The sequence below is a fragment of the Dipodomys merriami genome, unplaced genomic scaffold, assembly GCF_024711535.1.
Source record: "Dipodomys merriami isolate MVZ:Mamm:240054 unplaced genomic scaffold, mDipMer1.0.p SCAF_211, whole genome shotgun sequence".
Taxonomy (NCBI): Eukaryota; Metazoa; Chordata; class Mammalia; order Rodentia; family Heteromyidae; genus Dipodomys; species Dipodomys merriami.
In genome coordinates this window covers 1987989-2132167 of record NW_027203505.1, presented here as the reverse complement: position 1 = coordinate 2132167, position 144179 = coordinate 1987989, and the positions used below count along the sequence as shown (strand labels likewise).

The window sequence follows — 144179 nt, the reverse complement described above, 5'->3', positions numbered from 1 at the left end:
TTGAAAAAGGAAATCAACACAGAACTTAGAAAATGGCAAAACCTCCCATAGAAGGACCTCTATGATGAAACTTTAAAAACTTGAAAAAGGAAATCAACACAGAACTTAGAAAATGGCAAAACCTCCCATGCTCCTGGATTGGCAAGATTAACATCGTGAAAATGACAATACTTCCCAAGGCTCTCTACAAATTCAATGTGATACCTATCAAAATTCCAACCTCATTCTTCAAGGCAATAGAAGAGGCAATCCAAAAATTCGTATGGAACAATGAAAGACCCGAATATCAAAAACGCTCCTCAATGGAAAGAACACTGCTGGAGGAATATCAATACCAAATTTCAAACTCTACTATAAAGCCATAGTAATCAAAACAGCTTGGTACTGGCCCAAGAACAGCCCTCAGGATCAACGGAATGGAATTGAAAACCCATAAATGAACCTAGAGACCTATTGCCATCTAATCTTCGATAAGGAAGCTACAAAAAAATGGAAGAAAGACAGCCTCTTCAGTAAATGGTGCTGGCAAAATTGGTTAACTACTTTTAGAAAACTAAATCTAGATCCTTATATATCACCCTGCACCAGAATCAACTCCAAATAGATCAAAGACCTCAGAGTCAAAGCAGACACTATGAAGATATAACTGCATGGAATAGGAGAAACCCTAGGTCTCCTTGGCACAGGCCGAAATTTTCTGAATAGAGACCCGGAAACACAACAAATCAAAGAAAGGTTGGACAAATGGGATTGCATGAAGGTGCAGAGCTTCTGCCTGGCAAAGGACATAGCTAGCAAGATCAATAGAAAGCCCATGGATTAGGAGAATATCTTCACTGGCCATACAACCGACAAGGGTCTCATATCTAAAATATACTTGGAACTCAAAAAATTAAATCCCTCAACAACATGCCCTCAAAGAAACACCTGCCCAATAAATAAGTGGGCGAAAGACTTAAAGAGAAACTTCTCTGAAGAAGAAAGAAGGATGGCCAATAAACACATGAAGAAATGCTCAACCTCCCTAGCCATAAAAGAAATGCAAATCAAAACACCATTGAGGTACCACCTCACCCCAGTTAGAATGGCTTTAATCAAGCATTCTAACAACATCAGATGCTGGAGGTGATGTGTACAGAAGGGAACCTTACTTCATTGTTGGTGGGAGTGTAAACTTGTTCAACCACTTTGGAAAGCAGTATGGAGGTTCCTCAAAAGACTTCACATAGAGCTCCCCAATGACCCAGCAATCCTACTTTTGGGCATTTACCCAAATGTTTACAAACAAGACCACACTAAAGCTACCAGCACAACTATGTTTATTGCAGCATTATTTACCATAGCTAAGACATGGAACCAACCCAGATGCCCCTCAGTAGATGAATGGATCAAGAAAATGTGGTATATCTACACAATGGAATTCTATGCCTCCATCAGAAAGAATGACATTGCACCATTTGTTAGGAAATGGAAAGTCTTGGAAACAATTATATTAAGTGAAGTAAGCCAGGCCCAAATAAACATAGTTCCCATGGTTTCCCTTATTTGCAATATCTAGTATATGTATGAGTCAAGCGGAAAAGGTCAGATAATGTGATGTTAGGAAAATGAAACCTTAGATACGTATTTAAATGGTTCTTTTTCTTTCATGCATTTGTTTCTAAAGCATTTATAAGAATATTTCTTTGTTGCTTTGTATGTCCCTCCCCACAGTATAACCCCTGCTTTCACTATAATTGATGTCAGTATAAATTGTGGAGGAGAAGGGGAAAAACATTTCATTTAAGGATACAGGTGGACCTGTTGCAACAATAAGTACAAGTTGTCATGTCGAAAACGACCTTTACAACTTTGGTGGGTGGGGGGATGATTGGGTGTGGTGAGGGGGAAGGCTGTGAAGGGATGACAAGGGTAAAAAAAGGAGGAGGCTGCAATGATTGATAAGAAATGTACTCATTATCTTGCCCATGGAATTGTAAGCCCTCTATACAGTATGTTCACAATTTAAAAAAAAGAAATGGTAAGTAACGTTTTATGAAAAGAAAAAAAAAAGAAAATGCACTGGAAATATTCTAATAAAGTAATTAATTGGATTGAACAATTTCACATTGACAGCAAATAACTAGAATAATTTAAAGCTCATTGGACAAGATTGTCTTTCTATGGATGTGTTTCTAACGCATTTATAAGATTATCTCTTTGTTGCTTTGTATGTCCCTCCCCCATAGTATAACCCCTGCTTTCACTATATTTGATGTCAGTATAACTTGTGGAGGAGATGGGGAAAAACCAGTTGTTTAAGGATACAGGTGGACCAGTTGCAACAATGAGAAGTACAAGTTGTCATGTCCAAAACTAGCTTTACAACGTCGGTGCGGGGGGGTGTGGGGAAAGGGGGGAAAGGAGAAGGATTGGTATTGGGGGGGAGGGGGGAGGCTGGGAAGGGATGTGAAGGGTAAACAAAGGAGGAGGCTGCAATGCTTGGTAAGAAATGTACGTATTATCCTGCCCATGTAATTGTAACTCCTCTGTACAGTATGTTCACAAATAAAATTAAATTAAATTTAAAAAAAAGATTGTCTTTCTAAATGATAAAAACTTATTTCTTCTTTTACTTTGTCAGCGAAATAACTGCAAAAAAAACAACTTAACATATGAATCTATAACAACTGGAATGAATTTTTGTCTTTTTATTATCAAATATTAATTTCACTTAGTAATTTTATTGTGTTATACTCATATGTCCACATAATGTAGCTTGTAAAATTTTATTCCTTTTATTAATTTAATTATACTACTTTTTACTTAATTTGATGTTGTGATCATACTAACTTATAAAGTATTTGAGCATATTTACTCCATAATATTTCTCTTCATTTCCTCATTCACTTTTTTCCAAACTTAATAACTTCCATCTTTTACACTTGGGTCGTTTATTTTATTTTCTGGGACTAGAGTCTGCATATGAGAAATCTAGTATTTGTTTTACACAGTATAACTTATTCCTTTAATATGAAGGTTTCCAGTTCTATCTATTTTTCTGCAGAATAAGTGATTCTATTATTATGTTTGGCTTCACAATATATCATTGTGTATATATGCATATATATATTACAATTTCTTTATACAATCAGAGATTAAGGAACATGTAGGTGAATTCTGTGGTTATTCCTCTTTTGGGATTTTTGGGGGGAACAAGAAAGGATGTAAATAATGATATTTGGATAGAGAAACGTGATCTTTAGGTTTTCACTCTAGTATTTGAAATATCCTCCCACCTGCTCTTTCATTAGTATTTCAATAATGCTTCATATTTAAAAAGTGAAATTTAATTACACTTGCGAAGGTGTTCTTTTTCAGTATCTATGTTATTTTTATTACCGTGTTACATTTAGTATGTCATGTGAGTATGGGGATGTATGTGAACATGAATATGCATGAATGTTTGTAAGGAAGCTGAATATAACTTATTTTTGAATGGTAAGAAATGAATATTACATCTAGTCTCTATACTATATTTAAGAAATGATAATATTAATTTTTCCTTCAAGTAGAAAGAAAGAACCTCAGTTTAGATGACAAAAAACTTGAATGGAGATGCCAAAAAGTTTATGAAAAATACAAGTCATTATGAGTTAGATGAAATAGTGATTTTTGAAGGTCACAAAATGAAATCTCTTGAAACATTCTTATCTGTTAAATAAAATGTATTGACACTAACAATATTTCATTCATCTCTCCAGCAATGGTATAACCAAACTACCTCCATGCCAAATAGCTTTTCTGATTAATTCAAGTCAATAATTAGGAACAGAAGTTATCGAAATGTGTAGAAATATCTACCCACCACTCTAGAAATTAAATCTGAAGTCATAAAGGATTGGGATTAATAATTAGCTTTCATTATGTTGCCTTGAAGAAGTGAACCCTTTTAAGTGGGCATAGTTGTAGAGATTTGGTCACTGAGAACTTGTGATCAAAGAGGATGTTAAGATCAAAGTCCTTTCCTCCTCTTCCTTCTTTTTCTACTCTGTTTCCTTCTCCTTCCCCTTCTCCTTTTCCATCTCGCTCCCTCTCTTCCCCTCCTGCTCTTTTTCCCTCTCCCACTCCTATTCCTTCTCTTCTTTACTGCCTGGCTTCCATGAATACATACATTCCATCACATGTTCCTGACATGGGGTACTGTGCCACCACCAACCAAAAGCAAGGAAGATAAGAAACATAAACTGAAATGTATAAAATCAGAAGCCAAGATTAATCTTTCCCCAATTTAAGTTAATTTTATAAAGTATTTTGTCATATTGATAGGAGACTGACACAGCATGCTCTCACTTATTATAAGGGATAAGATTTACTGGAAAAAAATCTGACCAATATCACCTTAATGAAATGATTGATTAAATTAATATTATATAGGAAAAATCTACTTTAATGTGTCAGATATACTTCAATAAGAGGCAAAAAATCACCTCTATGGTTTACTATGAAAAGACAATAGAATTCAATCTATTCCTCAAGGAAATTGACCTATATTTGGAAGCATTGTCAATTTCATAAATGATGTAAGAAGACTGAAGAACACATTTCAACTCAATCTGTGTGATATAAAATTTACTCTGTCCCCTGTATTCTCTCTATGTCTGGTTCCCAAAATGATTTGTATTTTATTCTAATCATATTTTTAATTAACTTTAAGTATTGTATGGGAGTTTGACAAAGCAGTTTATGAATAGTGTTTAGTGAGTTTTTTTTTTCGTTTTTGTCTTCTGAGGTTTGAACTCTGGGTCTGGTCGCTGTCCCTGAGCTCCTTTGCATGAACATTAGAACTCTATCATTAGAACTCTATCACTTGAGGCATAGCAGCACTTTCATATTTTTCTGAGATTTAATTGGAGATATGCCGGGTTCTGTCGGGGCGATGGAGGATACCTAGGGGAGGAACCTGGAATAGGATGGGAGATGGCAAACAGACAACTCACACACATTAGTAGTGGATGCTGAGTGCTGAGTGCTGAGTGCGATTTAATGCAGAGGATAACAAACTTTTATAACAGAAGTCTTCATAAGAAAGGGGCAAATGTTACACAATCTTGCTACAGGGCTTCATTCTTGGATGGTCACCAGCTGGTCCCCTGAAAGGGCAAAAGTTTACACAATCTTGCTGCAGAGCTTCATTCTTGGGCAGTCCAGCTGGTCGCCTGATAGGCACTTGTTTCCGGCTTATCTCTAAGAAATATAATGGGTTTCGACGTTTGTCACCAACTAACCATTACCTTATTTCTATAGAGGCCTTAATTGTCCCATAAGATCTTTCCTGTTCCTTTTTTAATAGTAAGGTCACAGAGGCCTAGATCTAGCAAGTCTCTTAGTAAATGAGAGTACCAGGAAGTTCTTTCTCCTAAGTAGTTATCTCCACAATTGCCATACATTCTTTCTGTTCTAGATGTGCCTACAGCTTCTTGTAAATCTCTTACAATTCCTTCTGCTGGAGTGACTTTGTGAAACCCCCAATACTTTTATATTTACTTATAACTTGTCTACTAGCCTTCATAAAAGGGGTTTCAGGGTAGCACTTTACTCTGGTGAGTTAGTCATATTTTTGAGACACTCATCAGATATTGGAGTCGTCAACACTCTTAAGAAAGAGCTTTGAATAAGGGAACGTTGACAATGAGTAAGCACAATGAGCAGCAGAAACAGTAAAAGATTAATAGGCACTCTTATGAGGAGAAGAAAGACAGAAACACGTCTTTCCCAGGGGTTTGCCAGCCTTTTTCCAGGAGTAGGCCTCTTAGAAGCCCTATTTTCCGAGGTAGACTTCGGTGATGTCCCAAAACTTGGAGATAGGTTTCTGTAAAGCCCCATTCTCTGAGGTAGACTTCGGTGAAGTCCCAAAACTCAGAGATAGGTCTCTGAAGCCCCTATCTTAGGTCTGATAGATGGTTTCCCATGCTAAGCAGACTCCACTGGAGTAGGTGTGGCAGAGATATGAATCTCACAGACTTCCTTGCCTGGGATGGCTTCAAACCTCAATCCTCAGCCTCCTGATTATTGAGGATTACAGGCGTGAGCAGCTAGTGCCTGGCTTATACAATGAAGTTTTTTTTTTTTTTTGGTAGTCCTGGGGCTTGAACTCAGGGCTTTGGCAATGTCCAAGAGCTTCTTTTCCTCACTCTAGCAATCTACAACTTGTATCATAGTGTTAATTCCAGTTTTTTAAAAAATTATGTAGTATTGAGGAATCAAACCCAAGGCTTCACACATGCAAGGCAAGCAGTCTACCACTAAGCCACATTCCATGGCCAATACAAAGCATCTTTACGATCATTATCCCTCATCCTTCTCAATCCTATCTTATCCCTTAATTTACATAATTTTGTAGAATATTCAGTGACTTGCAATGTCATATATAGTCACTCAGAGAATATATCACTGATTATACTTTATTGATAGTTTTATTCATCAACATACTAAAGTTATGCATTGCAGAATTCTGGGATTTTAAATTCTAAATTATCACACACTACTATTCAGATTCACACACTACTATTATAAAATTTTTTCTTAAGGTTAATGCAAATGCACTCTGTAATTCTTCAATAAAGTACAATGATTCTTAAAGTGTTACAGAGTTGGAGTAAGAACATCAGCTTCAGTTCTAGAACATTTTATCATCACTACCCTCTCAAAATACTCCAATATTTATTAGTAGTCACTTCCTGTCATCATTTCAACCTACCTCCTCTTGAGCAGCTATTATTTCATATTCTACCTCTACAGATGTGCCAATTTTAAAAAGCTCAAATTATTATAAAATGTAGTCTATCCATTTCTCCCATGTAATATTACTGTTTCCAAATTAAGACCATGTAAATTTTTCTCATGGATGGAGTATATTGTTTTGTATGCATGTGAATAAGTATATCATATCCTCAATGGACATTTCAATATTTTATTAAATGTTATTGTATAAGGTTTTGCTCTGTATATTCCTGTACATGTGTCTCATTGGATATATGTTGAAATATATTTTGTATATAAAATTATGATTCAAAATGCTGGATCAAACTGGGTGTCGATGGCTCATACCTGTAATCCTAGCTACTCAGGAAGCTGAGATCTGAAGATTACGGTTCAAAGCCAGCCCAGGCAGCAAAGTCCGTGAGACTCTTATCTCTAATAAGGCAGAGAGTGCTCGCCTTGAGCTGAAGAGTGCAGGGACAGTGCCCAAGCCCAGAGTTCAAGCCCCACGATGGACCAAAAAGAAAACAAAAACTACTCTGGATCATAGAGGCAACTCTATGTGCAATATCTTAAAGATTGGAAGTATGTTTAACAAACTGACTATATCATTTTAAGTGACAAGCACCAATGTATAAGAATTCCAATTTCTACATCCTGGTTGTGCAGTGCAATCTCATTGTTGTTTCTATTTCCACTAACCTCTATATGTATGCAGTATCTAGGTATGTTATGATACTTCCATATGTTCCTTGGTGGTTGTTATATTAATATAGAGATAATGTATTTCCATTTTTTGATAATTTATTCATGATGGTTAAATCTTTTCATTGGTATTAATATGCTCTTAATATATTTCTGATTCAAGTGTTTTAAGTAAATGCATATGTATACACACTATGCATACATGAGCATATATTCATGCTTATATGTGTATACATACAAATGCCTATATATGTATACATTTATGAATATACATATGTGTGTGTATATATATATATATATATATATACAGACATATATGTATATTATTATTTTCATTTCTCTGTAAGTTATCATTTTACTTTATTTGCCAAACATGTCCTTTATTGGTTTTACTTTATTTTATTTTATGGTTAAGATGTACAGAGGGGTTACAGTTACATGAGTAAGGCAATGAGTATATTACTTGTTGATCATTATTACCCCTTCCTTCCTTGTTGTTGTCCCACTATCCCTTCCCTCTCCCAGCTCCTTGTTGGATGCGGGGCATGCTTGTGGAGAAAATATGTTGAGAAAAAAAGTAACTTTTGGTTTTGGGATCCCTCCTAGTTCTGGGTTTAATCGTGTCTGTCTGTGTCTCATTGTGCTTTTGCTTTTGCTTGTCTTGTTTGTAATTGGATTTACCTTACAGGAAAAATGTGGGGCAAAGTGAGTCCATTCCCGGGACACCCCTAGACCTTGTCCTAGTTCGTTTAAAAACAAAAACAAAAACTGCTGATTCTGGTTTTGTAACTTGATTGTTTGTAAATTATGAAACTGCCACTGGCCACCTGCAAGTGACCCCAATTAGATCTCAACCTCAGGCCTTGGCTCAGGGGGTCTGAGCATGGGGGAGAACCAGTCAGTCTGAGGGGATGGCCGCTAGGAACTTTTTTCCCTTGTCCCAAGATGACTGGGAATTCTCCTCCACCTTGGAAGGCCCCTGAGTCAACGTTTGCAGGAGGTGAGTATGGGGGTTGAGTCCCTTGGTAAGTGAATGGTGGTGAGATGTCGCCCCATTCACAGAGACCTGATATTGTCTTTGTGGCCACTTGTCTGTCTTTTTTACTTCGGTGTGTTTTCTGTTCTGTTTCCAGAGGTAGGGAAGTTTTGGGTGAGCATGGCAGGCTCATTCAACAGACTCTGGATTCAGCTTGCTGAGTGGGAGCAGCACAGAGTTCCGGTAGGGATAAACTGGGTCCCATTAGTCCCCAACTCAGCCTTTGGTTCTTGTCTAGTTCTGTTTTAGAATGTGGATCCTTGGTTTTTGTGTTTATCAGTGTTTTGTTATTTATTTATTTATTTGAACATCTCTGGGGGAATAAAAGTTCCAGCTGGGCTCGGTCACAGACCTGCTATTCCCACCCTCCCTGTGAGGCATGGAAGGTTACTGGGCTAGTTTGGTTCCTTTCAAGCCTCAGGCTGCATTTTCTCCTTGTGGAGGCTGCCAGCAGGGAGAGTGTAGAAGGCTGTATGCCTGGTTTGGACTTTTTCAGCTAATCCTGACAATGTAACAATTTGTAAATTGCTCTTGTCTAAAATTGGATAAAATAATCTGGCCAGTTTAGTTTTAGGTGACCCCCTCCCCAGCCCTCTTCCAACAGAAGGGATTTAAAAGACTGATTTGTGAATTGCCTTGCTAAACAAGCAAGCTCTGGCAAAATGAAGCCCAACAAAGGTACCTAGTTTAAAAGAAGTACTGTCTTAAATTTTTGTTGAAAACTTTAGAAGGTGTACGTACAAGTGATTTTGATTTTTGCACGCTTTAAGATCTCTGTGACTGTTTTGTGTGTGTTTGTGAACGTGTTCAAAGATAAGAATTGTCAGCATGCTGCAACAATTGGGTGAGTTTAAATTTAAAATTCAAAAAGTTATGAGGTTTGGACATCAAAAAAATGTTTAAAGAATCTTCATATTTTTTTACATGACTTACTAAGGATTCTTTAACTTGTAAAATAGAAAGTGGCAGAGTGCTAGCCTTGAGCTGGAGAGCTGAAGGACAGCACTCAGGCCAGAGTTCAAGCCCAGCGACCAGCTAAGGGACATGCCAATGAGGCATTTATCCCAGTGTGGCGAAGACACTCCTGGGACAAAAGCAATGGAGGAGCATCCAGAGGAAGTAAGCCACTGCTTGGATGGCAGAAATGTCAGTTCCTAAAATCATTTGTGTGGCCCTTCAAAACTGGTCAGAGCCGGGAGGTCATGGGAATAGTTTGTAAGCATGCCTAATATTCATGACTACCTTGTAAGGGACAAGAACTTGCCAGTCTTCTGTGATAGTGAAAACCTAATGTTATAAAATGTGGGGAATAGTTTAAATCTTAACCCCTTTATGTGCCAAAAGCTCTAATTGGCAGTAACTATTCAGCTGACACCAGCTACATGAAATTCATCTGCTCAGGAAAAAGTTTGTAAACCTGAGAGTGTGTTTCTATTAACATCTGTCTAAAGGGCTGGAAAGGTAATTTAGGCATTGTTAGGGTCTCTAGAGATCACATTCCTAAGCCATCTAGATAGATGCTTTTGCAAACCGGAGTGCTAAACAAGCTACACTGATGTAGCTGGAGAAAAGGTCTGTGCAGTTGTCAGAATTTAAATATTGTTCTTAATGACATCTAACCCTGATAGCCACTTTGCAAAATAGGCTAAGGTTATAGGTTCCTGGCTAGGTAGGATCAACGCCCCTGAAGTCAGCTTGAAGAAGTTACAGAAGATAGACCTTCGCCCTTCTACCCCCTTTTTAGTGTTAACAGTTGTAGGTGTGCAAGTGTGGAGACTGCATCTGTCAGAGATGATTACAAGAGTCAGCCTTCTGTGTCTATTTACAAAAATATCTGGTTAGTAAAAAAGTTGTTATTTTGGTAAATTGTCCTGGGCTATTGTCTAAAGTTCTTAAAAACCAAAGGGTCCACAGCCTGCCAAGCCTATGTATTACTTGCATCCTTAACCAGTCTGTGTAGGAATTTGCAGCCCAGCATGAGTTAACAGTCCCTTGGAGTCACTGAGAGACCCTGCTGCTGCTGCTGCTGTACACCCTAATGGGTAAAGTTCAACGACGGCCTGACAGTCACCTGGAGGATCTCCTGCCTGATGACATCATCTGAGTCTGCTTTCTGGTTGAAAGATGCTAAATCTAAGATCTTGTGGGACATTCTTTTGGGTGACATCCAGAAACCCTCTCTATTCCCACAGTGGATATTGGGGACAAGGATATCACTGGCTTGCTTGCCTTAGGCACTTCAGTGAATATTGACTGGAAATCCACTCTATTGTCACAGCCTAGTTTGGCTCTGGTATGGTAAATGAGACCCAGCCCTACTCTTAGCTTTAAAATCTAGCAAGCTTCTTCATCACAGTGGTGCCTTAGGGCTGTTCTAAGATAAAGGTTCCACAAGCCAAAGGAAAATTGGGCAGTTTTAAACTCTAACCACAAAGGTGCTCAAGAAACTGAAAAGAAGAGGGTGGTAAAGAAAGCCTTGGGAAAGGAATTGGGGAAAAATTGGTATCCTGCATAAGAAAGGATTTGAAAAGTAAGGATTGTCTATAAATGTTTGAAAGGAAAGAAGACATACCTCAGAAAGTATAAGTATGTAGCAAATGGTATGAGTATGTCTTGAAATTGGAGCTTACGATAGAGCTGGTATAAAATTAAGTTAGCTGTGTTATACATAAAGTCTGGATTGGTGTACTGATATGGAATATTCTTTGTCTTATCTATATGCCTACTGCAATCTAGATGCTGGTTCAGTTAGAGCCTCCAGGTAGACTCATTGCCAGAGGTAGTTCTGAAATCGCCCAGAACTGGACTTCTCATGAAGCAAGGTAGCCTTTGTATTAGGGAAAGTTTGGCCTCGGTTAGAAGAGTCTGAGGAACTGAGTCATGTTATCAGCCTCTCTTCTCATGGTCCCCATGGGTGACAATCCTAATAACTTCCTTGGCTGGTGTAGTTCTTTTGCTTCTGATATGAACTGTAGGTCTCCATGGTTGATGACCCTGATTTCAGCTATTGCTGCCCACCTTGATTCTTACTTTCCTGATGCTATAAATTGGCCCTTATGTAATTAATGCATTAATGTCATTCATACAAAAGAGGATTGAGGCCATAAAATTAATGGTAAGGAGAACTCAATATGATTCCATCCCAATGGAAAAATTTAGTCAATGATTTGACTCAGGAACAAGTCAAAGGGGGGAGTGACGTAGGCCCTGATTGGAGATTTGAGCTAGTATAGCTTCTTTCCAGGCTTTGCCTTTGTTTTAGGGATTGTTCTGTTAAGGACTGACTGATTAAACAGATAGCCAGTAATCTGGCTCATATTGACAACATCATGAGTTTACCATAAACTCCACCTTTTTCACGTGCTTATGTTAAATTCCACTAAACTTCTCCTTAGTGTATGCTTACCTCAAGCTCCATTTTACCGTTGAATTCATGAGTCATAGAAACCAAAAGTGATAGACTGGTTTATACAGCCATTATGTGACAAAGTGTAACCTCATTGGCCACCTGCGTGTGGTCTGGTATGACTGTACAATCTTTTGGGTGTGTGAAAATCTCACTGGTCGCCTACGTGACCAGGCTTCAACTTGTGATTTTTGCCTTTAAAAATCTAAGTACATGGACCAATCGAGGTCGCATTATCAGCTCCTGAGCCTGTGCTGCAGCCCTGGCCAGTCAGTGTAGGAACCTTCTCAATAAAGTTGCTTCTTTAATAACAACTTTGTTGCGGTGGGCTCTGTCACTCCGGATGACTAGGTGGGCTTGCCTGCCTGAGTAGGGATCTTCCTACTACAATATTACTTTTTGTTGTTGTCGTGTGTGTATATGCCATTTTTAGGACTGGAGCTCAATGTTTTATGGTCTTCCTTGAATTTTTTGCTCATGGCTTTTTTTTTTTTTTGCTCTATTTTTTTGCTCTAATTTTTTTCTACACCCTGAGCCACATTCTCACCTTCTGCTTCTTGCTGGATAATTGAAGATAAGTTTTCTCATATTTTTATCTGTTTTGACTGACATTGAACTAAAGTATTCAGGTCTTAGCCTCCTGAGTTTCTAGGATTATACACATGAATGACTAACACCAATCTTTGCTTTACTGTTATTTTAATTATGTGATAGAGTTAAGTGGAAGTATATTTGTGGTAAGGATGCAATTTTCAAATACAAGTTTGAATCAACTTGATATAATGTGATTGTTATGAATTTTAACAGTTAAATCAAAGAATATTACACATTCCCAAAGAAATATAATTGAAAACAAAACGCAGAATTGTTTACTTAAAACAAGAAATAGAACCATGAATTTCTTTCACTTTACAATTAATGTTTTATATAACTTTAATTAGCAGACTTCCATGACTAAAAGTTAATATATTAATTTTATACTACAAGAAAAAAGTGATCATAGTTAAGAATAGATATTTCATCAAAGCCAAAAGACAAGTTTTTGAACATTCTCACTAAAAAGAAATGTTACATGCAGAAATTAATGGATATAGTTGCTCATGCTTGTAACTCTAGCTACTAAGGAGTTTGAGAGCTGAGAATCATGGCTCAAGGCCAGCCTAGGCAGGAAAGTCTGTGAGAATATTATTTCCAATGAGACAAAAGAAAACTGGCAGTGGCTCAAGTGGTAGAGCAATAATCTTGAGCTGAGTAACTGAGGGACAGTGTCCAGGTCCAGATTTCAAGCCCCCAAACTGACAACAATTAAAAATAAACCATTAGAAATAAACAGTACTTTGAAATGAATGTTAAAATATATATTCTAAAAATGTGTAAATCCTCACTAGATATACTAGTTTATATAAATTTATAGAAGTGTTCTCTGGCTTTAGTTGTTATTGAATGAATTGTGTAAATCACACATTTCTTATTCAAATCATATTTGTAGGTTTATACACTTGTATGCTGTAAGTATAACTAACAGATATGTGATAGGCAGTGCTGTTTTAGAAATCTCCCTTGGCATTCTAACATTAACACTTCTCCCCTGAAATCACTATGCCCTCCAATCTTGTCAGAAGTTTCAACTCATTGGAGCAGAAAAGTATAAGCCGTAATCATTATTTGGAACAACTGTAACATTTTACATGTATTTCACTTAGATTAAGAACCAAAACATTTAAGTCATCTGAAACGTGCCAGTAATAGCAAAATGTCCTCTGAGCTTTTTAGTCTGTTAAGAGATGAAAATCTTTAAATATACATCTATTTTTTTCTGTCTAACAGTCTATATCTTAAGAAGATCTTTTTGTGTAACCCTGTGTTCCTGATTAGAAGACTGGAACAAAGGCAATAATGAAAATAGCCAAGGAAAATACTTGAAAAATTTTGAAAAGCAATTGCAGACACTCCTGTTTTAATCAGTTTCAATGAGAATATAACTTAAAGTATCACTTTTTTATCATTAAAGAGCAATAATTAAACTGTAATTAGCAGTGAAGAAGGGAACAGAAAACTGTGTTCGAAGAGAGCTTGACTTTGAATAATTCAACCTAAGCATAATGGCTTTATCTTGTTTTTTTCTATGTAATTACCAAAATAATAGAGAGCAACACCCAAAGGCAGGAAAACACTTAAGCCAAAGCAGTAAACTTTTGTATATAAAAAAATTGTGATGGTCTAACTCTTTCAAAGTCAGGCTTGGAAAGAGGAAGAGTGTATTTGTTTTAGTGAGAACAATAAATAATATAAAAATCCTCTATTAATGTTTCACATATCTTGACTAGGATGATTTGTATTGGAGAAGAGGAAAGGTATGAAAAAGTTCAAGATTGTTTGACTATACCCCAACATCATTCTTATTTATCAGCTATAGCAACACAAGTAGCCTTGGTTACTCTTAGAATCATGCTTGTTTATATTTAGAAGCATTATTTTTTGCTGGGTTATAAGCTGCAAACCCTTGAGTATTAATAAAGAGTCATTTCCTAAGAGAGGAAAGTTGCTGTGAAAACAAACATAAAATATCAAAGACTTAGCATAGTGGAAACTATTTTGTAGCTATATCACAACCTGTAGGTGTAGATTTTGTTTCCCATGGTTCCAGGGGACCCTTTTTTGTGATCTTCTTTGTGACTGTCTAGTGATCCTATATCATCCTATACCATCCTGGGATTGCTGTATCTTTACTGGATTCTCTAATTTCTGTTGGAAAGTTAGGAAGGATGGAAAATTGAGTGTCTGTTTCTGTTTTTCTTTATTTTATAATACTTTAGAAATTGTAACTCAAAATGACATAAATTATCTTTATTATATTAGGAGAGAGATTTCATTTCCATATTCTTACCCTAGCCTTATACATGACTTTAGTACTTTGATCCCTAAATGTGAAAATAAAGATAGGGAGTCTCTTATTTAAATATTATTTAGAATTTGAAGATTTCATTAATGCAGGACTTAGTAGTATATCCTTAATACATGTGTACAAAGCCAGTGGCAAATTTTTCTTATTCTCAGAAACTAAGATATGTGATGTCTCTATAGTTGCATCAGGAAAAGGCTGAAGATGAGTTAGTTTACTAAACCAAATCTGCTGTAACTAATTTCTACAAGTTAATTGGCTTGAATAATCCTTATGTATCATTTTACAGTTCTAAAGGACAGAAATCTAAAAGAAGTCTCACCACTTTAAAATCAAGCCACCTATAGGGCTAAAAGATTTTTTAGATGACTCTAGTGGAAAGGCATTTACAACCTGTTCCGCTTTTCAGAAATTCAGAATCTGGGTTATTGTCTTTTCCTTTATCTTCTAATACAGCATCTTTACATCTTTCTGATGGTTCTTACCTGATCATTTCCCCTTTGAACTACAGCTGGGATTTTAAGTACCCATTTGAAGTATACTTCCCCCATCTGGTAATTATTCAAATTTGTGTTCCTTGGGTAATGAAAGTTCAATATTTTACAAATGTATATATATATATATATATATATATATATATATATATATATGTGTGTGTGTGTGTGTGTGTGTGTGTGTGTGTGTGTGTGTGTGTATGTGTGTGTGTGTGTGTGTGTGTGTGTGTATAGTGCATATCTACATTGAGGGATTAGACATTTGGGGGATGAGAGACATTATTAGAAGGTATTTTACTGCCAACCACAATGAATGTCTAGCACTTTTTTCTACTATAACTTGTTATCCATTCATTAATTTTGAACAACATATTTCTTCAATGAAATGTAACCAGAAAAAAGTTAGTTCCTGAAAGCAATTAATCCTGATTAAAACATTGTCCTGTACTAGAAATCCTAAATGCAAGAGAGCAGCTCCTGAAACAGTTCTGGCACTATCACTTTTTATACATTCTGCTACAATCTTCTGTTTTCAAGAGGAGTTGATTGTTATTATTTTGGAATTATGGTTAATATTTATTTGACCGCTATTTTTAAAGAATGGACCACCTAATACTGGTTCTTTTTTTGTAACATTTTGTGTCTAATCTATTTCTGAAACACAGCTATTTGAATTACATAAACTGCTTATTGTACCTGAGTTCAAGCCTCAAGACTGGCAAAAAAAGTCATTTAGCTAGTAAATGCAAAATAAATAACCCATACTTAGAATATACAATTGCTCATTCCAACTGATACCTAGCAATAGTCTGTAATTCACTTATTTTACCTATATTAAAATAGTATTTTTTAAAAAGGCCAGGGAAGGTGCCTCAGTAGTAGAGTGCTTGCCTTGCACGCATGAGGCCCTGGGTTTGATTCCTCAGCACCACATAGGCAAAAAGAAAACTGTCAGAAGTGTTGCTGTGGCAAAAGTGGTAGCGTGCTAGCCTTGAGCTGAAGAACTGTGAGACAGCGCCTAGGCCCAGAGTTGAGGCCCCAAGACTTGACCCAAAAAAAACAAAAAAGAAAAAAACAAAACAAAACAAAAAACAAAAAAAAATGTTCTGTTAATAGGTCATGGCAATTAATGCCAAGAATATGATTAGATATCAGGTGAAGATTAATCCTGGAAATTCAATTTGAGTGGTCACTGCTAATCACAATGAGAAGGGTAGTTTATGTGAGATTTGGAAAACTTTTTGGTAAGTCACGGCATCAAAAAGGCATAGCATAATTAATAGCTTTGACAGAAGAGAAGGAATAATTCCCCATGGAAGGAATAAATGATAATAATAACTAAGTTATACCACAAACTGTTCTAGGGAACCATTTTTGGTTAGGGAAGAACTAGTTATCAACTACACTTATTCCTCCTTGCCTTTAGCATTCTAGTCACTTAGGCTAGTTCTTAATCTCTGTGTGATAAATTGTATATCATTCTATGCTATTCTTTCATACCTGACTTCCTTTGTTTTCTAAAAATCTTAGTCTTTTATATTACTCTATGAACAATTTCTGATACTAAGTCCACATACACATACAACAGAGGATGCTAATGTAAGAGTCGCATAACACATGAGTCATTAATGTAACAACATGGAAAAGGAGGATATATTTATTGCTACCTCAATTTTTCTGAAAAGCTGCAATGTCATCATTGATTGAAATATCCTTTCTTTGTCTACATAGTGTCATTAAGTGCACATCAATGCAAATATAAGCTGGATGCTGGTGGCTCACACCTGTAATCCTAGCTACTCAGGAAGATGAGACTAGAGGATTGTGGTTCAAAGCCAGCCTGGTCAGGAAAGTCCATGAGACCCTTATCTTTAATTAACCACCAGAAATCCCGAAGTGGTGTTGTACCAAAAGTGGCAGAGTGCTCAACTTGAGCTGAAGAGCTGAGGGACAAAGTCCAGGATCAGAGTTAATGCCCATGACCAACAAAAAACCCTGAAAATAGTACTTTAAGTATCCCCAAAAGGAACAACGAAGTCAATAGTAATCTTCCCAAACAGAAAAAAATAATTACAAACTGATTCAGTGCTGAGTTTTTTAAGTTATGGCTTCTTTGCTGGACATATTCTTTTCTTTTAAAAATTGTCAAATATTATCTTTATTATAAACTTCATCTAATATTTCTTGCTTCAAAAGAGAAGTCCATACAGTTGATGTCACTTGGCTTTTTGACTGTCTCAGTTCAAAGTCAACCCATGTAGGAGACTCTGTCAAATTTTATCTGTAATTAAACACTAAAAAATCCAGAAGTGGAGTTTGGCTCAAACAGTAGAGTACTAGGTTAGGGGACAGGTGTGCAGGAAAGACAACTGTACAGGGACTGTGTCCACCCTCTGGATTCAAGCCCCAGAACCAACACAAACTAAACAAACAAACAAGAAAATGAAAAAAACCCACATATTTCTTTGGGACCATCCTTAAAGGACTGGTTTGAGAAGAGGCTCCTTTTGCTGATCCTTACTGGATCCTGATTTTTGGAATCCTTATTGCTATGGAGAACTCAGGACCAGATTAAAGAAATGGATAACTGACTCCTGCAATAGGAGAATCATCTCAGGACAGAAATATGCGTGCATAAGACACTTTAAAACCTGCATGTCTTTCTTTCTTTCTTTGCAGTAGGACACTTTTAAAATAAAGTTATTTCCTTTTATTCTATGCTTGCCTTCAAATGGCATATTGTTTCCTTTGGTTATACTCTCAACTGGAAGTTTACAGACAAGTTTTATATGAGTAAAGGACACACTACAAAAGATCAGGGACAGAGTTTCCTTCAGGCCTTGGATTATTTTCTTGTATAGTAAAAAGGACAGCACAAATTAACTTGAACTTTGCCATTTCTCTATGTTCAGTTCCTCTCGGGATCAGTTTCCACTTGCATTAACAGTTCCTTCCACTTATTTCCAGTAACAATCTATGATGCCGCCCCAGGTAAAATGAATATTTTCTGGCTTCATTGAAATAGCACAAGCACATCTTTGGACATGGGGTAACATGTTTCAGAAATAATTTCGTAATGAGAAAATATGTAATTTAAATAGTTTATAAAACATTATCCATGTACACATGGTCATATAAGATGATGGTAAGTGAAATGTACCCCAAGATAGGGACACAACTTGCTTTTTCTTTTGCTATTGTATTTAATGTATCTAACATGTACTATGTGATTTTTTTCGTCCTCCATGGAATAACCCCTGTTTTCACTATATTTGATGTTGGCAACCTGCATCTTGCATATATATTTTTCTAATGTGGAGAGGGGAAGGGAAATAACAAAAAGATGAAAAAGAATACAGCATGACCCATTTTAACAATGAGTTTTATAAGGCACTCTGTAGAAAATGCACTTTACAACTTGAGCAGGGGAGAAGGGAGTTGGGGCGGTGGGGAGGAAAGGGATGGAAGGTGAAAAACAAAAGAGGAGCTTGATAGATAATGTACTCATTTACTTACTTATGTAACACTAGCCCCTGTTTACACCATTTTATAATAAAAGACATGAAAAAAAAACATCGTGGAGTAGTTTAAGTTCAAATTTCCTATGTGCACTGTAATTAAGACCAATTTTACGTGGGAAGAAGGTTCTCAGAAACATATTTTTGTGAGTGTGTGTTGTGCATTATTTCCCAAGTGTACATAAGTTAACATTAGGAGAAACAATAGGAATAATAGAAGAAAAAGAAGTTTTGTGCTTAAGTATAATGGTTCAATACACTACAGAAGACTCTGCAAATAAGAAAACTTTGAAACAATAAGCCATTCCAGTATGTAGATCTATGGGATATGGAGAGCATTACTACTAAATGGAACATGAATGATGAGGCCATTCTTGTTTTCTACTAAATCTAAATCATGGTAACTAATCATGCAAAGTTGTAAAAAGTAGAAGGGAAGAATTATTCTGGTTACAAAGAAGTCATATATAAAAGCATGGACTTAACTGGAAAAAAAAAGCTATGTTGAGAGAGCAGGAATTATACTAGCAATGAACTTGTGGCTAAGATCACATTTCTTTTTCTTTATTTCTTTGATGTTTATGGGTCTTGAATTCTGGGCCTGGGTGATGTCCCTCCACTCTTCAATTCACGGCTAGAGCTCTACCACTTGAGCCACAGTGTCAAACTTTCCTAGTTGTGGTACATTTGAACTATAATCCTCAGATCTCAGCCTCCTGTGAGGATTATAGGCATGAGTCACCAGTACCCGGCTCAAGATCACATTTCTAGCAGTGTACACTCAGGATATGTAATGTGTATGTTCATCTATCTTTGTATGAATTCTTGAGTTAAAAATCTGGGCTACAGCTTAGACTTTACATTAACAAAAGTATTTCTAGTTTAAAACTTGATATTCATGGAAAAAATAAAAACTAAGAATGTAAAAGAGTCCGGGAAATTCAGTTTGCATCCAGCCTGGGCAGAATAGTCTTTTCAACAATACCTATAATTAACCAGCCAAAAGCTACATTGGAAAAATGGCTCAAGTGATGTAATACAAGTTATGAGCAAGATTGCTGAATAAGAGCTTGAGGTTTTTGCATGCATACATACAACATTCACATACACACAGAAGCACTTATATGAGCAAACACACATATGAAACAACTCTCAGAATGTGTAGAAAAGTTAGAAAATAAAAGAAAATATGTCCTGAATAAGACTAGAATCAAGTGATTATTTTTAATATTAGAAAGTCCTTAACTGAACTTTCCCCCCAAAAGCTTGAGAATATTACATAGGTAGGGACCAGAGATAGTAAGAGAGTCAAGTAATCATTACTAAAGGGATCAGATCCTTGGAGGAATGCATCAGAGACCCCTGCAGATGCATCTGAAAATGTTCATATCCTATGTCAAATGTTAGGACATCTTTGAAAATTGTACAACAGTTTGAGCAGTCAGTCTAGAGGATAAGATCATCGGAGAAGTTCAGAATTACTAGTATGTTTCTAGATTAAATAAACCAACAACCTATGGCAGGGCAATGTGATACAAGCCTGAAATTCTAGTACTCAGATTAGGACAGGAGATTAGAGAGTGGATTGCATAGTGATACCATCCTTGGACTAGGTACTATAATTTTGCTCAATAAAACAAACCAAAGGACAAAAAAGGAATTCACAGTTGGAAGTTTGGGATAATTTTGTCATTATATTTTGAGAAGTCAAGTTTCCTATTGAAATGCAACTCATATATCATCCTCAGTCATGTTTTACATGCTCTCTTCATTACAGAATATTCCTAGATGCAAAAGAGCTCATGACTCCGAACCAAAAATTTGAAAAAGTAAGCATCATTCTGTTGGATTCCAAAAAAGGATAAAGGATTACAAAAGCTTAAGCCTGAAGAAATAGAAAAGATATCTAATGTAGATCTTTGTAGACCTGGCTAAATGAGAATTTCGATTCAGAATAAATATTTTGTTTGTAATTTCATATTCTACAGAATATTACAAAATTCTTTTTAAGTAGAAGTTTTAATTTACAAATTCACAAATGATTCTGGCATTCTATTTGTCTAGAATATTCTTTCAAGAGAGTTATAATTAGGACTTAGTTAAGAGATAATTCCAACAGTTCATGTATAACGTGATAATATGAATAATCTAGAAAGAGTTGCCAAAAATGGGTGATAGTGATGTCTAAATTTAGAAAAAGAGCAATATTTTGAGACTTTGGTGTAACATGGTATGAAGAGAGTTGTTGTGAGACATCTTTTTTCTTCTATCTATACATAACACAGGAAGAAATTTCTTTTTTTTTTATTGTGAAAATACTGTACAGAGGGCTTACAAATACATGGGCAAGATCATGAGTACATTTCTTATCATGCATTGTAGCCTCCTCCTTTGTTTCCCCTTCCCATCACTTCCCATCCTCACCCCGCCCCTGCACCCAATCTTGCTCTCCCCTCCCCCCACACAAATTTGTAAAGTTCGTAGAAATTTCCTCAATTACGTACCTCGGTTTACAATGAGAAATATGCTAGATTTCAGGAGTTTTTTTTTTCATTTTGTTTCTGTTGTTTTGTTTGTCCTAGGGCTTGACCTCTGGGGCTGGGCAATGTCCCTGTGCTTGTTTTTGGTCAAGATTAATATCTACCACTTGAACCTCAGTGCCACTTGTGTCTGGCTTTTCCTGAGCAGTCCATTGGAGATAAGAATCTAAGAAACCTTCCTGCCTGGGTGTGCTTTGAACCATAATATTCAGATCTTAGCCTCCTGGATATCTATTATAGGTAAAAAGATAAGTATAAAGAATATTTGCAAATTTTCTGATCTCAAGAATATCACTTGGGGGAAAATGATGCAGCCAAGTTTAGTGCAGTGTTCTTAGAACAATAGAAAGGGTATTACATTAGTAGAAGTGTAGAATTTTTTCACAATAGTGTGAAGCTAGTCATGCTGTGAAATTTAGGGAATTTTAAGGTGCACCTAACAAGTTGGAAAGTGTTCGGTTGAATGATTTCACTGCATAAAATATTGGGATTGATTTTCATAGAAATAATAGCTTACTCTGATGAACAAAGGTTTACTCTAGAGGAATTAATTATTATAGATACTTCATAGATTTATCTTCTATCAGAATGTGGCGAGTTTTTCTGTTGACCTTTAATTATGTAATGCCCCATTGGAAACTGCATCTATTGCAGAATTAAATAAAATGCATACAGACACTGTTTTAAATGTCTCTGGTATGGCATGTTCAGAATTTGAAAATGAGTAGTTAGTAGTCATAGGAATTTTGAAGAACACATATATTCTCTCCTCTTAACAAACTTCAGTTTAAAAAGTTAGGAGTTTCCATAGAATTGAACTATTTTCTATTTAGTATGAGACAATACTAAAATAATGTTTTTTTCAAAATAATGGCAAGTATATTCTGAAATTTTTGTATAGTTTGATAACATTCCAGTTGATGACCCTCTGATAAAGAAAGGGGCAATTAATTCAAACTAGAAGCCAAATATTGTTCATTTTATAAAGGTAATACACATAGAATAATATTTACTATACCAATACAGTGAAATTCTATTTTATGTAGCTTATTTTAAAATTTAGTTTTATTGTCAATTTAATATATAGAAGGGGTTTCAGTAATTATTATGTAGTGAATACATAATATGTCGAACTTTTTACCCCCTCCCTCATTTTTCTCACACTTTTCATTCACAATACCCCTCACAAGTTGTAGTTTAATTTCCAACATGATGTCTTGTGAGTATTGCTATTGCATTGGTTTGCTCTTTGTCCTTTCTTTCGCGATTTTGTTGTTCCTCTTCCCTTGCCAAATTAAGATAAATATGTATACAATACACAGGATACTGAAATCATATGCAGCAGTGGATAAACCAGAGGGGAAAACATAAAAGAAAAAAGAAATCACATAATACATTAAAAAAACAACCACAAAGGAAAACCTTTGTTTCAATGTCTAGGAGTTCATTTTGCTCAGTATCCACTTATATGGTTATATGTACATAGCTCTTGATCCATTCTGCTCATCTGCTAGGACCATCCTAGACATTTCCTACTTATTACACATGAGGGAAACCATGGAATCTGTTTCTTTGTTTCTTGCTTATTAGTAGGATTTGTCCAAGTCTTTCCATTTCCTTATGAACTGGAAGCATAGAATTCCACCGTGTGTGTGTGTGTGTGTGTGTGTGTGTGTGTGTGTGTGTGTGTGTGTGTGTGTGTATTAATGATTTCATCGATTTTATCGATTCGTTCATCTTCTGAGTGGCATATCGGTTTAAAACATGATTTCATGTAAGTATCACTTAGGGTCATTCAAAAATGACAGATGCCACCTCCCCAGATATACTGAAATCATGGTTTCTAAGTAAGATAGTATTTTATGTTGGTACAAGTGTTGAGATATCTGGATGATGTATATTTTGCACTGAGTTAGGCAGGAAGATATCATATAGGATAAAAATGGTAGTGACAAAATATTCCCTTGAGAAAGATTTAAGAGGCTGCCAGAAGTATGAAGAAATTCAGATAATTTTGAAGAATTGAAATGCAAGCTCACGTATGTCTCTTTAAATAAAAATTATGTAAGCGGATGGTCAAAAGAAGGGGAAGAGAAGAAACAACTGAGAGCAGATCAGTGTCCCAAGTCAGAGTATAAAAAGATATAATCTATAACTTCCAAGTTAAAAAAGAGAACAATATAATACATCCCACTTAATTTAGGAACATGCAATATATTTACTTGGCTTTTCCCTACTTTAATGCTCCAAAAATAAATGAAGATTTATCAGAAAAATTGTGTGATTTCCATTACTTCAACCTGAACACTAACTGTGATGAGCCCTCTTTTTCTCACTTTGCACTTGGAAAAATAGTCCCTAATTTGATGATGTTGTGGCTGATTACAGTCAGAGTTATGGGCTTCTACTTGTACAATTATCCCAGAATAGTTTAAAGCAGTTTTTCCCCAAGATATTCAACTACATTCTCTGAAGCAGTACTTTGAACACATCCTCACTCCTGAGCACATAATTTGAAATTTTACTTCAGCATTTCCTTGGCACATTCTACTTTGTGCCTTTGTCTTCTTTGCACATTCCTTTTGAGATCATGGTTGCTCTATTTCCATTTCATCTTTACAAACTGCTAAGAACATTGTTCCACTACCAGTTCTTGTTTGCACACACCCAGTCTATTTATCACGGTACTTTGTCCATGTTAAACAACAGGGTAGTACTCACTCTCTGAGGAGAAAAGTTCCACAGTATAACCCTATGCCTACATTCGAGGATGTAGAATTTAAAGCATTATGAGACATTATCCCATTAACAGTGATATTGGAATTGAAAGGCTCCTTAGGGGCATTTTCTTGGAACTCATTAGTTTTCCTAGGAGAAATATAAATATCCACAAAATATGGAGCTAATTAGTAAGTATCTGAATTAACACTAGATCCTAGATGTTTTGTTAGTACAAGTCAAAACTGTGTTTTTGTTACATCAGAATCCTTTCCCACTTGCCAATGTGTATGAAAAAATAAAAGAAAGGCATCAACACAAAATGTCTAATCTTTTTAGGCATTTAATCTTAGTGGTGAGGGTAATGTCAACTCTTCCATTCAATAAAAACTTGAAGGTTATAAGAGCACTTCCTACATATAAGAATTTGTAGCAGGTTGTTTGACAATGTTATTACAGCATGGAGATATTCCTAACAAAAATTAGATTTAAATATAGTATATGGCAGTTATGATTTGTCAATGGCTACTGAGGCATTTTTTATTCTAAAGAAGAATCAATTCGAGGAGTCTTCAGTCACATCAGTAAAGCTGTATGTTCAACCTAATACTTGGTGCTAATTGTCCTACATTTATAATGATTAGGTTGATAAGATATCCAAACATATCTAAAGACATTTCAATAAAATACCAAACTGGTGTGGATACATGGGTCACTTCTTGGAACTGTAGTACAAATTAGGCTTGCCTGTGCTGTAGTTCAATCTTTATTCACCTGGCTAAACAAAGTCTTCAAAAATATTCACAGAATACCTCTAAGTAGTTAATGAGAGTTATATCTGTATAATTTTTCTAAGGTCAGGATAAAAGCATTTGTTCCCTCCATTTAAAATCAACAGGATCTGTTGAATTCATGGATCCAGATTTTCATGTCATATCTCAAAATTGTATCAATATGACTTTCACCAAAACACTGTTCTTTTTTAACTTGTCTATGTCTTTTATTTTCAAATACAAATAGCATATTTCCTTCAATACCTTCCTGCAAATTCTTTCCTTCTTTTACTTCTGTAAATCTGTGTTTATTACGTTTTTGTTTCCTTATTTATCTCTTTCTTCTAATCTTGTCCACACTGTTGCTCACATTGCTCACACATGTGTCAGAATTTTCCTTTTCCTCTTCCCTTTAATAATACCCCTGATTTTTATCATTTTTTTTCATATTCATGGTCGTGGATATTTTGATGATATCTAAACAGACCTATCTTTGCATCTGTTTAACATAAACTTTAGAATTTTCAGAGAGTTTTTTCCTCTAAATCCATCATTTCCACCTGTAGTCCTTATCACCAAGACTATAACTAACACAAAATGCTAGCCAGAGATGTGGATGCACTTTAGATTTCTTCTTAACCTTCTACTCCCTGCCATTAGATAAGATGAATGATGAAGATTTTCTCAGTTTCTTTCACTAATACAATTTCTATGTACTCCCTTTTATGTGCCTTATACCAGCCTGTTTCAAATACTCATCACTGATCCCCTAGTCCTAAAACAACCATTTACAAAGTATGATTTTTCCACATAATCTTTTCATATTGGTCCTCTCCATCACCAAGTTACTCTCCTTGTAAGCACACAGAGTGAAGAGCTCAGATACAAATTCCAGTATCATTATTTACTTACTACATTGACTGTTGGCCTTACATTTCTCATCTGTAAATGGAGGTAATCTACCAGAAATATTGAAGAATATATTTGTTGACTTCTGGAGCATGAAAAACGATGGGTGAAGCGTCCTTATATTTTCCACCTTAGCTTATAAATAAAGAGTCAAATTCAATTTGTTGGTATGAATTCACGAATAGTTTCATGCAGAAATAAAAATAAATTTTAACTACTGGCTCTACGGCCTGTGTCCTTTCATGGTAGCTACAGATATGTAAGTGGTATTATGTAAATTGGGTCATGTGTTTACAGCTGTACTGAAGAACATACTCTTAATATATCAATGGAAACATTGATTTTAATACTATCTATATGAGAATGTTATTTGAACTATTAACACTTAGTTGAAAACTATAGCTTAGTCCATCAAAATGTGGAAATAAACGATTTTATTTATTAGAAAAAAATACCACCAATAAAAGTGATTACACAATAGAGAAACTGCAGGAATAATGTTAGGGTTTTTTACTGTCTGTACCTATTTATGTGATTTTATTTATTGATATTGAAACTCTCCTCTTGTTATTCTTATTGTATGTACTCCAACACTGTTTATAACTATGTATTCAATGTGGGAAATCTACCTTCAATAATGTCTAAAGTTTTTTTATTCCTTTTCAATCAGGCTACACTGTGCTCATAATCATCATCTTCATCAAAATTATTATTAGCATCATAGTGCTAATTATTGTAAGTTTGATATGTGTCTATGATTTTGCTATTATTTTTCTTTTGATTAATAATTTTAATGTTACCACTGTGCATACATCCATATTAAAATGTTGAACAAATAAAGAAACAATAAAACTAAACCATATCAGTTAGCTTGACTATGTGCTCATAACAAATTATGGAATAGATTTTTGAAGCATTGCAAATTCCTAACCAATATAAATTAACTTCCTCTTTCCCCCTCACTACACAAAAATATTTAAGAGTTTAGACAGAACTTTTTCAAGTAATATAATGTAAATGTTACTACAATATCATGTGTATATCTAAAATTCCCTTGAAAGTAATAAACTCTACTTTCTATTGAAATATTAGTTATTTTATGCTAGGAAACTTTTTGAAAAATAGACTGTATATCTTTGAAATGATAAAGGTCAAAAACAGTAGAAAAAATTTTAGAAGGAGTCTGTTATGTTTCGAATGTTATGTTTCGAATGACATACATTTTTAGAGATTATTTGTTTTCAGAAATATATACATATATCTAATTTTATTTGTAGAGAGATATACACTATGGTGAAACAAAAATCTTAAAACATAATTAAAATTAACAAATACATCTAAACAAGTGGCAGTGACTCACTCGTATAATTCAACCTCTTCTGTGTAATGAGATCTTAAAATTCAGTTTAAAACTAGCCCAGACAGAAAACTACTTGTTAGATTCTTAAAAACATAAATTAGCTCTGGGCTTCAAGTTGTTGAGTGCTGTCCTTGAGAATAAAAAGGATTAGGGACAATGCCTATGCCTTGCAAACAACAACAACTGAACTCCAACAAAATGTATCACATTAATTTCACAAAAGCATCTTTTAACTGCTGTGGACATTTCTTAGAAACATGAATACAGGCCCCTGGAAAATGTTAAGTAAAAAGTAAAGAATATTTACATCTATGTTAAAGACGTGAATATTTAGTTTGTTTAAGATATTTAGGTAATGATTAGGAATTAAATATAATGATACATAGGTACTATATTGGGAATGGTCTTTTATTCTATTTTGCGATAGTTATAAGATGATATTTGTAATGATTATATAAAATTACTCTTGATCGTATTTGAATTATAATAAATAATAAACTTTTTTGAATGTTTCCAAAGGAAAGGAGTATGAATACTTATATGATTTCAAAACAATCAAGAAAGTTTTTCCAATGCTGGTTTGATCTAAGACTATATTTGTTTTCTTATTCTAATTGTCATATGTTTGTAGAAATTAAAATTCCAAAAATTCAATGGATGTTGTCATTCAGGAACATCTTCTTAGATACTAATATTGGAGTCCTTTAAGTGGAATTGTTTTATTTCATTTGTTATTTTCACAAATAAATCAAGATGATTGTGTATTTTGTTTCTTTTCACTGCTATTGGCTCTTATCATGAGAATATTTTTTTCCCTAGCAAAGTAGAGAAAAACAATTGGATTGAGCAAGTAACATATGGCTTTCATAAAATGCAGATGCATAGACTCTGTGTTCTGTCATTTACCAAATTTTCATCCAGAAAAGGTTATCAATTATTTATAAGTGATGCATAATTCCTAGGTATTCCAGTTATCACGTACACTTTTTGATTGAGTTATCTCTGTATAAACTCAAAATAAACAGACAAAAACCTCAAAATAGACAGACATTATATCTTTGTTTAAAAAGCTGTAGTTTACAAAGTTTTTAAGCCAACACCAAAAACATCTTTTTAGATATTCTGCATTTTGTGTGGAGTATTTTTTTAAAAAGTTTCTTTTTTGCTGACATGTAATTCACTTGCAATATATTATCTCCATGTATTGTATACATTTTAGTGCTTTGGAAGTGAATTGTACAGTCATAGGTTTTCCAAGCCTAATTTTCACAAACTTGCATTTCTTCAAATAGAAATACTGTAAATTTTAGAACAGACATTAAAATAGATATGAAATTCAGTTACAGGAATTTGTCCAGCATACCTCCTCTATAGTGTGTCTTTTCAAAATTTGTTTTTGGGGATTATTTCTAGGGTCTCACACATACTATTCACGTGCAATGTCAATAAACTACATTCCCTGTCCAAACAAGTTTTTTACTTCTCTTTAATATATACATAGAAGTGTAATAAATAGATCCTATAAATTCTCTTTGACATTTTGAAAACTTGCTTGATATAATGATTGTAGTATTGTACAAATTGATTTGCTATCTGGAGTATATCAATTTCTCCACAATTGTACTACAATATTTTGTGTAATCTTTTTATATTATGGTCATACTAGTGAGTTTTCATTGGATTTATTCTTAGATACTAAAGAGGAACTTATTTCATTTGCTCCTCCTATTGACTATCAATTTACATATGTTCTTTAAAGAAATACTCTATTCGAGAAAAATTTATATAGAATTAGAAGATATAAAAATACTTAGACTCAAAATGATTGTAGCATTAACATTGTAGTATTAACAAATATGTCTCCTATATCTGTTGGATATGTTTTCATTTGTTATATTGTCCTGTGAATTATGAAAGTTTATCAGTTGATATTATCCAGTTTATCCTTGCTTTTATTTACCAACTAATGCTTTCCTTGTCATTTTTTGAAACTTTTACTGATCCAATGTCATGAATTTTTACATTTATATTTTGTAGGTTTTTACATCTCACATTTAGTTTTATAATATTTGTTTTTATTTTTGTATAAGGATTGAGGTAGTAGTCTAAGAATTTTTTTTAATCTGGGAGGCAATAGTGACAATACACCGATTAAAGATTCTATTTTTATTTCATAAAGTCATGGCATTCTTTTAAAAAATATACAGACCATAGAACTGAGAATTTTTGTATTGTGAAAATACTGGACAGAAGGGTTACAATTACATAATAGTATTAACCAAAGCATGCTATTTGCAGAGGAATATTTAAACGGTGTAATTTCTTATAAAATTGAACTTTAAATTCAAGGAAATGAATACCAGGAAACTTTCACTTGGAAGAAGTGAGAGAAAGTCAAAGGGAAGGAATAAAGAGCTATGGAGGAAGAGAGGGAAGGTATAATATTCAATGCAGATAGTAGGCAACTAGGAAAAATGAAAGTGGGGTGAGGTTTGGAAGTGTGTGGGTAAGTTATGTAAATATCCATTGTACTTATAAATTGATTTGTGGAATAGAAATTCTTTTGACCAACTATTTAATAAAAATATAATTAAAATCAATGGAGACATCTGATCTTAAACTGCATTCTCTTAAACCATGAGTCAATATGATAGTCTCCTACTCAGAAATATTATTTGCAGGTATTTTCATCAGAATGACAGAAAAGTGACCAATGCAATGAATATCAATACATCACACTGTGTATTCTAAATAGACACAATATAAAAATCAGAGTAAAATGTTAGAATTCATTTCATGATAAAATAACAGGTAGAAAGTATCAAATGCTGATTGTTTTTCCAAGTACTTTACCATTGGTATCTAATTTAATCCTCACAATATTCCCATAAAGTGGATCTGCTTCTATTCTTAATTCTCAGATGATGATACTGAAGTCTTCAGAGTTGTAATTATTAGTACAACATGTACACATGGTAAGAGTTAGCCTGTGGCCCATCTCCCGCTGTATCAAATAACCTCATTTTATTTTATGACTAAAATACCAGAACTTAGTCTACTAATTCTAGGAAAATTTCCCAAAATTAGTGTGTACACTCTAATAATATTTCACTTTATCTTTGTTAGAAAATAGGTAGCTTTAATATGAAAGCTCCAAGTTGATAATCAATTTACACTTCCCTGTTGAAAGGAACTGCTAAAGTATAACATTCATGATTTCTAAATCTGCTTGGGGACCCCATCTCTGTTTAACACAGTCTTACTGATAGAATGACCTGCCCAATTCTTGATGGAAACAGACTGCAGGTATGATGGACCAATCATTTCCACATTGTAGCTCACCTAAGTTGTTTAGCAAGAGAAGTATTTGATTGCTTTTGATGTGCAACATTTTGAGAGAAATGTACTACTTTAAAATGTTATTAAAGCAAGACTGATATAAAAATCACTTTTGACCCCATATAAATATTTTACCTTTCATATACCCAATAACGCACTCTCTCCTATCATTAATGCTAGGAACGAGAAGTTAAAAATCATAGATACCAAGACCTAAGCATGAATTAAAGCGTCTCCAACTTGTGAATACAATTGGTTTAAAAAGTCATCAATACTAAATTTTTAAAAATTTCTTATGATACTGAAGTTTGAATTATAAACTATTAACACTTGAAAATAACTCATTTTCTTGGGAGTAGTACACAATACACAAGATTAATCTTAATCATTTTAAAAGTCTTTATTTATACCAAAAATTCACTCATTTAAATACAAAGATTCTAAAAAGAACTGAAGTACAGACACACAAAGAAAATAATTTAACTGCATCATCTACATTCAGAGGACTGTGTTAATAGACAACAAAGTTATACTAATAATTAATTAGCTTACCAAATTCACTTACATTCTTTTATTCTATTTCATTTAGTTTCATAAAAACTAGATTTTCATAAAATGATGCATAAAAGCCTATATACCCACTTACATTTTCAGATCTTGACAATATTTATTTCAGAAATGTCTTTAGCTTTGTAGTCAATGAACTGAAATAATTCTAAAATATTTAAAGGCTTTTCAGAAATTGCAAGACTCACTCTGGAATGTTATTTATATTGGAAAAGATATTCGAAAAGCCTTATTTGTTAAGTTGCGATAATTACTCCCACAAAAGAGCCATTAGTGAAGATCCCTTTGCATGTACAAAACAACTTCAAATACATCCATTATCTGGAGACGACACATGCTTTTTGTTTGTTTGTTTTTGAAAGGAATATCTAACAAACTTATGAACAATACCAATTTTCAGTCAATATCATGGGATATTCAAACGTAAAATTTTGGAGTTGATTATCTCTTAGTGAAAATAGATATCATCTTATAAAGAAAGTTATTTTCAACAGAAAGCCAGAGTTTATCCACCTTGTGTTTCACGGGAATAACCAGAGAGTAATACCTGTTTGGTTAAGTCGGTCAAACTCACTCCATGAGCATATTTTAAAATTATAACCAATTTAAGAAGTCAAATACATATTTTGAACTGACAGTTATCTTACAGCAATAACTTACTATCTAATTATGTCTGTATCTTCTTTCCTAGCATATAATAAGAGCTAAAGCTGTCTTTTTTGTCGAACTTAATGTAAATGATTTGATTCTGATGATGTTATTATTTGAAAAATAAAGTGTACAGAAGGGGGGTCGAACTGAAATAACATGACAGAACAATGATAAATAAAAACATTACAACAGAGTTAGCTCTTTTCAGTCCCACCTTGTCCACATTGGCAAGCAACATTGCAACAGCACATGCACACATACACACATGCACACATGTGCACACATGTACACACACATATACATACATGCTAAATTCAGGGTTTATTGTACAAAAAAGTTCAAATAAAATATTAGTGATTAGTACAAATGATAATTTGCCTCACTAAAAAATAATACACAATCCAGTCACCATGGGTTTTACGTTTTACTTGTCTATCCACATGTGACCACTTAATTTATTTTTAATTAATTAACTAATTCATTCATTCATTTGTTTGGTGCTAATAATAGGGCTTGAACTCAGGGCCCGGCTCTGTCCCAGAAATTGGTATTTTTTTGTTTCAATTTTCTCAAGGCTAGCATTTTACTGCTTGTACCACAGCTCCATTTCTAGCTTTTGTTGGTTTCTTTCAAATCAGAATCAAATGGCCTTTTTTTTTGGTTTCGTCTGGTTTCAAACCACAATCCCCAGACTTCATCTTTCTGATTAGCTAGGATTAATGACATGAGCTATTAGTGTGGCTTATACTTTTTCCTCTGTACTTATCTAATCCACATACTTAGATAGTAATCTAAAACTGAGTATAGAAGCAATTTGTACAGTGATGAAATTGTCCTGTCAAAATTTCTTCTTAAGACCATACACAAAAAATGCCATGATTTAATATAAGAGAACTCATTATTGGACATACGAGCTTGAAGTGCTTTCTAATAGATTCATTATTTATTGTTACCCAACATTAGAAAAAATGTATAATGCAGTAAAATAGAAGTCCTTTGCATGGCCATTAAAGAAACTTGTTTTCATCTATAAAAGTAGGCCTGTCTATTGTCTTCATGTGGTTTCTAGGATTGATGGTGCTTAATAAGAAGTCAAAATGTATTTGTAGTCCTTTGCTATCAATTAAATCTCACTTTTTCTTCTTGGAGAATATAATTATCAAAGCAATAGTTGAGAATCTGCAAGGAATAGTTAAGAATCATGCTTCCAGTGCAAGTGGTTCACCACTAAGTAATCCTCGATACCATTTTCCCCAAAGATTTGTCACAGATATAATTGGCTTGCCTTCTCTTGCTGCATGGACCTATTCCTTCATTCTACAGGAAAAGTGTGATTCAACTGATTTCATTCAGAACTGTTCCTACAATTATCAAGGATTTAGATTCTTGTCTGCAATTTGGTCAAAGCTACTTCTCTTTATGTAGACTGCTATAAATGTATTTACTAATTTCAAGTAAATACATAAATTCTATTTCCATCTTTTTCAAAACATAAAATTCTGCGTGCTCTATAAATTGATCAGAGACATGCATTTTTTCTCATTCCTAGAATAAGCTGCACATGAAGACACCACTGGTCCATATTTTCAGTCTGTATCTTTGAATACGGAGGAACATCTTTCCTCTTCTCTCCATCAATTCCCTACTCTACAGTTAGAATAATTTTGAATAGTAAAAATGGAAAAAGAGAAAATAAATCATAGTGAAAAAACAGATGCAGAAAATTCACTGGATTTTGCTGAACATTTCAACTAACATGAACTATTAGGGAAATACATGAACACATCATTCCCACTGGCACTCAAAGTCTCTGGTTAGGCAATTGTCATGAAAATGAGGAACATGATGAACAAGTGAGGAATGGTATCAATTGCAAGAAAAAAATGGAGAAGGATCCAAGCAAATTTCTTCTTTGGGCTGCTGAAAATAATCTGCTTACTACAGTGCAGGGACTACTTTCCAAAAAGGCCACTCATGTGAATACTAGGTATGAAGATGAGTATAACCATCTTCATCAGGAAGCCTACAGGGGATACTTAGACATTTTCCATGAGTTGGTGGCTCAATCGGCAGATATTCTTGCAATAACTGTAGATGGCTGGACACCCCTGCACAGTGCTTTTACGTGGAATAATACCAGAGTGGCTGTTTTCTTACTTCATCATTATCCAGATACCAATTCCCAAACTAAAGGCCTCTTGACCCCCTTTCATCTTGCTGCTGGGAGTAGAGACAGCAAAAACACGTTGGATCTCCATCTGTTGAACCATTATGTCAAATCAGGTCTGAAGAATAAGTTGGAAGAAACTGCATTTGATATTGCCAAAAGGATCAGTATATATCACTACCTCTTTGAAGTTTTGGAAGGCGGTAAAATTGCTCTTCTAAGTCACCATGGTTCGGTTAAGTTTCTTAAATTTCATAAATTGCATTCCATTCTTTGTGTCCATGAAAAATATTTTCACAATCAAAATAACAACAATATCTTACTGTAACAATTTATGGATTCCATATGAATTGCCTGACTTTGATGTCAAAATGTATTCAAAAGAGATTTGTATACATCTATAATGGTTTCTGGAGAGTTTGTGCTTTTTTTAATAAGAAATAATTTTAACTTATCTGTTGAAATGAGTAGTATAGAAACTGAACATATTTCTGGTGTTTGTCTGAAAAAGTATATTTTTAAAATATTCTATCTTCTATGTTTGTATAATGTCCATAATCTATTTTATTCTCTCATAGATATAATACTTGGAATTCTACATTGTTTTATAACATTTAGGCTCATTAATAAATGTGTCTTTTCAGATTGCATTCGATATAGAAACAGTGTAAGATTCCTTTTTTCCTAGGTCCTTATATTATATTTCTTTTGGATAAAATGGTAATGTTGTCTAATTTCAAAAGTTTTTTAAATATTATGCTATGTAAAGACTTCACTAATTTGAAGATTTAGTACACTGATGTGAAAATAACTTTTAATTATATGAATTACATGTATTATTACACTTGTAATTTTGTAATCAACTTTTTAATAACTGTTTTTCATTTCTTGCATCTGAAGAATGAAAAATATGGAATACTTCACAAATTTTCATATCATCCTGTGCAATTGCCATGTTAATCTCTGTATTGTTGCAATTTGGGTATACGTGCTGCTGAAGCATGTAGTGTCTTCTAAATTGAAGTATGCAATTTAATGATGCAATCTTTATACAGGCTTATATCCTTGGGTGCCTATTTGTAACAAGGAAACCTTAATGTTCCTAACAATGGTACTGATCTTATTTCCCTAAAATTCTGTGCATAATGGAAAAAATTATATTGTTCAGACGATTGCTCACATTTTCAATTTTTTTGTCAATGACTATTTTAAGTCTTTTTCATTTTGAGGCATTTATAGCTAGGTCCAAAGGGAATGGCTTTTTGAAGTACTTATTTATCCAACTGAGTTAGCTTTGTAGAACTAATGGATTCAAAATAAGCCTTGCTTACAAGCTACTTCTAAATTCTGCAGTTGAAATTTTCCCAAATGATGTCTTACTGGCACAAATGTCTACCTGAACCTTTACCCTTCTTCCATGTAGGAATAGACCAACCAGAATATCTTATCCTAACAGCATGGATTGTCTTACTGGAACAAAACCAATCTTAGTTACACGGGATCATATATAGATGAGCATTTCAGACAAAAGTGTTCAGACTAGAAGGTAATTTATCAAAATATAATTGTTTATTATACATATCATTTCAAAAGGAGCTAAAGCCAAGAAGGTGAAAAAATTGTTCATATGCATGATTACCTAATGTCCTGGCCTATCTACCTTCCAACCAGGTAGGAACTTAAACTACTGCCTTTATATCACCAAATATTTCTATAGATCCAGAAGTCCATATGTTTCTCTTTGTTATTAGGTCTTAAATTGGTAATGACTCATCTTGCCTCCAGGCTGTAAATCTACAAATGGTAAAGCTTTAGGTCTAACTCTACCAAACACTGAGGTAGAGATAATGTAATGAAATAATACTTTAGAACAGAGCTGCCTTTGACGCCCAATCCACAACAGAACAATGCAAAACATGTGCCATTTTATTATATTATATATAGTTATATATTTTATATTTATGTGCTGATTTCATGTTTCACGTAATGAAACTTACTATAATTAATTGATAATTTGACAAATAAATTGATATTTATTCCAATAAGTAGAATTGGAATATAAATAATTAAGTTTAGAATAAATATTAGAATATAAAAAGTGTCAATGCAAATGTCTTCGGTATAAACTTGTGATACCTTCTAAGTGTTCATGGTCTTCTAAATTCACATGGTAAAGAAACAATGTTGTTTTTCTCTAATCTATAGGAGGTTTTACTCTGCTGCTCTGTTTATTGTTTTAACTCACTCGCCCCAAACTGTTTTTCTCCATATTTCTGAAGCATTCCTCAATATTATATCCAAATTTAGCTGATATGATGTCTAAAAAATATTATTCTTCTGCAGGACCCATGGGTCCTAGGATCCAATGTCCAAGTTAACTGTTATCACCAGATAACAGGGGCAAGACTTCTCAGCTAGGCCTATGCAACATGCCAGCAGAAAGTAATTGAAGATGCATCTCAATTTCTCTTTTCTTATATTTCAAGGCCCCAATTCCTTGAGATTCAAGAATTAGCAGCAAGTAATTGTGAAATGCAAGGTAACTTAAAATGAAGGATGAGTTCACAAAATCTGAGAAAAATTACTGTAATTCAAACTCAATTTACAAATGACAAGCCCATATGAGTGAACAAGATCACAGTGTCAGAAGATTATTTTTAATACCCCTCCCCTAATGATTAATCTAAGATTTCAGTCCAGCATAAATTGGCCCAAAAATAGTTCCTGGAAGGATAGATCCATAAATGGTCTACTGAGGCCAGGAAAACTTGACTTACAGGTCAAATGTAATGCAGAAAACCATTAATTGAGAAGATCCTTAGTGCTTCAAAACACTGGTACTTTAGTACAATTTGATTCTGTGGTATAAAAATGTTGTCATTCTCAAATCAATGATAACCTACATTTAATCTCCTGAAAGTGTATTGCTTTTCAAATAAACTTTTTAAAATCACATTTGCCAAAATAACATTCAATAAGTAGATAATAATTAGTGACATTACAAGTTTTTCAAGTGTAGGGAGCAAGTTACAATAGAGTGGATTTATTTATCCAGCCCTAAAGCCAAACAGGTTCAATCATTCATTAAAGTGTAGAAATAGTAGCCCCCACCATTTGTGTTGTTCAGTAGGTGCATTCCAGAAATGTGATAAATAGATCAGCCTGCCATGTTTCAAACCCCAAACGTCAGCTTATAAAGTAAATTTCATCATTTAATAATGTACATTTTAAAAAGTCATGAATAGTTGCCTTATCATACATTGTTTTATATTTTCCCTATCTGTCTAACATAGAAAGAAATATGACTTTAATCTTGAATATGAGTGCTCATCAGAGATGTGACAAACAAAATCTGTCTTCTATTTCTATCATATTCCTCTATAGTAGTAAATCTTAATTTTCTTCTTTTTCCAAAACTTATAGGTAGTAGAAAGTATTATCCCATGTAAAATAAAATAATCATATACCATTGTACAAAGCCAATTATAAAAATTGGAATTAGGAATATATTCTAAGCCATTTTTAAACTTTCTTGATGAATAAAGATTAATCTTCCAAATGGATGAGAATATAATCATGTCTAGGTGCTTCAAGTCTGCAGTCTTGCAAATTGTTATTGCAAATGAATGAATTATGGAAATGTAAGTTGACCTCAGTTCAAGTATATGCAGGATTGAAACTCCATGGTATGTATATAAATCTTTCAAAGTACTAACAGACAGATTAACAGAATGACTAGCAGTAAGTTGAAACAAGAGAGGAATAGTACTAAAGACATAGAAAGAAAAAAATATGGAACAAGGGGCAAGTACAATGTACACATGTGATAAAGGAAGTGGTAAATCGGAAGTAAATCTTGGAGAAGGGGTTGGTTGAAAATGACATGAGTCACTGTGATCCAGGAGCATTGGATAATTAGAGTGATATATTTAATTGTACCACAACCTTTTGAAATTCAGTTAAAAAGCACAACAACAAACAAAAACACAAAAATCACAACCAAATAGCCATCACTAGAGAGTATGAATATGACCTCTCAAAAATTTTAAGCAGTTAATGGAAGGCAGTCTTGGGAAAAGCAAAGAAAGCTGTTCAAAGAGAGCAGTTTGGGGTAGGGGAGGATTCTGAACAGATTTAAATAGATGGTCTAAGGTTATAACTCACCTACATCTGCTGCAAATATTATCTTTCTTCTGTGAGTTCTCTTTGTCGGAACTGGATACTTCAGTCCTGAGCCACAATTGATAGTTTGTGAAGATAGAATGGAAGAAAAAAGATCAAGAACTCATTACTCCATTGGAGAGAAAACAATCCTCTATGTTTGCTCTTATCTCTCTTCACTACTTTTTCTTCATACTTTTAAGTCAATTCACTTTGAATTATATTTTCCTTCTTTGTTCTGGCAACATAATTAGTCAAAGTAATTCACTAAATATTATTTGTCATTTTTCCTATCATACTATTATTGGCCAAGTGAGTCCATTAAACTTTCCTTTTGCATTTGGTGGCCATGAAACAACATCTATTTTAATGAGGACAAATCTAATGTATACTGTCTCCAGAAAACCAGTCCAAGAAGCTGTGATCACAAATATTTGGCTATACTTTTTTTCTTTTTTCTTTTATCTTGAAATTCTGCTTGTGTCTAAAGTGCCGAGAAAAATAAGCACTCCATTTCTTTTTGGTTCATTCAATTCTAACTTCAAAGATAGATTTTGATAAAAAGATGCTAAGAGGAAAGCAAAAAATGCTCCGCTATTATCTTCTCTCTTAAGACTCTCCTTAGATGCTATATCAGGAACCGTGAAGTTATTCTTTGCAAAATTATTTCAATAGATTATTTTTTTCTTGGTCTTGCATTTGCTCAGCAAAATGTATGGAGAAGAATAGATTTAAATCAGCCATACCTTGGAAGACAGTATCTGTTACAAAAGGATCATGCTTCTGTGTCTTACTTCTATGTCCTCCTCTTAGCTCTTGCCTGATTTCCAATTAATCATAGCTTCTTGGCTTCAAGTCTGGTGAAGCTGAAGGACTATACAGCCTCAGCCACTGCTACATCTTCATAGTTTCTCTTTTAAAACTCTTTTAAGTTGCCTAATTTAGATGTGGAATTTATTTTCATGACTTCATTCAATAAGTTCTGCATTGTAGTGAGCCAAATCAGCTCTGAAAAATCACTTTAGGGATCAAAAACATTAACACAATCTATATAAAAAACTTTTGGTCTCCCTCCACTGCTGAAGCCAATACGCTTAGCTAGGGCTTCTCAGAACACTATTTTCTAACTTTTTCCATTTGCTCAATTCTTTTCTGAACCCAAAACTTTTTGGGTTATGTAATAAGAGAAGTCTTCACTCTCTCATGTTAATAAAGATATATTTTGTGAGCCAGTTAGAACTGTGAAATCATTGGTTTGAAGTATCGAATCAGATTTCTGTGTTTCACTGCTTCACGTGCAAAGACATTGTGGAAAGTATTACAAACAGAAAAGTGTGAAGCCAATACCTTCTTTCATTGTGGAGGGCACTTTCTCCTGAAATATTTTGACCCAAATTATCTTTTTCAGATAATTACTGTTTGATAATTAAAGGTTAATTCACAGATTTTGATGTCTTTTTTTTTTTTTTAAAGAACTTTGAATTTCAATTCCACTACAACCTTGTTTCACACAGTGAGAGTATATTTCCTGGGTAAGGACAATTGTCAAGGAAACCTACAGGATTTACAGCAAGTTTTCTGAGTTTTGTTTAGTGTGAAAAAGAGCCATCTTCAACCACATTGCTTCCTCTCTACGAAGTCTTCATAAATTTCTTTGCATGAAAGCCTACTTTCCTAGGCCATTTTAAATTTTCCTAATGAGTTAAGTTTTTAAAAAGTTTGAATAATTAAAATTTACATGTCATAACTTTAAAACTCTTTTGAAATTCCTATATCAGAATCGCGAATTCGCCAATAATAATTCCACCTTTACCATAAAAAATTTAACATGTTTTCATGATAGAGTGTCCATGCAACTATTATTTTCCAGTTGCTTTGTTATGTTATATATGACCATATAAGCTGATGCTGAGCAAAATGAACTCAAAGATACTGAAATATATTTTTTTATTTGTGGTGGGTCTTTTAGATGTACTATGTGATTTCTATTTTCTTTGGGTTTTTCCCCTAGGGTTTACCCCTGCTCTATTTGATTTTTGTAACCTGTGTATTGTGTATACTTTTACCTTAATTAGGGAAGGGAAGAGGAACAACAAAATGGTGAGACAAAGGACAAAGGGCAAAACCAATGCAATACCAATACTCACAATAAAACATATTGGAAATGTACATTACAACTTCTGAGGGGTGAAAGGATGAAGGAAAACTATAAGAACAATGAGGGAGAGGTAACAAGTTTGAAAAGTTACGTATTCACTACCTTACAATTACTGTAACCACACTGTACATCGATTTGATAATAAAATTTTAAAAATAAGCAGCATAAAATATAATTTTACTGTATTGGTATAGTAAATATTATTCTTTATGTAGTAACTTTTTAAAAATCAATACTATTTGGCATGTAATTTGAATTAATTATCCCTTCTTTATCAGAGGCTCAGCAACTTGAATGTTATCCAACTAGACAATATTTTCACAATATACTTGCCAATATTTTGAAAAAACAATAAATTTAGTACTTTTTCTCATACTAAAATTGAAAACAGTTTAATTCTATGGAAACCCATAAATTTTAAAAGTAAATAAGTTGTTAAGAGGACAGAATATATGTTATTCAAAATATGTTATTCAAAATAATAACTACTGATTTTTAAATTCTCAACATTCCATACCTGAGAGATTAAAAACAGTACCTGTTTGAATGTTATGAAATTCTGCAATAAATAAAGTTTCCAATGGGATGTTACAGATTGAGAATTCAACAGAAAAATAGCCACATTTTGTAGAGAGTAATACTATGAATCAACTGTAATAATTATTTCTTAAAGAGTAAGCAATTATTTATCAGAGTAAACTATTATTTCTATGACCATCAATCCCAAGATTTATGTCATAAAGTTATCCTAGAACAACAGTATCCAACTTGAAAAGTGCACCTTAAAATTCCTTAATTCACATCAAGAATATCTTACCTCTATTGTGAAAAAATACTACACCTCTCCTAATGTGACGGCCTCCTTGTTCTGGAAAGAACACCACAATAAACTGAGCTCCATCATTGTTCCCCCAGTGGTATTCTTGAGTTCTGAACACATGCAAATATTATTTATATTTATACTTTTTAACTATCATAGATATTCAGTTGGCTAAGATCGGAAAATTTTTGTTCAAAGCCCACCTAGACAGGAAGGTTCCTTAGATTCTTATCTCCAATAAACTTCTCAGCAAAAGCCAGACACAAGTGACACTGAGATTGAAGTGGTAATGTACGAGCCTTAAGCATAAACAGGTTCAGAGATAGTGTCCAGGCCTAGAGTTCAAGCTCTAGGACAAGCCAATAAAACAAAAACAAAAATGAAAACCAAACCCAAACCTAGCATTTTTCTCAATGTGTAAGGAGGAACGTAATTACTTACTTTTTCAAATTTTGGATGGAAATTATGAGTCATTTTGAATCTAGGAATGTTCTGTAATGGAGAGAGCATTTAAAACACAACTGAGGATTATATATGACTCGCATTTCCATAGAAAACTTGACTTCTCAAAACATAGTGACAAAATTTCCCCAAACTTCAAACTGTGTATTCCTTTCTTGTTGTTTGGTTTGTTTTATTGAGACAAAATTATACTACCTCGTCCAGGGAAGGTATCGCTATGTAATTCCACTCTCTAATCGCCTGTTTTAGTCTGAGTGCTAGAATTGTATCACATTGCCCTGCCATAGTTTGTTGGTTTATTTAATCTAGAAACGGACTAGCAATTCTAAACTTCTCTTATGATCTTATCCACTAGACTGACTGCACAGACTGTTTATGTGCTATTTTCAAAGATGTTCTTACATTTGACAAAGGATATGAACATTTTCAGATGTACCTGCCGGGGTCTCTGATTCATTCCTCCATGGATCTGATCCCATTAATAATGATTACTTGACTCTCTTACTATCTCTGGTCCATACCTATGTAATATTCTCAACTTTTTTGAAAATAGTGCATTTGAGGGCTTTCTAATATTAAAAATTATCACTTAATTCTAGTCTTACTCAGGACTTATTTTCTATTGTTTTCTAACACTTCTACATATTGTGATAATTGTTTCATTTTGTATTTTTGTGTGCACATGTAAGTGCCTATGTGTGTCTGTGTATGTTTGTATGTATGTATGCAAAAGTCTCAAGCTCTTATTCAGCAATCTTGATCATGACTGATATGCCAGCTTTTGGCTGGTTAATTATATGTAGTGTCTCAAAACCTGTTCTGTCCAGGCTGGATGCAAACTGAACTTCCCAGAATCCTTTACATCCTTAGGTTTTATTTTTCCAGGAGTATCAACTTTTAACCTACAAACATTTTTGTGAGTGTAAAGTGTAAGCTGTAGCCCAGATTTTTAACTCAAGAATTCACATAAAGATAGATGAACATACACATTACATATGCTGAATGTACACTGCTAGAAATGTGATCATAAGCCAAGTGGTGGTGAGATCTGAGGACAGGTGTTCAAAGCCATCCCGGGTAGGAAAATACTGGAGACACTTTTTTTTACAATAATTACCATAAAACTGGAAGTGGCACTGTGGCTCAAGTGGTAGAGCACTAGCCTTGAGCTGAATAGCAGAGGGACAGTGCCCAGTCCTAGAGTTCAAGTGCCATGACCAACAATAGCAAAAAATATATATGAGAAAAAGAAAGAAAAATTAATGTGATTTTAGCCACCAGGTTCATTGCTCTATGATCCCTGTTCTCTCAAGATGGACTCTTTCTTTCCAGTTAAGTCCATGATCGTATATCTGATTTGCATTGGAAACAGTATCATTCTTCCATTCTTTTTACAAAATTTTGGGATTAGCAAGCATAACTTAGAAAGGGAGTGGCCTCATGCTTCATGTTCCAGTTAGGAGTAATGCTTTCCCTATATCACTCCCGTAACTCTACATGCTAGACTTGGCTTTAGTGTTTCAATGTTGTCATATTTGTAGTCTTCTATATTGTATTGAATCCTTACAGTTAAACACAGAAATTCTCTTTCTCCTATTATTGCTATTGTTTCTCTTACTGTTAACTCAGGTACACTTGGGAAATTAATGAACAGCACATACACTCACAATTAAAGGTCTGAGAACCTTCTTCCCATTAAAAATTCACTGTAACTTACAGAGCAATTAAGAATTTTGAACAAAATGTACTCAGGGATAATGTATTTATTAACCATTTAAATTTCACATTTTCTGTTTACTAAGTTGTCTCTGAAACATGTGTTACCAAGTGTCCAAAGGTGTCCTTTTGCTATTTCAATGAAGCCAGAAAATATTCATTTTATCTGGAGCAGCACCATAGATTGTTACTGGAAGTAAGTGGAAATAACTATTACTGGATGTGGAAACTGATCCCAGGAAAGGAATTGAACATAGAGGAATGACAAAGTTCAAGTTAACTTTTGCTTTACTTTTTACTGTACAAGAAAAGAATCCAAGGCTTGAAGGAAAGTCTGTCCCTGACTTTTTTGAGTGTGTTCTTTACTCATATAATACTTGTTTGTAAACTTCTGGTTGAGAGTATTTAAAAAGGAAACAGTATGCAATTTGAAGGCCAGCATAGAAATAACTTTGTTTTAAAAGTGTTATACTGGAGTTCTGGAAAGATGGCGGAGGAGAAGCTGGAGGCTAAACAAGCTCTCTCATAGAAAGCAGTTTTAGAGTTCCAGTGAACAGTCCTAAGCCAGAGAATCACACCAAGTGTGCCTTCACAGACAGAGAGTTAGGCCAGAGAGAGAAAATAGAGGCAAGGAGAAAGCCCTGAGCACTTGCCAGCAGCCGCCGCCACAGTGGCAGCGGTGGTGGCGGAGACTGCAGGCGCCATACCTAAATCACAGAGAGTCTGGGACTAAGGAGCCAGATGTGGCGGCGAGCAGATTCCACTCAACACCAGCAAGAACCGACAAGGAGCAGATATCATCATCCTGTAGTTCGCAGACCAGAGATGACCCAGGAACCTAGACTCGGCATGAGTAGAAGCCTGATATCCTCACTCCTTCTCAGGGAGCAGAGGAGGGAAGACCACCCCTCCCACCCCCAGTACCGGAGACCTCCATCTTGGATACCGACAAAGCTCGGCAGAGCTGCTAGCTCCAACTCAGGCCCTGGAATAAATCCTCAGTCATCTAGCAGGTCACAAGAGCCTATCCTGACCTGCCAGACTCAGTCAGTTCCACCCAGGTAAAAGTCACCCAGCTCGGGTGCCAGCCACAGGAGTGGCTTTCTTCACCAGGTAATCAGAGCCAGAGGCTGCCCCTCCCTTTAGCAGCCTCCACAATCAATTGAAATTCAGTAAACAGAAACCCTGAGAGTGGCTCCAGTCTGGGCTCTGTGAGTTTCTCACAAACCAGTCCCCGGGAAAAGCTACTGTTTGCTGAAAGGCCTCAACTCTACCCAGAACCTAGCCTCATCACAGCATCTCCAAACTCGAGGAAAAATCCATCTCCTCCCATTGAACTAACCTCCGAGGAGGATCACAGAGAATTGTTCTGCCTGTTCAAAGAAACTGAGTTAAGTAACCAACCAAGCCACAGGAAAACAAGCAGACCAGAGACTCCAATAAGAGGCTGGTTACAGACACAAGGGAGACACAGGATTTTTGCCAACCCTTCCAAAAAAAAATCAAAGAACTTTTTTTTGTTGTTCCTTTTATAAAAATTTTTTTTTCTCTAAATATTTTTTTAATCTTTAATTATTACCTTTCTTGAAAAAAATTGTTTTCTAGTAATTATTTTTCCTCTTAGAATTTTAATTTAGGGGTATAGTGTGTGTGCATTTTTCTTCCTTTTTTGTTTTTGTTTTTGTTTTGTTTTGTTTTGCTTTTTGTTTAGATCTACTGAACTTCTTATCTTTTTTCTTTCTTTCTTATCCTTTTCACCTTTTCTTCACTTTCATTCTTTATGTGACTTAATTGCTGTTCTGCACATCTTCAAATAAACCCGTAGTGGATTATTAGACCTGATCCCCCATTGTGTACACACTTAATCCACAAATTTATTACTCAATTCAAAACCTCTTAGACTTAAATTCCTTAATAGCAGTACTACCTCTTTATACCTATATAATATTTTAATTATTTTTATTTTTAAGTTTTTCCCATCTCCTTTATATCCCTCCTCTCATCTCTTCCTAAACATAATAATTTCTGGTTTACCAAATTCTTCTGTGCTGTTTGTAGCCCGTTAATATACAGTTGTTTGATGTTTAATAGATGTATCTGTTGAACTAGATTGTATCTGCAGACTATTGACTGTGCAAATACAGACTTTGTTTGATGCTTGCCTTAAGATAGTTTTCTAGGATAAAACTGGTGTTAATTTCATCCTAAATCGGCAGAGTAAGCCAGAAAAACACAAGAAAAATGGAAAGTCCAAGTACCGCAACTACCACTCATGATAACCAGGGGACAGAACAGAAAATGAATAATCAAGAGGAGAGTTCCCAAATAGCTCTACAAACACTGCTGGCAAACATGATAAATGAAAAGATTGAAAAAATACAAAGGACACTGTATGAGCATGATAGGGAGAGAGAGGAGGCAATCCAAAAGTGTATACAGGAATATCATAAGCGTGAAGAAGATACTCAAACACTGATACAGGATTGGCATGAGCAGCTTGAGAATACTCAAAGAGAAAGGCAGGAATGGCATGAACAGGCTGAGAATACTCAAAGAGAACTACAGGAATCGCACCAACGGGAGGAAGCTAATCAAAGAGTAATACAAGAATTGAGAGTGCAGGAAGAGAATACACAAAGACCACTAAAGGCATTCATGAAATCCATTAAAAAAGAGCTGAAGGAAGTCAGGGATACCACAAATGGAATGCTGAATGGAACCCAACAGAAGGAATGGGAGTCCAAGGAAACCATAACTATTCAACTAAGTGATTTGAGAATAAACACTGAACACCAAATTAACGAAGTAAAGAAGTTCATACAAGACTTCAACAAAGAATTTGAAACCATCAAAGCTGACCACCTGGAAGGAAAAGAAATAAAAAACAAAGTAGAAAGTCTCAACAGCAGATAAGATCGAATATGACAGCCTAGATATTATAGAGAAAGAACATACAACCATCCAAGACAAGTCCAAGAAATATGAGAAATCTATCCAACAATTGGAACACACCATCAGAAGGCCTAATCCAAGGATAATGGGTGTAGAGGAGCACCTAGAAACAGAAGTTAATGATCTAGGAAATTTGTTTAACAGGATCCTAGCAGAGAACTTCCCAAACATGCAAAAAGATAGGCTTATTCAGATACAAGACGCTTTTAGAACTCCAAATAGACCAGACCAGAATAGGACATCCCACTGTCACATTATAATCCACACAGGATCAATTCAGAACAAAGAAAAGATTCTTAAAGCTGTCAAGGAGAAAAGATCAATCACCTATAAAGGGAAACCAATTAGAATCATCTCAGATTTCTCAGCAGAGACAATCAAAGCAAGAAGAGCTTGGAATGATGTATGCCATGCCCTAAAATCAAACAAATATCAACCAGGAATACTGGACCCAGCTAAACTCTCCTTCATAACTGAAGGCCAAATAAAAGTCTTCCATAGCAAAGAAAAATTGAAACAATCCATCTCCACCAAACCAGCCCTACAAAAGATTCTTAAAGATGTCCTACACATTGAAAACCAACAAGATCACAAGAAATGCCAAGAAACTGCACCCAAACTGAGAATCCAAGAACCATAGGAACAACCCAGGTTTCGCAGCCCTCAAGAAGGTGGATAACATGGCAAGAACTCCCAAATACCTCACAGTCCTATCTCTTAACATTAACGGACTTAACTCTCCAATTAAGCGACATAGACTGTGTAGTTGGATTAAAAAACAAGTTCCTTCTATCTGCTGCCTTCGGGAGTCACATCTTGCCTGTAATAACAAACACATTGTCAATGTTAAAGGCTGGGAAAAATCTACCAAGCAAGCGGTCCCCCAAAACAGGCACGAGTTGCAATCCTAATTTCAGATAAAATAGACTTCAAATTAAAATTTGTGAGAAGAGATAAAGAAGGTCGCAACATACTAATAAAGGGATCTTTCCTTCAGGAGGATATCACAATTCTAAATATATCCTCGCCAAACAACAGAGCACCCAAATTTATCCAAGAAACACTGTTTTCCCTCAAATCCCACATAGATCCAATGACATTAAGTGCTGGGGATTTTAATACACCACTCTCTCCACTAGATAGATATACTCAGCAAAATCTCAACAGAGAAACCGCAGATCTAAACAACTGCATAGATCAACTAGATTTCAGAGACATCTACCGAATATTTCACCCAAAGCATCAGAATACAGGTTTTTCTCAGCAGCACATGAAACATTTTCGAAAATAGCCAACATTTTAGGCCATAAAGCAAACTTGTCTAAATTCAGAAACATTGAAGTTATACCTTGCATTGTCTCTGACCAAAGGGAATAAAATTATAACTCAAAACCAAAAGCCATGATAGAAAGTCTGGTATCACATGGAGGCTGAACAACACACTGCTGAATCACGAGTGGTTCATGGAAGAGATTAGAAAGGAAATTCAAATGTTCATGCTATTCAACAAAATTGAACACACAAACTACCAGCTCCTCTGGAATACAGCTAAGGCAGTACTCAGAGGCAACTTTATAGCTCTGAGCTCCTACATCAACAAATTGTTACTTCCAAAAAATTAACAAAATTGACAGACCCTTAGCAAATCTTATCAGAAAAAGAAAAGAACACACCCAAATAAATAAACTCAGAGATGAGAATGGAAACATCACCATGGACACAATCAAGATTCAGAACATTTTAGGGGAATACTTTTCAAAACTTTATGCTAATAAGTTTGAGAATTTGGTAGAAACGGACCTTTTCCTAGCAAATATTGACATGCCAAAACTAAATCAAGATGAGTTAAACCATCTTTAACAGGGCAATATCAAGCATTGAATTAGAAACAGCAATAAGAGACCTCCCAACTAAAAAATGTCCAGGACCAGATGGTTTTACAGCGGAATTCTACAAGGCCTTCAAAGCTGAGGTCACACCATACTCCTCCAACTCTTCAATGAAATTGAAAGAGAAAGTTCACTACCGAACACATTCGATGAAGCCATCATAACCCTCATCCCAAAACCAGGCAGGGACTCATTAAAGAAAGAGAACTATAGACCCATTTCTTTGATGAACATTGATGCAAAACTTCTCAACAAAATTTTGGCCAATCGACTTCAACAATTCATCCAAAAATCATAAACCATGATGATACAGGATTCATTTCAGGGATGGAAATCTGGTTCAATATACCCAAATCAATTAATATTATTCATCACATCAACAGGAACAAAGATAAGAACTTCATGGTTATCTCAATAGATGCAGAAAAAACATTCGACAGGACCCAACACCCCTTTATGATGAAGGGTTTGTAAAAATTAGGAATCCATGGAACATTCCTCAATACAGTAAAGGCTGTATTTGACAAACCTACAGCCAGCATTATACTTAATGGTGAAAAAATAAAGCCATTTCCTCTTAACTCAGGAACACGTCAAGGATGTCCACTCTCTCCACTTCTCTTCAATCTAGTATTAGAATGTCTAGCTATAGCAATGATAAAAGATGCAGACATAAAGGGGATCCAAATAGGGAAAGAAGAAATACAACTCTGCCTTTTTGTAGATGACATGATCTTGTATTTAAAGAATCCCATAGACTCCACTCACAGATTACTCATGCTGATTCAAAACATTGGCAAAGTAGCAAAGTATTAAATTAACCCTCAAAATTCAATGTCTTTTCGGTATGCCAACTATGAGAAAAGTAGGGCTGAAATTAGGAAAGCAACTCCATTTGTAATAGCCCCACAAAAAATAAAACACCTAGCAATTAACCTAACCAAAGAAGTGAAGGATCTCTATGATGAAAACTTTAAAATCTTGAAAAAGGAAATCAAAACAGAACTTAGAAAATGGGAAAAACTCCCATGCTCCTGGATTAGAAAGATTAACATTGTGAAAATGGCAATACTTCCCAAAGCTATCTACAAATTCAATGCGATACCTATCAAAATTCCAATGTCATTATTCAAGGAAAAAGAAGAGGCAATCCAAAAATTCATATGGAACAATAAAAGACCCCGAATAGCAAAAACGCTCATCAACGGAAAGAACACAGCTGGAAGAATATCAATACCAAATTTCAAATTCTAGTATAAAGCCATAGTAATCAAAACACCTAGGTTCTGGCACAAGAAGAGACCTCAGGACCAATGGAATAGAATTGAAAACCCAGCAATGAACCTACAGTCCTTTAGCCATCTAATCTTTGATAAGGGAGCTAAAAAAAAATAGAATGGAAGAAAGACAGCCTCTTCAGTAAATGGTGCTGGCAAAATTGGTTAACTACTTGTAGAAAACTAAAGCTAGATCCTTATATATCACCCTGCACCAGAATCAACTCCAAATGGATCAAAGACCTCGGAGTCAAAGCAGACACTCTGAAAACATTAAAGGATGTAATAGGAGCAACCCAAGGTCTCCTTGGTGCAAGACAAAATTTTCTTAATAGAGAACCGGAAACACAACAAATTAAGGAAAGGATGGACAAATAGAATTACATGAAGTTGTAGAGCTTCTGCATGGCAAAGGACATAGCTAGCAAGATCAATAGAAAGCCCACGGATTGGGAGAAGATCTTCACTAACCATAAAACAGACATGGGTCACATATCTAATATATACTTGGAACTCAAAAAATTAAATCCCCCAACAACAAATCCTCAAAGAAACAAGTGCCCAATAAATAAGTGGGCTAATGACAGAGAAACTTCTCTGAAGAAGAAAGAAGGATGGCCAATAGACACATGAAGAAATGCTCAACCTCCTTAGCCATAAAAGAAATGCAAATCAAAACAACATTAAGATACCACCTCAGCCCAGTTAGAATGGCAAAAATGAATAACTCTAATAACAACAGATGCTGGAGGGGATGTGCATAGAAGGGAACCTTACTTAATTGTTGGTGGGAGTGTAAACTTGTTCAACCACTTTGGAAAATAGTATGGAGTTTCCTCAAAAGACTCCACATAGAGCTCCCCTATGACCCAGCAATCCCACTTTTGCACATTTACCCAAATGTTTACAAACAAGACCACACTAAAGCTACCAGCACAACTATGTTTATTGCAGCATTATTTACCATAGCTAAGATCGGGAAACAACCCAGATGTCCCTCAGTAGATGAATGGATCAAGAAAATGTGGCATATATACCCAATGGAGTTCTATGCCTCCATCAGAAAGAATGACATTTCCCCATTTGTTAGGAAATGGAAACACTTGGAAAAAATTATATTAAGTGAAGTAAGCCAAGCCCAAAAAACATTGGTCCCATGATTTCCCTTATTTGCAATATCTAGTATATGTATGAGTCAAGTAGAAATGGTCAGCTAAGGTGATGTTAGGAAAATCAACCTAATATATGTATTTTAAATGTTTTTTTTCTTTCATGCATTTATTTCTAATGCAATAATAAGATTATTTCTTTGTTGCTTTGTATGTCCCTCCTCCACAGTATAACCCCTGCTTTCACTGTATTTGATGTCGGTATAATTTGTGGAGGGGAAAGGGAAAAACAAGTCGTTTAAATAAGGATACAGGTGGACCTGTTGCAACAATGAGAAGTACAAGTTGTCATGTCGAAAACGAACTTTACAACTGGGGGGGGAGGTTTGGGTGGGGTCGGGAAGAAGGATAAGAATGGATGGGAAGGGTAAACAAAGGAGGAGGCTACAATGCTTGATAAGAAATGTACTCACTATCTTGCCCATGTAATTGTAACCCCTCTCTACAGTATTTTCACATTAAAACAATTAAATAAAAAAAAAATAAGGATACAGGCGGACCCATTGCAACAATGAGAAGTACAAGTTGTCTTGTCGAAAACAAACCTTAGAAGTTTGGGGCAGGGGAGGATTGGGTGCGGGGTCGGGGTGAAGCTGGGAAAGGAGGGGAAGGGGAAACAAAGGAGGAGGCTACAATGCTTGATAAGAAATGTACCCATTATCTTGCCCATGTAATTGTAACCACTCTGTACAGTATTTTCACAATAAAAAATAAATAAAAATTTAGAAAATTATTAATTAAATCAATCAATTTCCTGAAATTATTGCATTCCTGTAATAGTATTATTTTAATGCTTCATAAATACTAAATAAAATCAGTCTCCTGAAATGATGGGTCTAATTTTGCAGGAGCATCATTCAAGATCAACTAATTCAACTGTGACATTGATAACATTACCTTGTTATTCCCATGGTTGGGAACGAGTCTCTTAGTAGATCCTTCCATTGATTTGTGTCAGGATGGGGATTCGAAATCAGGGCCTACATTGCCACTTGGGCCTATGGCTTCCCCAATAGTCTGCCAACCTTCAGCAATGCAAGTTAAAGTACCCTTTGCAGCATTGTCATTCAGAGCCAAGTTGGTCACTGTGCAAAGGAACAAAACATAAAAAGGCCATCTCATCGCATTTTTCTATATATTTTCGCCACACATGGCCTGAGGGTCTAGGATCCCAGGATCGGCTGCGGGTCCAGTGGCTGCACCCCAGTATAGGATGATCAAAACTGAGGCAGAGTTGCCACAATCTGAGTTCAAGCTCCCTGTTGAGCAAAAAAAAAAAAATTAAAAGAAATTAGCTCCCTGGCTTGCAATTCACCCCATTTATCTGCCAGGCTTTGGATTTGAACCCTGGGTCTGGGTAAATCTGCAGCAATGTGGAAGAAGGGGAAGCTCACTGTACTTGAAGATAAGAAAATCAGGCCTGTACTCTAAGCCAAAATTCAAGCTCCAGCCTTGGAAAACATACTATTTATATACATTGTAAAGACAGGATTTGTACTTACCTATGGATGCTCAGTCCATACACATTTGGTGTGGTTGTTCCTTGTACTTTTTGTTTTATTCATTTATTTACCATTGATTTTACTGTGATGACACCCACTGCCTTATTACATTGATGACATCTTATTACATGGCATCTAAATTTGTAGATGTGTTCTTCATCATTCCTGAGACTCAGGACTCTCGGAGAAAAGGAAAAAAAGGTTTCATACTTGGCTTCTTACTCCATGATCCAATTGTTGATAGTGCTAGGATCTGAACTCACGGCCTAGCAGGACCAATTGGCAAATAGTTCATGGTGAACACACCAGCCTGTGAGCAACAAAGGAGTTAGGACGTTCCCAGGATCTGACATTGATTCTCAGGGTGGCCACGATAGTCATAAATTCATAATTTAAACATAGGATCTATATTTACAAACATATTTATCTATATTTACATACATATGTGGACAGCAACTTGCATTATTGTCTGTCATATGGAAGTATTTTGTATTTTACTGAGTAAGGTGACAGATATAACAGTGCTTACATGGATGACAACCTATTGCTATGGCTATAGGGTTTCTTATGCATTCTCCATCCTAGCTGAGACCCAGGATTTTCACAGGCAGGAAAACAGTTGAATCCATGGGCTTCTCACATAAGGATTCATCTTTTGGCAGTGTTGGGATTTGAACTAAGAGCCCACCAGGCCCAATTGGGGAAAGGGTCAAGGGTTACCAGCCTGTAAACAACGAAGGAGATAGGCCATTCCCAGGACCTGACACCGAGTACCAGGGAGGGCCAAATAGTAATAAATTCATAATTTAAACATAGGATATATATTTACATACATGTGTGGACAGCATCTTACATTTGGTGCACATTTTCTCCTTATTTTGTGTCTAATTCATGGATTTATTGTGTATTTTATTAAGTATGGTGACAAGTATGACTGTGCTGACATGGATGACAACCTGTTTCAATAGGGTTGCCTGTGCATTCTACATGCTAGTTGATGCCCGATATTTTCACAGGAGAGGAAAACATGTACAACGACTGGCTTCTGACAACAGAATGAATCTTTTCTCAGTGCTGGGATTTGAACTGAAGTCTGAGTAGCTCTGTTGCACTTTGGGGGAAGGGGAAGCTCACCATTCTTGAAGACTAGAATGTTAGACCTGGTCCAGGGCCTGATTTGAAGCCCCAGCACTGGACAAAATAACAAGCCCACCTTTTTTAAACATAGGATCTCTCTACCTACAGGACTGGTTTGCATCTTGCATTCAGTGTAGTTATTCTTTTTATTTTGTGTCTTATTCATGGATGTATTGTGTATTTTATTGAGTATGGTGATAGACATAACTGTATTGACATGGATGACAACCTATTCCCACAGCTATAGAGTTGTCTATATAGAATTCTCCATCCTCACTGAGACCCATGACTTTCATGCGACAGGAAAACAGGTGGATCAATTTGGCTTCTCACATCAAGGTGAATCTTTTGGCAGTGCTGGGATTTGAACTCAAGGCCTAGCAGGACCAATTGGTGAATGGGTCATGGTGAAAACACCAGCCTGTGAGGATCTAAGGAACTAGGGCGTTCCCAAACCCTGACATGAAGCCCTGGTGGGGGCCAAAATAGACATAAAGTCATCATTTAAACAGAGGATCTATATTTCCATACATGGGTGTGCAGCATTTTGCATTTGGTGTAGTCATTCTCTTTATTCTGTGTCTTATTCATTGATATATTGTGTATTTTCTTGAGTATAGGTTGACAGATATACCTGTTGTGACCTAGATGACAACCTATCCCCATGAGTATAGAGTTGCCTATGCATTCTCTATCCTAGCTGAGACCCAGGACTTGCAGAGCAAAGGAAAATAGGTGCAACGACTGGCTTCTCACATCAAGGTAAATCTTTTGGCAGTGCTGGGATTTGAACTCAAGGCCCAGCAAGCCCAATTGGTGAAAGGGTCATGGTGAACACACCAGCCTGTGAGACACTGAGGAGCTGAGCCTTTCCCAGTAACAGAGATCGTGCCCCAGGGAGGCCATAATGGTCCTGAATGGATCATTTAAACATGGGATATATATTCATATCTGTGTGTGGAATGCATTGTGCATTTAGTGTAATTATTCTATTTTGTATGCTATTTATGGATGTATTGTGTATTTTCTTGAGTATATGATGACAAGTATAACTGAGCTGACATGAATAACAACCTATTCCCATGGCCACAGGGTGGCCCATGCATTCTCCATCCTAGCTGAGACCCAGGGCTTGCACAGGAAAGGAAAGCAGGTGCAACGATTGGCTTCTGACATCAGGGTGAATTTTGGATCTGCTGGGATCTGAACTCGGGGCCTAGCAGACCCGAGTGGCAAATGGGTCCATGTGAGCACACCAGCCTGTGAGCTACTAATGAGCAAGGCATTTCCCAGGACCTGAGATGGAGCCCTTAGGTAGGGGTGGTGGGAGACGGCACACAGCAGTCATCCCTTCATAAGTTGAAGGTAGTTCTTATACCCAGGACTCTCAGAGAAAAGGAAAACAGGTGTCACACTAGGCTTCCTATTCCACAATCCAATTTTTGGCAGTGCTGGGACCTGAACTCAGGGCCTAGCAGTCCCAATTCATGAATGGGTGTGTCAGCACGGCATCTTCTAACCCAGGAAGCTGCCAGGAGTTCCCAGACCCTGAGATTGAGCCACAAGCGTGGACAAGATAGTCATACATGGATAGGCAGGTGGTAGTATACCAATATATATATATATATATATATATATATATATATATATATATATATATATATTTGTATAGAGTTCCAGAGACATCTACCTATTAACTACATTCCTACCAACTCTTAGGTAGTTACCATGCCACCATTGAAGGAATAGGATTCTTTTCGTGCTTAATAAACTATTCATTATGATCAATCAGCATACTAGGATCATTACTTCTAATTTTAGACTAGACTGATGCATGCAGAAACTTCTCATTCAATCATGAGTTTGCTCACATTCCATTGGTATTTTGATGTACAGGAACGAGTCTCTTGGGAATTACCCCCATTAGTAGGTGTCAGGACCAGGACTCGAACTCAGGGCCTACATTGCTGCATGGACCTATGGCTTCCCTGATATCCTGCTAGCCTTCACCAATGCAAGTTGAAGAACCCTTTGTAGGCATGTCATTAAGACCCAGGATGGTCACCGTGGAAAGGAACAAAATGTAAAAAATCCATGCCACGGCTTTCTCTCTCTCTCTCTCTCTCTCTCTCTCTCTCTCTCTCTCTCTCTCTCTCTCTCTCTCTCTCTCTCTCTCTCTCTCTCTCTCTCTCTCCCTCTCTCTCTCTCTCTCTCTCTCTCTCTCTCTCTCTCTCTCTCTCTCTCTCTCTCTCTCTCTCTCTCTCTCTCTCTCTCTCTCTCTCTCTCTCTCTCTCTCTCTGTATGTGTGTGTGTGTGTGTTTGTGTTTTCCTGCAAGACTTCAGGGCCTAGGATGACAGGATCGGCTATGGGCCAATGGCAGCCCACCAAATTAAGATGATTGAAGCTGAAGTAGAGTTACCACAAACTTAGTTCAAATCCTTTCCTTGGTAATAATAATAATAATAATAAAGCACCGTGGCTCAGAACTTGCACCATTTTTCTGCCACAGCTGGGATTCTAACTCAAGTCTGGGTAAATCTATAGCACTGTGCGGGAAAGGGAAGCTCACCATCCTTGAAGACTACAATATCAGGCCAGGTTGCAGGTTCTGATTTGAAGCCCCAGCACTGGCAAAAATAATATACCCACCTATTTTACACATAGGATCTCTATTTACATACTTGTGTGGAATGCATCATGTGTTGAGTGTAATTATTCTTTTTATTTTGTGTCTTAGTCATGGATGCATTTTGTGTTTTATTGAATATGATGCCAGACATAACTGTGCCAACACAGATGACAACCAATTTCTATGGCTATAGAGTTTCCTATATAGAATTCTCCATCCTCCCTGAGACCCAGGACTTTCACAGGACAGGAAAACAGGTGGATCGATGGGCTTCTCACATCAGATTTAATCTTTTGTCAGTATTGGGTTTTGAACTCAGTGCTTAGCAGGCCCAATTGGCAAAAGGATCTAGGTGAGGATACTGGCCTGTGAGAAAAGAAGGAGTTAGGTCGTACCTGGGACCTGAGATCAAGCCCCAGCGGCCCAATATTCATCCATTAATAAGCTGAAGTTAGTATGCTAATAAATACCTATTTGTATAGAGTAGGAGATGTGGCGGGCTGTGTTGGAATCCTATATAACATGTGAGTACTGATTCTTGTATCTTTCCCATTGTCTCCAGTTCCTGAATGTGATTCTTATTGTCAGACTTCATGAACTCTTAATTAAAAATAATCTTTGTGCCATACTTCTTACCTATCATTTTCTATGAGAATTATGCATTAATTAAACTCTACCCTAGGCCTGAATTCAAAACCTCATAAAATTTATAGACATATTAAATATATAATTTATACTTACATCTATATATTCAGTCTATATTGTTTGTTGGAGTGATTCATTATGTTTTATTATTGATTCATTTTTAACATTTATTTTACGAACTGTAAGTGCACCTAAAACATTGATTACATTTATTCCCATCTATTCCATAGCATGTAACTTTGCAGACATATTATGAACTTGCACAAAAAAGGAAAACAGGTATCACACTTGAAATCTTACACCAGGAAGAAATTTTTGACAATGATGGGACCTGATCTGAAGGCCTGAGAGGCCCAAATCATGAATGGGTGAGTGTCAGCACCACAGCCTCTAGCCCATTCAGCTGCCAAGTGGATCCCAGAACCTGGGATCAAGCCCCAGGTTTGGACAAAATAGCAGTAACTGTCTATGCTGATGGTGGTATATAAATAAATATAAATTTAGGTATTTAGGTACTGCCAGAGCTGTCTATTTAGTATTCAATGACATATACTACATTCCTACCGATTCTCATATATTTAGTGAGATTTCCACTTAATCAAGAGTATTCTGTTTGTTTGTTTTTTTCCCTTTGGGTCCGGTCGTGGAGACTGAACTCTGGGCCTGGGCGCTGTTTCTCAGCTCTTCAGCTCAAGGCTAGCACTCTACCACTTGAGCACCACTTCTGGCTTTTTTCTTTTTGCTTATGTGGTGTGAGGAATCAAACCCAAGGCCTCAGGCACGCAAGGCAAGCACTCTACCAATGAGCCACCTTCCCAGCCCCCAATAGCATTCTTTTAATGCATAATAAACTATGAATTAAAATCAATCCGTGTCCTGGATTATTTGGTCTAATTTTATGCTAGATTCTTTCATGGACTACTCATCCAACCATGGCATTGATCACATTCCTCTGGTGTTCCTATGGACAGGCAATAGTTTCTTAGGCTCTCCAGCCCCATTTAAGTGATATGATCAGGATTCGAACTCAGGGCCTACTGTCCAGGTTGGCCTATGGCTTCGCTGACAGCCTGCCAGCCTTCAGCAATGCCAGGTGATCTACAGGTTGCAGCCATGTCATTCAGACCCAGGATGGCCACCGTGCAAGGAAAAAAAACAGAAACTGCTGACCTTCTGTGGTTTGGGGCTTTTTTGGGTGGTGTTTTCATTTTGTTTTCCTGTCAGCCCCCGAGGCTTGGACCCAGGATGGCTGTGGGTACAGAGGCTGCACCATCCCAGCCTAGGGTGATGGAAACTGAGGCAGAGTTGCCACCACCTGAGTTCAAGCCCCATGCTTAGCAATAAATAAATTAATTATGTATTTAACAATACTACTGAAGCTCCCTGTCTTGGATTTCATGCTATTTTGTTGTCTGCCAGGCCAGGGATGTCACCTTGGAATCTGGGTAACTCTGATGCATTGCCTGGGGTGAGGGGGGGGGGAGCTCTCCTCCCTTGAAGACAAGCAATTCAAACCTGTTAACTAGGCCTGAATTCAAGCCCCAGCCCTGGAGAACATAACATATATAGATATGTTTATTATATGATTTGTACTTCCATCAATATATTCAGTTTATATCGTGTTTGTTGGAATGATTCATGATATTTTATTAGTTATTTATTTATTTACCATTTATTTATGGACTGACTGTGAGTGCTCTTATAACATTTATTACATTCATTCAAATCTATTCCATAGCATGTAGTTTTGCAGACATATTATATACATCCAGCACTTGCACAGAAAAAGAAAACAGGTATCACAATTGGAATCTTACCCCAAGAAGACATATTTGGCAATGCTGGGGCCCGAACTGAGGGCCTAGAAGGCTCAATTCATGAATGGGTGAGTGTCAGCACGACAGCCTCTAGCACATTCAGATGCCAGGTGGATCCCAGGACCTGGGATCGAGACACAAGTTTGGCCAAAATAGCAAAACCTTTCTATGAAGACGGTAGTATACAAATAAATATATCTTTAGAAATTTAGATACTGCCAGTAATGTCTTTCTAGTATTCAATGACATATTCTACCTTCCTAGTGATACACAGGTATGTAGTGAGAACTTTATTTAATCAATAGTAGTCTTTTAGGGGCTGGGAAAGTGGCTCACTGGGAGAATGCTTGTCTTCCATGCATGAGCCCAGGGTTCGATTCCCCAGCACAACATGATCAGAAAAAGCCGGGATTGGTTCTGTGTCTCAAATGTTACAGCAGTAGCCCTGAACTGAAAAGCTGATACAGAGTGCCCAGGCTCAGAGTTCAGGCCCCATTACTGACAACACACACACACACACACACACACACACACACACACACACACACACAAGTATTATTTTAATGCATAATAAACTATTAATTGAAATCAATCCACATCTTGTGAATACTGGGTTTAATTTAATGTTAGACTGATTGGCAAACTACTCATCTAACCATGATATTGATCACATTCCTCTAGTGTTCCTATGGACAGGCAATAGTTTCTTAGGCTCTCCAGACCTTTGTAAGTGGCATGACCAGATTTCAAATTCAGGGCCTAGGTGTCCAGATTGGCCTATGGCTTCGCTGCCAGCCTGCCAGCCTTCAGCAATACCCGGTGACCTACAGGTTGCAGCCGTGTCATTTGGATCCAGGGGATGGTCACCATGCAAGTAAGAAAAACCGAGAAACCGTCGACCGTCTTCAATTTGTGGCAATTTTTCAGTGCCGTTTTCAATTTGTTTTACTGTAAACCCCTGAGGACTAGGATCCCAGGAATGGCTGTGGGCCCAGAAGCTGCACCATCCCAGCTTAGGATGATGGAGGCTGAGGCAGAGTTGCTACAACCTGAGTTCAAGCCCTGTGCTTGACAAAATAAATGAATAAATAAATAAAATAAAATTGTAATAAAATATATAAAAATAAAATAAAATTTAAAATTATAAAAATAGTAAAAATAGACATAGTTAACTCTCCCTGTGCCTCCCTACACCAATCTATTCCTATTTTTTACCCACATCTCTCCCTACCCCTAAAAATTTCTGGTTTTCCAAATTCTTCTCTGCGGTTCAAAGCCCATTAACATATAGTTGTTTGATGTTGAATAGATGTATCTGTTGAACTAGATTGTGTTTGTACACTATTGACTGTATAAATGCAAACGTTGGTTGATGGTTGCCTTAAGATAGTGTTCTAGCAAAAAACTGGTGCTATTTTCATCTTAAATGGGCAGAGTAAACCAGAAAAACACAAGAAAAATGGCAAATCCGGGTATCTCAATTCCCAATCTTGATAATCAGGGGTCAGATCAGATAATGAAAAATAGAGAGGAGAGTTCCCAAATAGCTCTACAAACACTGGTGGCAAACATGATAAATGAGAAATTTGACAACTTACAAAGGACTCTGTATGAGCGTGATAGGGAGAGAGAGGAGGCATCCCAAACGTTTATACAGGAATATCATAAGCGTGAGGAAGCTACTCAAAAACTGATACAGGATTTGCGTGAACAACTTGAGAATACTCAAAGAGAAAGGGAGGAATGGCATGAGCAGGCTGAGAACACTCAAAGAGAACTGCAGGAATTCCACGAACGGGAGGAAAGAGAACTGCAGGAATCCCACAAACGGGGGGAAGCTAATCAAAGAGTAATTCAGGAATTGAGAGACCAGGTAGAGAATACACAAAGATCACTAAAGGCATTCATGAAATCCATTAACAAAGAGCTGAAGTAAGTCAGAGATACCACAAAGGGAATGCTGAATGGAACCCAACAGAAGGAATGGGAGTCCAAAGAAACCAGAACCAATCAACTAAGTAATTTGAGAACAAACACTGAACACCAAATTAAGGAAGTAAAGAAATTCATACAAGACCTAAAACAGAGCTTCAACAAAGAAATTGAAGCCATCAAAGCTGACAAATTAGAAGGAAAAGAGATAAAAAAACAAAGTAGAGAGTCTTGACAGCAGGTTAGACCATGCAGAAGATCGAATCTCAGGGATTGAAGACAGCCTAGATATTATAGAGAAAGAACATACAACCATCCAAGACAAGTCCAAGAAATATGATAGATCTATCCAACACCTGGAAGACACCATCAGAAGGCCTAATCTAAGGATAACGGGTGTAGAGGAGCACCTAGAAACAAAAGTCAATGGTCTAGGAAATTTGTTTAACAGGATCCTAGCAGAGAACTTCCCAAACATACAAAAAGATAGGCCTATTCAGATACAAGACGCTTTTAGAACCCCAAATAGACCAGACCAGAATAGGACATCCCACAGTCACATTATAATCCACACAGGATCAACTCAGACCAAGGAAAAGAGCCTTAAAGCTGTCAAGGAGAAAAGGTTAATCACCTATAACGGGAAACCAATTACAATCACCTCAGGTTTCTCAGCAGAGACAATCAAAGCAAGAAGAGCCTGGAATGATGTATGCAATGCCCTAAAAACAAACAACTATCAACCAAGAATACTGTACCCAGCTAAACTCTCCTTCATAACTGAAGGCAAAATAAAAACCTTCCATAGCAAAGAAAAATTGAAACAATCCATCTCCACCAAACCAGCCCTACAAAAGGTTCTTAAAGATGTCCTAAGCATAGAAAACCAACAAGACCGCAACAAAGGCCAAGAAACTGCACCCAAACTGAGATTCCAAGAACCATAGGAAGAACCCAGTTTTCGCAGCCCCCAAGAAGGTGGATAAAATGGCAGGAACTCCCAAATACCTCTCAGTCCTATCTCTTAACGTTAACGGACTGAACTCTCCAATTAAGCTACATGGACTGTCTAATTGGATTAAAAAACAAGTTCCTTCTATCTGCTGCCTGCAGGAGTCATATCTTGCCCGTAAAAAGAAACACATTTTCAATGTTAAAGGCTGGAACAAAATCTACCAAGCAAACGGCCCCCATAAACAGGTGGGAGTTGCAATCCTAATATCAGATAAAATAGACTTGAAATTAAAATTTGTGAGAAGAGATAAAGGTCGCTACATACTAATTAAAGGATCTCTCCTTCAGGAGGATATTACAATTCTAAATATCTATTCGCCAAACAATGGAGCACCCAAATTTATCAAAGAACACTACTTTCCCTCAAATCTCATATAGATCCAAAGACATTAATTGTTGGGGATTTTAACACACCACTCTCCCCACTATATAGATCAACTCGGCAAAAACTCAACAGAGAAACTGCAGATCTAAACAGCTGCATAGATCAACTAGACTTAACAGACATCTACCGAACATTTCACCCAGCAGTATCAGAATACACGTTTTTCTCAGCAGCACATGGAACGTTTTCTAAAATAGACCACATTTTAGGCCACAAAGCAAACTTGTCTAAATTCAGAAACATTGAAGTTATACCTTGCATTCTCTCTGACCACAAGGGAATAAAATTAGAACTCAACACCAAAAGCCAACAAAGAAAGTCCGGGATCACATGGAGGCTGAACAACACACTGCTGAATCAAGAGTGGGTCATGGAAGAGATTAGAAAGGAAATTCAAATGTTCATGCTATTCAACAAAAATGAACACACAAATTACCAGCTCCTCTGGGACACAGCAAAGGCAGTACTCAGAGGCAAGTTTATAGCTCTGAGCTCCTACATCAACAAATTGGAGAGATCTGAAACAAGCAATTTAATGACACATCTAAACCTCCTTGAAAAAGAGCAGCAAGATAAACCCCAATCCAGTAGACGGAAAGAAATAATCAAAATTATATCAGAATTAAATGAATTAGAATCCACAAAAACTATAGAAAGAATCAACAAAACAAAGAGTTGGTTCTTCGAAAAACTTAACAAAATTGACAGACCCTTAGCAAATCTTATCAGAAAAAGAAGAGAACACACCCAAATTAATAAACTCAGAGATGAGAATGGAAACATCACCACGGAAAAAACCAAGATTCAGAACATTATAAGGGAATACTTCTCAAAACTTTATGCTAATAAGTTTGAGACCTTGACAGAAATGGACCTTTTCCTACCAAATATTGACATGCCAAAACTAAACCAAGATGTGTTAAGCCAGCTTAACAGGCCCATATCAAGCACTGCAATATAAACAGCAATAAGAGACCTCCCAGCTAAGAAAAGTCCAGGACCAGATGGTTTTACAGCGGAATTTTACAAGGCCTTCAAAGCAGAGCTCACATCAATACTCCTCCAACTCTTCAATGAAATTGAAAGAGAAAGTTCACTACCGAACACATTCTATGAAGCCATCATAACACTCATCCCAAAACCAGGCAGGGACTCATCAAAGAATGAGAACTATAGACCCATTCCTTGATGAACATTGATGCAAAACTTCTCAACAAAATTTTGGCCAATCGACTTCAACAATTCATGCAAAAAATCATACACCATGATCAAAAAGGATTAATTTCAGGGATGCAAAGCTGGTTCAATATACACAAATCAATTAATATTATTCATCACATCAACAGGAGCAAGAATAAGAACCACATGGTTATCTCAATAGATGCAGAAAAAGCCTTCGACAAGATCCAACACCCATTTATGATGAAAGTTTTGAAAAATTAGGAATCCATGGAACAGTCCTCAATACAATAAAGGCTGTATATGACAAACCTACAGCCAGCATTATACTCAATGGTGAAAACCTAAAGCCATTTCGTCTTAACTCAGGAACAAGACAAGGATGCCCACTCTCTCCACTTCTTTTCAATCTAGTATTAGAATGCCTAGCTACAGCAATAAGACAAGATGCAGACATAAAGGGGATCCAAATAGGGAAAGAAGAAATAAAACTCTCCCTCTTTGCAGATGACCTGATCTTGTATTTAAAGAATCCCATAGACTCCACTCCCAAATTACTCAAACTGATTCAAAACTTTTTCAAAGTAGCAGGTTATAGAATTAACCCCCAAAAATCAATGTCTTTTCTGTATGCCAACAATTAGAAAAGTGTGGCTGAAATTAGGAAAGCAACTCCATTTGTAATAGCCCCACAAAAAATAAAATACCTAGTAATTAACTTAACTAAAGAAGTGAAGGACCTCTATGATGAAAACTTTAAAATCTTGAAAAAGGAAATCAACACAGAACTTAGAAAATGGCAAAACCTCCCATGCTCCTGGATTGGAAAGATTAACATCGTGAAAATGGCAATACTTCCCAAGGCTATCTACAAATTCAACGCAATACCTATCAAAATTCCAACCTCATTCTTCAAGGAAATAGAAGAGGCAATCCAAAAATTCATATGGAAGAATAAAAGACCCCGAATAGCAAAATCGCTCCTCAACGGAAAGAACACTGCTGGAAGAATATCAATAGCAAAATTCAAACTCTACTATAAAGCCATAGTAATCAAAACAGCTTGGTATTGGCCTAAGAAGAGACCTCAGGACCAATGGAATAGAATTGAAAACCCAGAAATGAACCTACAGAACTATAGCCATCTAATCTTTGATAAGGGAGCTAAAACAATAGAATGGAACAAAAACAGCCTCTTCAGTAAATGGTGCTGGCAAAATTGGTTAACTACATGTAGAAAACTAAAGCTAGATCCTTATATATCACCCTGCACCAGAATCAACTCCAAATGGATCAAAGATCTTGAACTCAAAGCAGACACTCTGAAAACATTACAGGATGGAATAGGAAAAACCCTAGGTCTCCTTGACTCAGGCCGAAACTTTCTGAATAGAGACCCGGACACACAACAAATCAAAGAAAGGTTGGACAAATGGGATTGCATAAAGTTGCAGAGCTTCTGCAGGACAAATGACATAGCTAGCAAGATCAATAGAAAGCCCATGGATTGGGAGAAGAACTTTACTAGCCATAAAACGGACAAGGGTCTCATATCTAAAATATACTTGGAACTCAAAAAATTAAACCCCCCAACAACAAATCATCAAAGAAACAACTGCCCAATAAATAAGTGGGCGAAAGACTTAAAGAGAAACTTCTGTGATGAAGAAAGAAGGATGGCCAATAGACACATGAAGAAATGTTCAACATCCCTAGCCATAAAAGAAATGCAAATCAAAACAACATTGAGATATCACCTCACTCCAGTTAGAATGGCAAAAATCAAGAACTCTAACAACAACAGATTCTGGAGGGGATGTGGGCAGAAAGAAACCTTACCTCATTGTTGGTGGGAATGTGAACTTGTTCACCCACTTTGGAAAGCAGTATGGAGGTTCCTCAAAAGACTTCACATAGAACTCCCCTATAACCCAGCAATCCCACTTATGGGCATTTACCCAAATGTTTACAAACAAGACCACACTAAAGCTACCAGCACAACTATGTTTATTGCAGCATTATTTATCATAGCTAAGATATGGAACCAACCCAGATGCCCCTCAGTAGATGAATGGATCAAGAAAGTGTGGTATATATACACAATGGAATTCTATGTCTCCATCAGAAAGAATGACATGGCCCCATTTGTTAGGAAATGGAAAAACTTGGAAAAACTTATATTAAGTGAAGTAAGCCAGGCCCAAAGAAACATAGGTCCCATGGTTTCCCTTATTTGTAATATCTAGTATATGTATGAGTCAAGCGGAAAAGGTCAGATAATGTGATGTCAAGAAAATGAACCCTTAGATATGTATTTTAATGTTTTTTTCTTTCATGCATGTGTTTCTAATGCATTTACAAGATTATTTCTTTGTTGCTTTGTATGTCCCTCCCCCACAGTGTAACCCCCACTTTCACTATATTTGATGTCAGTATAACATGTGGAGGAGATGGGGACAAACAAGTCGTTTAAGGATTCAGGTGGACCTGTTGCAACAATGAGAAGTACAAAATGTCATGTCAAAACCAGTTCCATTCTTTTTATACTTAGGGTGGGAGGGCTTAAAGAAGCGTGTGTAGAGAAGGGTGTGAAATTCATTTGCATATCAATTGGAGTTGAGATTAAAAACAAGGCCCCACCCTTTAACTGTTGCTTTCAGTGAATTTCAGATACAAGTTGCGTTTGTCCTTGTTATAACTATGCACTGAAAAACCATTGGACTATCAAAGTTTATCTGATTTGGAAAAGGGATGTGGAACCATGGAGCAAGGAAGGGGGAAGCAAAGCAACAGTGATACTCACTAGACACTTTGTTGGAAATGAGCTTTACAACATGGGTGGGGGCAGTCCTCGGGAACAGAAAGCAGGAGAAAGGGAGGGGATAACACTGTAGGAAAAGAAATATACTTAGTACCTTTCGTATGTTACTATAACCCTTCTGTGCATCATCTCTATAATAAAATAAAATAATGGTAAGAAAAGAAAAAGAAAAAGAAAGGTAGAAAAAGAAAGAAAGAAAGAAGAAAGAAGGGACAGAGGAAAGAAAGAAAAAAAGAAAAAGAAAGAAAAGAAAGAAAGAGAATAAAGAATTGTCTCAGCAAGGCAGAAAATATTTCTCGGTGTACCATCAGCCAAAAATCGTCAAGCAAACACACATAACAGGCAGGCTGCTACCCTATTTATCCCTGTACAGTATGTTCATAAATAAAATTAAATTAAATTAAAAAAATAGTAAATATATTAATAGAGCTCCCTGGCTTGGAATTAGTGCTCATTTTTTTTTTCTTGCAGGCTTGGGATTTGCACTTGGAGTGTCGGAAACTTTAATGCACTGTGGAGGATGGAGAAACTCACCCTTTTGAATACAAGTAATTCAGGACTGTTCCCTAGGTCTGAATTCAATCCCCAGCCCTGTTAAGTAATATTCATCCACATTTGAATAAATGATGAATATCTACATACTTATGTTTACTGCATATTTCTTTTAGTGTATTTATTTTTCTATTATTCATTCATTATATTTATTGACTATTACTACACTTATAACACGTATTAAATTCATTACATCTTATGAGAAGTATACAGATTTGCATATGTATTGTATATCCTACTTCAGACCCAGGACATTCACAGAAGTTCTATAGTAGATGATCCCATGCTTAGCAAAACAGAAAGAAAACACCAACCAAAGTCTAATTTATCCCTAGGCACCACAATGGCTCACATCTGTAATCTTAGCTACACAGGAGGCTGAGAACTGGAAGATGAAATTTCAAAGCCAATGAAGGCAGAAAAGCCTGAGAGAAATCACCTCCAATTAACTGGAAAGCCTGGCTACAGGTATGATTGAAGTCATAGAAAATCAGCTATGAACAACCAAGCCAAGAAAGAGCAAGCTGAGTTCAAGTGCATGGACGGTGGGGCAGAGGGATAAGAGGGAGAGAAATCTTCCAAAAACAGAGAACAAAACAGCAGTATAAAAATCCCACCTAATTTATGGTACCAACCAAACTGGAAAAAAAAATAATGAAGCTTGTGCAGTTGTCTAACTTTACATGAGCACATATGTTCTTAGGTACACTTCAAATCTATGTTTTAAATAATATATATGTATATATATTAATAATGCATATATATAATATAACTTTAAATAAACTAAGAAACCAACCAATTAATAAATACTTCTGAATTAGTGCCTTAAACATGGCATTATAAGTTATTTATACTAAAATTTTATTCCAAGTTTCTTTTCTCAGAATCAATCTTTAAGAAGTTTGTTCACGTGCCTGGCACAGGTGCCTCGTGCCTATAATCATAGCTACTTAGGAGGCTGAGTTCTGAGGATGGCAGTTCAAAGCCAGCCAGGACAGGAAAGTTCGTGAGACTCTTATCTCCAATAAACCATTAGAAAACTGGAAGTATCACTGTGACTCAAGCAGTAGATCGCTCGCATTGAGCTGAAGAGTACAGGAATAAACCCTGAGTTCAGGCCCATGACCAAAAAAAATTTTGTTCATACAGATCATAAAATTCTAACATTCTAATCTTTAGGAAACTTTTCTCCCAGAATCTTATGCTCTTTTGGCAAATACTCCACTACTGAGCTACATCCCAGTCCCAATGTTTTTGTTTTTCATTTTACAATCCAGTTTATTCCCAAAATGCTTACAATTACCTACTGTCCTCACAGAAGTGAACTTTTATTCAGAAACCCAACCTTTTCTGCTATCAGGAATCCCCTAGTGTGTTTTGTGTTAGGCGCTGAGGAAAACTAACATGACACGAATGCAGAGAGTTTATAATTATAGAAATAACTCTAAATAGAAATAAATTCAACTGTCCCCACCATCTAGGGAGAAATGGTGTCCTTATTTTCATTCTCACTCTTCATGGCAGATGGTCAAAATAGAAACACCAATGGGCTATGCTGAAATGTAAAAGTTTAAACACCTTTTTTGAAAAACTCGTGTTATAAAATCAAAATGTATCAAATAAAGGTGAAGTGAACTTAAAAACATATTAAAAATGTTAATGAAGCACCCTTGCTTGGAATGTGTGGCATTTTTTTGTCTGCAAGGCCTCAGATTTGAACACGGGGTCTAGGTAACTCTGTTGCACTGTGGGGGAAGGGGAAGCTCACCATGCTTGAAGACCAAAGAGTCAGGCCTGTTCCGTAGGTGTGAATTCAAGCCCCAGCCCTGGAAAACGTACTACTTATATACATTTTAAAGATAGAATTGAACTTCCATACAGATGTTCAGCCTATATTATGTTGTGGTGGTTATTCATTATATTTTTTGTTTTATTCATTTATTTACCATTTATTTTATTGACTATGATGATACCTAACTATGTATTATATATTTTACATTCTATCATCTAGCATATAGATTTGTAGATGTGTTCTCAATCATGCCTGACACTTAGGACTAGCCCAGGAAAGGAAAACATGTGTCATACTTGTTGACAGTTGGCCTATGGGTTCCCAGATAGCATGCCAGCCTTCAGATATGGCAGGTCATGTCCACTTTGCAGCCATCTGTCTCATTCAGAACCAGGATGGTAACCGTGCAAAGAAAAAAAACGTAAAACCTCCAGCCCTCTGCAGCTCGCCAATTTTCGTGCTATCCCACTTTTTTTTTTCCTGCAAGCCCTCTGGGTGTACGATTCCAGAATTGGGTATGGGGAGTAGTTGTGGAGATGGGAGGGAAGGGATGGTAGGGGGAAAACAAAGGAGCAGGCTACAATACTCAATAGGAAATATATTCAAGACCTTGCTCATGTAACTGTGACCTCTCTGTACAACATTTTTACAATAAAAAACATACAAAAAAAGAAACAATGTAGTGTTCAGAGAAGCACTTTGGGAGTAAGGGAAATACGTCTGAATAGCTGTAAAAAATTCTGCACTGATTTTTTTAATGGTCAGTATGTAACTGAATAAACATAACTGCTTCCATTAAAAATTAAGTCACTGTCTTGGAACTGGACCAATATTTCTACCATTTGTGGAATTTGATCTCACCACCTAGGTAACTCATTTGCAAAATGGGTGTCCTTGAGGAAAAGAAATTCAGACTAGAGTTCCCATGGCCTGAATGAAGGCCCTGCAATGGAAAAGATATCTATATACACGTGTAATTTATGATATATACTTACATATGTATGTTTATTACATATTATGATTATTATTGATTTTGTATATTTTATTTGATTCATTCATTTATTGTTTATTTTATTTAGTATTATACACATAATATTTATTACATTTTGCACGTCTATTATAAAATTATACACAATAATTTAGGACATTGACTCATTTTTCATTAAAACTTTTTGTGTTGAAACATGATACATAATTAAATGGTGGCATTTGTCATAGTCTTCATATGTTTAGAGTATCGCTAAAGGATGAGCTTTGTCTTTTTATCTTTGAACACCTTCCTATAGGGATTTCTATAATGATTTATACTTAGTAGCCTTTTCTTGAGGACAGGCAAGTTGTGGGATAAGATTGTAAGGGCAAGCCTAGAAATGTGGCTTAGTGGAAAGATTTAGCTCAACACGCATGAATACCAGGGTTTGAATTTTCAGTGCCACATAGTCAGATAAAGCCAGAAGCAATGGAGTGGCTCAAATGATAGAGTGCTAGCCTTGAAAAAAAGAAGCCCCAGGACTCTAAAAAACAATAGGCCAGATGGGGGTGGCTCACACCTGGAACCCCAGCTTCTCTGGATGCTGAGATTTGAAGACCATAGTTCAAAGACAGCCTAGGCAAGGAAAGCCTGTTAGACTCTTATGTCCAAGATACCACCAAAAAAAACCCATGTGGCGCTTTGACTCAAGTGATAGAGTGTTAGCTTTAGCTGAATTGCTCAGGGACAGGGCCCAGGCTTGATATAAGACACACAACTGGAAAAAAGTAAGGGTTAATCAAATACTTTTCCTGTTTGCTAATTAGGAGAACATTCTCTGGAAAATGAACGCTGATGTACACCAGAATAGGAGTCAGAGCTTAAGGCTCAAGTATAGCACATCCATATGCCCAACCTCTCAGTCTCTAGCATTATAACCTTGTGTGCTAAAGGGATTTGAAAAGTCCAATGTTGAAAGGCTTAATATGCTCCCCAAGCCCTATGAGATAAGCAGTTGACTTGTATTATCAATGTCATTACAGTTCTGAACCTAGCAGAGCACCAGTAACTCACACCCATCACTCTAGCTCAGGAACCTGAGGTCTGAGGATCACAGGGTGAAGCAAACAAGGGCAGGAATGTCTATGAAACTCTGACTTCCACTTCTGAAAGGTCAGATGTTCAACAGCTTTGTGTGTTTCCCTTGGTAATGAGAAGTTACTTTCACTCTAAATGTTCTTAGAATTCTCAAGCTATAGAAGGAAAAAAAATCACTGACCCATCCAATGTTCAAATGAAGTTCTCAGGATTCAAGCCCTAGCGCGGCTAGCCGAAAGAACTCCAGTGTAACACTGTATTTGAAGGACAGAAAACAGTTTCAAAAGCCAGGCTAGGTGCAGAGACCTAGGCCTGTAGGATTCAGAGGCAAATATACATACTCAACCGGGAAGTGAGCTGCAAAACCACTTCATTCATTCATTCCAGGCACAGCCAGCAATGGGGGGAAACCTGAAACATTTGTTAGATTTACACCAGGGTCAGGTTTTTCTAAGCCTCTTCAAACAATGAATAACCTTCCTCCCTCAGGTGAAGGGAGCCTCAAGCTATCTTTAGGTTACCAATAGAGAGTCAGTTTAGTGGCAGAGAGGGAAGGAAGAGACTAGAAAAACACTGCTGTCTGGTCTTAGGGAGTGGGTTTTTTACTTTACGTCTGTCAGGTTTGAAGGCCCTTCTTCTACCTCTGCCAGTCCTTTCTCCTTCCTTCATTCCCCACATCGTTAATGCAAATCCCCAGTCCAAGAAAAGGCAGAGCCGTTTCTCTTCCATTTCCAAGCACCTGAGTTAGAACCTGGCTTTGCCTTCTTGGCTCTTGGGCACTTTGCTGCCTGAGCAGTGGGAAAGAGACAGTCTTCCTACTTTGTGGTTGTATGAAGGCAATGCTGGTGGCCTGGCACACTGTTGAAGGCCTCATGACTGGGAATTGTTCCCTTCTTTCCTCCTGATATCCAAGACCAGATTCATGTATCAATTTTATATCTATCTATCTATATATCTACCTACCTACATAACTACCTACCTACCTACCTACCTTTGACATTTCTTGGGTTGAACTCAAAGCTTGGGCACTTTCCCTAGCACTCTACTACTTGAGCCACAGCACCAATTCTGGCTTTTTCTGTGTATGTGCTACTGAAGAACCCAGGACTTCTTGCATGCTAGGCAAGCACTCTCTCACTAATCCACATTTCCAGCCCCCTCATCTTTATTTCTTAATCGTAGTTTTTACATAAGTATGATAGAGTTTGTGTCCTCAAGTGTAACTTTCTGAATACCAGTTATTTCTATACACTCTGACCTTCTTTTCCCTTGAAATATTTGTGACTGTTCCTGCATATGCCTCATAATAAAATGTAAATAAAGGCTGCTGAGGGCTTCAATGTGCATCATATAAGGACACAGGCCTGTAACATAAGCAACTCCCAAGCTTTTCTGCCTGGTCTGGCCTCTATCTCCTGCTCAACTTTCTCTCTCAAAACTAGAGCTCTACCCTCTAATCCACTGCTCCACTTCTGGTTTTCTGGTGGTTTATTGGAGACAAGAATCTCACAGAAATTCCTTCTAGGACTGGCTTTCAATGGTGATCTCCTGAGGAGGCTTCAAATAGCTTTCCTCAGGGATTCCCCTAGGAGCCACTCCACAAAAACTTTTAGTCTAAATGTTGAGAGGTACTAGAGAAAACAGAAACATGAATATGCTTCTAGTGTGTTCTAAATAATTAAGGTTGGAGACACAAAACACTCATAATTATTACATCAGTTTAAAGGGAAAATGAGAAATGCAGACAGTATGAGGATTGCTCCAACTTTCAGTCCTCTCATCCTGAGACAGTAAAATTACTGTAGCTCAATGTTAAGTGACAGAACTGGCATGTCCTGTCGACATTTGCTCCTCAATCCTGTGACACTCATTTCTCACTATTGGCTTCAAACCTGTGACCAGAGTGGAAGATGAGGAGAGAAAATCCTTCTCAGAGAAAGCAGCTATAAAGAACATTGGGTAGTCTCTTATAAGTTCAAACCATTGGAATGACCCATTAAGAAGTCAGATTTTCCAGATTAAAAAATGGAGAAGAAAAGAAAGAAGGTGCCAGTGACTGCTGAATGTAATTCCAGATCCTCAGGAGTCTGAGATGTAGAGAATCTGAATTTAAATCCATCCAATGTAAAAAAGACCTTGACACTGTTATTTCTAAGAGATCACAGAAAAACCCAGAAGTGGGGTTTGACTCAAGCTTAATACACTTGCCTTGACCGAAAGGGGCTCAGGGAAAATGCCCAGGCTCATGGTTCAAAGCCAGGACCTGCCCCCTCATAAAGAACCTGTATCTCCATGTCTTTGTGTATGTATGGATGTATTCCTATAGGTGAAGCTCCAGAGTAGCTATGATGAATGGCACCAACCTAGGAAATTTGTATTCAATACAATGAGTTCATAACACAGAGACTGCTTTAATGACATTGCATGTTCCAGGGCTCCCCTCACTGCTCCCAGTGTAGCCTCAGGGTTTCTCTGCATCCCAGGCTTGCTGGAAGAATTCTCTCTCATTGTCTGGACAGGAAGACAAAAGAACTCAGTCCTATACAGCTGTGTAACAAACTACTCTATCTGGGCCAATTAATGAGGAGGAGTGTGGGTGGGCTCTGAAGGTCAGGAGAAAAAGTTCTCTTTGTACCCCAAGCTATCTCCCTTCCCAGTGCTCTAGTTTGACAGGAAGCCTTCATTTGTGCCATGTCACATGGCAGTCCAAGTTCTATGCACTTATCCTGCCTTTGTGAGACTATTTTCCGGTGTTAAGATACAGTGCTCAATATAATTCAGGAGTCCTTCTGACAGACAACTAGGGCACTGAACCTAATGAAATGTTTCATTGAGGGTGATGATGGGCCTATGATGCCTCTCCTATGTTTCTGGAAGCTTGTGAAATCCAAGCATGTGTTGGATATCACAAACTTCCTGTCATCTTTGGCTGGTGAAACCTTTGACCTCTCCTAGTTGGGCCCTGGGTGGCTAGGTTTTGGGGTTGAAGAGAGGGCCTGGGTGCTCTGGCAGAAGTCTAATGCTTTACCATTTTGTGTCACAGCTTCACTTCTGCTTTCTCTCTCTCTCTCTCTCTCTCTCTCTCTCTCTCTCTCTCTCTCTCTCTCTCTCTCTCTCTCTCTCTCTCTCTCTCTCTCTCTCTCTCTCTCTCTCTCTCTCTCTGCATACACTAGTCCTTTGAGCTTGAACTCAGGACATGAGCACTGTACCTAGTTTCTCTTGTACAAGGATTGTACAAGGATTGGAGCTTGGTTGTAGTGGTATACCTCTGGCTAAGTCAGGTTATATGGCAAGTGTCAGCACCAGACACCTGGCTTGTTCTGTGTTGAGGTATTTGAAGTCCTATCTTTACAGAGTTGCAGTCACAACATTCAGTCTGTTTTTGGTGCCCATCCTGGGTCTTGAATAACGGTCTAGACACAGTCCCTATCTTTTATGCTCAAAGCTAGTGCTCAACTGCTTGAGCAACATCACAACTTCCGGATTTTTATGTGCATGTGGTAGTGAGGAATTTAATCCGGGGCTTTGTATGTACAAACCATCACTATACCACTGAGCCTCAGGAGTGACAAGTGTATAAAAAGATAATTGTGTGCATTGACAAACACACACACACACACACACACACACACACACACACACATATATACAAATATATAAAATAAAAGAAAGATGTCTGTATATCATGAAATTACATATATTATATTACTACCAATTATTGACAATTAAATTATTCCTTCCATTTTTAATTATCATGGTTGAATACATAATAAAGGATTAATTGAAAATTAGTCAATGTAGTATAATTGTTGTGTAGAATTTTATACTATACTCATACAATAACTATTAATTAAATTGTTACTTTTATAACATTTGAATGGATGTATATTAGAATGCATTTTAGAATCTCCCACCAATCATTAATGGCAGTCCTGGGATTCTACCTCAAGGCCTAAGTTGAGGTTTTGTCTATGGCTTCCCTAATAGCCAGCCAAACATCCAACATGCGAGGTCATGTACACTTTCTGGGCCTTGTCATTTAGACGCGGAATGGTCACAATGTAAAGGGGAAAAAAAATGTAAAAGCACCTTCTTGAACTTCTTAATTTTATCCTAATCCTTTTTATTTATTTATTTTTTGACAACTCTGATATTTTAACTCGGGTCCTAGGATTCCAGGATCAGCTGTGGGAGAAAGGCTGAGACCTGAGTTCAAGGCCTGTGCTGGGCCAAAACTTAATAAATGAGGCCCTGGCTTGGAATTTGCACCATTTTTCTGGCAGGCCTGGGACTTGAACTCAGGGTCTGGGTCACTCTGTGCTACAGTGGGTGAAGGGGAAGCTCACCTTACTTGAAGACAAGAAATTCAGACCAGTTCCCAAGGCCTGAACTGAAGCCCCAGAACTGGAAAAAATAATATTCATATATGATATCTATTCACATTCATGGGTTTAGTGAGTATGACGTTTATTACCCTTATTTATTTAGTATTATTACCCATATAACATTTCATTTATTACATCCTATCACACAGGATATATTTGCATGTGAATTATACGTCATACTGAGACCCAGGACTTTTTTTCAAGAAAAAAAATGTGTCAAAAGTGGCTTCTTAATCCATGAATAAATTTTTGGCCATGCTGGGATTTCAACTCACAGCCTACAATGGCCAATCCATAAATGGAGTTACAGTCTTAGCACACCAGCCTCTGGCAAACTGAGCTGCCAGGAAGTTCTGAGGACCTGTGATCAAGCCAGAGTTGTGCCAAATATAGTGTTGTATATATATATATATATATATATATATATATATATATATATATGTGTGTGTGTGTGTGTGTGTGTGTGTGTGTGTGTGTGTGTGTGTGTGTGTGTGTGTGTGGAGAGAGAGAGAGAATGTGAGGATATCATTAAATTATATATATATAATTACCAATTATTAGTTATTAAGTTATGTCTCCATTGAATGAAGTATCATGGTTGAATACTTATAAAAACATTAATTAAATCCGGGTGCTGGTGGCTCACGCCTGTAATCCTAGCTACTCAGGAGGCTGAGATCTGAGGATCGCGGTTCAAAGCCAGCCCGGGCAGGAAAGACCGCGAGAATCCTATCTCCAATAAACCACCAGAAAACCGAAAGTGGCGCTCTAGCTCAAGTGGTAGAGCACTTGCCTTGAGCTGAAGAGCTGAGTGACAGCGCCCAGGCCCAGAGTTCAAGCCCCATGACTGACCAAAAAAAAAAAAAAAAACATTAATTAAAAATTAGTCAATATCCTTCCATTAGGGGAATCATACCATGGTGCTAGAATGGAAGATATAAATCCAATAATTTTTGTGTTCTCAAATAGAATCATGAATTAAATGCAAATTTAATTATTACTTTGATAGCATTCATATAAATAGAAACTAGTTTGTCAGGATCTCCTTCCATTTATGGGTGGCAGTCCTGGCATTCGAACTCAAGGGCTGGGTAGTTTACTTTGAATGCAAACCATTGGAATGACACTGTGAAGATTTAAGATTGCCACGATAAGAAGAAGAAGAAAGAAGGAGAAGAAGGAGAAGAAGGAGAAGAAGGAGAAGAAGGAGAAGAAGAAGAAGAAGAAGAAGAAGAAGAAGAAGAAGAAGAAGAAGAAGAAGAAGAAGAAGAAGAAGAAGAAGAAGAAGGAGGAGGAGGAGGAGGAGAAGGAGGAGAAGGAGGAGAAGGAGGAGAAGGAGGAGAAGGAGGAGAAGGAGGAGAAGGAGGAGAAGGAGGAGAAGAAGGAGAAGAAGGAGAAGAAGGAGAAGAAGGAGAAGAAGGAGAAGAAGGAGAAGAAGGAGAAGAAGGAGAAGAAGGAGAAGAAGGAGAAGAAGGAGAAGAAGGAGAAGAAGGAGAAGAAGGAGAAGAAGGAGAAGAAGGAGAAGAAGGAGAAGAAGGAGAAGAAGGAGAAGAAGAAGAAGAAGAAGAAGAAGAAGAAGAAGAAGAAGAAGAAGAAGAAGAAGAAGAAGAAGAAGAAGAAGAAGAAGAAGAAGAAGAAGAAGAAGAAGGAGAAGAAGAAGGAGAAGAAGGAGAAGAAGGAGAAGAAGGAGAAGAAGAAGAAGAAGGAGAAGAAGGAGAAGGAGAAGGAGAAGAAGGAGAAGAAGGAGAAAAAGGAGAAGAAGGAGAAGAAGGAGAAGAAGAAGAAAAGTAAGCCAGGGTGTCAGTGGCTCCTGTGTGCAATCCTAACTGCTTAGAAGGCTGAGATGTAGAAAATGACAATTTGAATTCAGCCAGGGAAGGAAAGTCCCGACACTCTTATTTCTAAGAGATCACACGAAAGTATCCCCATGGGTTGGGGCTGTGGCTCAAGGGAGAGCACTACCCTTGAGAAAGAAGAGATCAGGGATAGGGCCTAGGCTCATATTTCAAACTTGGACCTGCCAAAGGAAAAAAAAAAAGAAGGCAGTAACTCTATATCTCTGTGTATGGATTGATGATGTATGGATGATGGGCATACAGCAGGTTGCCCATGCCCAGAACCCCAACCTGGGAAAGCTGGGACAAGCCTTCAGAGAGTACTAAGTGTGAGCAAATAGCTTGAACAAAGCACCCCTCTCTGCCATTTAATAACTGAAGCTCCGAAGACTTGCCTGGGCTGGCATATGCAATGAGTTCATTGTGTTCTGGCTGAGGTGTCCCACTGGAACATCTAGCAGCCAGCCACTGCCTCCAGGGATGCCACAGTTCCCAGGCTGTAGGAGTTGTGGAAGGTTCTATCTCCATATTCTCTATCCATCTGTAGGATATGAGCCTAAATCTCTGGGGCATGGTGTCTATCACTCATTCACCATTCCTCATTTCTGAGTCTCAGGCTGGTCCCAAATCCTGGCAAAGTTATCAAAGGGCCAGCGATTTCTGTGCTGAAAGGGTACCCAAATAAATTCCACCCTCATAGCTCCTGTTAGAAGTGAGCCTTGGGCTGAAATGTGGATTAGTAATACAGTGCTTACCTAGCAAGCATGAAGCCCTGGGTTGATTCCTCAGTACCACATAGACAGAAAAAGCCATAAGTGGCACTGTGGCTTAACTGACAGAATGTAGCCTTGAGCAAAAGCAGCTCAGGAACATGCCCAGACCATGAGTTCAAGCCCCAACACTGGCAAAAAAATGTGACCTTGGTGAGACATACTCTTCTCAGAAGAGGGCTGAGTTTATAGGTTACAGGTAGAGGGCAGGTGTTGGTGGCTCACCCCTGTAATCTTAGCTACTCAGGAGGCTGAGATCTCAGGATCATAACTACAAGCCAGTGCAGGCAGGAAAGTATATATGAAACTCATTTCTCCAATTAAGCACCCAAAAAGCCAGAGCTGTGTTACAATTAGTACAATGCTAGCTTTGATCATAAAAACTCGGGATGGCGTCTAGGCCTTGAATTCAAACCCCAGGAGTGACACACACACAAACACACACACACACACACACACACACACACACACACACACACACACACACACACACACACACACCAATATAGAGCATTTGCCAGTCAGCATGCACAATTTCCATCTCTAGCAACTGAATATTTTTTAAAAAAAGATGGAGAAGGCAAGGAAAGACTTGATCCACTATGTGATATAAGCAGTGCCAAAATTCCACAGGAGTACTAAATGTGGAACAGGATAGAGTCTCAGGCAGAAGGTACACAGAATGGGCAAAGGTCCTGAGGTGTGGTGTAGAGCAGGTTGTGTGGGTGGAATGAAGGTTCTTTGGCAGCAGACAAGTCTAGGAGAATATTCAAGGATGGGTCAAGGTTTGTGATTCAGTCACAGGTAGGGCAGAGCGTGGGGCCCAGAATGGGGCCCAGGGGGAAGATTAGCTTTGACTTTTCTCCATGGACCCCAGCCATTTCCTGTGGCTAGAAGCCTAATTTTCACAGCTCCTGACCTTCAGGCCTCCTTTGCATGGAGGAGTCAGGGCAAATGCAGGGAAGAACTCTTGCTTAAGAAAACCTTCTACACAATGCCACCAGTGGCTCAACCCCTGTAAATCCTAGCTACTCAAGAGAATGGGATCAGAGATCGTGGGTAAAAGCCAGCCCAGGGGAGGAAAGTTATTGAGACTCTTCTTGCCAATGAACTACCGAAAGCCAGAAATGGAGCTGTGGCTCAAGTGGTAGAGTGCCAGCATTTAGGGAAATATTTAAGAGACCAGAGCCCAAAACCTGAGTTCAAGTCCCGGTACTGGCACAGTAAAAAGAAAGAAAAGCTTTCAGGAGCTTCCAGTCCACTGTGTAGAAAGGCCATTATCAGCTGTGCACCTGTGGCTCATACCTGTCATTCTAGCTACTCAAGGCTGACACCTGAGGATCAATCAAGATTCAAACCTAGCCTGGTTAGACTCATTTCCAATGAATCAACAAAACCTGGGAAGCAGAGCTACTGTACGTCAAGTGGTACAACACCTGGTACAACACCAAGCTCGTACAAATAAGCTAAAGGATAGCACCTAGGCTCTAAGTTCAAGTCCCAGTAAACTCACACACACACACACACACACACACACACACACACACACACACACACACACACACACACACACACACACACACACACTAACATGCTTAGCAGGTGCCTGTGGCTCACACCAGCTATCCTAGCTACTTAAGAGGCTGAGATCTTAGAATAACTGCTTAAAGCCAGTCCAGGCAAGAAAGTCCTTGAGACTCTTATTTCCACTAAACTAGTAAAAAAGTTAAAAGGTGAGCTGTGGTTCAAGTGGTAGAATGTTACCTTTGAGCAAAGAAAGCTCAGGTACAGTGCCTAGACCCTGAGTTTCAGCTCTAAGATTTTTATAAAGACACCGTTTGCCACCCTCACAGGCCATAAATCCAGATTTTGTTCATCCTAGATCTCACTTCCACTCCTGCCCCTTGCACAGTACTACCACAAGTGTCTGGTGTGTGGCCAACACTGCGTTAAGAAGTGAACGTATACAAGGGGGCGGGGGCATAGCCAGGTCAAGACTAATGCCCCAGAACATTGAGGTATTGGCCATACCATTCTCTCATCCTCCAGTTCCCTGGGACCTGGAATCTAAAGTCTGTGCCTTCTGTATTCTGGGTATCCGGAATTGCCTAGAAGGACCTGAGAGGCCCAGCTGGTGCCGGAAGATAAACTTTCTTGCAATAAATTATGTTTACATTTCCTAGACACTGACAGATACTTCCAAGCCGCCTTGGCCTCACCTCTCATGTAGCCTTGGATACTCCTTGCTTGAGCGGCCTTCAGTCAGATGTCAAGCTCGAATTGGCCAGAGCCACCAGCAACCCCCATTCCCCAAGCCACTGCAAGCCTCCTGAGAGGGATGTGCAGTCAGAGGCTCAGCTGAGGAAAAGGACAGGACATCATATGACTGAGGCCCTCCCTCTGAGGCAGGGGAGACCCTATGCCAGCTGGCATTGCTTTCCCAGAATCCCCTGGAGGTGGCCAAATATTGGGACAGCCAGACTTGGGCCCTAGAGAAAAGTTGGAACACAGGCCTCTGGCAATTTAGTATGCATTGTAGGGGGCTAAAGGAAAGGTTGGTGTGGAGGAGGGGCACCATCTGAGGTCAGAAAGAGGCAGACAGGCACCCAGGAAGGGAACAGAGAAAGATGAAGGAAAATTACACACACACACACACACACACACACACACACACACACACACACACGCACACACGCACACACACACACACACGCACACACACACACACACAAAGATACACATGGATATTCCAAGGCTTCAGCAGTTCCTGAGAACAGAACCATGAACTCCCTCCATTAGGATCACATCCGACCTGTGAGAAGATGGCACTATCATACTCAGACTAACTGTAGACACAACATTGAGCCTCTCACATATCTGTAATGTCTCATAACCCAGCAAGGAATTTCCTACCGTACACACTGCTATGTGGAAAAATCAGACCACCTCTTTGTTTATTGTTGGTCATGGGGTTGGAACTCTGGGCCAGGGTGCTGTCCTTCAGCTTTTCATCTGAACATGAGCACTCTACTACTTGAGCCACAGCACCATTTCCTGTATTCTGGTGGTTCATTGGATATCAATATCACAGACTTTCCTGCACAAGCTGGCTTTGAACCGTGGTCTTTACAGCTTTATGAGTAGCTAGGATGACAGTTGTGAGCACCGGCAGGGACCAGCTTCAGCCACCTTCATAAAATCAGAGGAAACCCAATTCGTCAGGCCACAAACTTCTTGCAACCCTTGACTTCAAACTTTGACACCCAGCATCCAAATCCATCCTTCAATGGAGAGAATACAGATACAACAATCCCACCCCTGCACCTAACCGACCACTCCCTGCTTGCCACAGGCCTCGTCCTCTTGAGTTCTGGGTAAGGCACCATGCATCCTACTGTGGCTTCAAACTGGGGCAAACTTGAGGAGTTCTTAGAAATGTCTGTACAGTGAGGTCAGCACCTTGTTTCTCAATCACAGCACCCACACATACCTCCACATCTTTGAAGGCAAATATATTTTTCTTTCTTTCTTTTTTTAAGTTGTGATGTTTGAACTCAGGGTCTAGGTGCTGTCCCTGAGCTCTTCAGCTCAAGGTGAGCACTCTTCTACATGAGCCACAGCACCCCTTCCTGTTTTCTGGTAGTTTGTTGGAGATAAGACTCTCAGGGTATTTCCTGCCCAAGCTGGCTTTGAACCATGATTCTCAGATCTCAGCTCCTGAGTATCTAGGATGACAACCATGAGCCACTGGCACCCAGCCAAAGATACTTTTCCGTGCTTGTCATCTTAATCCCTTAGGAGACTGAGATCTGAGGACTGCAGTTGGGTTCAACTCTTGGCAGCGAAGTTCATGAGAACTCTTTATCTCCAATTAAACATCAAAAAAAACCCGGAAGTGGAGCTATGGCTCAAATGGCAGAGTGCTAGCTTTGAGCATCAAAGACAAGACCCACACCCTAGTTTCAAGCTTTTTCTAGCATAGACCCACCCAAAAAAGTGAAGCAGGTGGGCACACCGGAGCTCAAAGCTAACACATAGTACTCAAGCCTCCCAGAACAGACCCTATCCGACTCTGATTCTCTAGATTCTTTGTCTTACATCATGGCAGTATTAGATGGGACTGACCATGCACCAAGTTAGGACATTCAAGTATAATCTCATACTGAGGATCCAATAACCTTATCAAAGAATCAGGATCTCTCACTGTCCTGCCTCAACAATGGGCAGTGAGGTGAGATCTAGTTATCCAAACACATGATATGGGAACCAAAGGATTTTTTGATCACGGTATGGAGAATGGAGGTCTCTAGGTCCCTCTTAGGAATGTGAAAAGGGGTGTTCTATCCCAGGAGTGTTCCTGTGTTGTGAGTATTATCAAAGAAACATCCCTGCTCAGAGACCAGTGCCTCTGGTTTTCCCACCAGCCTCTACCCAGCCCTGCCCCACCTTCAGCCTGCCCTCTCTGAATCCGAGATCTGCCATCTAGACTAAAGACTGAGCCAGCAAAGAGATCCACTTCTGCCTCTGATAATGGCAGGCACAGGGCCCTAGCACCCTCTCTATGAAGTCTCAGGGTGACATGGGTCCCAACTCCCACCCTCATTCCCAGGCTGTCCTGTGACAGTGGCATGCTTACCTCTGTCTCTGGTGGAGGAATGAACACCGGGGGTGTCATCTTCACAGTGAGTCCTGGAAAGTCCCAGCCCCAAACTGCACAGGCATCCTGCAGTGAACAACGGCCAAGGTCATCAACGGTGAACTCAAGGTGTCAGGACTTTTAATAGCAGCGTGGCTGGATCAAAGGCTCTATCTCTGGTAGTCTAGGTTGTCAGGTAAGATCATGACTCCAATGTCTGATACACCTGACCTGGGATCATCCTCCCTCTTTATCTTCCTGCATATCCCTTGCTTCCCCACTCTTGACACTCCCTCACCACCATAATTCCCTAACCCTAGGACACTTTCTTTTTATCTGACCAGAAAATAAACTCCTTGGGGTCGGGGATGATAAAAAAAAAACCCTGAGCCCTAGGATCTACCCGAGGCTGCTTTCCTCTGCAATCGGTGACCACACAGCTCCTGGTTGTCATGAAGTTGCTAAGGGGTCAGTGGCTTGGTTCTACATACTGGCTTTAGTCTCTGAAACTGTCCCCACAGAAATTGTGAATGGTTGGCTCCCTTGATCCAGGGACTACATACCAAAGCTTGCATGTTTTCCCTTCTTCCCTCCTTTCCTCTTTTTCTCCCTCTGTCCTTCCCTCATTTCTCTCTCTCTCTCTGTGTCCTTTCTTTTTGTCAGTCCTGGACCTCTAACTCATAGCCTAGGTGCTGTTCCTGAGCCTTTTTACACAAGGCTAGCAGTTTATGGCTTGAGCCATACATCCCCTTCTGGCGTTTTGTTTTTGGTAGTTAATTGGAGACAAGAGTCTTACAGGCTTTCCTGCTTGGGCCAAAAGCCTCAATCCTCCAATCTCAACCTCCTAAATAGCTACAATGGCAGGTGTGAAACACCAGCATCCAGCTCAAACCAAGGTTTCTTCATGTTCTGTGGAACCAGTCCTGGAATCTTTCATTGCCTATCCCCCCAAAGCCTCCAAAGCCTGGCGCACTCTGTAACTGTTTGTGGAAAAATAAATGAGTATCTGTCTATGACAATACTAAAGAAAATTCCCATCTGATTCAGATAAGTATCCTCTGTTGGGGAGAGCCTCATGTAGCTTTTGCACTGTTATCCCTCCTCCCTTTTCTTGCCCTTCTGGTGCCACTTCACTTATCTATTTTGACTCTGAGGATGTGAGCCACAATGTACTCGCTGGATTCTGGGGCCTCTGGGATGCCTATCTTCTCAAAGATATCTGTCCAGCGGCTGGCCAGCTCGGAGGCACTCAATTCCCCATTCAGGTGTGAATGAGATTGCCTTGAGCTCAGTGTCTGATTCAAGGGGCCTCCTCTCTTCCCCATGGGGCTAGACATGATGGTCCATCACATCCGCCCCCCCCCCAAGTTTCATGTTGCAGAGAAAGGATCTTTGAGGTAGCCTGGGGTCTCTGAATATCTCAGAGTCCAGTACAGGTGCTGGAAATCATCTCTCTCACAGCTGGCAGGATGGGGATGGTGAGGTCACAATCTCTGCTCTCCATGATGTCCTGCACTGTGGTGCTCACCTTAGAGAGAGCTGGAGGAGATTCAGCAGCTGGCAGAGAAAGGCAGTCAAGGCACAACATTCAAAGCAGGAGACAATCTGGCTTGGGAACTCTGCCTGTGCTGTTTTGAACGTAATTTTATTATTATTATTATTATGAGAATACCATACAGAAGAGTTACAATTACATGGGCAAGATAACAAGTACATTTCTTATCAAATATTGTTGCCTCCTCATTGTTTCCTCTTCCGATCCCTTTTCATACTCCTCTCGTCCCCCCACCCGAACCTCTCCCCACCCCCCCACCAAAGTTGTAAAGTTTGTTTTTCAACATAACAACGTGTACAGCTCATTGATGCAAGGGGTCCACATGAATCCCTAGTTAACGATTTGGTTTTTTTTTTCCTTCACCTCTACAAATTATACCAATATCAAGTACAGTGAAAGTATGGGTTAAACTGTGGGGAGGGACATACAAAGCAACAGAGAAATCATCTTATAAATATGATAGAAACAATTGCGTGAACGGAAAAAAACAGAAAATGCATTCGAATACTTATCTTGGGGTTCATTCCACTAGCATCAACTTATCTGACCTTTTTTGCTTGACTGAGACATATACTAGTTATTGAAAATAAAGGAAACCGTGGGACTTATGCTTCATTCGGCCTGGCTTACTTGATTTAATAAAATTTTTCCAAGCCTTTCCATTTCCTAACAAATGGGGCAATGTCATTCTTTCTGATGGAGGCATAGAATTTCAGTGTGTATATACACGACATTTTCTTGATCCATTCATCTACTGAGGGGCATCTGGGTTGGTTCCATATCTTAGCTATGGTAAATAAAGCTGCAATAATCATAGTCGTGCTGGTAGTTTTAGTGTGGTCTTGTTTGTGATCATTTAGGCAAATGCCCAAAAGTGGGATTGCCGGGTCATAGGGGAGCTCTATCTGGAGTCTTTAGGAACCTCCATATGCTTTCCAAAGTGGTTGAACAAGTTTACACTCCCACCAACAATAAAGTAAGGCTCCCTTCTTTATTCGTTCCCTCCAGCATCTGTTGTTATTAGAGTTCTTAATTACAGCCATTCTAACTCGGGTGAGGGAGTATCTCAATGTTGTTTTGATTTGCATTTCTTTTATGGCTAGGGAGGTTGAGCATTTCTTCATGTGTCTATTAGCCATGCTTCTCTGCTCTTCAGAGAAGTTTCTCTTTAAGTCTTTAGCCCACTTATTTATCCGGCAGTTGTTTCTTTGAGGATTTGTTGTTGGGAGATTTAATTTTTTAAGTTCTAGGCTTATTTTAGATATGAGACCCTTGTCTGTTGTATGGCTAGTAAAAATCTTCTCCCAGTCCATAGGCTTTCTATTGATCTTGCAAGCTATGTCCTTTGCCATGCAGAAGCTCTGCAATTTCATGCAATCCCATTTGTCCAACCTTTCTTTGATTTCTTGTGTTTCTGGGTCTCTATTAAGAAAATTTTGGCCTGGGCCAAGGAGACCTTGGGTTTCTCCTATTCCATCCTATAATGTTTTCAGAGTGTCTGCTTTGACTCCAAGGTCTTTGATCCATTTGGAGTTGATTCTGGTGCAGGGTGATATATAAGGATCTAGCTTTAGTTTTCTACAAGTAGTTAACCAATTTTGCCAGCACCATTTACTGAAGAGGCTGTTTTTCTTCCCTTCTATTTTTAGGTCCCTTATCAAAGATTATATAGCTATAGGTCTGTAGGTACATCTCTGGTTTTCAATTCTATTCCATTGGTCCTGAGTTCTATTCTTGTGCCAGTACCAAGCTGTTTAGATTACTATGACTTTGTAGGAGAGTTTGAAATTTGGTATTAATATTCCTCCAGCACTCTTCTTTCTGTTAAGGAATATTTTTGCTATTCGTGGTCTTTTATTGTTCCATATGAATTTTTGGATTGTCTCTTCAATTTCCTTGAAGAATGAAGTTGGAATATGGATAGGTATCGCATTGAACTTGTAGATAGCCTTGGGAAGGATGGCCATTTTCACGATGTTTATCTTTCCAATACAGGAGCATGGGACTTTTTGCCACTTTCTAAGATCTCTTTTGATTTTTTTTCAGGTTTTTAAATTTTTCATCATAGAGGTCCTTCACTTCTTTGGTTAATTAATTCCTAGGTATTTTATTTTTTGTGAGGCTATTACGAATGGAGATGCTTTCTTAATTTCAGCCACACTCTTCTCATTGTTGGTATACAGAAAAGCCATTGCTTTTTGAGGGTTAATTTTATATCCTGATACTTTGCCAATGTTTTGAATCAGCTTGAGTAATTTGGGAGTGGAGTCTATGGGATTCTTTAAATACAAGATCATGACATCTGCAAAGAGGAAGAGTTTTACTTCTTCTTTCCATATTTGGATCCCCTTTAGGTTTGCATCTTGTCTTTTTCCTGTACCTAGGCATTCTAATACTAGATTGAAGAGAAGTGGAGAGTGTGGACATTATTTTCTGAGTTAAGAGGAAATGACTTTAGTTTTTCACCATTAAGTATAATGCTAGCTGTAGGTTTGTCATGTACAGCCTTTATTGTATTGAGGAAGGTAACATGGATTCCTAGTTTTTCCAGAACCTTCTCCATAAAGGGGCATTTGATCTTGTCAATTGCTTTTTTTGCATCTATTCAGATAACTATGTGTTTCTTATCTTTGCTCCTGTTGATGTGATGAATTATGTTAATTGATTTCAGTATATTGAACCAGCTTTGCATCCCTGAAATGAATCCTGTTTTATCGTGTTGTATGATTCTTTCATGAATTGTTGAAGTCGATTGGCCAAAATTTTGTTGAGAAGTTTTTCATCAATATTGATCAAAGTTATGGGTCTATAGTTATCTTTCTTTGATGAGTCCCTGCCTGGTTTTGGGATGAGGGTTATTATAGCTTCATGGAATGAATTTATTAGTGCACTTTCTTTTTCAATTTCATTGAATAGTTGAACGAGTATTGGTGTGAGTTCTGTTTGAAGGCCTTGTAGAATTCCGCTGTAAAACCATCTGGTCCTGGAATTTTCTTAGATGGGAGATCTCTTATTGCTGTTTCTATTTCAATGCTTGATATGGGCCTATTAATATGGTTTAAATCATCTTGGTTTAGCTTTGGCATGTCAATATTTGCTAGGAAAGGGTCCATTCCTACCAAGTTCTCGAACATATTAGCATAAAGTTTTGAGAAGTGTTCCCTTATAATGTTCTGAATCTTGGTTGTTTTTGTGGTGATGTTTCCATTCGCATCTCTGAGTTTATTTATTTGGATGTGTTCTCTTTCTGATAAGATTTGCTAAGGACCTGTCAATTTTGGTAATTTTTTTTGAAGAACCAACTCTTTGTTTTGTTGATTCTTTCTATGTTTCTTTTGGATTCTAATTCATTTATTCTGATTTAGTTTTAATTATTTCTTTCTGTCTACTGGATTGGGGGTTTTCTTGCTGCTCAATTTCAAGGAGGCTCAGCTGTCTCATTAAATTTTTGGTTTCAGATCTCTCCAATTTGTTGATGTCCAAACTCAGAGGTATAAACTTGCCTCTGAGTATTGCCTTTTCTGTGTCCCAGAGGAGCTGGTAGTTTGTGTGTTTATTTTTGTTGAATATCATGAACACTTGAATTTCATTTCTAATCTCTTCCATGACCCATTGGTGATTAAATAGTGTTACAGGATTTTCTATGGTGGCTTTTGGTTTTGAGTTCTAATTTTATTCACTTGTGATCTGAGAGAATGCATGGTATGACCTCAATGTTTCTGAAATTGGACAAGTTTGCTTTGTGACTAAAATGTGGTCTATTTTGGAAAATGTTCCATATGCTGCTGAGAAGAACATGTATTCTGATGCTGCTGGGTGAAATATTTGTTAGATGTCTGTGAAATATAGTTGATGTATGCAGTTGTTTAAGTCTGCAGTTTCTCTGCTGAGTTTTTGCCATGTGGATCTATCTTGGGGGGATAGTGTTGTTTTAAAGTCTCCAATAATTAATGTCTTTGGATCTATATGAGATTTGAGATAAAGTAGTATTTCTTGGATAAATTTGGGTGTTCCTTTGTTTGGCAAACACGTAATAAGAATTGTAATGTCCTCTTGAAGGAGAGATCCCTTAATTAGTATGTAGTGACCTTCTTTATCTGTTCTCACTAATTTTAATTTGATATCTATTTTATATGTTATTAGGATTGCAACTCCCGCTTGTTTATGGGGGCCTTTTGTTTGGTAGATTTTGTTCCAGCCTTTCACATTGAAAATGTGTTTGTTTTTATGGGCAAGATGTGACTCCTAAATGCAGCAGATAGAAGAATCTTACTTTTTAATCTAACTAGAGAGTCTATGTCGCTTGATTGGAGAGTGAAGTCCATTAATGTTGAGAAATAGGAGTGAGAGGTATTTGGGAGTTCCTGCCATTTTATCCACCTAATTTGGGGCTGCACCTACTGGGTTCTTCCTATGGTTCTTGGATTCTTGGGTGTGGTTTCTTGGCCTTTATTGTGGTCTTGTTGGTTTTCTATGCTTAGGACATCTTTAAGAATCTTTTGTAGGGCCGGTTTCATGGGGATATATTGTTTCAGTTTTTTGTTGCTATGGATCATTTTTATTTTACTTTCCATAATGAAGGAGAGTTTAGCTGGGTACAGTATTCTTGGTTGTCTCTGCTGAGAAATCTGAGGTGATTCTCTTTATTTTCCCTTTATAGGTGATGGATCTTTTGTCCTTGACAGCTTTAAGGATCTTTTCCTTGGCCTAAATTGATCCTATACGGATTATAATGTGACCGTGGTATGTCCTGTTCTGGTCTGGTCTATTTTGGGGTTCTAATAGCTTCTTGTATCTGAATAGGCCTATCTTTTTGCATGTTTGGGAAGTTCTCTGCTAGGATCCTGTTACACAAATTTCCTAGACCATTAACTTCTGTCTCTAGGTTCTCCTCTACACTCATTATCCTCAGATTAGGCCAAGTGTTGAATAGATCTATCATATTTCTTGGTTTTGTCTTGGATGGTTGTATGTTCATTCTCTATAATATCTAGGCTGTCTTCAATCCCCGAGATTCGATCTTCTGCATGGTCTATTCTACTCTCAAAACTCTACTTTGATTTTTATTTATTTTCCTTCTAATTGCTTGGCTTTAAGAAATTAAAATTCTTTGTTGGCACTTTGTTCTAGATCTTGTAAGGACTTCTTTACTTCCTTAATTTGGTGTTCTGTGTTTATTCTCACTGAGTTGATTGGTTATGGATTCCTTGGACTCCCATTCCTTCTGTTGGGCTCCACTGAGCATTCCCTTTGCGGTCTCACTGATGTCTTTCAGCTCCCTGTTTATGGATTTCATGAATGCCTCCTTTGATCTTTGTCTATTCTCAGTTCCTGAACTCTCAGTTCCTGTATTTCTCTTTGATTAGCATCCTCACTTTCACACATTTCCTGTAGGTCTCTTTGTCTGTTCTCAGCCTGTTCATGCCATTCCTGACTTTCTCTTTGTCTGTTCTCAGCCAGCTCACGCAATTCCTGTCTATCTCTTTGACTGATCTCAACCTGCTCACGCAATTCTTTTTTTTCTCTTTGAATGTTCTCAGTCTGCACGCGCAATTACTGTGTCAATCTTTGAGTAGCTTCCTCACATTCAGGAGACTCGTGTATTGATCTTTGGTTTGCCTCCTCTCTCTCCCTATCATAATCACACTGAGACCTTTGCTAGTTTTCCCTCTTTTTATTTACCCTGTTTAACTGTAGTGTTTGTAGAGCCTTTCGGGAACTCTCCTCTGGATTATTCATTATCTGTTCTGTCTCCTGATTGTCATGAGTGGGAGTTGAGTTCCCCGGGCTTGCCATTTTTCTTGTGTTTTCCTGGCATGTTCTGCCTATTTGGGATGAGAATAACACCAATATTTTTCTAGAACACTATTTTAAGGTAAACATCAACAAAAATCCATAGTTGCATAGTCCAAAATCTGCAGATACAATCTGGTTCAAGAGATACAATTTATTGAACATCAAACAACTATGTCTTAATAGCCTAAGAACAGCAAAGGAGAATTTGGCAACCAGAAATTATTAGGTTTAGGGAAAATGTGGGGAAAATAGGATTAGAGGGATTTGGGAAGGTGAGGCAGAGTGGAATTAACCATATGCTAATCTCAAAGAAGGTAATGCATTGGGCAGAATGATAGCAGAGAGAGTGAAAAAAAGAAAAAGAAAAAAGAGAAGAAAAAGAAAAAAGATACAAGAAAAAAATGGAAAAAAATTTAAATTAAAAAGTTAAGCCCTTAAAAACTGCAAGTTTGAAAGAGTATTATTCAGAGAAGAATGGAGATGGGATGAGAGGAGGGGAGGGATAGAAAGGAGACATGAAAACTAGAAAAATAAAAAAGGTTTAAAATATTATATGGGTATAAACATGTAATACTGCTATTAAGGAATTTAAGTCTAAGAGGTTTTGAGTTGAGTTATTTCTGGATTAAGTATGTACACAATAGAGTATAAGATCTAATAATCAATGACGGGTATATTTGAGGGTGAGCAGAACAGCAATTAAGTCACGCAGAAAAAAATGAAAGAGAAGAAATGAAAAGAATCAGAAAAGAAAGAATAAAAAGGATCAAAAGGTCAGTAGAGATTTTTCCAAAAAAGCACACACACATATACACCTAAAATAAAAATTATACTAGGAAGAATAAAGAAATAATTTTAAAACATTTTTAAATTAAAAATTAAAAAAATAAAATATAAGGTACAAAAATTAGAAAGTCCTTTGATTTTTTTTTTTTTTTGGAGGGGATGGGAAGATTCGGTATCTCCCTTGTCTCCATAACCAGTCTCTTGGTGGAGTCTCTGGTTTGCTTGTGGAGTTGGGTTTTCCTGTGGCTTGATTGGTTTATTAAATCAGTTTGTTTGGGCAAACAGAAAATTGCTCTGCTTTACCCAGGATTTTGTGATCCTCCTCCCCGGCTAGTTCAGTGGAAGGGAGATCTGCTTTGAGTATCACAAAAGAGGGAGATAGCTGTTTCCTCTAATTTGGAGATGTTGTGTTGAGGCTAGTTTCTGGGTAGAGTTGAGGCCTTTCAGCAAACAGTAGCTTTTCCCTGAGGGGCTACCTTCTGAGACAGTCACAGAGCCCAACCTGGAGCCTTTCTCAGGGTTTATGCTTACTGAATTTCAATGGATTGTCTAGGCTGTTGTAGGGAGGGGTAGCCTCTGGTTCTGTTTACTGAGTGAAGAAAGCCACTCCTGATGACAGATTTTCTTCTGTCTGGGGTAGGTGCCTTTTTCCTGGGTGGTGTTATGCCTTGCAGGTCTGGGTAGGTTCCTGTGACCTGCTAAATGACTGTCTTGTTTTCGTCCAAGGCCTGAGTTGGAGCTGGCAGCTCAGCCAAGCCTTTGTCAGTATCAAAGATGGAGATCTCCGGTAGTGGGGTCGGAGATGGATGCCTTTCCTCCTCTGCTCCCTGAGGAGTGAGGATGTCAGGCTTCTACTCATGCCAGAGGGTGGGTTCCTGTGTCGTCTCTGGTCTGCGATTTGCAGGGTGAAGATATCTGCTCCTTGTCAGTTCTTGCTGGTGTTAAGTAGTATCTGTTCGCCTGCTGGGTCTGGCACCTTTGTCCCGAACTCTCTGTATTGAAGATGTGGCAACAGCCGCCACCGCTGCTGCCGCCACCGCTGCAGCTGCCAGCAAGTGTTCAGATTTGTCTCTTTGCCTGGATTTTCCCTTTCTGGCCAAACTCCCTGTGCTGTAATTGCATACTTGGTGTAATTCTCTGGCCTAGGAGTGTTCACTGGAACTCTAAAACTGCTTTCTATGGGAGAGTTTGTTTAGCCTCCAGCTTCTCCTCTGCCATCTTCCTGACCTCTGAACATCATTTTTTGGCGGTTGAAATCATCCATCTAATTTGACCCATAATCCAAGGTGTTAGTGAAAATTGCCAACTTAAATAAAAGAAACACCCTGTCCCAATCAAACTTAAAGTGTTCCCAAGTCAGTGGTCCCCTTTTCCTTCCAGACAGCCTACAGCTGGTTGCAGAAACTGGCATTCAGCGAGCCCTAGCTAATTGCCACCTCCTGATATGGAGAGGGCTCCAGCAGCGGGAATGGACTTGCATACCACTGTCCAGCTGGAAACAGCCCAGGCAGGACTAGAGTCGTGCAGGACTCCAGGGAGGATTGAAAACTGGTGCAATGCCCCAGGAGGGAATCCAGGCCACCAGTGGGGGTCCAGAGCCCTGTGCCTGAATGCCCTCAGAGATCATAAATGCCCTAGGTAAGGTTCCCCTCTCATCCTCGGTCATGGTGAACCATCTGCCATGTCATAGCTTCACAGCCCCTGCCCTACCCTCTCCCCCACCTCATTCCCTAATTTTGTTAGGCAGACACATTCCCAACCCTTGAATTAGAATATAAACACAAAAGCAGAGTGTCTGGCTGGAATAGTGTGGCTCTTGTCACACTCGCCTCACCAAACTTTTGGCTGTGGATAGAAGGACAGGTGTCCACTCTAGTCCAGGGTTCAAACAGGTCACCTAAGGGAGGCACATGCAGGCCCAGCATCTACTGTGGGCTATAGGAAAGTGGGAAGAGAGGTGGAAATAGGAGGAAAGGAATGTCTACTGAAATCTTCCCATAAAGGAGCCACGAAACGGTGAAGGAGAACACAAAAATTGTGGCTGGGCTCGTACTAGGTATTGAAAAAAGAACAACAACAAATACACACACAGAAATCAAATGCTTTAGCTGTTTTTAGACATGATGACTTAAATATATTTTAATTGCTCTCATCTCCCTGCTCTCCAAACATACACACACACACACAGACACAGAGACACACACCCCCCCACACACACACACAAATCCAGAACGGTGACAGAAGTCTCATCATCCATGCAGCACCTGCAATTTGCCAACTGATCACTCACCTGAGCACAGTCAGTCTGTACAAGGAGAAAGATTCTCTCTCTCTCTCTCTCTCTCTCTCTCTCTCTCTCTCTCTCTCTCTCTCTCTCTCTCTCTCTCTCTCTCTCTCTCTCTCTCTCTCTCTCTCTCTCTCACACACACACACACACACACACACACACACAGACTCACAGTAGTGCCTCTCCTAAGTTTGTTGGTTCCTCATGTGGGACAATGTACAAGCTGAAGGACAAAGGTTCCCATTCCCTGTTCCCTTGTAAAAACCAAAGGCTCCCACCCAAGGGGAGCACTACTCTAATGACACAGCATGACTCATCTCTCCCCTTTCACAGGGCCAGCCCTTCCCCTTGGGAACAACCAGCCTTAAATCCTCATTCACCAAAACCTTAGGCCAGGACACAGGGGTGTTTCTGACCCTGGATGGGGGTGGTGTTGGGGAAATTGATTGGGTCCTAAAGGCTACATACATGGACAGACTCCCTACTTCCAGCCTAGATGCTTCTGGGCGACTGGGTGGATTCTTGGAGAGGACAAGGAGACCAGATGGATTGGAAGCACCAGCAGATGCTGGCAGAGCTGGGAAATGTGATCACCCTGTGAGTCGTGTTGACAGCTGGGGTGGGAGGAACAGGCCAGGTGTACGTGTGTCAGAGGGGGTGTGTTCCTCCCAGATATTCACCTTCTATCTGACCCCCAGTGCCATCACCTCCCTAGTGGGTTTTTCTGGGACCCTCCTCAGGTGAAAGGGTAACAGCACAGAGGACAAGGTCTCACACAGCAAGATGGGGGCCTATCTTCTGCATCCAACATCCCCCACCCCCAGAAAAAAGGAAAAGAGCCAAGAAGGCAGGTGAGGAGATGCTGCTCCCCACCTCTGACTAAAGCCACCAGGTTCCCATCAGGGAGAGTAAGGGTGCAGATGTGCAGCTGTGTGACTCCCACTGCTCCAGGCCAGGGGTGAGGTGACGCCCCCTTCTCACCCATTCCTGCATCTCCCTATTTCCTCAGACGTTGGCCAATAGGGATTGGACTAGGTTCTTTGAGTCGACATCCACTCCCCCACCCCAGTCCTGGGCTGCATTTGTCTCAGACTCAGGGCTGGCCTGCTTGGCCCTGGGGAGTTGTGGTTGGGACACGAGAGGAGAGGTGAGAGTCACTGGGCTGGGTCCGTGGGGGGGGAGCGGAGGAGAAAGGGGTGCATAGGGGGAGTTCGTGAGGTGTGGGTCCATGGGGCAGCACTCATGTGTGCTTTGGGGAGAAGCTGTAGGCTATGGTTTCAGGTGCACCAGGCAGTGAAGGCAGTGGCTTGGTGGATGCTCAGGCCCAGAGCAGAGGACCGGGGGCTGGGACCAGGTCAGGGCTCCAATCCAGCTGGGGGTGCAACATTGCTGCATGACTCCAAAAGTCACCACGGGTCTGAACCTGCAGGGACATGCTTGAAAAGCAGTGCCGCAGGAAGGGCAGGAAAGGGGGCTGGGGCAGGGCAGGCGGGTGGTAGGGCTGAGTGCACCTCCCTGAAGCTGAGGTCCCTGCCCAGGATCCTTGGACTTAGGGCCTACCTAGCCTCTGACCCTCCCTGGGGAAGTGCGAGGGATGTGCCTGCTGTGCTGGCATTCTGTGCTCTGTGCTCCTGGCCCAGAACTGTGCTCCTAGAGCAGCAGAGGCCAGCCATTGTTGCCATCTCCCCTGGTGCATGTGCCTGCTCTTCTATCTGCTCTCTCTCTCTGCCCCCACTTCTCTCCCGGGCTGCCCTGCCACCGCCAGGTCAGTGCACTAGCACCCGTGTGCCCCTGGCTGTAGCAGCTATGTGCCCCCTTGGCTTTGCCATGTCAGCCACTCAGTCACACCCCCTCCCCACCCTTGGTCTTGTGCTGCCCTGACTCTGCCATAAGGCTACCAGGCCATAGCAGAAACAGCCACACCTCAGCTCAGGGCTTCCCCCTAAATCCAGCAGCTGCTCAGCCCAACCACTGGAGGAGACTCTTCGCCATCCACCCCACACACCAGGAAGGTACACCGTGAACCTCCGTGTGTGTGTGTGTGTGTGTGTGTGTGTGTGTGTGTGTGTGTGTGTGTGTGTGTGTGTGTGTGTGATTGTTGGGGATACCTACCTCTCAAGCACTCAGAACATAGCACCATTTGGGATGACAGCACACAGCACACTTTAAAAAGATAGCACAAAGAACCCTGTGTAATGGACTCAGCACAATGTGCCTTTTGAAGGACTCAGCATATAGTAACCTTTGGGATCCTCATGGTAATCTAATGACCAATAAAATTAGACATGCCATTTAGACATCACTAAACTTAAATATATTATTATTATTATTATTATGACATCATATTTCCTAGTGACATTATAGACATATTGTGAATGCCTATTCTGTGATTTCATTCTATTTCAAGTGAGCAATATTGGAGGATATCAGAAATCCATTGTGACTTCAAAGCCATTGTGATATGAAAATCCCTTTGTGACATCACAGTGCTATTGTGATATCATTAACCTGTTGTGACATCACAAACTTGTCCTGTCCATTGTGACCTCATCAGCAATGTGACATCACAAACCTTTGTGATGTCACATTGCTATTGTGACATTACAATCACCTTGAGACCTCCCAAACACATTATGACATCTTTAGCACCTTTGAAAAAACACATGACCTTTTTGACATCATAGTATCTTTGTGTACCCATATCCTCATTGTGAAATATCTATTGAGATTAGATATGCCATTGTAATATCAAAAAACATTTACAATATAATCATTGGTGTGACATCACTGTCATTAGGACATCAGTTCATTGTGGCATCACAAATATGTAATTACATCATACCACTATGACATCACATTGTCATTGTGATATCATATATACATTATGCATATCTATAATGTGATTTCATTATATTTCAAATGTGGCATGTGGGTTCATATCAAAAATACATTTTGACTTCATAACCATTGTGACATCACAATCCCTTTGTGACATAACATTGCCATTGTGATATCTAAACAACTGTGAGAACTCAAACATGTCCTGTCCTAATAAGTTTTGTGACATGTTGCCACTATGTTATGTTAGGCCCCTTGAAAGCTCACTCTATTTTTGACCTCATATTATTTCAGGTATGACAAGAAATACTAGAAATATACTGTGACATCATGAATATAGTGATATCACACTGCTAGATGTAATGACAATTGTGTCACTTTGTCACATCAGAAATCTGTTCTGAGTTCATCACATTTGTGCCAACAAATGCCTTTGGAATCCTCACAATCCCATTGTGAGTTAATGATAATTGAGGTCTGGAATGGAATTGTCACATCAGCAATCTACTGCGACATCACAAATATCTTTTGAAATCATCACTATTATGGCATCACCAACTAATTGTGACATAACACACATGACATTATAATTTGACATCATATTGCAATTGTGATATTACTGTACCATCATACTTTCACAAACCTATTATGACCTCATCACATCTTAGAAAATTCATGGCCTTTGGGATATCATGCTCTTTCTGTGAACGTGCATCATTGTGACCTGATAGCAATTGAAATTTGAAATAAGATGTGATATTACAAACTAGTTTTGACATCACTAACCCATTTTTATATCATTAACATTTTGACAACCGAATCTTGTTAGGAACTTTAGCACTTTTGACAAAAAACATCGCCTTTGTGTCATCACAGTTCATTTGTGTATGTCATTGTGATTTCATTCTCATGTCCTCACTATAAACTAATGGCAATTAAGATCTGACATGCCACTGTGACATCACAAACCCTTTGTGACATCATCACCAGTGTGATATCAGACTGTCATTATGACACCATCAGCTCATGGTGATATCACCAAGCTACAGTGACATCATAGCATTATGACATCGCATTGCCATTTTGCTGTTATAGACACATTGTGAATGTATATCCTATGATTTCAATCTATTTTAAATGTGGCATATCAGTTGATATCAGAAACACATTGTGACCTCATAACCATTGTAACATTATAAACTCTGTGTGGCGTCATACCCAGTATGATATCACATTGTTGTTATGATATCTTTAGCTTATGGTAACATCACAAAATGACAATGACATTATACCATTTGCCATTATGTCTTTGTGACATCATAGTCACGTTATGAATGCCTAATCTGTGATTTCAATGTATTTGAAGTGTGGCATGTTGGTTGATATCAGAAACTCATTGTGATGTCATAACGTTTGTGACATCAAAATCCCTTTGTGACATCAATTTGGCAATGTGACATTGCAATGGCAATGTAATGCTAATAAGGCACCATGATATCACAATGGACATGAACTCACAATGGGTTTCTGATATCAACCAACATGCCACATTAGAAATAGAATCAAATAACCTAAAGGGCAAACACGTGTCTATGATATCAGAATGACAATGTAATGTTACAGTGCTATGATGTCATTGTACTTTTACATGTCAAAATGAGCTGATGTTGTCATAATGGCAACATGATGTCACAATTATGACGATGTCAAAAAGGATTTTTTTATATTTTAATGGTATGTCTGATGTCATTTGTCATTAGCTCTACATGAGGATATGGATAAAAAAAATATTCTGTGATGTCACAGAGGCCATGTGTGTTTGCAAAGGTGGTAAGAGGTCATAATAGCTTTGGAATGGCACAATGTGATTCATAAGATCACAATGGAAATGAGATGTCCCATTGGGTTTTTGATGAGGTCACAATGGTTTTATAATGTCACAGTTTATAATATTAGAATGATATATCCAATTTCAATTACTCATAATTCAATATGAGGATACCAGGTGATAGAAGAAGATTCATTGCATGAGGTCATACTATGTGAAAACCCAATGGGACACTGATTTCATTATGACAATGTGATGTCTCAACATCATGTTGTAATAATGTTTTACTGTCACAATTTTTGACACCATACTGATGAGGAGGTCGCAATAGATTTGAGATGTCCCAAGGGGTTGGTGATGTCACAATGGCATGTGGGATCTCAATTGTCATTAACTCAGCATGAGTATATGGGTTTGGGAAGGGATTCTGATGTCCCCAAAGTGTATGTAGTCAAAAAGTTGAAGAACTAACAGTTCTGAGATGTCACAAAATAACACAATGGTTATGAGGTCCAGTGGTGTGATATCATGATGTTACACTGGATTTTAAATATTTCGTGTCATATCTGAAATATGAAGTCAAACACAGATTTTTAACTAACAAAGGGCCTAAAATAATACAATGACATATCACAAAAGTTATGAGGACAGGAGAGGTATTTGATGTCACAGTGGATTAGTGATATAACAAAGGCAATGTGCTATGACAAAGAGATTTTGATGTCACAAAGGTAATGAGTTCACAAAGGTTTCCTGATATCAACCCACATGATACATTTGAAATAGAATGAAATCAAAGAATAGACATTCACAATAGGTCTATGACATCAAAGTGACAATGTGATATCAAAGCAGCAATGTTTGATAGGATACGTACTCATTACCTTACTCATGTAACTGTAATCCCTCTATACATTATATTTACAATAAAAAAACGTACAGAAGAAAAAAAAGAAAAAAATGGTATGGTGTCATTGGGGTTTGGTGTTATCACAATGAGATGATGGTTTCATGATGACAATGTGATTTCACAGTCGTAATTATTGCACAAAGTATTTGTGATGATACAATGCTATGTGTGATCACAATTTTCACTATGAGAATATGTGTACACAAAGGGTCTGTGAGGCCACAGAGGTCATGTGTGTTTTTAAAGGTGCTAGGACTTCACAATTGCTTTGTGATGTCACAATGTGATTGTGAATGCACAACAACAATGTGATGTCACAATGAGTTTGTGATGTCACAGTGGTGATGAGATCACAATGAGTTTGTGATATCACCATGAGTTTGTATTATTACAATGACATGTCTAATTTCAATTTTTACTAGTTCACAATGACGATACAATTTCAAAGAAAGTATCTTAAGATCCAAAGACCATGAGATTTTAGTCATAACTTGTGTGATATGCTGCCATTAGGATATTTTAGGCCTTTAGTAAGCTTATATTCTGTTTTCAAACTCATAATTATTCAGGTATGACATATGATATCAGAAATTGAAACTGACATTATGAATATTGTGTCATCACATTGATAGACATCAAGACCATGGTGTCACATTGTGAATTCACAAATCTGTTAGGATTTCATCACATTTGTGCCAACACATGACTTTGGAGACAATACAGTCCCTTTGTGAACTCATATCTTCATTGTGAATTAATGATATTTGAGAATTGGCATGCCATTGTGACATTTCCAAACAATTGTGACAGCACAAACCTAATATAGTAAAAACACATTGTCATCTAATAGCCATTGTGGTAGCACAATCCCTTTGTGACCCTACATTTCCATAGTAATATCACTAATCCACTGTGAAATTCCAATACTCTCTTACCTAATCCAGATATGAAATGTGATACCCGAATCCAGTGTGACATTTAGATCATGGTGACAACACACTGATAGATAATATGAGCATTAGTCACATTCTGACAACACACACGTTAGGACTTCCTCACTTTTGAGACAACGCATGACTTTGGAGACATCACAGTCCTTTTGTGAGCTCATATACTCATTGTGAGTATGCAATTGAGATCACATGTGTCATTTTGTTGTCACCAACCCATTGTGACATCACACACCTCTTGTAAACTCATCAATAGTGTGGCATCACCAATTGTGGTATCAAAACATTATTAAATCATCATATTACAACATCACATTACCATAGTGATATCACTGTTCCATTGTGTTTTCAATAACCTAGTATTTCTTCATAGCATTTTAGAAAATTCATGGCCTTTTATATTTATCTTCTTCTGTGAACTCATATCCTCATTGTGAAGTAGTAGCAACTGAAATTGGGCATGTGATTATGAGATGTGTCTTCACAAATCTTTGATTTCATCACCAGTGTGACATCACAAACCCATTGTGAGCTTTCATAGATATTTGACATCACTATCACATTGTGACATCCCAAACTTATTAGGGCCTCTTAGCAACTTTGAAAAAACACATAGCCTTTGTGACATCACAGTCTCTTTGTGTAACTATAACTCATTATGAACTGACAATTGATATCAGACATGCCATTGTAAGATCATGAACACTTTGTGACAGTATCAGTGTGACATAACATTCTCATTATAACAGCATCAACTAGTTTTGACATCAGAAAACTATGACAAGATAGTATTATGAGATTACATTGTCGTTGTGATGTTATAAACAGATTCTGAATGCCTGTTTTTAATCTTTTTTTTTTTTTTTGTAGTTCGTCATGGGAATTGAACTCTGGGCTTGGGTGCTGTCCCTGCTTGACAGCTCTAGGCGAGCACATTATCACTTGAGCCACAGCACCACTTCTGGTTTTCTACTGGTTTTTATTGGAGATAAGAGTCTCATGGGCTTTCCAGCCTGAGGTGACTTTGAACTGCAATACTCAGATTTCAGCCTCCTAAGTAACTGGGATTACAGGAATGAGCCACCAGTTCCAGGCTTTTTCATTCTATTTAAAATTTGACATGTGCATTGATATCAGAAAAATAATGTGACCTCATAACAGTTGTAACATCATAAATCAGCAGTGACATCAAATTGTCATTATGATACCATCACCTCATTGTGACATCACCAAATGACAATGGCATCATAGCATGATAAATCACAGTGACATTGTTATGTCATAGACATAACAGTGTGAAGGCCTATTCTGTGAATTCATTCTATTTCAGAAACCCATTTGACCATATAACCATTGTGATACCACGATCTTTTGTGATATCACATTGCCATTGCGACATCATTAACCTGCTGTGCCATCACAAACCAGTCCTGTCCTTATAAGTTTTGTGACATTGTCATATGTTAGGCCCTTTGTGAGCTCATAATCTGTTTTAAATCTCATATTTCTGATATGACATGTGATATCAGAATTCCCCTGTGATATCATACTGCCAGATATCATGACCATTGTATCACATTGTGACATCACAAACCTGTGAGAACGGCATCACATTTGTGACAACACATGCCTTTGGAGACATTACAGTCCCTTTTTGAAATCATATAATCATTGTCAATTAATGACCATTGAGATCTGCCATGACACTCTGACATCATGAATCCATTGTGACATCACAAACTTATTGTGACCTCATCACGAGAATGGCATCAACAACTAATTGTGGTATCAAAGCATTATTTTGACATTTGTGGTATTGCCATTGTGATATCACTGTCCCATTGTGTTTTTACAAACCTATACGGCTACATCACACCTTAGAAAATTCGTGGCCTTTGAAACTTCAAGCTCTTTCTGTGAACTCGTGTACTTATGACCTCTAAGGCAAGGAGACAAACCATGTGGTCACATTTAATATAATAAAACAATTTACAATAGAATGAGGACTGAGATTACCTTATCCTGGACTGGATACCCAGGTCCAAGAGCAGCCCTGACCACCAAACCTCAGACCTCCAATGGGCAGCCCCACCCTTTCTTAATTGGTCTGCAAACCACCAGCCAAAAAAGTATGATCTCCGAATCTCCAAACCTCAATGGGCAAGGCTTTTTACTTTTTCATTCCTCCCTCCTTCACTACAAACCTGTCCTTCCTTCCTGGTCTTTCACTTTTTCCCTTCGACCACTTCCTTCTTCTCTTCAGGTCTCTCCATTCTCCACAGGTCTGCCCTAGTCTGCCCCAGTTACCACTTGCGAACCTTCTGCTCTCCCTCATCTTCCTCTCTTCTCAGGTTTTTTCCTTTCTGTTATCTCATCACTTTCTTCCATCCGGGTAGCTCCCATTTTTATACCCGCTTCCAATGCTCTGAAAATGCAACCTATATATAGGTTGTACCCCTCCTCACTCCAACGGGTCTACTGCCTAACTATTTTAAACCATCTCTTCCCAATCTGCCCAAAGCTCAATCACTTCTTGACAGCTCACTACGTGAGGCTTGATACCTCCACATTTGTCGGCATTCCCCACAGTCTCCCGTGGGCCAGGCCAAAAATTTGCAATGATTATCAGCTCCCACAGATAATTCTGGCAACACTGGTTATTACAGTATCCTCATAGTGAATTAGAAGAAATTGAAGTTGCATATGTCATTGTTATATTAAAACTGGATGAGACATCACTAACGCATTGTGACCTCATCACTGTGGTGACATCACAAACTCATTGTGATACCACATTGCCATTGTGCCACCATGATCATATTGTGACATGCCAAACCTATTATGACCTCAGAAGCTTTGAAAGCTTAGCCTTTGTGTCATCATAGGCCCTTTGTGTACCAATATCCTCATTTTGAGCAAATTGAGAACAGACATGCCATTTTAACATGGCAAAACTTTTGTGACATCATCACCAGTGTAACATCACATTGTCATTATAACACCATCAGACCATCGTGACATCATAAAACAACAATGACTTCATAGCATTATGACATCACATGGTCATTGTGATGTCACAGATACATTGGAATGCCTATTCTGTGATTTCATTCTATTTCAAATGTGGCAGGTGGGTTGATATCAGAAATAGATTGTGATAACATAACCATAATGACATCACAGTACCTTGATGACACCACATTGCCATTATGATATCACTAACCCACTGTGACATCACAAAACTGTCCTATCCTCATAAATGTTTTGACATGCTGCCAATGTGATCTCTGGCCTCTCTGAGCTCATAAATTGCTTAATTCATAATACATCAGGTATGAGATGTGATATCAGAAATCCACGGTGACATCACGACCACTGTGACATCACATTGCCAGATGTCATGAACATTGAGTCACATTGTGACATCACAAACCTGTTAAGATTCATTACACTTGTGCAAACGTATGCCTTTGGATACATCATTATCCCTTGTGAACTTACATATTCATTGTCAATTAGAGACCTAGCATGAGGTCACCATCCCATTGTGAAATCACAAATCTATATGACCTCATCACCTATATGGCATTACCAACTATTTGTGACTTCAAAACAATACTATCTCATGTAATGGTAACTTTATATTGCCAATGGGATATCTTGTCCCATCGCATTTCCACCAATATATTACATACTCATAATATTTTACAAAATTCATGGCCTTTCTGACTTCTAGCTCCTTATGTGAACTCGTATCTTCATTGTGATCTACTAATATCATGGTGATATTACAAATTCATAGTGACATCACTATCCAAGTGTGAGCTTATCCCCATTGTGACATCACAAACTTATTGTGACATCATATTTCCACAATGATATCACGATCACCTTGTGATATACCAAACTTGTTGTGACCTCTTAGCACCTTTGAAAAAGCACATGGTGTTTGTGACATCACAGTCCTTTTGGGTAGTTATATCCTCATTGTGAACAAAGGACAACTGATATCAGACATGCCATTGTACCATTACAAATGATTTGTGACATCATCTCAAGAGTGAGATCACATTTTTGTTAGGAAAACATCAGCTCATTGTGACATCCCAAAATGACAATGACATCATAGAATTATGACATCACATTTTCATTGTGAGGTCATAGAGACAATGTGATTGCCTATTCTGTGATTTCATTCTGTCTCAAATGTGGCATATAATTTGATTTCAGAAACCCATCACCATTGTGACATTACAATCCCTTTGTGACCTCATATTGACATTGTGATATCATTAATGCAATGTAACATCACAAACCTGCCTTGTCCTCATAAATTTTGTAACAAGCGACTACCTTGACCTGGGCTGAATGCCCAGAGCTAAATTCAGCCTCAACCATGAACCCTCAGAGCTCCAAAGAGCAGCCCAGCGATTTGTTAACTGGTCTGCAAACAACCATCCCCCAAAATAATGATCTCCAAAACTCCACACTTCAAAGGACAAGGCTATTTCCTTTCTCTTCATCCTCCTTCTCTCCAGACCTGTCCTACATTTCAGGTCTTTTCTTTTTTTCCTTCCACCATTCCCTTCTCTTCAGGCTGCTCTACTCTTGACAGTCCTGCCCTGCCCTATCCAGGTGGCCAGCTGCCATCCTTCACCTCCTGCTCTCCCTCAATTTCCTCTCCTCCCAGGTCTTTACCTTCCTGCAATCTCATCACTTCTTTCCTTCCAGGCCTTTCCCCTTTTTCTCTCCCCTTCTGTTGCTCTGAACATGCAGCCTATATATAGGCTGTGCCCTTCCCCCACTGCGATATATTTCATTCATAACAGTTTTCAATCATCACTTCTTGGCAGCTCACTATGTGGGGCTTGATATCCTATCTCCTTCAGCAGCATGTCCTGCCCCCTCCAGTGGCATGAACCTCCCCTCTCTGATGGTCCAGACCAAGAGGCCATGATGACTATCTGTTCCCGTGGATTATAGGGGCACTGCTGGTTTTTACAGTGTCCTCATGGTGGTCTGTAGCAACTGAAATTGGACAAATAGTTGTCATATTACAAAGTCGTGGCATAACTAATCCATTATGACCTCATCACCAGTATGATATCACAAACCCATTGTAACATCACATTGCTGTTTTGACACAAGGATCACATTGCTACATCCCAAATCTATTATGACCTCTTATATCCTTTGAAAAAATACATAGATTTATGACATAACATTCCCTTTGTGTATTCAAATCCCCACTGTGAAATATTGACAATTGAGAATCAGACAGGACATTTTAACATCAAAAACAGTTTGTTAGTTCATCACAATTGTGACATCACATTGTCATTTTGACAACATCTGCACATTGGGAAATTACACAACTAAAATGATATGATAGATTTAGAACTTCACATTGTCCTTGTGACATCATAGACACATTATGAATGCCTTTTATGTGATTTCATTCTATTTAAAATGTGCCCTGTAGGTTGATATCATAAACAAATCGTGAACTCATAACCATTGTGACATTACAATCCCTTTGTACATCACGTTGCCACTGTGATATCACAATAACCACATATTACAATATCACATAACTCCCCGTGACATCACAAACCTATCCTGTCATCATAACTTTTGTGACGCTGCAATTCTAATATCTTAGGCCTTTTTGTCCTCATAATCTCTTGTTGACTTCATTAAATTTCACATATGACATTTGATATCACAAATTCCCAGTGACAACATGACCATGGTGATATCACACTGCCAGATTTCATACCCATTGTGACAAATTCTGACATCACAAACCTTTTAGGATTTCAATATATGTGTGACAACATATACTATTGGAGAAACCAAAGTCCCTTTGTGAACTCATATACTCATTGTAAGGTAAAGACAATTGAGAACCATCATGTCATTGTGACATGCACAACACACTGTGACATCACCAATCTTTCGTGCCCTCATCACCAATGTAGCATCATCAACTAATTGTGACACCAAAACAATATTTTGACATATTGTATTGAGTTGACATTGCCATGGTGATATCACTGTCCCATTGTGTATTCACAAGCCTAATATGACCTCATAACATTTTTAAAAATTCATGTCCATTAAGACTTCAAGCTCCTTCTTTGAACTTGTATGCACATTGTGAAATACTAGCAGTTGAAACTGGACATGTGTTTGAGATGTTACCAAATCATTATGACATCAAAGACCTGTTGTGACCTCATCACAACGGTGTATCATAAAGTTATCCTGACCCCTAAGTACCTTTGAAAATACATATGGTACTTGTGACATCACAGTCCCTTTGTGTATCCATATCCTCATTGTGAACACATAATTGAATTCATATATGCCATTGTAATATCACAAACCCTTTGTTACCCAGTCACCAGTGTGACAACACATAGTCATTATGACATCATTACCTCCTTGCCACATCAATTTACAATGACCTCATAGCATTATGACATTAAATTGTCATTGCAATGTTATAGACACATTGTAAATGCCTATTTTCTTAGTTCATTCTATTTCAAATGTGGCATTTGGGTTGATATCCGAAAACCATTGTGATCTCATAAATAATATGGCATCACAATTACTTTGTGACATTACAGTGCTATGGTGATATCACTAACACACTGTGAAATCACAAACCTGCCCTCTTCTGTCGGGTCATCATCCATCCCATGAAAGCTGGACAGGGTCCGAGGAAAGCTACATGTGTCTGCTCGCCCATTCCCCAGCCTCCCTTAGCCCAGGAGACAATCAGGTGCAGTGAGTCAAGTCAAGAAGGAACTCGTTTATTAACACAGAGCAAGACCTTTTTAAAGCAAAATACTGCGTGGGAGGAGAGGAAATGGAACCAATCATTCACTGTAAAGGTAACACCTTATCATACACCTAAGTTCCACAAGCTGTTTACACACTGAAGGTAAACAAATCAGGCTCTGCTCAATCAACTTCCTCTCAGGGCCATCTTTCCTGCCTGTGTGGCCCACAGATTCTCCCTTTCTGTATTAATGGCAGATACAACTCCCAGTTAGTTATCCTTTTCCTTTCCTCTGTAAAGGTAATTTTAACAGGATTACATTGGTAAGAATAGCATTGGCTATGCAGGTGCAAGATTGCCAGAAAAGTATAGGGCCCTTGTGCAAGATACAAGAGCCCATTCCAGTTACCTCACATCCCCAACTAGCACAGTAATAAACATCAGCCCCACCACAGTTAGAAATGTCCGAAGAAGTTCGATTAATTCTGGGGCATACAGAACAGTCTTTATCTTGTCCTCTTCAGAACATAGGAGCAGCCTGGGTATGCGACACAGTGCATCCTCGTGGGCCCCCACTCTCAGGCTATTCTACTATAGTCTAGAAAAACAAGGAAAATTAAAAAAAAAAAAACTCGGCAGACATAGCAAAGCAATCCCGGGCACGTGGTGTCTTTCAATAAAGCCAGTTCTTTGTGCCTTCAAGCGAGTACAGGGGTCAAGATGAACTTTGAGTTTACTGTTGTCTCCCAACACCACGTCTTTGTTCAAAGAAGCGAACCTGCCTGTCTTAGGTTGGGTGGATCATCTTGTCTGTCTTCCCCTTGATCCTTAACTTCTTCAGAGCGAAGCTAAAGGGCCTGTCTTAGGTTGGTCAGATTGGCACCACCTCTTACCCATCTCTGGCTGCGGTTCCTCTTGAGGGAAATTTATAACTGGCTGGCTAAACTCATAAGAGGTTTCCAGTGCACATATAATGCAAGGAAGGCATAGAAAAAACATCAGCAAAAGCATTCCCAGGCCAAGCAATGTCATTAGCAGTCCTTTAACAGTCAGGGATGGGATAGCAGTCTTTGCCATTTCAGAGTCCAGAGGTGGGGCTTGTAAAAGGAATATTAGAGCAGGTAGCATTAAAATAAATAGCTCCTACAGAAATATTAAATGGTTCATATGTAATGACATAGGGAGGTGATCAAAATGAAGGTCAAGCTACCAGGTTGAAGGGACAGCTTCTCTTATGGAGCTATATCTGCATTGCCAGCACTGAGGTTCCTGGCAAGGATCCAAATGGAGGCTGTCATCTCTGTGGGAAAAATTCATCCAAATCCCCTGCCCATGGTAACTAGCAGGTCAGGTTCTCTCCATTGTTGTGTCAGGGGGTCCTTCCACCTGAATTTCACTTGGGGCTTAGGGTTTAGTTGTCCCCAGTGCTTCTGAAAACTGGATTCAGTTGCCCCTTTTGGAAAACTTAAAATGTTAATGGTAAACAAAGCTATCTGTAACTGTATAGGGGGGCAAACTCCCACTTTTTGTTTTAATAATTTCTCAAGACATTGGTGATTTCGTTCTATAATTGCTTGGCCTTGGGGATTATAGAGAAATACTGTAGTATGTTTAATGTTCCATTTGTCAAAAAATTCTGACATTGCTTTACTAACAAAACAGGGACCATTAGCGGTTTTAACTTGTGCTAGTAGACCCAAGGTGGCAGAGCATTGAAGAAAATGTGCTTGTGAATGTTTAGTTCTTTCTCCTGTATGTGCTATGGCCCAACATGCTCTTGAGTAGGTATCTATACAGACAAAGATATATTTAAATGTACCAAAGGCTAGGAAATGAGTAATGTCTGTTTGCCAGGATAAAGGCCTCTGGGATATACCATTAGTGGTTATAACGGGGATACTTTTAAGAAGGGCTGGCATGTTTTGCAGGTATGTACTATCTTTTTGAGGTCCTTTACAGGAATCTGAGGAAATCTATGTTGAAGACCTCTTCAGTTAATGTGGGTGAAATCATGCAAACAGGTAGCCTCTTGTAACGTTAATACTCGTGGACCAGTAGCTAACTGGTCCACCCAATTTTTGCCTGCGGATAAACACACAGGAAGTTTTGAATTCCCTGTCAAATGTTGAATATGAATAGTGGCTCCTCACCCTTCTAACACACCCTTAAGGGTAACCATAAGAGGAGAAAAAGGGTTTTCATCCAGCTTAATATGTGCCTGGGAAATATGAGGGAACAAATTAATCATATATAGGATATCAGAATACAAATTAAAGGGTTTTTGAATGTCCTGAAGGGCCATAATTACGGCCAGCATTTCTTTATATTGTGCTGACCCTTGACAAGGTTGAAATATTTGTTGGCTCGGGGTCTTTTGTTGCTCTTCAAAGGCTGCATACACAGAGCCTGCTTTACCTCCATCAGAAAAAAATATGGAGGGCACCAGGAAGATTTGTAGAAGAAAATAGAGAAAGCATTTTGAGGGGAAGTCGCCCTAACGTGACAGTCCATTTGGATGGTCCATAATGGCAATCAATTTGGCCTAGGAACCCCTCCTCAGAGAGAGCAAGATGAGCATTGGCTCGAGTGAGCCACTCAACGTCTACCATCTGAAAAGGAAAAACAATGGAGTAAGAGTTGAGTCCATAATGCCTTTGAGCTTGGGTCCTTCCCTTGACAATAACATCTGCAAGTTGGCCTGCCTGAGAGTACACCCGAGGTGTGACCCCCAGGGGAGTATGAAACCACTCTAATGGCTCCCCTCTTTATGTTAAAACTGCAGAAATCAATGTAACCCCTGCAAACAACCAATGGAAAATGGGCTCAAAAATAGAATACCACTTCAGGTAAACTTCATCCAGGGCTTTTTGGAACTGCAAAATTGTTGCCCAATGGCTATCTGAAATTGTAATAACTTCTTGGGGCATTCTGCCTTTTAGTAGAGCAAATAAGACACAAGAATATCTTTAGGGAGAGGAACCCATGCCAACAGCCAACTGCTTTCCCCCCACAGTCTCTGAAGTTGGGTTAAGGTCAGAGAGGCTGGAATGTCCAGCAAAGGGTTAACGGAGCTGGCCTAAGTCAAGGTAAGGTGAGACACGAGCACTTTAAAAGGAGTTACCTTTTGAATTTTATTGAGGGCTATGGTAAAACCCATTTTTAATATGGCGAGAACCTGGTCCAGAGGGCCCTCCAGGCATCCCTGGCCTTGGTGCCCCAGAATTATCTCATCCATGGAGGCATAAGCAAAGGAGGTATCTGAACCCAGCACAGGCCCTAAAAGTGGGGCCAAATATTGTTGGCAATAGGTTGGGCTATTGGCCATTCTCTGTGGCAGCACCGTCCATTCAAAACTCGGATCAGGCTGGGAAAAATTAAGAGAAGGGATGGAGAAAGCAAATTCTTGCAGTCATCTGGATGCAGGGGATAGAAAAAAACAATTTTTAATACCAATCACAACTAAGGTATATTCTGAAGGTAGAGTTGGAGTCCAGGGCATGCCTCTTAGGGGCGTTCCTACTAACTCCATCCTTTCATTTACCTTACTTAGATCTTGGAGTATACGCCAAGCCACAAAAGGCCTTTTGAATAACAGATACAGGTGTGTTCCAAGGACTAATAGAAGGACATACGTGCCCAATGTTTATCTGTTCCTTCACCAAAAAGTGGAGGGCTACAAGTTTAGGTTTAGTCAATGGCCACTTCTCCACCAAGATAGAGCTTCTGGGTTTCCACCTAATGGGAGGTACTCCAGAGCAGTGGCCTTTAGGATTGGGGGTGTACCTGAGTGGATCCCCTATATTCTTCTCTGTAATTATGAAAGTTGAAAATCCTTTTCCTTAACTCTCTCTAGATCCTGTTTAAGCCTTTGTGCTTCTTCTCCATCCAGGATATCATCATAGGATGCTCGATGGTCGGTAGTGACGATGGCATCCATTTATCTTAGCATGTCTTGCCCTAGTAAATTGGCAGTGAGGTTTTTGCCACTAAGAGCATATCTTTCCCCGTTCTCCATCTAGTCTAGTCTATTTCATACGGGCAACCGTCTCTTTGGACTGGGAGTTGCCCTCTACCCCCAATATTGGGGGCCCCGGTGCAAGCTTCCAGTCCAAGGGCACTTCCTCCTCTCTGAGTATGGTTTGATCTGCCCCCGTGTCAATTAGGCAGTGAAACTGCTTCCCACCTATGAAAATAGTCATTTTAAGGTGGAGTCCTTCCTCCAGGGGTACAATCCTATGGGCCTGGATCACCCTGCCATGAGGTTGCCTGGGACTCAGACAGAGTGGGTTCCTCCTTGAGTTAACAGGGCTGGAAGACACAATTCCCCTAGTTTAACGTCTTTCTGTTTACATCAAATTTGGATGGACAATCCTATTTCCAATGGTACCCCTTCCTGCTCCAGGGGCAGGGTGTAGGGGGAGGTTAGGACCGCCCGGGGCCGTTTGGCAGGGGGGGTTGTGAATAGTCCCTCTTAAAGTGCCCCTCCTGCCCGCATTTAAAACAAGTCCCTCTCCCCAATGGTTTTCAGGTTCTTCCATCTTGGGCTGCCAGCAGCTGGGTAATAGCCTCAGTCATTCAGATGTCTGAACCTGTAAAGCTAAAGATTATGATTGTGATTGGTGCTGTTGCATTCCCACATCCTGTGAGGCCACCACACATCTGCTCATGGAACTCTCTCTAAATCCTATGCAGGCCATGCAGTGGTCTGCATTCACCCCTTCCCAAACCAGCAACTTTACAAACTGATCTTGGAGGTTCCCTGCCAACAGCTTGTGGTTAATACTTTGTTGAACTCAGTCTACAAACTCATCTAGAGGCTCACCAAGTTTTTGTCTCACTCCTGCTATGGGAGATTCAGTGGGCCCATCATCCAGTTTGTACCATACAGCAATTCCTGCCTGTCTCACCTGGTCATTGTATGGGCCAGGTCTTGTGACCTGTTGGACGCCAGTGGAGTACCTTTACCCTGACCCTGTTAACATGGCATAAGTAATAGGTATCATGGGTTGAGCCTGCTGATTATTCTCCGCCCACAGTCTGCATTGCTCCTTAAAGAAGGCACACCATTTAATAAACTGATAACTGGTGAGGAGGGCTTTGGCCACATCCCACCAGACACACAAGTAGGTGATAAGCAATGTCATGTAATAGAGTCTGGGCCCAAGGAGAGTTTGGGCCGTCCTCCACCACCACTTTGAGGAGCTCTTTCAGATCTTTAGCTTCCCATGGATACCATTCCAAGGGCATATTACCTCCTGGTGCCAGATTGACCGGATAAGCTTGGGGAAGTGAATCCTGTGGCCTAAGGTCTGGACTCCTATGTGGCACTTCCCTTAAATGTCAAGACTCCAAGTAGGTTACTTCCCCAGCCCTCGGCCCCTCTATGGAAGGTTGGTAAGGGTCCTGGTCTTGCCGATCCCTCTTGCAGGTCCCATAAGGCGCCATACCCCCCCCCAATCAGGGGAATAGTGTGGGGATCTAAGACCGTCACTGGCACCCAAATCATAGGGGGTAACTTTCACCCTCTTTTTGATTTCCACTGTGCATGTTTTGGTGCATTCTCTGTGGAATTTGACCCATTCCATTTCCTTCTCACTTCCCAAGTCCTCCTTTACTCCATCTAGGCCTAATGTTGCCCTTTCCTTCCTCTGTGAAATAGCATTACCCATACTAAGGGTTTCACTTACCCTGAGATAGTGCTTAGCCTCAGCTGGTATCTTTTCCTTTCGATCCCAATGTGGGGAGCCAGATGTCAGGTCTTCCTTTGACCCACAAAAATGGACAGGGTCCAAGGAAAGGTCCATTCCCCAGCCTCCTCTATCCTAAGAGACAATCAGAAGCAGTGGGATTCAAGTCAAGCAGTGACTCATTTATTAACACAGAGCAAGCCCTTTTTGAAGCAAAAGACTGCGTGGGAGGGGAGGAAATGGAACCAACCAATCACTGTAAAGGTCACACCTTACCATGCACCTAAGCTTCCACAAGCTGTTTACCCACTGAACTTAAACAAATCAGGCTTGGCCCACTCAACTTCCTCTCAGGGCCATCTTTGATGCCTGTGTGACAGCACTGTCCTCATAAGTCTTGTGATGTGCTCCAATTGTGATGTCTTAGGCCCTTTATAAGCTCATAAACTGTTTTCAACCTTATAATTTTTCAGTTAGGATATGTGATATCAGAAATCCACTGTGACATCATGACCATTGTGACATCATACTGACAGACATCATGACCATTGTGTCACACTGTGACATAATCCTCTTAGGACTTCAACACATTTGCGACAACACATGCCTTTGTAGAGACCACAGTCCATTTGTGAACTCATATTCTCTGTGATTTCATGACAAATGCGATCCTTTATGCCATTTGGATATCACCAACGAATTGTGACATCATAGACCTACTGTGACCCCTTACCTCTATTGCATCATCAACTAATTGTGACATCAAAACTTTTGTGAAGTCCCAATGTGACACGATGATCATAAAATCTGTCAGTGTGATGTCACAATGGTCATGATGTCAGTGGATTTCTGGGATCTCATGTCATACCTGAAATATGAGGTTGGAAAATTATGAGGGCAAAAGGTCTAAGATATCACAATGTTAGCATGTCACAAAAGTTATGAGGACAGGAGATGTTTGTGATATTACATTGTGTTAGTAGTATCACAATGGAACTGTGATATCACAAAGTGATTATGATGACAATATGGTTATGTAGGCACAAAAATGTGTTTCTGATATCATCTCTCATGCCACATTTGAAATACAATGAAATCACAGAATAGGCATTCACAATGTCTATGATGTCAAAATGAGAATTGTTGTCATAATGAGATTATATCATTGAGTTTGGTGATATCACAATGAGTTGATGCTCTCATAATGAAAATGTGATGTCACACTGTTGATGTCACAAACAACTTTTGATGTTATAATGGCATGTCTGATCTCAATTGTCAGTTAACAACAAGGATATGGGTACACAAAGGGACTGTGCTGTTGAAAAGGGCATGGATTTATCAAAGGAGCTAAGAGGTCATAATAGATTTGAGATGTCACAATGGAATCATGATGTCACAATGACAATATTGTCACAATGGGTTTGTGATGTTTTGCTGATGATGATGTCAAAATGGGTTTGTGATGTCACAACGAGTTTGTAATGTTAAAATCAAATTTCCAATTTCAATTGCTACTAGTTCACAAGGAGGATACTGTAATAATCAGCAGGGCCCCAATAATCTATAGGGTCTGATAATCAGCCAGGCACCATCTTCTGGCCAGTTGGAGAGGACAAAGTATGCCACCAAAGAAGGTGGGGCATTCTGTGGGAGGGGAGATGCATTAATCACTAAGTGTTGAGCTGTTAAGAATTGATTGGGCTGTGGGCAGTTTGGGATGTGACAGTTGAAAATTGTTAGGCAGTTGGTGTAGAGAAGGGGTACAGACTATATAAAGGTTACTTGTTCAGAGCAATAAAAGGAAAGAGAAAAAGGGAAAAGTCCTGGAAGGAAGGAATTGGTGTGATAGCAGAAGGGGAAAGACCTTGGAGGAGAGGAAGTTGAGAGGGGGAAGGAGGTGAAGGATGGCAACTGACGACCTAGGCAAAGCAGTTCAGACCTGTGGAGAGTGGAGAGGCCTGAAGAGAAGAATAAACTGGTAGAAGGGAAAAACGGAAAGACATAGAAGGATGTATAGTTCTGTAGCCAAGGAGAGGCAAAGGGAAGGGGGAAAAAGACTTGCCCTTTGATGTTTGGAGCGTTGGATATCATAAGTTTGGGGGTTGGTGGTTTGGAGAAAATTTATTATATTAGATGTGTCTCGATGGATTCTCTTGAACTACAGAGTTCCGAATTTTCAGAAAACCCATGAAGATAATCAATTTGGATAGCATCAAGCCTTGGCCCCAGGGAAAAATCCCCATAGGTGAAAGTGTCAACCCTCAGGGTTGAGTCTACCTCGAGTGTTTGTCTCCGGAGGACCAACAGTGACAAAAGTCATTTAGGTCCCTCTAAGTGTATGTCTGGGAAAGCTTGCCAGCCTGTTTTGGGGATTCCCTCTGGAGGTCATTTGTGGCTTCTGGGAGGTCATGCAGGGCTTCCTTGGGAAGCCATCTGGAACCTCATCAAGAGTACATCTGTGACTTCCTTGAGAAGCCATCTGAAATCTACTCTGGAGGTCATCTGGGGCCTTCTTCAGGGGCCATCTTGGACTTTCTCCAGAGCTCATCTGGGGCTTCCTCAGGAGACAACCTGAGACCTCTTCAAAAGTAGTCTTTGAGGCTTCCTTAAGAGGCCATCTAGGACCACCTCCTGAGGTCATCTGGAACTTCTTTGGGAGGTCAGCTTGGGTTACCTTGATGAGAAATGCATGACTGTCTTCAGACATCATCTGGCACTTCCTTGAGAAGCCATATAGGACCTTCTCTGGAAGTCATCTGTGACTTTCTCAAGAGGGTTATCTGGACCCTCCTCTGGGGTTCATCTATCGCCTCTTTGAGTGGCCATCTGGGAGCTATTCGAGAGGTAATCTCAGACTCATTGAGAGGACATCTGGGACCTCCTTTGGGGATCATCTGACACTTCCTTGGGGAGCCATTTGGAACCTCCATGAGAGATTATCTAGGGCCTCCTAAGGAGAACATATGTGACATTTTCCAGGGGTCACCTGCGGCCTCCTCAAGAGGCAATCTGGGACATTGTCTCTGTCATCTGGGACCTCCTGCAGAGGTCAACATTGAGAGATATGGGACATGTAAGTTAAGCGTCTGTGGCTATTGGTCTGTTTGTGTATACTGATAGTTCTATCTGTGTGTTGTATGCACTTATGCTTACTCCTTTTCTCAGGATGGGAGAACAAGGCCTAAAGTTCCTATAGCCAAAAAATATTCTCCCCAAGGGTTATAGAGTCCCTCAGAGGAAGATGCATTGATGTACTCTCTCTCCTATTCTTTGCCATTCGCACCTGTAATGTTAAGTCCTCCCATACCAAAAGTGGTTACTTTTACCAGCCTGAGGTGGTAGGTCGTATGTTACCATTATTACACTTGAGGCAGGAACATGAAGGAGATGGGGGGCAGGACCCCTTTTTAATATATATTCCCTTTACAACTAGTGACCTGTATAACTGGAAAAAGCAAACTCTATCCTTTTCAGAAAAAAAGGGGCTCATTACTTCATTAGAGACAGGAATTTTCACACACAAGCACATCCGGAATGAGTGTCATCAAATTTTACAGGTGCTTTTCACCTGGTAGAAAGGGGAGTGAATCCTGCTCATTGACTTGAAAGTAGTCCTTAGACCAGAGAGTAGCTCCACTATTAACCAGACCATTTGGAGCAAGTCTTTCCACAGACTTACCCAAGCTGAGACTAACTGTGATCGAGGTATGGAAGTGCTTACCTATTATTGCTAGTTTTGATTAGCAGGGGTACCTTATTGGCTAGATAGCCAAGTCATCAATCTAAGGTGAGTGAGATGGTAAAGTACCCCAGTGAGTACCCTAATGTTTTTCTGGAACTTCTCCCAGAAGTCTATAGGACATATAGGCCTATAGATCTTGAAGCCCTGGAGAGTCAAAGAGCCCTAAATATGGCCTTTGTTACCCAGTCAGCCCCAGATATTAGAAAAAAGCTTCAAAAGTTAGAAGGATTTGAGGGAATGATGTATTGTAAGTTGGAAGTGGTTACCCAGTAGGTGTTTGATAACAGAGATACCCTGGATAAAAGACTCTAAGAAAGGGGATTGAGTTTTGTTAAGAGCACCAGAATAGGGATCAAGAAACCCTTGGCAAAGACAGTACAATTCATTTGGAAATGGCAGTAGGGAACCTCTAGGACTAGATCAGACTGCTTATTGAAAGCAAAGTGGACATTGGGAAAAGGAATGTCCAAGGAGGACACAGCAATGCTTGGTAAGAAATGTACGCATTATCCTGCCCATGTAATTGGAAACCCTCTGTAGAGTATGTTCACAAATAAAATTAAATTAAATTAAAAAAATTAAAAAAAAATTAAAAAAGGAAAATGACAGGTATGTATTCACATTAAATACATGGAAAATGTGTTCATATCTCTGGAGCAATATGCAAAGGAGCTTGGGGCTCTTAATTCCAACTGTGTTAAATTTGAAAAGCAGCCCTCTGAACTTAAGAAGAAATGTGGCAAAGAAAAATTTACACACTTGTATCTCAAAACACAGGCTTATAAAAAACTGAATCTCCATTATGTGCCAGTTAAAATCAACCAAGATGTTAAAAGCATATAGAAGAGCACATTGGAGACAACAGAGAGAATTATTTGATGTTAAGAAAAGATTTGAACATATAAACTTGTGAGAGTGAAAAATGAGAAGAAAATCCTCAAAAGGAAACTAGAAAACACTCAGAATCAAATACATTAGCCTGGAGTATGAGGCAAATTAGGGGACCACAGGCCGACAGAAGCACAAGACACCAATACTGCCATCCTTGCTAACCACAAGTGAGGCCAAGAAGATATCCTGATGCTGCATTATGAAATCGTGGACTTGAAAAATGAGCTGGATCTGATATAAGAATGTATTAGGCTGAAGTACATGTCGATTATAAGCTTTGAAAATTGTCACCAGAAATTCAAAGAAACAGAGTGAAAAGGAAAGAGTAATTAGCAGAGAAGACAGGGAAGTGCTGTCATAGATGAGGCCAAGTAAACTGAACAGGAAAATATCAGGCTCAAGAAAGAGATGGTTACTCTTCAGAAAGAGTTAAAGAGCCACATGCTTTGATAGAGAATGCTAGGGAAAGGGAAAGAGCATTAGGAAGAAAAACAGAAAGGCTAAACAAACAGTTGAAAGATCTGTCACAAAAATACACTGAAGTGGAAAACTAGAAAGAGAAACTACTAGAGTAAAAGACCCAAAAGACTGCTAAGATCTTCACCATAAATGTAATGCAGAAGCATCGTGTCTCAAGGGAACAGGTTGAGGTGAGATATAATACCTCACAATAGCACTTTTGTGAACTTCAGGGAGGAGCCGAAAATCAAGCAAAGGTGTTGTGAGAAGGAGCAGCATTTGTCCGGTCAAAAGAACTCTCCTGTGACCCTGCCAAAACAGTTACAGTTCAAGGAGCACATTGAGAAGGAGAGTGGGATTTTGAAAGCAAGTTTAAGAGAAAAGGAGGAGAATAAAATGGAAGAAGTCTCCAAGGTTCAGAGTACTGGACAGGAGTTAAAGAAACTAGAGACCCTAAGATACAGGAAAACATCTGAGCTGATCAGGTAGCTTGGGAGATCACTCTAAAACCAGTAGGATCTCTAGAGCTACTCGTCGTTAAAGTTAAAGGAAGAAGCAAAAATAGTTGTAATAAGTGTGCAAATGTTGACACTGAACTTTTGAAAAAAGCATACAGGCTCAAGTTTTCTGTCAGTTTACATGTAGATATTTGCACCCTGGTAAATTTCCCGAGACCACTACGTAAAACTGTTCTGAAACCAGTGTGGCTTTAGCCTGACAATACTTTGTAAGGTGTGTAGGTAATTTCCAACAGGTAAATGCTCAAAAGCTGGAACCTATGGAAAGAATTCATATGTGAGGAAACTCAGATGGTGAATTTGGGAAAGTGGTCTTCACAGAGGTAAAGCCTGGAAAGTATGGGTATTGGTATCTATTAGCAATAATAGACACTTTTTCAGGTTGAGCTGAGGCATGTAATAATTCCTTGATTTCGCTTACCCTTAGCTGTGGGGTCCAAAGATGGCCCTGCATTCATGGCCCAAGTTCTCAATTATTAACTAACACTCTAGGAATAAATTAGAAGTTACAATCCATTTATAGAACTCAGAGTTCAAGGCATTAGAAAGAATGGATATGCCCTCAAAGCAAACTAACTAAATTAAATACAGAGACTGTCCATGGCTAGGTGAGCCTCCTCCACTTTGCTCTCCTTTGAGCAAGATGTAGCCCTTATGTCAAAGGATTTAATCCCTTTGAAATACTTTAGGGTAGACTACCCCCTTCATTTCCTAAATTTGGGAAGGCTATATTAACAGAAATGTCTAGCTACAATCTGTAGGCTTTAAAACATATTCTTTTATGGACCTATCCTTTGGTAACCAAAGCCCACCAGCCACCTAAGAAAAACTCCACCTGAAGGGGAGGGGCCAAGATGGCGATGGAACAGCAGAAAAACACCACAGCTCTCCCCAACGAAATACAGAGTTTGGATTTCAATGCTCCGTTTCTGCAAGTGACCCACCAAAAAAAAGGCAATTACTCAGAGAGATACAGAAAGTGAAAAAATAAAAGGGAAAAACCTACACAGACAGTAAAGTAAGAAGACCCTTCCCACACCACTTGTTGGTGATGGGGCTCCCTGCTGAGCAGCTTAAGTGGTGGAGCTTTGTGCCAGGTTGCTTAAGTGGGCTGGCTCTGGACCCTCTGAGGATCACACACCCACAAGCATCCCAAGGCTCACAGAAGACTCCCAAGGTCCAGTGCCTACCCAGAAAATACAAACCGAAATCTCAGAAGACAGAGCCGCCATGAAGATTCCCCTCAACCTCCTGGCATGGCACCTCTGCCTGGCTGGTGCAAGCAGCCCAACCCAGTCAGGAGCAGCAGCAGCTGTCAGCAGTGACAAATGACCCTAGACCCACAGTATGGCACCTCTGTCCTGCTGGTGTAAACAGCCTAGCCTAACCTTGATCAGCAGCAGCAGCTGGCAGTAGTGGCAAACCACCCAGACTCTGGGCACAATGCCTCTTGGTACTAGCCCACAGAAACAGCCCAGACCAGCCTGGGGAGGCAGTGATAACTGTGGTGGGGACATTGGCAGTGAACAACTCCAGAACAATGGCTGTTTGTGCCACTCCATACTGGCCCGCATAAGCACCCTAGGCCAGCCTGAGGCAGCAGTACTGGTTAACACTGACTCCTGGTGGTGTGGAGGGCCTCTCCATACCGGCTTGCATAAGCATCCCAGCTGAGCCCATGGTGGCAAATGTGGTGAACAACCCCAGACATGATGCAGTGTGTGGTGCTGATCAACCCCAGAAAAGCCTCATAAAATTTCCTGCCTGGTCTGTCTTTGAACCTGAATACACAGATCTGAGCCTCCTGAGTAGCTACAATTACAGGCATTCACACCAGCAGGTTCTAACTCTTGCCAAACCCTCCACTTTTTTTACAATAGATCATTTCTTAGTTCATACAAGGAATTTAAGCAAATATAAGAGGATCAACATAATACCCTGTATTCTATCTGACCACAGTGGAATCAAACTAGTTCTCAATAACAAGACATAAAATAGAAAAATCTTAAACACATGAAAATTAAACTGCACTAAGTTGAAGAACACATGGGTCACAGAAGAAGTTAAAGAAGAAATTAAAAAGTTCCTATAATTCAGTGAAAATGAAGAAACATCACAAAGAATCCTATGGGACCCAGCGAAAGCAGTCCTGAGGGGCAAATGTATTGCTCTCAGTGCACATATCAAGAAAACAGAGACCAAGTAAACAATCTTATGATACAAGTAAAACTGCTACAGAAATAGGAAAAAATTGAACCTAAATTTGCTAGACAGAGATGACCAAAATAAGAGCTGAAATTAATGAGATAGAGACTGAGAAAATTATAAATAAAATTAATTAAACAAAAAACTGTTTTTAAGAAAAAATCAATAAAACTGACAGACCACTGGCAAGAGTAACTAACAAAATAAGAGAGGAGACCCACATCAATATTACCAGAGATACCACAGAAAAAATTACAACAAACATCCAAGACATCCAAACAATCATAAGGACTGTATAATAATCATAAGTGACTCTACTCACAAAGGAAGAAAAACCTAGCAGAGATGGATGAATGTCTACAGAAATACAAATTGCTATCCCTCCTTTCCTTTTTGGTCCTGCTTCTCCACCATGTATGGTGGGGGCAGCAGTTAGATAAATAAACTTCTTTTCCTGCCTTAATAATGTGTAGTATTCTCTTCATAGGATATCGAATGAAACCTACCTATTTAATATTCCTTACATATGATGCTGTGACTCAGATGGGGTTTTTGAGTTGGAAATGTTAGAATTTCCTAAACACCCCTTTTCTGTGAACTAAACTGCCTTGAGACATCACACGTGATTTTTCACCAATACCATTGCTGGCCTTCATATCCACATCCACACCACTTCTTTTCTCTGGCAAGTGAAACTACTCTCTACAGCTCTCTGTTGCTCAATCTCTGTTCAGATGTGGCGCCATGCCAGAGAGTTCCTATGGTCTTTAGCGAAAAGGCTGGTCACCTCCGAACCCGAGGATACTTGGTTATGGGTTCTTGGCGATTTCTCTCTAGAGTGTTCTAAGGGAAGTAGGGACAACGCTTCTGCCTGGTCAGCTCTCCTTCACTCAACAGACTGACTCTACTCCAAAATTAATGGGGTGCTACAAGTCATGCCCGAGCCATGAAACCCCTCTGAAATGCCTGCTGTCCTCCCTGGATAGACAGAGCACCTAATTTTTGTATGCTTTTCTCAGATTTAGACAATTTTTACCTCTGCAATGGTAAATAGTCAAAAGTCTGTTCACTTTCAGGATTTCTTTGCTCTCTGCTAATCATGTCCAACTTTCTATATCTCTCCCTTTCTTTTCTACTACTATTTGTATTGTGCCATGAAGTGTGCAACATGGGCTGGGTCCAGGGGAACCATTCTAGGTTCCCTCTAAAAGGCTAGCCAAATTAGGCTTGATTTTTTGTTCAGGCTTTCTTTGCATTTTTTTAGAAATTTGCCATCTTGAGTTTGCCATCTTGGCCAAATGGTGGGTTAAGGATTTGGCCCCCTCCAATCCTTACACTTCCAAAAAACTTACTTCTCCTCCATCCATCTATGCAAATGTGCCTTGCTAACAAGTTGCTCTTTTCACAGAGTCTGGTAACAGAGGCCCACCATCTGATGTGCTTTGTTAGCAAAGATGTCTAAACATTGTTGTTTAAAATTTTAGGATTTGACTTTTGCCTCTTTTGTATTGTGTTGTTTAGTTTAGTACTGAATACATGATGCTAAAATATTGGGCATATCTGAGCTAATATTCTCCCATCTAACAAGTTTTGTCATTGCCGAATATTTGGTCAATTCTTGATAAAGACCAAGTAAGGTCTACTTATTCTATTTGATCTCCTTGTTGCTTTAATTGGAAATAACAAAGGGTTTTTGTGACAAAAGTTGCAATTCAAATCCAGCCCGGGCTGAAAAATCCCTAACACTCCATCTCCCAACTAACCTGCAAAGATCCAGGGTGGAAGCTTGGCTCAAGCCTCTTAACTCTAACCAGCGTACACTGCAAGTGTTCAGGGATTGTGCCCAGGAATTGAGTTCAAACCTCCTTGAATACCAACTGGTACAAACCATCCCACCAATGACACTTAGAATCAGCCTGTCTGCAGAACAAAGGAACATGAAAAAGAGTAAGAGGAAATGACACAAATCAGCCACTTTGTGCCTGCCCTTTCAAAGTTAACCAGAGCCGGGAGGCCAATAGAAGTAAGACTGCCCATCTAATGTCCATACCAGTCTAACTTTCAACTGGACAGGAATTTATGTTCTTGCCTTTGTCACTTGACTTCTTCTCGACCCAGTCACCAGATGTCAGAAGTAGATAGGGATATTTCCAGCAACATTTTCAGCCCCAAGTCTTTCCTCTTGCCATTTATTTGCTCTCAAGTATTTTTTTTCAGTCCCTCAATGCCTCATGAGACTTCATACTTCATCCAAGAGACTTGCCTCCTCCAGACTTCATCTAAGTACTCATTGTCCAAGTGACAGCTGTTGCCTGCTGCCTTTTCTCACATGGGATCTCATTTTAGCCTTTTATTCCTACTGTTCATACCCCTTGCAAACAGGAAATAGACAGAGAGAATCTTCACCCTTTTTCATAATTATCAAAAGGCTGGAATGTAAGGTCTGAACAGGAACACCTCCCTCCTTCTTGGCTAAGTTTCTGCCCAATATCTGTTACATAGGTAACTAGCAGATCTGGAATCAGCCACCTTCCCCTCCTGCTAGGTCACATCCTGAGCCATCTCTGGTCACAAACCTCCCATCTGACCTTAGGAGGGTCTCAGACCCTGAGGTCACATTGAGATCCAGTGTGGCCACACCTTTCCCCCACCAGGTCACACTACTTCCTTTCCCTAGCCTAGATAAGTCCTGGCCCAGAGGTGGGTCTCCCCCTTCCTTTTAAGCTGTGCTTCTTCACCATACATGGTGTGGGCAGAAGTTCAGTAATTAAACTCTTTTTCTGCCTGAGAAAAAGAAATACAAATTGCCCAAACATAACCAAGAAGAAAGAAATCAATTAAACATGTCAATTACCTACAATGGGATAGTAGAAGTAAACAGAAATTTTCCAACAAGAAAAGCCCAGGACCTGATGTATTCTCTACAGAATTCTGTATGGCCTTTAATGGGAACTAATACCCACATTTCTCAAGCTCTTCAGAGAAATAGAAACAAGGGAGTAATCCCAAACTCATTCTATGAAGCCAATATCACTTTCATCCACAAACCAGGCAAGACCCAACAAAAAAACTACACACCAATCTGTTTTATTAAGACAGATACAAAGCTCCTCCATAAAATTGCAGCCAACAGAATCCAGAAACATTTTAAAAAATCATACCTTATGACCAAGTGGGCTTTATCCTAGAGATGCAGGGATGGTTTAACATATGTAAGTCAATAAATCTAATCCATCACCTCAACAGATCCAAGGTCAAGAACCATATGATTATCTCCATTGATGCAGAAAAGGCTTTTGATAAAATTCAGCACTCAATTATATTAAAATCTATGGAAAAAAATAAGAATAGAAGTAACATTACATAAGATAATAAAAGTCTTACATGACACATCAAAGGCCATTATTATACTTAATGGGGAAAAACTACAACCAATTCCCCTAAAAACAGGAACAAGACAAGGATGCCCATTCTATCCACGCTTCTTAAATATAGTTCTGGAATTCTTAGCCAGAGCAATAATGCAAGAAAAAGACATTAAAAGGATCCACATAGGACAGGAAGAAGATAAACTATCTCTTTATTCAGATGGCATTATTTTATAAATTACCAATCCCTAAAGCTCCATCCCCAAACTCTTAGAGCTTATAAACCAATTTGGCACAGTATCAGGATACAACATTAACCCACAAAAATCAGTCACCTTTCTGTATAGTAACCATGTACAAATAGAAAGGGAAATCAAGGGATGAACCACATTCACATTACCCTCAAAAAAAAAAGTTTCTAGGAATTAACCTAACCAAAGTTATAGAGGGTCTGTTTCATGAAAACTATAAAAGCCTACCAAAAGGAATCATAGAGATTACCAGGAAATGGGAAGAAATGGGAAAAAATATTTACCTGTAATATAATAGACAAGTGTCTAATATCCATTATATTATAATATCCATTATATTATATAAGGTGAAGTCAAGAAACTAACCCTTCACAAACCTAACAAACCAATCTTGAAATGGTCAAGGAAGCTAAAGAGAGACTTCTCAGAAGAAGAGATAAAAACGGCAAAGAAACACATGAGGCAATGTTCATCATCCCTGGCTGTAAGGAAAATGCAAATAAAAACAACTCTGAGATACCACCTTACCCAGTCAAAATGGCCCACATCCTAAATTCAGCCAATAACAAATGCTGGAAGGGATACAAAGGAAGAAACATTACTGCATTGCTAGTGGGAATGTATACTAATACTATCAATTTGGAAAGCAGTCTGGAGGTACTTTTGAAAGCTAAATATCGACCTGTCCTATGAACCCATACCTCTTCTAGGCATCTACTCTGAACAACAGGAACCAGTATATATAGACATAAACACCTCTATGATTATTACAGCACTATTCACAATAGCCAAGATTTGGAAACAACCCAAATAAGACACAACTGATAAATGGATCCAAAAAAGGTGGAACCTATACACAATGGAATACATGTAGCCATTAGAAAGGAAAAAATGATGGTATTTGCAGGGAAATGGATGGAGATAGACCAAATTATTTGAGTGAGGTAAGCGAAGAACAATGAGACAAACGGCATAGGGTCTATCTGATACGTGGATGCTAAAGCCAAAATGCAAGAAGTTATGACAAAGTAAACAGGACTAGAGAATAAAAGGACAGCCACTCATTTTGTTGTATCACCATTAATGACTCCATGTTCTTGACTATGTATACGGTGAAATACGCATGCAACGGAGGGAAGCCAGGAGGAGGAACACAATAAGTGGGAAATGGAACAACATAAAACAAAGGGGCCCATCAGCTGGACATAGAAGAAAAATAACTGAGTAACCCAAATACAGTGATGGGAAGAGATGAATGAGAGGGAAAGTGGGCAAGAGGGAATAGCCTACATCAAGCAAAAGCAAAAAAAATGTAAATATCACCTTGGGTGGGAAAAATAATTTGGATTGTAAAAGCTCATGGAATTAACAAACTTTGACCATGATAACAATAATTTGCCTTGTCAAGGGTAAGAAGTTTTTGTGACTTTAACTAAGTATCACAATTCCACAATACTGTGAAATATGTGAAATATATGTAATCACATATCTCAATTTTTACAAAAATGTGTGTGAAGGGAAGGGTTAGAGGGATGGGTGACAATGTTGTCAGATACCTTGTATTTGTGTACTGTTTTGTAGAATGGGAACTTCTTTGTACAACTATTTAAAGATAATAATCATAATAAGTGTTTTAAAAATAAACATTAGGATGAAAATAAAATTTCAAATATAAAATAAGAAATTAAATCCAGTTGAAGGAAAATTCTTTGGGGAGAATAGTTTAGTTTATTCTATAGCAAGTCTCACTTCAGATAGAAATTAAAAAACTAGACCCCAGGTAAATGAAATAAACTAAGAAATGGAGTTGAAATAAGAAAATAAGAAACTCAGCCCCCTCTTTCTTTCCTGGACAGCTGGTGTGGGTAAAAATGCATCATGCTCCTGAATTAGAACCGAAGTGGCAAGGACCTTACTTGGTGGTGATAACATCACTGTCGCCTATTAAATTAGCACGAAAACAGCATTGGATCCATCAGTCTCAAGTGGAATAAGCAGTGGACCAATATACAGAGAAGGCTGCAAGATGGAATGTTAAGGATAAGACTTACTAAGTGTTAATTATTGCTGACTAGTGTGTTTCTATAACTTACTTGTTTTCTATTAAATTCACCTTTTAGGCCTGTTCATTGGGTGGAGAGAAGGGAATTTTTAGGATTTGGTAAGAAGGAATTAAGGATTTCATTGGACATGAAAAACAGTGGGGGATGTATAAAGCAGCATGGTCCCAATAATGAGCAAGGCCCACTAATCAATGTTTCCCCATGACCTGGCCCATTGGAGTGCATGGGGCATGCCACCCAAGTGAGCAGGCCATGCTGCTGGAGGAGGTAGAATGTCATCCTCACATGATGAGCTGTGAAGAAGTGATTGGGGAACAGGCAATTTGTGAAGTGATGGTTGAACACTGTTAGGTAGGAGACCCACTGGAGTGATGGAGGGGTTCAACCTATATATAGGCTGCATGGTCAGAGCAATGGAATTGGAGAAAATCAAGGGAAGTCCTGCAAGGTAGGAAGTGGTGAGACGCAGGAGGGGAAAGACCTGGGAGAAGACAAATTTGGGGGAGAGCAGGAGGGGAAGAAAGACAATTGGGTACCAGGCCAGAGAAGTGTAGTGGAGAGGCCTAAAGAGAAGAAGGAAGTGATGGAAGGGAAAAAAGGGAAATGAAGGAAAGGTCTATAAAGATGGAAGGAATAAGGGAAAAGGAAAAAGCCTTATCTGTTGAAGTTTGGAGCGTGGAGATGGTAATTTGGGGGTTTGGTGTTTTGCAAACCAATTAACTATGCCTATTGGAGGTCTGAGGTTTGGTGTTTGGGGCTGGGCTGTCACTGACTGTACAGCACAGGACAGGTAAATGCAGGCCCATTTCTAGTGTAAATAAAATTATCTTCAATGTGCATCATTGGATTGCCTTGTGTTTTATGCATCATAAGTGTACAAGTTCACAAGTTAATAGTTTCAAAGGCCACGATTTTTGTAAAATGTTATGAGGTCAAAATAGGTTTGAAAAACCCAATGGAACAACGATATCACAATGGAAATATGATGTCACAATATTGAGTGATAATATTTTGATCTTATACTTAGTAGGTGATGCCATAATGGTGATGAGGTCACAATAGGCTTACGATGTTACAATAAGTCACAATAGGTTTTTTTTTTTTTTATTGTGAAAATACTGTACAGAGAGGTTACAATTACATGGGCAAGATAATGTGTACATTTTTTATCAAACATTATAGCCTCCTCCTTTGTTTCCCCTTCCCATCCCTTCACATACTTACCTGGCAGGGGAAATACAACGATCACACAATACGATGTCCGTTCCACCCAGGAGTGGCTTCATTCCGCCCTGGCAGAAATACTCCTCCCACAGAGAAGTGACTTTCTTCACCAAGTAAACACAGCCAGAGATTGCCCCTCTCTACAAAAGCCTAGACAAACAAGTGAAATTCAGTAAACATAAACCCCGAGAAAAGATCCAAACTGGGCTCTGTGAGTGTCTCAAGAGTTAGCCCCTCAGGGAAAAGCTACTGTTTGCTGAAAGACCTCAACCCTACACAGAACCTAGCCTCATCACAGCATCTCCAAACTAGAGGAAACAGCCATCTCCCTCTTTTCTGATACTCCAAGCACCCTCCCACTGAACTAGCCTGGGAGGAAGATCAAAAATCATGCCTAACACAGAGCAGTTAGCTGGCCCAAACAGACTTAAGAAACCAATCAAGCCATAGGACAACCAAACACCAAAAGCAGACCCGAGACTCCACCAAGAGACTTCTTATGGACACAGGGAAATACAGGGTCTTCCCATTCACCCCCCCCAAAAAAAGAACCCAAAAAATTTAGGAACTCTCTTTTGAAACTTTTCTTGAATTTTTATTTTTTAAAAGTGTTTTCTGTTAATATTTTTTCTCATAATTTTTATTTTTGGCGTGTGTGTGTGTGTGTGTGTGTGTGTGTGTGTGTGTGTGTGTGTGTGTGTGTGTGTGTGTGTGTGTGTTAATCTCTGTTGACCTTTAGGTCCTTTTTTATTTTCATTTTTTCTGTCTTTTTTTTGCATGACTTAATTGCTGTTCTGCTCATCCCCAGATTTCTACCTGTCGTCAATTATTAGACCTTATACCCCAATGTGTACATACTTAATCCAGAAATTTATTACTCAATTCACAACCTCTTAGGCTTAACTTCTTTAAGAGCAGTATCATCTCTTTATACCTACATAATTATCAAGTTACTAATTTTAATTTTTTTATTTTTTTGCTTTCATGTTTTCTTTCTATCCCTCCCCTCTACTCATCCTATCCTTTTCTTCTCTAAATATCATTTCTTTAAACGTACATAATTTTTAAGTGTTTCACTTCTTAAATTTAATTTTTGTTTTTCCAATTTTCTTTTTTTTATTTCTCTGTCATTCTGTCCAATCCTTTTCCTTCTCTGAGATTAGGAATTGGTTACATTTACTCTCCTTTTACCCTTCCACATCCCTCTAGTCCTATTTGTCCCCACATTTCTCCCTAAAGCTAATAATTTCTGGTTTGTCAAATCCTTTTTTGCTGTTTGTAGCCCATTAATACATAGTTGTTTGATGTTGAATAGATTGTATCTGTTGAATTAGATTGTATCTGCAGCCATTTTGATTACACAACTACAGGACTCTGGTTGATGCTTGCCTTGAAATAGTGTTGTAGCACAAAATTGGTGTTACTTTCATACCAAATGGGCAGAACAAGTTGAAAAGCACAATAAAAATGGCAAGTCCAGGTATCTCACTCCCACTCATGTTAATCAGGTGACAGACTTGTTAATGAATAATCCAGAGAAATTCCATAAAAACCTGTACAAATGCTACTGGTAAAAATGGTGAATGATATGATTGAAAACTTGCAAAGGACTCAGTGTGAACGTGATAGGGAGGGTGAGGAGGCAAACCAAAATTAATACAGGAATCTTGTAAGCATTAAGAAGCTACTTAAAGATTAATGCAGGAATTGCATAAGCAGGTTGAGAAGAGTCAAAGAGAAATACAGGAAATGTGTGAACAGGCTGAGCACAGCCATAGAGAATTACTAGAATTGTGTGAACTTCACTAAACTAATCAAAGAGTAATACAGGAATTACGAGAGCAGGATGAGAATAGTTAAGTATCAATAGAGGCATTCATGGGATCCATAAACAGACAGCTGAAAGAAGTCAGGGAGATCACAAACGGATTGCTGAATGGAGCCTGACAGAAAGAATGGTTGTCCAGGGAAACCATAACCAATCAACTAAGTGATTTGAGAAAATGAACACCAAATTAAGGAAGTAAAGAAGGTCATACAAGATCTAAAACAAAGCTCCAACAAAGAATTTGAAGCCATAAAAGCCGACCAATTAGAAGGAAAATAAATAAAAAACAAGGTAGAATGTCTTGACAGTAGGTTAGACCATGCAGAAGATCGAATCACGGGGATTAAAGACACCCTAGATATTATAGAGAAAAAGCATACAACTATGCAAGACAAATCCAAAAAAATATGATAGATCTATTCAACATTTGGAAGACACCGTCAGAATGCCTAATCTAAGGATAATGTGTGTAGAGGAGCACCTAGAGACAGACGTTAATGGTCTAGAAAATGCATTTAACAGAATTCCAGCAGAGAACTTCCAAAACATGCAAAAAGATAGGCCTATCCAGATACAAGAAGCTTATGAAACCCCAAAAGACCAGACCAAGACAGGACATCCCACTGTCACATTATAATCTTCACAGGATCAATTCAGACCAAGGAATGGAGCCTTAAAGATCTCAAGGATAAAAAGAACAATCACCTATAAACAGAAACCAGTTAGAATCATCCCAGATTTCTCAGCAGAGCCGATTAAAGAAAGAAGAGTCTGGAATGATGTATGCCATGTGCTAAAGACAAACAACTATCAACCAATAATACTGTACCCAGCTAAACTGTCCTTCATAACCTGAGGTCAAATAAAAACTGTCCATAGCAAAGAAAAAATGAAACTATATATCTCCACCAAACCAGCCCTACAAAAGGCAAAAGTACTCTGCACATAGAAAACCAACAAGACCACAGTAAAAGCCAAGAAACAGCATCCAAGTGAATAAAATTAGAACTCAACACCAAAAGCCAACAAAGAAAGTCCTGTACAACAGGGAGGCTGAACAACACACTGTTGAATCGCGAATGAGTCATGGAAGAGATTAGAAAGTAAATGCAAATGTTTATGATATTAAAAGAAATGAACACACAAATTACCAGCTCCTTTGGGACACAGCAAAGGCAGTACTCACAGGCAAGTTTATGGCTCTGGGGTCCTACAACAACAAATTGGAGAGATCTGAAACCAACAATTTAATAAGACATCTGACTGAACCTCCTTGAAAAAGAGCAGCAAGATAAACCCCAATCCAGTAGATGGAAAGAAATAATTAAAATTAAATAAGAATTAAATGAATTGGAAACCAAAAACATCATAGAAAGAATCAACAAAACAAAGAGTTATTACTTCGAAAAAATTAACAAAATTGACAGACCCTTAGAAAATCTTATCAGAATAAGAAAAGAACTCACCCAAATTAAAAAAACAAAAAACAAAAACAAAAAAAAAATCAGAGATGTGAATGGAAACATCATTACAGAAACAACCAAGATTCAAAAATTATAAGGGAATACTTTTCAAACCATTGTGCTAATAACTTTGAGAACCTGGCAGAAATGCACCTTTTCCTAGCAAATCTTAACATGCCGAAACAACCAAGAAGAGTTAAATCAACTTAACATGCCCATATCAAGCGTAAAAATAGAAACACCAAAAACTAAAGCCATTTCCTCTTAACACAGGAACAAGACAAGGATCTCTACTCTCTCCACTACTCTTCAATCTAGTATTAGAATGTCTAGCTACAGCAATAAGACCAGATGCAGACATAAAGGGGATCCAAATAGGGAAGAAGAAATAAAACTCTCCCTATTTACAGATGACATGATCTTATATTTAAAGAATCCCATAGACTCCACTCCCAAATTACTCAAGCTGATTCAAAACTTTGGCAAAGTAGAAGTTTATAAAATTAACCCCCAAAAATCAATGGCTTTTCTGTATGCCAACAATGAGAAAAGTGTGGCTGAAATTAGGAAAGCAACTCCATTTGTAATAGCCCCACAAAAAATAAAATACCTAGGAATTAACTTAACCAAAGTAGTGAAGGACCTCTATGATGAAAACTTTAAAATCTTGAAAAAGGAAATCAACACAGAACTTAGAAAATGGCAAAACCTCCCATGCTCCTGGATTGGAAAGATTAACATCGTGAAAATGGCAATACTTCCCAAGGCTATCTACAAATTCAACGCAATACCTATCAAAATTCCAACCTCATTCTTCAAGGAAATAGAAGAGGCAATCCAAAAATTCATATGGAACAAAGACCCCGAATAGCAAAAACGTTCCTCAACAGAAAGAACACTGCTGGAGGAATATCAATACCAAATTTCAAACATAACTATAAAGCCATAGTAATAAAAACAGCTTGGTATTGGCATAAGAACAGACCTCAGGAACAATGGAATAGAATTGAAAATCCAGAAATGAACCCACAAACCTCTCGCCATCTAATCTTCTATAAGGGAGCTAAAACAATAGAATGGAACAAAAACAGCCTCTTCAGTAAATGGTGCTGGCAAAATTGGTTAACTTCATGTAGAAAACTAAAGCTAGATCCTTATATATCACCCTGCACCAGAATCAACTCCAAATGGATCCAAGACCTTGAACTCAAAGCAGACACTCTGAAAACATTACAGGATGGAATAGGAGAAACCCTAGGTCTCCTTGGCCCAGGCCGAAATTTTCTGAATAGAGACCCGGAAACACAACAAATCAAAGAAAGGTTGGACAAATGGGATTGCATAAAGTTGCAGAGCTTCTGCATGGCAAACGACATAGCTAGCAAGATCAATAGAAAGCCCACAGATTGGGAGAAGATCTTTACTAGCCATACAACGGACAAGGGTCTCATATCTAAAATATACTTGGAACTCAAAAAATTAAATCCCCCAACAAGAAATACTCAAAGAAACAACTGCCCAATAAATAAGTGGGCTAAAGACTTAAAGAGAAACTTCTCTGAAGAAGAAAGAAGGATGGCCAATAGACACATGAAGAAATGCTCAACATCCCTAGCCATAAAAGAAATGGAAATCAAAGCAACATTGAGATACAACCTCACTCCAGTTAGAATGGCAAAAATCAAGAACTCTAACAACAACAAATGCTGGAGGGGATGTGGACAGAAGGGAACCTTACTTCATTGTTGGTGAGAATGTAAACTGTTTCAACCACTTTGGAAAGAAGTATGGAGGTTCCTCGAAAGACTCCACATAGAGCTCCCCTATGACCCAGCAATCCCACTTTTGGGCATTTACCCAAATGTTTACAAACAAGACCACACTAAAGCTACCAGCACAACTATGTTTATTGCAGCATTATTTACCATAGCTAAGATATGGTACCAATCCAGATGCCCCTCAATAGATGAATGGATCAAGAAAATGTGGTATATATACACAAAGGAATTCTATGCCTCCATCAGAAAGAATGACATTGCCCCATTTGTTAGGAAATGGAAAATCTTGGAAAAAATTATATTAAGTGAAGTAAGCCAGGCACAAAGAAACACAGGTCCCATGGTTTCCCTTATTTGCAATATCTAGTATATGTATGAGTCAAGCGGAAAAATCAGATAATGTGATGTTAGGAAAATGAATCTTTGGTTGGTTATTTTAATGTTTTTTTTTCTTTCATGCATGTGTTTCTAACGCATTTATAAGTTTTTTTCTTTGTTGCTTTGTATGTCCCTCCCCCACAGTATAACCCCGCTTTCAATATATTTGATGTCAGTATAACTTATGGAGGAGATCGGGAAAAACAAGTCATTTAAGTATTCAGGTGAACCTGTTGCAACAATGAGAAGTACAAATTGTCATGTCAAAAAGGAGCTTTACAATGTCTGTGGGGGGGGAGGGGGAAAGGATTGGGTGGGGGGTAAGGGGGGAGGCTTGGAAGGCATGTGAATGGTAAACAAAGGAGGAGGCTGCAATGCTTGGTAAGAAATGTATGCATTATCTTGCCCATGTAATTGTAACTCCTCTGTACAGTATGTTCACAAATAAAATAAAATTAAAAAAAAATAATAGAAACACCAATAAGCATCCTCCCATCTAAGAAAAACCCAGGTCCAGATGGATTCATAGTAGAAATTGATAAGGCCTTCAAAGTAGAGCTCACACCAAAACTCCTCCAAATCTTCAATGAAATTGAAAGAGAAAGTTCATTACAGAATTCATTCTATGATTCCATTAGAACCCTTATCCCAAAATCAGGCAGGGACTCATCAAAGAAAAGCAACTGTAGACCCATGTCTTTGATGAACATTCATGCAAAACTCCTCAACAAAAATTGGGCCAATCGATGTCAACAATTCATCCAAAAAATTCATACACAATGATCAAACAGCATTCATTTCAGGGATGCAAAGCTGGTTCAATATATGCAAATCAATTAATAAATTTCATCACATCAACAAAAGCAAGGATAGGAACTACATAGTTATCTCAATAGATGCAGAAAAAGCACTGACAAAATCCTACACCCCTTTGTGATGAAAGCTCTGTAAAAACTATGAATCCAGTCAACATTCCTCAATACAATAAAGGCTGTATATGACAAACCAACAGCCAACATTATACTTAATGGTGAAAAATTAAAGCCATTTCCTCTTAACTCAGGAATGAGACAAGAATGTCCACTCTCTCCACTTCTCTTCAATTTAGTATTTGACTGCCTAGCTACAGCAAAAGACAAGATGCAAACATAAAAGGGATCCAAATAGGGAAAGATGATGTAAAACTCTCCCTATTTGCAGATGACATGATGTTGTATTTAAGTAATCCAACCGACTCCACTCCGAAATTATTCATGCTGATTCAAAACGTTGGCAATGTAGCAGGGGGAAAATTAACTCTCAAAAATCAATGGCTTTTCTGTATGCCAACAATGAGAAAAGCATGGCTGAAATCAGGAAAGCAACTCCATTCATAATAGCCCATAAAAAAATAAAATACCTAGGTACTAACATAATCAAAGATGTGAGGGATCTTTATGATGCAAATTTTAAAAACCTGAAAAAGAAAATAAAAAACGGAACTTAGAAAGTGGAAAAACCTCCCATGCTCCTGGATTGGAAGAATCAACTTCGTGAAAATGGCAATACTTCCCTAGGCTATCTACAAATTCAATGTGATGTTTATCAATATTACAAACTCTTTCTTCAAGAAAATAGAATTGGCAATCCAAAAATTCATATGGAACAATAAAAGACTCTGATTAGCATAAAAGATCATTAACAGAAAGAAAAGTGCTGGAGGAATATCAATTCCAAGTTTCAAACTCTACTACAAAGTCATAGTAATCAAATCAACTTGGTACTGGCACAAGAACAGACCTCAGGACCAGTGAAATAGAATTGAAATCCCAGAAATGAACGCACAGACCTATAGCCACCTAATCTTCCATAAGGGAGCTAAAAAAATAGGAAGGAAGGAAGAGCCTCGTCTGTAAATGGTGCTGACAAAATTGGTTAATCAATTGTAAAAAACTAAAGCTAGACTCATATATATCACCCTGCGCAAGAATCAACTCCAAATGAATGAAAGACCTCAGAGTCAAAACAGACACACTGAAAACATTGCAGGACAAACTAGGAGATAACCAATGTTTCCTTGGAACAAGCTGAAATTTTCTTAATAGAGACCCAGAAGTACAACAGATCAAAGAAAGGTTGGACACATGAAATTGCATGGAATTGCAGAGTTTATGCATGGCAAAGACATAGCTAGCAAGATCATTAGAAATCCCACGGATTGGGAGATCTTCACTAGCCATACAACAGACAACGTTCTCATATCTAAAATATACCTGAACTCAAAAAATTAAATCCACCACCAACAAATCCTCAAAGAAGCAACTGCCCAATAAATAAGTAGGCTGAAGACTAAAGAGAAACTTCTCTTAAGAGGAAAGGATAGCCAATAGATAAATGAAGAAATGCTCAACCACCCTAGTTATAAAAGAAATGCAAATCTAAACTACATTGATATACCAATTTATCCCAGTCTGAATGGCTATAATGAAGAACTGTAATAACAACAGAAGCTGGATAGGATGTCGGTGGGACTATAATCTTGTTCAACCATGCTGGAAAATAGTATGGAGGTTCCTCAAAAGACTCAATATATAGCTCCCCTATGACACAGCAATCCCACTTTTGGGCATTTACCAAATGATCACACACAAGCCCATACTTAAGCTATCAGCACAACTATGTTTATTGCAGTATTATTTACCATACCTAAGATGTGGAACCAACCCCGATGCCCCTCAGTAGATGAGTGGATCAATAAAATGCGGCAACAAAGCTTGATAAGAAATGTACTCAATATCTTGCCCAGTAACTCCTCTGTACAGAATTCTTACAATAAAAAAATGTGGTAGATATATACACAATGGAATACTAAGCCTCTATCAGAAAAAATGACATTGCCCCATTTGTTAGGAAATGGAAAGCCTTGGAAAATATTATATTAAGTGAAGTAATCCAGGCCCAAAGAAACATAGCATCCATGTATTCCCTTATTTGCAATACCTAGTATATGTCAGAGATAAACTTAAACTCTCAGACAAGTTGATGTTAGGTGAAATGAACACCAAGTTAAGGACTCAAATGGTTTTCTTTCTTGCTGTTGTTTCTACCATATTTACAAGATGATTACATGGTTGCTTTTTATGTCCCTCCCCACGATATAACCTCTATTTTCACTGTATTTAATGTTTGTATAATTTGGGGAGGGGAAGGAAAAAACAAATTGGGATACATGTGAACCCATTGCAACAATGACATGTACAAGATGTTATGTCGAAAATCGAACTTCACCACTTTGGTGCAGGGGGCGGGGGGGGGGGGGGCCCAAAGGGAGATGGGAAGGGATGGGAAGGGGAAACAAGGGAGGAGGCAACAATACTTGATAAGAGATGTACTCATTACTTTCTTCATGCAATTTTAAAACCCTCTATATGTATTTTCACATTAAAAATCATGAAATAATAAAGTAAAAATCCATGCCACTTTTTTTTGCCTGTCATGGGGCTTGAACACTGGGCCTGGGCACTGTCCCTGAGCACTTAAGCTCAAGGATAACACATTTGAGCCACAGTGTCGTTTCTAGTTTTCAAGAGATATATTGGCGATAAGAGTCTCACAGACTTTTCTGCCCACACTGGCTTTGAACCACTATCCTCAGATCTCAGACTTTTGGGTAGCTAGGATGTCAGGCATGAGCCACCGAAGCCCAGATACAAGACAAGTTTAAAAAAGCAAGCTTATTGAAACTTCTGGTTTTTCTAATAAACAATGTTATTTTTCAGCATTAATTTATAACTATCAGTAATTTCTAGATGTAACTGGGAATTTTTTAATAGAATCAAATATGTTTTACTATTACTCAGTATCTCACAAAACCCCACTGTAATTGACTTTCCCCAAAGGAAATTATTACATACTATATTACTCATTATTATTATTACACTCTATCTTACATACAGTGAGAAGTGAAAATATTTTGGACCATTTCGTATAAATTAGTAGATGCTACTTTAGCATTATAAATTCACAACTGTGATTTTAAATGAAGGAAAGAAGATTTTCGAGTTAAAATGAAGTTTAAATTTATAATGTGTCCCAATTGAAGCAAAAATTCTGAGTTCATACAGACAAAAATATTTTCTTTCCACTAAAGACTTTGAAATAATACCATTGGAAATAGAGAGGAAAGAGGAGGAAGAGGAAGGCAAGGAGGAAGAGTAGGCAAGAGGAAAATCATGTCAAACAATGTCTGTTATTCTGCTATGCCCTTCACTATGAAGACCTGCCCATTCCCAGTTGTCACAAAATTTCAAGTATCTCTCTTAGAATCTATTTGGAAAAGTTCTAAATCACTAACTATTTTTGTAATCTGTTATATGAAACAAAATACTGAAACAAAACAATTGAAATAAAATGCACACATATGTTGAAGTCACCACAACTGGAAAAACAACCAACAAAGTAGAAGTCCTCCAGGAACAAAAACATGTTGTGCCCAGTTTTTTTACGCACAAAAACTTCAAATACATGTTAACTTGGAGTAGAGCCATAAAGATAACTGTGTCTCAGAAATATGGTTTCCTTAATTTGTAATTAAATTCATCTAGTTGAACCTAATGTAGCAAATCCCTTGAATGGATCAAATTGTTTAAAATGAATGTTACTGTGTGTGGAGTGAGATCTGCACATATTTAAAAGAACAAAATAACAAAATCATGACATACTTAACAAATTCAGAAAAGCAATGAATAAGTCCAATATTATCCATATTGAGAACTAATTCCTACTGATTTAACAAGAAAAATTATGCAAATAATAAAATCTGAACAGTGTACATGAGTGTATATAACTTTAAGCTACTCCAAATTATACTTTGTAGAAGACTGAATGTGGGGAATCTAAAGCAGAACATCAAAACATGATATAAATGAAATTAAAAATCTCATGAAACGAGAGAAGTAGTTTCGGGAAAATAATAACTTAACAAATGGTGGTCAAAATCTTTCTAATACTGACAAAATTGCATACCTATTTATTTAGATCCAAAAAAAGACCTCAGTTCCTAAAGCTGATTTGAAACTTTGGCAAATTTGCAGGATACATCTGTAACATTATTATGGATGTTGACTCTGGCATGGAATTCATTTCCTCTTTGATCTGACAAATGAATATATGAAATAGCATAACTTCTCTAACTAAATATCAAGACCAAAGTAAACATATCACCAGAAAATCATTATGTAAGCTGTATTGCAACTGTGGTAAAAGAAAAATCAGTCAAAGTGATTCTGTATTTACTGTAAATGTTAATGTTTTTTCATAAATTATTTCCTTTAGTTTGCATTTTAAAAACATTGTGTTACATGATGTATATCTTGGTATCTAATTTTGGATGCCTTCTTAAATTTTGTTCTGAGTATAATGTCTCTCTTCAGTTCCTAACCCAAGAATTGATTTTGATTCCAAAAACGTTCTAATAAACACTATTTATAATACACAAAATCTCATAAGCATGACACCAGTAAGCATTGGTTAACATTTTGATACCAGGGTGTCATGATTTATGAGGCCTATCTGCATAAGTTGCATTGTACCTATATTCCTCAGCCTAAATTTAGTCACTTTTAAAAATGTTTATATCTTTATTTGTCACCCATCAGAGATTAAATCTGAGTATAAAGCCTAAGGAAAACGACAAAGTAAGAAATTAGATTTTCTGGATATAAAGTAAACAAAATGCAGCATAGAGTAACTCACTGGTTTAAAGTCAACCTATTTCAGCAAAACATTCTTAGGATTACCTTACAATGTGTATTATTCTCATGAAGGGCATGGGGAATATGAGAAGAGGACTAACCAAGCATTGTCTTCAAATATATATAATTTGGATTTATCTCTATATTTTGCTATAAATATTTATGATAAAAACTGTTTGAATAATTGATTTATAATATATCCTAGTTTCACATACCAGATTACATTCAGAAAATGGGATATAACAATTAACTAAAGTAAGTCCTGGCAGAAAAAATGGCACCCCTATACTATGTGACACCCAGTTCTGAGATATTTCATTATGCCTCCATTTAATGAATGTGATTGATTAAATGTTTCATAAGTACTAATTAAAATTGATCAGTGTATTATAATCTAATTGTTTATAATTTTATCCGAGAATCAGTTAAGAACTTCCCATTCAATCATGACATACATCACATTCCATTGGTATTCATACGGATAGGAATGAGTTTCTTAGGATCTCCTGCCATTTTGAGGTGGCAGGACCAGGATTCGAACTGTGGGCTCCAGCTCCCACCACTTCAACCTGAGGATAGGGACTCACTTGTCTGTTCAAGAACATCAGCAAGACCAATGATTAGGAAGGCACCAGTGGCTCTCAGAAGTCCTCCTTGATACTTCTATAATGCCTGGAGACTTGGAGCCCCCCAAAAAGACCACCAGGGACCAAAGATCAATGCAAGCTGAAATGAGTCTTTTATTGACGAGCTTGAGCACGGACCCCTCTGTGCACTGATGTCCGATTGCAGAGAGAGGCCCCAAGCACAGGGTTACAACACTTTTTATATGTTCTTTGGTAGGGGTAAGGCCTCAGTATGTATTGGCAATGAATTAATATACCACGTGGGAAATTTAAATCATAATTCTAGCAGATGATTGGCGCAATACAAAGTGGGAAAAGGGCTGGGGCTAATAACTGGTCAGGCTAGCGAGCTATTGTGCTCTAAACTGATTAGACGGTACTTCTAGGGTAACTTAGGAGAAGTGGTTGCCTGATGGCAACTCTCTGACCCCGACCCAGGGGAAGTGGTTTTGCCAAGCAGCCACTATCTCCGATCCTAGGCACAGGGGAAAGTGATCTGGAATGTGTACTTTGTCAGGTACTCCCTGCCAAAGAGTCGTTAATTTCAGCTCCAGATCCAGGAGCATCTGGGGCTCAAGGGAGGGTAGAATAGCAGCTGCATTCTTCAAGCAGATCTAATACAAAATGCAAATACAGGTCTATCTGATTATATATATAACACTTCTCATTACAAGGTTGAGATAGGAGGATCATGGTCAAAGTCACCATAGGCAGAAAAGTCCTTGAGAACCCTGTCCAACTTCAGGGCCAACAAAGCCAGAAGTATAGCCATATGACTCCAGTGTTAGAGGGCTAGCCTTCAATAAAGCAGCTCACGGACTGTGCCCAGATCCTGAATTCAAGGTCCAGGAGTGTTAACAAACAGCCATACACAACAATCTGTGCAGCCATCTGCCTAAAGCAGGTCACCCTCAGCAGCCTTTATTTACATTTTATTATGAGGCCAATGCAGGAACAGTCACAAACCACGCAGGGGAAGAGAAGATCAGGTTTCTTAGAAGTAACCAATATTCAGAAAATTAAAATTGCGGACATAAAATGGTAGCATACTTATGTAAAAACTACTATAAAGAAAAAGATGAGGGGGCTGGGAATGTGATTTAGTGAGAGAGTGTTGTCTAGCATGCAAGAAGCCGTGGGTTTGACTCCTCAGTAGCACATTCAAGAAAAAACCAGAATTGGTCTTGGATGTCAGGAGGAAAGAAGGGAACACTCCCCAGTCATGAGGCCTTCTGCAGTGTGCCAGGACACCAACATGGTCTTCACACAACCACAGCGCAGGAAGACTGTCTCCCACTTCTCAGTCAGTCAAGGGCCCCAGAGTCAGGAGGGCAGAGCCAGGTTCTAACTCAGGTGCTTGGAGCCAGAAGAGAAAGGACCCTGCCTCTCTTTGGACTGGGTATTTGCATTAATGATGTGGAGAATGTAGGAAGGAGAATGGACTGGCAGAGGGAGAAGAAGGGTCTTCAAATCTGACAGATGGAGAGTCAAAAACCCACTCCCTAAGACCAAAGAGCAAGGCTCTCTATTGTTAACCTAAAGATAGCCTGTGGTTCCCTTCACCTGAGGGAGGAAGGTTAATTAGTCATTGTTTGAAGAGGCTGATAAAAGCCTGATCCTTGTGTAACTCTGACAAATATTCAAGGTTTCCCCTCATTGCTGGCCGTGTCTGGAATGAATGAAGTGGTTTTGCAGCTCACTTCCCTATTGAGTTTGTACATTCTGCCTCCTAATCCTGTAGGCCTAGGTCTCTTCACCTAGTCTGGCTTTTGAAACTGGTTTCTGCCTTCAAATATTGTTACACTGGAGTTCTTCCTGCTAACAAGACTAGGGCTTGGAAGCTGAGAACTTCATGTGAACCCAGAATTGGTCCATGATGTTTATTTCCTGCTTTTGTAACTCAAGAACTCTAAGAACATTTAGAGTGCAAGCAACTTCTCATTACCAAGGGACACACAGGAAGCTCTTGAACATCTGATCTTTCAGCAGTAGAAGTCAGAGAGTCATAGACTTTCCAGCCCTGGCTTGCTTCATCCTGTGATCCTCAGACTTCAGCCTCCTGAGCTAAGGTGATGGGCATGAGCTACTGGTGCTCTGCTAGGTTCAGAACTGTAATAATGTTCGCATTACAAGTCAGCTGCTTATCACAAAGCGCTTGGGCAGTATATTAGGCCTTTCAACATTGGACCTTTCAGAAACCTGTAGGACACAAGGTTATAATGCTAGAATCTGAGAGGCTATGCATATGGATGGGCTACAATTGAACCTTGAGCTCTAACTCCAATTCTGATGTGCGTGAACATTCATTTTTTCCAGAGAATGTTCTAATTTGCAAATAGGAAAAGTACTTTGCTTAACCCTCACTTTTTTCCAGTTTTGGTCTCAAATTCAAGCCTGGGCACTGTCCCTGAGGCCTTCAGCTCAAGGCGAACACTCTACCACTTGACCCACAGCACCACATGTGGTCTTTTTGTGGTTCATTGGAGATAAGAGTCTAACAGGTTTTCCTTGCCTAGGTTGTTTTTGAACTGTGGTCTTCAGATCTTAGCCTCCTGAGAAGCTAAGGTTCCTGTTGTGAGCCACAGGCATCTGGCCTATTGTTTTTGCCTGACCTGGGGCTTGAACTAAGGGCCTGGGTACTGTCTCTGAGCTCCTTTTTCTCAAGCCTAGCGCTGAACCACTTGAGCCACTCCACAGCTTCTGGCTTTTACTGAGTATGTGGCACTGAGAATTCAAACCTTACCATTCATGCATGCTGAGCCAGCTCTCTACCACTAAGCCACATTTCTAGCCCCACCATTACAATTTTATCCCTCAACTTGACTATCCCCAAGAAAAGGCTAAAGAAATTCCTATAGGAAAGTTCTAAAGATAAAGAAGACAAAGTTCATACATGGGACAGACTCTAAACGTGAAGAATGTGAAATATGTTTCCATTTAATTATGTATCATGTTTAACACTTAATAAAATATTTATGAAAAACCAGTCAATGTCCTAAATTATTGTGTATAAATGTATAATAGGTGTACAACATGTACTAAATATTGTGTGCATAATAATACTAAATACAATAAACAATAAGTAAATGAAAAATAAAAAATAAAATAAATACAAAATCAATAATAATAATTAAAATTTGTAATAAACATACATATGTAAATATAAATAAATATATGTGTAATATATAAAATATATTACACATATATAGAAATAGTTTTTCCATTGCAGGGTTTTCATTCAGACGCTGGGAACTCTAGCCTGAATTTCTTTTCCTCAAGGACAGTGAGCTTTGCCTACATCCATGGTGCAAAAGAGTTACCTGGATGGTTAGAACAAATCCCAGCAATGATGGAAATACTGGCTCCAGTTCCAAGACAGTGACTTAAATTTTTTAATGGAAGCAGTTATGTTTATTCAGTTACATACTGAACATTAAAAAAAAATGTAGTGTAGAATTTTGTACATCTATTCAGACACTTTCTCTTACCCCCAAAATGCTTGTCTAAGCACTACTTTTTTCATTTTTTATTGTAAAAATGTTGTACAGAGGGGTTACAGTTAAATGAGCATGGTAAAGAGTACAGTTCCTATTGACCATTGTTGCCTCCTCCTTTGTTTTCCCCCTACCATTCCTTCCCTCCCATCTCCACAACTACTCCCCCTGCTGAGCTCAGTGACTTAATTTTTATTTTTGGATTTGCATGGGGTTTGAACTCAAGTAGTGGCAAATCTGCATTTTCTTTCACATTGCTACATATTTACCATGACCTTGAGTTCAAATCCCAGGCTAGGAAAGAAAACTGGTAGAAATTCAAAACAAGGGAGCTTTATTTCTTTTTTAATTTAGTTACATAATTAATTAATGTTTTTATTTATTCTTTATTTTGCCAACAAGGGGCTTGAACTCAGGTCATGGCAACTCTGCCTCAGCTTCAATCGCCCAAGGGTGGGGCACCCTCGGACCCATTGCCAATCCAGGGATCCTAGGCCCAGAGGGCTTTCAGGAAGAAAAAGAAATACGTAGCATAGCACAAAAAGTGGCAAGCTGCAGAGGGCTGAGGGTTTTACATTTTTTTCTTTGCACAGTGACCATCCTAGGTCTGAATAACATGGCTGCAAAGTGGACCTGACCTGCCATACCTGAAGGTGGGCTTCTTATCAGAGAATCCATAGGCCAACCTGTGAACATAGGCCCCGGGTAAAAAATCCCAGTACTGACACCTACCAATGGCAGAAGATCACAAAAGACTCGTTCCTATGCATAGGAATACCAACTGAAAGAGTACATCATGCTTCGGTCTAGTCTAAAATTGGATGCAATAATCCTAGGACGCTGGTTGATCTTAATTAATAGGTTATTATGCATGAAAAGAATAATATTCCCTAAATGGCGATATAATAAATGCGTAAAAGTTGGTAGGAATGTAGTAGGTGTCATTCAATCATGGATAGATGGCTCTGGCGCTCGTTACTAATCTATATTTATTTGTATACCACCCTCTGCCTATACATGTATCACTGTTTTGGCCAAACCTGGGGCTGGATCTCAACACCTGGGAACCACCTCACAGCTTCATTGGCTAAAGGCTGCCATGCTTACACTCATTCATTCATGAATTGGGCTTGCTAAACCCTGAGTTCACATCCCAGCATTTCCAAAAATTTAATGTTGGAGTAAGAAGCCCAGTGTGACACATGTTTTCCTTTTCTGTGAGATTCCTGGGTGTCAGGCATGATGGAGAACATATTTACAAATCTGGATGCTGTGATAGGATGTAAACAATGTAATAAATTGTAGAGGGGTCATTAGAGTCAATGAAATAAATGGTAAATAAATGAATAAAACAAGAAATAAAATGAATAACCACACCCAACAAAATATAGTCTGACTGTGTGTATGGAAGGATACATACTATCTTTAAACTGGATATAAGGAGTATGTTTTCCAGCTCTTAGGCTTGAATTCAGGTCTAGAGAACAGGCCTGACTTTCTTGTCTACAAGCATGTTCAGATTCCCTTCCATCACGGTGCTACATATGTACCTAGACCTTGAGTTCAGATCACAGGCCTGGCAGAAAAAATGTCATGAATTGCAAACCAGGGAACTAAATATTTTTTTAATTGAGGGCTATTGGAGAAGCCATAGTCCCACACGGCAACATAGGCCTACAGTTCGAATACAGTCATGCCACTTCCAGATGGTGGGAGATCCTAAAAAATTCGTTCCCATCCACAGGAATAACGATGGAATGTTATCAATGTCACAGTTGAATGACATGCTAATGAATGGTAATTGTACACAATTAGAATTCATGATTTCAGTTGGCTGATTGATTTTATTTAATATCTTATGAAACATTAAAAGAATACTATTTCTCACAGGGATGCAATAATTTCAGGACACTGATTTACTTAATAGTTTATTAAAGATAAAAATTAGAACATTAATTACATGGAGGCATAATTATAACCAAGAATTGGTAGGAATGTAGTCTATATAACTGAAAAATGGATAGACATCTCTGTAAATATATATATATATATATATATATATATATATATATATACATATATAATTAGTGTACTACGATCTGCATTTCAATCTGTTCTTATTTTGTCAACCCTTGGTGCTTGTCCTCAGATCCTGGGAACTGCCTATCAGCTTAATTTGTTCCAGGATGGCATGCTGACACAAACACATTCATGAATTTGGCCCTGTAGGCCTTGAGTTCAGATGCCATGACGCCCAAACAATGAATCATGGAGTAAGAAACTGATGGTGACACATGTTTTCCTTTTCTGTGGAAGTCCTGGGTATCAGGTAGAAGTGGAATACATATGCAGAGCTATATCCTATTTAATTAATGTAACCAGTGTTCTTTTTGCCATATTAGTCAATAAAATAAACAGTCAATACATGTTGGGTCTTTGTTTGACCCAGAAAGATGGATGGGGCCCGGGAATGTTAAGTGTACCACTGGTCCTTTCCCTTAGCCCGGGAGACATTCAGACACAGTGGGGAGTCAAGTCAAGCAAGAACTCGTTAATTACCAGACAGCAAGTACCTTTTAAAGAGAAAAACTGCCAGCAATGGAAGGGGAGGGAAAGGAACCTACAAATCAATGTAAAGGTCACACCCTATTATGTGCCTAAGCTTTATCCAATCAGATTTTAAGGTAAACAATTGAGCTGTGCCCACTCAACTTCCTCTCAGTCTCATCTTTGCTGCCCATGTGCCCCACAAACACATGAATAAAACAAAAAATAAAATGAATAACTACACTGAATGCAATATGGAGTCAACCTATGTATGTAAATATAAATCATATATTTAAAATGTACACAAATAAGATGTATTCTAGTGCTGGGGATCGATTTCAGACCTAAGGAACAGATATGAATTTCTTGACTTCAAGAAGGCTAGCTTCCCCTTTCCATACAGTGCAACAGAGTTACCCAGACCATGAGTTCCAATCCCAGTCCTAGCAGAAAAAATGGCACCTTTATACTATGTGATGCCAATTCTTAGGTATTTCATTATGCCCCATTTAATGAACATGAGTGTTTAAAGCCTTCATGAGGTATTGATTAAAATCGATCAGTGTCATATAATTGTGTATAATTAGAATTATTTAAGAGCTGCCCATTCACTCATAATATACATCACGTTCCATTGATATTCATATAGAAA

The 144179-nt window shown here is 38.4% G+C and overlaps 2 pseudogenes; one reads left to right on the top strand and one right to left on the bottom strand.

Moving 5' to 3' along the window:
- The first annotated feature begins 33336 nt into the window (after positions 1-33336).
- On the top strand, positions 33337-90783 carry LOC138834311 (ankyrin repeat domain-containing protein 49 pseudogene; annotated as a pseudogene).
- On the bottom strand, positions 34731-34829 carry LOC138834320 (U6 spliceosomal RNA; annotated as a pseudogene).
- Positions 90784-144179: the final 53396 nt, after the last annotated feature.